The sequence below is a fragment of the Bradysia coprophila genome, chromosome IV (genome assembly GCF_014529535.1).
Source record: "Bradysia coprophila strain Holo2 chromosome IV, BU_Bcop_v1, whole genome shotgun sequence".
In the NCBI taxonomy this organism is placed as follows: Eukaryota; Metazoa; Arthropoda; class Insecta; order Diptera; family Sciaridae; genus Bradysia; species Bradysia coprophila.
The window spans coordinates 7,265,442-7,407,970 of record NC_050738.1 but is presented as its reverse complement, the minus strand read 5'-3'; the positions used below and the strand labels follow the sequence as shown (position 1 = coordinate 7,407,970).

The 142,529-nt window shown below is 35.3% G+C and overlaps 14 protein-coding genes and 1 long non-coding RNA gene across 20 annotated transcripts; 9 read left to right on the top strand and 6 right to left on the bottom strand.

The window, feature by feature from the left end:
* The first annotated feature begins 2,181 nt into the window (after positions 1-2,181).
* Positions 2,182-8,800, top strand: LOC119086041 (filamin-A-like). The gene is made up of 4 exons (XM_037196615.1): positions 2,182-2,439; positions 2,506-2,665; positions 8,169-8,374; positions 8,434-8,800. The coding sequence occupies exons 1-4, from the start codon at positions 2,331-2,333 to the stop codon at positions 8,613-8,615; spliced, it is 657 nt and encodes a 218-aa protein (XP_037052510.1). The 5' UTR covers positions 2,182-2,330; the 3' UTR covers positions 8,616-8,800.
* Positions 8,801-11,723: 2,923 nt separating this feature from the next.
* LOC119086038 lies at positions 11,724-14,077 on the top strand. Its single transcript, XM_037196612.1, has 2 exons — positions 11,724-11,941; positions 12,041-14,077. The coding sequence occupies exons 1-2, from the start codon at positions 11,855-11,857 to the stop codon at positions 13,463-13,465; spliced, it is 1,512 nt and encodes a 503-aa protein (XP_037052507.1). The 5' UTR covers positions 11,724-11,854; the 3' UTR covers positions 13,466-14,077.
* A 7,071-nt stretch (positions 14,078-21,148) lies between these two features.
* On the bottom strand, positions 21,149-26,148 carry LOC119086036 (transcription factor GAGA). Its single transcript, XM_037196610.1, has 7 exons — positions 25,601-26,148; positions 22,545-22,820; positions 22,303-22,477; positions 22,047-22,235; positions 21,842-21,979; positions 21,478-21,773; positions 21,149-21,415 (listed from the first exon to the last, which is right to left on the bottom strand). The coding sequence occupies exons 1-7, from the start codon at positions 25,790-25,792 to the stop codon at positions 21,266-21,268; spliced, it is 1,416 nt and encodes a 471-aa protein (XP_037052505.1). The 5' UTR covers positions 25,793-26,148; the 3' UTR covers positions 21,149-21,265.
* A 320-nt stretch (positions 26,149-26,468) lies between these two features.
* On the top strand, positions 26,469-28,241 carry LOC119086037 (uroporphyrinogen decarboxylase). Its single transcript, XM_037196611.1, has 7 exons — positions 26,469-26,628; positions 26,686-26,799; positions 26,864-27,034; positions 27,092-27,250; positions 27,315-27,458; positions 27,522-27,845; positions 27,913-28,241. Exons 1-7 carry the CDS (start codon positions 26,611-26,613, stop codon positions 28,057-28,059), a joined length of 1,077 nt encoding a protein of 358 aa, XP_037052506.1. The 5' UTR covers positions 26,469-26,610; the 3' UTR covers positions 28,060-28,241.
* Positions 28,242-30,312: 2,071 nt separating this feature from the next.
* LOC119086035 (multiple inositol polyphosphate phosphatase 1-like) lies at positions 30,313-32,345 on the bottom strand. The gene is made up of 2 exons (XM_037196609.1): positions 31,265-32,345; positions 30,313-31,045 (listed from the first exon to the last, which is right to left on the bottom strand). The coding sequence occupies exons 1-2, from the start codon at positions 32,338-32,340 to the stop codon at positions 30,871-30,873; spliced, it is 1,251 nt and encodes a 416-aa protein (XP_037052504.1). The 5' UTR covers positions 32,341-32,345; the 3' UTR covers positions 30,313-30,870.
* A 2,206-nt stretch (positions 32,346-34,551) lies between these two features.
* LOC119086031 (multiple inositol polyphosphate phosphatase 1-like) lies at positions 34,552-36,712 on the bottom strand. The gene is made up of 2 exons (XM_037196607.1): positions 35,504-36,712; positions 34,552-35,284 (listed from the first exon to the last, which is right to left on the bottom strand). Exons 1-2 carry the CDS (start codon positions 36,706-36,708, stop codon positions 35,110-35,112), a joined length of 1,380 nt encoding a protein of 459 aa, XP_037052502.1. The 5' UTR covers positions 36,709-36,712; the 3' UTR covers positions 34,552-35,109.
* A 7,274-nt stretch (positions 36,713-43,986) lies between these two features.
* Positions 43,987-60,543, bottom strand: LOC119086032 (F-box only protein 32). The gene is made up of 6 exons (XM_037196608.1): positions 60,074-60,543; positions 53,687-53,737; positions 46,551-46,813; positions 46,244-46,425; positions 44,439-44,701; positions 43,987-44,361 (listed from the first exon to the last, which is right to left on the bottom strand). Exons 1-6 carry the CDS (start codon positions 60,175-60,177, stop codon positions 44,154-44,156), a joined length of 1,071 nt encoding a protein of 356 aa, XP_037052503.1. The 5' UTR covers positions 60,178-60,543; the 3' UTR covers positions 43,987-44,153.
* Positions 44,951-46,211, top strand: LOC119086034. Of its 2 annotated transcripts, none has more exons than XR_005089385.1 (2): positions 44,951-45,621; positions 45,687-46,211. It is a non-coding gene; the product is annotated as an uncharacterized LOC119086034 (long non-coding RNA). The 2 variants fall into 2 exon arrangements; XR_005089386.1 differs by having other exon boundaries at positions 44,952-45,621; positions 45,693-46,211.
* Positions 60,544-62,035: 1,492 nt separating the features above from the next.
* Positions 62,036-63,645, top strand: LOC119086029 (dimethyladenosine transferase 1, mitochondrial). Its single transcript, XM_037196605.1, has one exon. It carries the CDS (start codon positions 62,472-62,474, stop codon positions 63,510-63,512), a length of 1,041 nt encoding a protein of 346 aa, XP_037052500.1. The 5' UTR covers positions 62,036-62,471; the 3' UTR covers positions 63,513-63,645.
* Positions 62,088-63,627, top strand: LOC119086030 (cytochrome c oxidase assembly factor 3, mitochondrial). Its single transcript, XM_037196606.1, has one exon. It carries the CDS (start codon positions 62,123-62,125, stop codon positions 62,387-62,389), a length of 267 nt encoding a protein of 88 aa, XP_037052501.1. The 5' UTR covers positions 62,088-62,122; the 3' UTR covers positions 62,390-63,627.
* Positions 63,646-64,259: 614 nt separating the features above from the next.
* LOC119086028 (zinc finger CCHC domain-containing protein 24-like) lies at positions 64,260-65,333 on the bottom strand. Its single transcript, XM_037196604.1, has 5 exons — positions 65,173-65,333; positions 64,914-65,048; positions 64,810-64,851; positions 64,567-64,728; positions 64,260-64,498 (listed from the first exon to the last, which is right to left on the bottom strand). The coding sequence occupies exons 1-5, from the start codon at positions 65,173-65,175 to the stop codon at positions 64,358-64,360; spliced, it is 483 nt and encodes a 160-aa protein (XP_037052499.1). The 5' UTR covers positions 65,176-65,333; the 3' UTR covers positions 64,260-64,357.
* Positions 65,334-72,157: 6,824 nt separating this feature from the next.
* LOC119086027 (allatotropins-like) lies at positions 72,158-112,449 on the top strand. Of its 3 annotated transcripts, XM_037196600.1 has the most exons (5): positions 72,158-72,543; positions 75,089-75,093; positions 107,645-107,864; positions 108,234-108,330; positions 111,719-112,449. In XM_037196600.1, exons 3-5 carry the CDS (start codon positions 107,654-107,656, stop codon positions 111,879-111,881), a joined length of 471 nt encoding a protein of 156 aa, XP_037052495.1. In that variant the 5' UTR covers positions 72,158-72,543; positions 75,089-75,093; positions 107,645-107,653; the 3' UTR covers positions 111,882-112,449. The 3 variants fall into 3 exon arrangements, with proteins under 3 accessions (XP_037052495.1, XP_037052497.1, XP_037052498.1); XM_037196602.1 differs by lacking the exon at positions 75,089-75,093 and having other exon boundaries at positions 72,158-72,539; XM_037196603.1 differs by lacking the exons at positions 72,158-72,543; positions 75,089-75,093 and adding an exon at positions 106,271-106,275.
* A 2,516-nt stretch (positions 112,450-114,965) lies between these two features.
* Positions 114,966-116,720, top strand: LOC119086026 (renalase-like). 3 transcript variants are annotated; one of them, XM_037196597.1, is made up of 5 exons: positions 114,966-115,079; positions 115,332-115,584; positions 115,652-115,966; positions 116,035-116,402; positions 116,462-116,720. In XM_037196597.1, the coding sequence occupies exons 2-5, from the start codon at positions 115,341-115,343 to the stop codon at positions 116,615-116,617; spliced, it is 1,083 nt and encodes a 360-aa protein (XP_037052492.1). In that variant the 5' UTR covers positions 114,966-115,079; positions 115,332-115,340; the 3' UTR covers positions 116,618-116,720. The 3 variants fall into 3 exon arrangements, with proteins under 3 accessions (XP_037052492.1, XP_037052493.1, XP_037052494.1); XM_037196598.1 differs by having other exon boundaries at positions 114,976-115,048; XM_037196599.1 differs by lacking the exon at positions 114,966-115,079 and adding an exon at positions 115,116-115,136.
* Positions 116,721-118,872: 2,152 nt separating this feature from the next.
* On the top strand, positions 118,873-121,602 carry LOC119086024 (ubiquitin carboxyl-terminal hydrolase nonstop). Its single transcript, XM_037196596.1, has 7 exons — positions 118,873-119,460; positions 119,564-119,799; positions 119,861-120,026; positions 120,083-120,193; positions 120,251-120,578; positions 120,755-121,232; positions 121,301-121,602. The coding sequence occupies exons 1-7, from the start codon at positions 119,341-119,343 to the stop codon at positions 121,341-121,343; spliced, it is 1,482 nt and encodes a 493-aa protein (XP_037052491.1). The 5' UTR covers positions 118,873-119,340; the 3' UTR covers positions 121,344-121,602.
* A 9,780-nt stretch (positions 121,603-131,382) lies between these two features.
* On the bottom strand, positions 131,383-135,083 carry LOC119086023 (carboxylesterase 5A). Its single transcript, XM_037196595.1, has 9 exons — positions 134,808-135,083; positions 134,458-134,730; positions 134,366-134,390; positions 134,113-134,305; positions 133,478-134,053; positions 133,350-133,420; positions 133,038-133,295; positions 132,076-132,254; positions 131,383-132,020 (listed from the first exon to the last, which is right to left on the bottom strand). The coding sequence occupies exons 1-9, from the start codon at positions 134,990-134,992 to the stop codon at positions 131,801-131,803; spliced, it is 1,980 nt and encodes a 659-aa protein (XP_037052490.1). The 5' UTR covers positions 134,993-135,083; the 3' UTR covers positions 131,383-131,800.
* Positions 135,084-142,529: the final 7,446 nt, after the last annotated feature.

The following is a 142,529-nucleotide window of genomic DNA, read 5'->3' as shown; positions in this document are numbered from 1 at the left end:
ATGGTTTCAAAAGTCAACTTGAAAACAATTTTTTTTTGTTAAGTTGAAATCGTCATATACAATTTTCCAAACCTCGTTGGCGCTACAGGAAAATTTTGATCACACCGCCTTCGTGATCAACTCGAAAGTGTCTTAACCTGTTCTTTCAGAACCTTGGAATTTTTCGGTACTAGTCGTAAGCTTGCAATGTAAACCACAATAACACAAGCAAAGAATCACTCTAGCCATTTCAACAACAAACCGTGCTCACTTAATCGTGGCCGGAAATAATTATTTGTTGATCTATTGTCGAAATACCGCAACTTTGTCGCTCATTTCCGTCTCAATATGAACAAAACGTTGTTCCTAACTTTTGCTAAGAGGCATTTTTAGCGACACCAGTCGGAGGCGAGCTCTGGAATCAAATTCGCTAAAAAAGCTTTTTAGCATAAGTTAGGAACAACGTTTTTCCTAAACGACGTGCGAAAATCTATTTTCGGCCGGAGAGAGCTACCTTGAAGGTACTTTCTTGGCCGTAAATACCTCTCTCTCTGAGAAGTACAGAAAAATCAAATTTTTCGATCTCAGTGTGCGTGTCGAAATCCGTCGAATTTCAGTCTTTCAGCTCAAAATAGTATGTTGTGTAACAAGTATTGTAATGTTGATTTTTTCAGCACTAGACCCAAGTTTTGGGTTTTGGGTCGTGTGCTGAAAAAATCTCATTACAATACGTGTAACACATCATGCTTTGTGCCAACCGAGAATTGAAATAGACAAGAGCACAAAAAATCATAATTTTAATGGTAAACAATCACTCTTCAAATTTGATCGATCACATTGCTTTGCATTTTCTCAAACGAATGCTGTAACAACTCATACAAATTCCATATCAACACTGCTTTGAGTGTTGTAATATCACATCAAACGGGTGCTGAAATAAGTCACTTCACAACACTAAAATGAGTGCTGAAAAGAGTCGTATTTCAATTCTCGGTGGCACAAATATTTTTGTGCATCGGGCAACTAAAATGCGACCTATTCTGCCATTATCTTTCCTCGGATTTTTCGTTGAGAAATGTCAGTTTTTCCCGAACGATAACTCGCTCGTAAGGAAAATTTAGGACTGATGCTGAAAAATCGTCATTTCATGGCTTTTGGTACGAAAAATACTATTTCATGTGTCGGGGCCGAAAATGAGGGAGTTTTGAAATTTTTCTCTGGTTTACATGAAATTTTTTTTGAGTATCTGTTTTGGATGATTGATTTCAAAACAGATACACAAATAACTATTTTTAAAGTTGTCGATACTTGTGTGGCTAGCGAGAGATGATCGAAAACCGAAAACATGTAATTTTCTTATAGAAATTATCCGGCTACATGAAAAGTACAAGATCGCGTGAAAAAGTTATTTCTTACATGTACTTTCGGGGCAAATAGTGTTATATAGAGGGAAATATACCCACCACGAGTTACGAGCAGTTGAAAGTATGGGTAAAAGTTTGATTATTTCGGCGAAACTCTGACGGTTCCTGTGCATCCGGAAAGCAACAAAACCAGCAAAACAAATGTTTCCCCTAATTTCTACTGGCTTTAGCTTTCTAATGACACCACACCACAATGGCATGGATAGCGTATCGATGAATGTGGCAGTAGTGCAAATTTGAGGTGTGGTTCCTTTACTCGAAAAATTCAGTGCACAGAAAAAATTCTTATGAAGCCCACTGTTGGTAGCCGAAAGCTTAGAAATAAAATCAATTTAATAGTTATTTGTTCAACGAGGGAAGATAAATTGGAAATTGCATTTCTATTGTGTTGTTTGTGGCCAGAATTCACCCGAGAAAATGTAATTTCGAACTTTTCTTTCCGAGTTTTTCACAACCAAGGCTTCATAAATATTAGCGGAGGGGAGAAAAAGACTATTTTCTCGTCTGCCTTTAAAAAAAATGCAACATCCCAATGAATTAAAAAATGAATATTATTATTTCAGAAAATATGCGCGCCCATATGTCGTGTGAGACATTTTAAGCATTTGACATGGAATCGTATGGGTCTGTGTACTCGAATTTTTCAATTTTCCATAAATTTGCAAAAACAAAATTATAAATAGATATCATAATTTCAGCAAAGTTACCACATTATTCGAATAGGTCTGGCGGCGCATATAGTCCTCGTTTCAAGTGATGATGCATATCAAGTTGGTGATGTGTTGAATTCTTGGAAAATCATCAGTTGCTAGTAAGTCGTTGTAGCGGTAAAATCGTTAGAAAACCTTTACGCTTAGTATAATTTGCGTAAGGCAAAAAGTTTCAGTGACAATTTCTTGCACCTTTTTGATCCACAAAAACCGTAAAATGTCTGAAGAAGAAAGTACTAAAGAAAATGTGGAAAATGATAATGGATTGACAGATGTCGATTCGATAATCACCACATCGGGGGACGGAGTTTCCACTGCCATAGCTGGTAATGACTCTATCTTGCGATCGACATGAAAATATTATGAGGGAAAAAATAATCAAATCGATTCAGGTCATCCTACTGACTTTGTGGTAAACGCTTCCGATTGCAAGGGAAATGTAAAATGTGGTCTGTATGTTGCATTCGATGGACCTGAGAAACCGCAGATTGAATTTGAGCATTTAAAAGATGGAAATATATGTGTCACATATCTGCCTAGCGTTGCTGGAGAGTGAGTATTTGCAGTTTTTTTTTTCAATGAAAATTAAAGGAGTTTTAATTGGCCTTAAATGCTAAAATAACTTTGTGTAAAGTGCATTGACAATGATTTAGTGAAATTAGCGAAATAAGTAGTGAGGTAAATCCCAAACTTCTGGTTACACACGCGGAGGGTCTAAACACTGCTAAAAAATTTGTACCAACAATACCAAATCCATCAAAATTTCCCATGAATGAAAAAATTCCATTCAATGCAATCCTTTCAATTAAATACCAAAAATTCCATAATTTCCAAAAATCATGGATTACAGTCCAAGAAAAATAAGATGTCACCTATTCAACGTCTCTAAGCCAACTTGTTCCACATTATCTATATTCACGTTACTATACAACTACATTATGTGGATAAAGAGGATTTCGTATGTGGAACAAGTTTGACTATAGGTTTGTCCCAAGTAACTGTAAACACGAACTTTGACAACCCGAACAACGACAATTTCATCCATAGCAACGTCGCTTACGTGATATTTCATACAAATCGACCAATGTCGCCTACGCGATTTACACAGAGGTATTATTGAGGTTATGGTTATATGGATGAAATTTGACAATTCATATGGCCTTGGAACAAACCTATTACAGTGAACGACATCTCAAATGTCTTACTGTCATTTTTTTCAGAGAATGTCATTGTGAATTTGCAATGACACAATAAAATTCTCAGAAAAATTTGAGAGTGAGACATTTGAGATGTCGTTCACTGTACTTCTTATTTTTCTCGGACTGAAATAATTATTTATGACATCGAGTGCAAAGTGTTATGTTAGGCACTAGATTTGTGCTTAATAAAACACTTTGCACCAAAATTCATACAACGTTTTATGCAACAGAGGGCATCTAAAGTTCTCCACTTTCGAACATTATCATGATGATTTGCATAACATATTTTTTCCAAACTATTGTTGAAATATTGCGACTTCGTCACTTATTTCCAACATGTTTAAGAGTGTCCATCACTCACCTCCGGCTCGAGCTAAAAACCTCTAATTCGCTAAAAAATCATTTTAGCATGCGTTAGGAAAATAACTATTGTGTCACTGAGAATTGAAATACAAGGGATTTCTGCATCGATCACTCGATTAAAATGTCCATATTTACAAAACTAAGTGTTGATATGGAATTTGTACGAGTTATTACCACATTCGTTTTAGAAAATGCAAAGCAATCTGTTCGATCAAATTCAAATTCAGAGTGAATGTTTACAATGAAAATTATGATTTTTTCATGTGTCGGGCCGAAAATGAGAGAGTTTCGAGATTTTTCTCGAGCTTTCGACCCCTTACATGAAATTTTTTTTGTGTATCTGGTTTGGACGATTGATTTTAGGCACTTTCGCATGAAGTGATAATTAACCAAATTCTTCCTTTCCGAAAATTCGGAGTTCCTTAGGAAACGAACAATAGCGACATCTATTGTTCGTTTTCCGAAGGAATTCCGAATTTTCGGAAAGGAAGAATTTGGTTAATTGGGACAACTCGCGAAATTGCCTAAAATCAAACGTCCAAAACAGATACACTAATAACTATTGTACACTTGTCTATTTCAATTCTCGATTGGCAGAAAGTTTGACGTGTTACACGTGTTGACAACACGGTGTTGTAACTAGATTTATTCAGCACACAAACCAAGTTTTCCATACGAGCGGAGAGAGAAAATCAACATTAGAACATTTGTAACACAACATACTACTTCTCAACTCGCTACCGAAAGGTAGAACTTTTGTTGTATGCAACTCTGTAATGAATAACTATTCAGTCAACCTGAGAACCAGCGAAAAATATTTAAAAAGAAATATACGGGTGAAATAGTAACACCCACGGACGTGATAGAGGCAAAATCGTATTTAAGCTAATTATCAAATTGTTGTTTCATTCCGGTCAATATGATATATCAGAAATCGTGGTTTTTATCTAACCATCTGCACAGTTTCGACATTAATTGTCGCAAGAAAGAATAGTAGATTTCAACACATACCAATAGAAAGCGACTCATTACCATCTCGCTCAAAACTTGGTTTCCGCATTTTCTTTAGCGGCCAAACAAAATACGGTACTGTCTTGCTGGGATTTTGTTTTTGTTTCGACATGTGGGACGAGGACAAAATACAACCTTCTCACAAGGCTGAACAGAAAAATTCCCAGCAAGACAGTAATGTACTATTATCGTTCTCCGAAAATGTCTTTCTACGCCACGTCAAGTATTTAAATACATTTTTTGTTTGGAAAATAATTATACAAAAACAACAAAATTGTTTGAAAGGTGTGATGGTCAGAATTTATTGATATGAATTTAAAATCCACATTTTAAAATGAATTTGATTAATGGTCTGTTCCTCTTTTACGACATTTTTATTATTGCTTTTTAATATTACGGCTGTTGCTGTCTTTCTCGAATGATGTTAGTGGCTTCTGAAAAAAGGATTGGTGACATTTTTGTCTGTGGTGTGTACCTCTTAGGTGCTTTACCTTAACTGTGTTAATGTGAAATGAAAATACTTAACACTATTAAAGTGTTTTTCGCATAAATCTTCCACTAAACGACAGTTTTGTTGTCTTCAATTTGTATACCAGTCTTACATGACAACTCTAACATCTATTTAATGCTGTCAAAAATTACTAATTTAGAGACACAATTTGTTAACTGGTACAATCATTGTTAAGAGGAACCAAGCGATGAGTTTCGAAGCAAACAACTGCACCGGATCAGAGAAATTAATTTTTTTTTTGTATATTTAGTTTATTCAATCAAATTAAGTACACAATTAGTTTTTACATAAATATTTGAGGTTAAAATAAATTTACAGTCATCCAGACTTTTTCAAATTTATGTTCGAGATTTCTACATTTTGATTCGTGTTTGGACTCGATAATTCAGAGAGTAAAATTTTTTCTGTAAAATGAAATTTCAGTAGGCATATCACCTTATAGATTGAAAAAAGTATATAAAAACAATCAATATTCTTATTTTTTTGAAGGGGGGGGTGGGATTACTTAACCTAGAGATACAACTAATCTGTTGTTAACAAATCAAAGTAGAAAGAAACCAATAAATTCTTAATTTTCAATAATTATTATTGTCAATGGGAAATAAAATTTCAAGATGCGCGTGTGTCTAAAGACAACAGCTTAGAGTCAAGGCCTCTTATCAGCGAGTGAGGGGGTTTGTAAATACAGTTAGCGATTCTTTCGTTTGAAAAATTACCAAATTTACTGATAACAGTGTTATCATGTAAATAGGTCTTGCTAAGCACATTTTTAGCCAATTTGTATAAGTACACGTTGAGTCTTGGTACTTTCGCAATTCTGTGCAGTTCCTCAGTAGATATAAATTTATAATTCGTTCTTGACCTTCTGAAGTTTATTGCCATACGAAGGCATTTATTCTCAAAAACCTTCAGCCTTTTAATTAAGTACTTTGGTAAGGTATGCCAAACCGCCACAGCATAGGTGAGAACCGGTCTAAGTATAGTCACATAGATTTTAACCTTCACATCTTGTGAAATGCCATTATTCGCTTTCATGATAGGATACAGTTTATGCAGCCCAGTGTTTACCTTGAGTAACATTCTGTTCACATGTTCGTTATGCTTGAGGTTCGATTGAACATAATAACCCAGAAAACGGACGCTGTTCTTGAATGGGATTTTTGTGCCATTCATTAAAATAGCACACGAGTTTTCACGGACAATACGCGAACGGTTTGATCTCTGAATGAAGAGTGCTTCCGATTTTTGCACATTCACTTTAATTTTCCAGGTTTGGTAATATCTATGCAACTTATCGAGGTGGCTTTGTACATTTGATCTTGCTCTACTATGCGACAATCGAGTTGAGAAAATGCTCGTATCGTCTGCAAAGACTGTTAGAGTTGTGTTCATATGCGTCGGGAGGTCTGTCATAAATATAATAAAGAGTAAAGGACCTAATATAGATCCTTGTGGAACCCCATCATTCACAGATACTGAGTCAGGCAGCTGGTCTCCCAACTTAACTCTAAAGCTCCGTTCTTTGAGATAGGAAAACACAATTCTGATGAGATAATTTGGGAAGTTCATCTTCATCAATTTATATATGAGTCCCTCAATCCACATCGTGTCGAAAGCCTTCTCTATGTCCAGGAATGCTGCTATTGTCACTTTGAGATCGTTAAAACCAATGGTTGCTTCTTCGAATAACCTTATGAGAGCATGTATGGTGGAGTGCTTGCTCCTAAAGCCGAATTGGCTGTTGGGTAATAGATCATTTTCATCACAGTATTCTAGCATTCTAACATAGAGACCTTTTTCTAGGATTTTACTCAGGCCATTTAAGAGACTGATGGGTCTAAAATTCTTTGCCTCATTTGCCGGTTTACCCGGCTTCGGAATCGGTACAACGTGGGCTGTCTTCCATGAACTGGGGTAGTATCCCAAACTCAGAATACAATTAAACAACTTAGCCAGAAGTACATGTGCTGAAACAGGAAGTTTCTTCAGGACAACGTTCGGAATAGCATCAGGTCCACTAGACTTTTTGTTTTTAATACCTTTAAGAATACGGCTGATTTCATCAGCGTCTGTCAATCGAGGTTCAAATAAATTTTGCGCGACCAACTGAGAGAACGAATTCACCTCAGACAACACGACTACATCAAAATCAGGATCACCCATTTCTCTATTCTGTCGGTGAACGTCGCCATATACTTTAGCAATGGCGTTAGCTTTATCGAATGGATTACTAATTAGAGAGCCATCACTTGCCTTCAGTTCGGGCACCGTCTTTCTATTATCACCCAAAAGTTAATTGATATTTTTGAACATTTTACTGTCTGGTCTGATTTGCTTCAGCTTATTCATAAGCATATGGGAGTCCCTCGCATCAATACTAGCCCTTATGTACTTGTTCAAACGATCAATTTCAAATTTCAACCCGGCATCATTAAGTTTTCGCCGAAAATATGCGCTCCTCAATCTTTTCTTCTCTGCAATGCAGTCCCTCAAATGTCGTGAGAAATGGTTCTTTCCAGTAAAACACTTCTTAGGCACAGACTCATCCATTGCAATTCCAATCACTTCAGTCAAATGCTCAACGCAACAATCAATGTCATTGGAATCAATCAATGTACCCAATTTTAGTCCATCGTCAACTACTTCCATGAATCTAGCCCAATCTGCTTTATTGTACATAAATTGTTTAACGGGGGCCTCGTATGATAAGTCATCATCAATGTTCAAAATGTATTGAACGGGGCAATGGTCAGGGTTGAGAGAAATTAATGGTGGCGTCTTTCGACTGGAATAGAATGAATTGGTTCCGCCGTCTATTATTTCTCTGCGCTAACTATTTGTCTTTTGCTTCTTCGATCCTAAATATATTTTTTTTGAAATTTTGGGTCATTTCTTCTTTGTTAATTTTGATATACACGAGTGGTAAATTGTAACAACAATTTTGGTATAAGAATAACAAAACTTGTTGCAGGTACACTCTGACGGTGAAATATAACGGCAGACATGTTCGCGGCAGTCCGTTCAATACAGTCGTTATTTGTCATGGCGTCCCATGCGTTAAGTCGGTAAGCCGGAAACGGAACATTGTAAGGAAGATCAAACTTACCGGACTGCAAGTAGTACCCGTTAATGAAAAAGCTGAACTCTATCTTGATATATCACATGCTGAAATGAATTGTAAGAATCTTTTCCATTTGAAAAATCATTTTTTTTATTGGTTGAATTGAATAATAAAGTTGACGGTGAGCTAATGGTTGACATTACCGGCCCGATGCTTCCACACTACACAACTGCGGAGAACAGTAAAGGAATCGTTACATTGGCGTATAAACCAACGAAAAAAGGCGAATATGAATTTACGCTCAGATTCCATGGTGAACACGTACCCAACTCTCCATACACTGTTATAGTCGAATAATAAACATTTTACGTCATTGTGATGTGTAAAATAAATAGTATTTTCTAGGTGGAGTGGGTAGAGTGTTTTACTTCGTTTTAACGGAATTGTCGAATGTATACGCAGCTGTCAAAACAAACTTAGTGTTCATCCAATAGTGCTACTTTTTAATTGATTTTTTTGGCTTTTAAATAAGATTTATGATTGCAATCCAGCTCGCTCAAACTTATTTCGAATCGAAAAATGTATTAAAAATCATCACGTTTAACTGTTCGAAAACTGTTCCAAATTTCTGAACTGAAACACCGTATGTGACAATTTCGATCTGAAAAAGTAAACGAAAAGTGACTAAGAACTCACAGCATCACTGGTAGAATAGTACATTACTATATCAGTGAAGTAATTTGATATCTCGTATTTAGATGAGTAAATGTATCCGAGGGCTTCAGCCCGAGGTACTTTTACTCATCGTGATACTAGATATCAAATTATTTCACGTGTAAAGTATGGCGTTTTACTTTACGAGGGAGGGAAAGGGTCTTCACTAGTGAGGGAATGGCCATATTACCTCACTAGTAAAGTAAAAGTTTTTATTGGGTGATCAAATAGTTTGGAGATTTTAGTCTTTTTCGGTTCAGCTAACAGTCCAAACGGACTGAATAGACCATTTTTGACATGGGTGACCAAATTTAGAAACAAATATCGTGCAATGCCGAGGTCCTCTGTCTATGAGGACCATAAACCAGGCAAAATTCATTTTCCCTTCGCTTCCATTGCATTTGATGTACGGTATCACTGTCTTCAAGATTCGCAGAATTCTGCAGAGTCTTCGAAACATGTTTCGGATCGGAGTGTTTCGATTTGTATGACTTGGTACAATTTTATTTGGTTATTTTTGGAACCTTCTACTGTATACTTTGTATTTGGTTGTTGTAGAACTCTGAGAGTATCTCACATTCACATTGTGATCAGCCACGAAACTGGAGACATAGAATTTTTACAGTTAAAAAAATCGATTCTTCATGTTTTAGCCAAAAATCCAAAGGTGTTTCTTCGTACGGTTAATAAGTTACTGTTACACAAAAAATTTAAGAGGATGCTGACCTATTTTTCTATGCAATAGTAAAGTTGTACGACTCAATTGTCTACACTAAAATCTTATCAAGCGATTTTAAATAGAATTTTTTTCTAAAAGATGTAAATAAAAAATGTAGTTTTGTTTCTGATTTCCCGCATCTCCTAGGTACGAACCCATTAAATCTCTGATCTTTGAAGGTTATGAAATGCAACGCTTTTTAGTCACTGTGGATATTCCAAAAGAGGGCAGGGTAATCTGGACATTGTTTGAGTGAGAAACACAAAAAATAACGAGGATCGCTACCTTGCCATTACCGGACCCTGTTGTGAAGAAGTACATTGTGTTGAAAGCACTGAATCTTCAATACTATTGAATCAATACTGACTGAGGAGTCAGATGCCACAACATTTGAAAAGCCTCCAAATCAACACCATCACCGTCAGAAACATATAGCATATAGAGCTTGCAAAAAATCGAGAATACATGAACTTCTATGTCCAATAATAGGCTCTGCCACAAATGATGCAGAGTTGATGTCGTTTGATATCATCGAAAAGTCCATAGACATGGAACAGATGTCAGATTGCTGTGTGTCCTCACAAGGCTACGTTAAGACCGCATATGATGACGACATAACGGATATAGAAGTGACTTTCGTCGCGGACGAACAATCATCCACCGATCCGTTTGTTAAACGGAGCAACAATCTGTAATGTTACAGTTTGTAAAGGGGATCAACAGTCTGTAATGATGTAGTTGGTAAAATCGATGAACAGTCTCTAATGTTACATTTTACACTAGGGTGGGTCGTATTTTCATTTTGTTTTTATTTTAAAAGGCCTGGCCCCAGGCTGTACTCAGAATTGACCAAGGAATGCGAAACAGCAAAAAAATTTTTTTTAAATTCATTTTTCCCTTGCCTAGGCTGATTTTTGATTTTTGGGGTAGTAGCATGAAATTGCACACAATGTTGACAGATATCTCGGGCAGTTGGGAACAGAAGAAATTGCTGCTAACTGTAGTGAATAGCTGAGGAGTCCAGCTATGAAATACCATAAGAACGTTGTTGTTCTTCGCCTTCACTCGGGCAGGGTAACTCTGTCAGTGTTCCCAACTAAGACTTTTCAACCAAAAATTTCAACTGTATTTGCAAACAAAATCGGCAAATGACGACATAATACATCGTGTGAGGTATGTCTGAACAGGTAATCTCATAGAGAATCCATTGCAGAGACGTTTTATGATTACAAGTTGAAAAAACTCATAGGAGCTCTGTTTTTGAAGCCAAAAGTTGGCAATTTTTTGTTAGAATGAAAAAGTTAAGTTGCATTTTTTAAATGAGATAAAGGGTTGCGTACTTTACAAATTGTCGAATAATTCTAATTTTTTCGTTGTCATTTTTTTGCCACTGTCGCCATGGTCTGATGAGATGTGGTATTTTTGAACAGCAATATTAGATGCGAAGCATCGAAAGGTGCTCATATCATCTCACAGATCGAAACAGTGATGCAAACGCTTCGCTTTTAATTTTTTGACTGAACGAATTTTCTTTGTTTTGATATAAGTAACAAACCAACAATCTTCCCAACAATAGACAAATGTATGGGTTCCGTGCGAAGAATTATAAAGAAAAAAGATGTCGTCGTCTACGTTAGTATGTAATGTAGGCAAATGCAACCTGTTCTACTTTTACTTTAGAAGATATTTTCAGTTATTTCGAATTTTTCAAATTAGTAAACGCGAATAGCAATAATATTGAATATTTGCAGATGACTGCGAATAGTCACTTTTCAAAAGAATGACAATTTGCGGCCTTTTAATAGCAGTTGATGAATCTGTACCTTCGTTTTTTTTATTATTGTTTTCTAAACAAAACGAATTGCCTGTAGCTGAAAATCTTTCCTCTATTTTTAATTTCATCCATTTAAACGTTTACTCTTGAATCTTGTACATTTTTCTCGTACTAATACAGCCCTGTCACAGATGTTTCTTTAGAATATTGTTAGTTCGGCTCTCTCTTCTGCTCTCCTAAAATTATCGATCAATACAGCGGTCCTGGTGTGCTCTTTTTCTTTAGAATCATGCTCATGCCATTCGATAACTTTCTACTGCAGAAGCTAAACGGACTTTGAACACCCAACGGATCGTCTTATTTTCATAGAATTCGAATTAACTTTTGAGAATGTCCACACTAAATGATCTGCCTGTCGAATTGCTGTCTCAAATTTTCAAGCATCTTCCGCTTACAGATCTTGATAACTGCAGATTGGTAAGTTGATAGAAAGAGAGATTCTTTTATCCGGCCACTGAAGCTAAAAAGTGTTTTGAATTGTCAAAACGTTAAAACCTTCACGATGTTTATTATCAGGTCTGTCGACAGTTCATGTTGATTTGTGATGCAATTCCAATCACGGACCTAATCTTTTGGAACATCTCATCGTCATATGGCAGCCGTAAAGACTATTGGCAATTTACCAACGAACAATTCAGTTACTCGAATTTAATCGATTTTCATTATGAAAAAAAGACTGGTCATCGGTGGACATTCAGATTGGCTAAGCTCAAACAACTTTATTATCACGGTGGAGTGGAGAATCCTTGTTTTTGGAATCGATTGAACGACCTACATCAACTTGTTCACTTACGATTGGAGATGAATGAATTTTACTTTAATGCGCTTAGAATCATTCAACTGAATCTACCGAATTTGGAGCGATTGGAGATTGGTGAAGGCTATTCAGAGCAGTGTGAACTTCACTTGAATACGCCCAAGCTTTCCATGCTCACGTGCAGCGAATTCGAGGCAATTCGTATCGCCGATCCAACCACCATTGAACATCTTGAACTGGTTCGATACACCGAAACTGCTGACCAACTGGTGAATCTTAAATATTTGAAGGTTAATTGGAAGACTATTCGACACCGTAAAATTTGGTCAATATTTGGCGAACTACAAACGCTGGTCTGCAATTCGTTTGATGATGATGGTCCGGATGATTTTGATGCATCCATGGAAGCCATACGGAATCTATTACTTATAAAGAAACCCCACCAGAAAATCTACTTTCAATCGGTCGAATTGGTCTATCGGAGCACGATCAACGAATACGAAGCGTCGAAAAACATTTTAGCTTTTCAGATCAGCAATTATGGCTCGTTGTGCGCCAACATATCGCATCACGGTCCACTCGATTACAATGAACTGATGCGATTGACGAATGGTAATCTACCGGTCGACTTTTTCCAGAAATACTTTAACGTTCGATCCGTCAAAGTTGTGGGTGAGGTAAACAAACCGGAACATCTGTTGTGGTTTCTCAAACGTTTCGAGTATTTGAATCGTCTCGAAATCGACTCATCTTCCGTAAGTCAAGAGGTCTACAATCAGCTACATTCAATTGGTCAACTAACGCGAATAATTGTAAAAAATAATGCGTCCATTACCAACCATGACGTCTTGTTAAAGCTTCGACTGTTAAAAGAGTTTTCAACCGACCAAAATGGTGCACATTTTTTGGATTTGGCTCTTGCACTATTCACAAGACACGACTTCTTTGCCAAAATTAGTTTCAATGTGCGAAGCGAACACATTTGGATGCAAAAAGTTTGGCATTGTAGAATGTATCAATTCACAAGACTATTGCCCGGACAGAAGGGAACGGAAAATGGCGGATTCGAACTGTTGAAATGTCCAAGAAGTCTAATGGGCTTGGATGATCTCGAACATGTATTGAAAAAGTACAAAGTCTACTTATCGACGGGTAATTTTACCTATCGTAAAGACCTTACGTAGATTGATCTTTTTTTTAAGTTTTCACATATTGCGTGAACTCAAATCGTAAATTTCATAAACTTAAAAGAAATCGTCAAAGCTTTACCCTTTTTATATTCGGATGGCAACATTTCATTTTTTTTTTAAATTCCAACATTAAATTACATGAAAAAATTGCACTGCGTAGCTTATGCAATATGCGTTACAATTCAAAGGAGCTACAACTGTTAAATGTAAACAGTTGAATAAAAAAACAGTACAGCGAACTAGATAATGAGGACACCCAGCCAAAGAAGAACTAATGCTGTAATCAGCATTTGATGTTCAATAGAAGATTGTTTTTTAATCTTTCAAATGGATGTCGAGTATACTGGGTCTTAAGGCAACTTTTGCTGAAAGGCAGTGTTAATAATAGCATTTGATCACAATGAATGTTCAAAAAATCCGAAATTTTGTTCTTCTAGTACTTCAAATGTTATTAGTAATCCATCGAATGGAATATGAAATCTATTTAGAGAGTAGATATTTAAGCTTTTGCTATTATTATTTTCTTCAAAATCGAAATTTTGAAATTGAATTTTTTGTAATATTTCTCATAGAAATGAAATTATAAACATCAAAGAATTGTTAACAATAAACATTTTTGAATAAAATGGCATTGGAAACCATGAATTGAAATTATAAAATTTTTATTAACGAAAAGTAATGGCTAATATGTCTGCGATTACAAGTTTATCCGAACATTCTACGGGGAAACTAAACACACCTAAAAGAAAATTCTGAAAATTTCACAGCAAAATAGGTAAGGTATGACTTATAACGTTATTCCTTGGCAGTAAATAATTTAGAGTGTTATGGATGCAGGAATTAGCTAATGAGTCCCATTTTGAGGTCTTAAATAGGAAATGCAAAATGGTTTGAAAGACCTCAAAACAGGCCGCAGATAGTCTCGAGCTACCCTTCGTTGCTGGTGGAAGATCTCCGAAGGTGGAAAAAGGGTGTTTTTTAGACTCACTTTATGGCCGCTAAATAGGAGCGAAGTAGGTGTGAGTGGGCTCGTTGGAAAGCTGAGGTCAAGTGCTTTCGGTCATGCCTAGTTTGAGAACATCCATTGATCTATGTTGTAAAAATGTACAAATTATAGACGGAAAATTCTTAGCAATAGTAACATCATTCACCGAAAGTCCTGTTCTGGATATACACAACGGTCATCAGACCAATCTTAGTGTATGCTTCATTTTTATGGAACATCAAATGTGAGCTTAAATATATACAAGAACAACTAACTAAAGGAAAGCTTGCTTAGCGATAACAAGCCAATGGAAATCAACTCCAACGGCTACAAGGCACTACTGAACCTCCCTCCATTGCATATTTATATTCAGACAGAATCATTAGCAGCTCTAGAAGCCTCCCAGTGCCACTAGACCTAAATTTGTTTACGGAAGGCTCGTTAATTAACGAATCAGCGGGTGCCGGCCTTTATTATGAGAGAAACTACTCTGTCACTTCTCTGTCGCTCGGTAAGTGCTTCTCTATTTACATGGCGGAGATGAGAGCTGTTATAGAAGCATACTACTTCTTTAAGACACATTGTACACACTATACACTATACACACTATACAGATAGCCAAGCAGCCTTAAAAGCATTACTTTCGCCTGTGATAAAACCTGCTATCACTCTCGAATTCTGGAACTTACTAAATAAGTTAGCTGAGAGAAACACAGTAAAACTAATATGGGTTACAGGACCCTCTGGAATTAAAGGAAATGAGGAAGCGGACATTCTAGCGAAAAATGGTGCACAAACAGATTTCATAGGTCCCGAACCTGTAATGTGGAGTAATGTCCATACAATTGTATTAGACAAAAAATTACATCACTCCGTAACATCAAATTCATTAAGTTCTGGGCAGATAAGCTGTAGACAAGCCAAAAATTGCATAAAAATCAGCAGAAACAACTCCAAGTTTTTATTAAACATCAGTAGGACGAGACTCAAAAACTATACAGCGGTAATGACAAGACACTTTGGCTTTAACAATCATCTAACCACTATCGGCAGACGCGCGGATGATCTCTGCGAACAATGCAGCGATCCTAAGGACACAGGCGAGCACTACTTGTGCTACTGTCCTGCTTTCATAACCGCAAGGAGAAAATATTTGGGCGGATTCACTGTTAGGTATCATCTAATTAAATCTTTACAACCAAACGACATCAGTAGTACAGGAAGATTCGTCGAAACAACATAGTGCTGCAAAAAACGCACAATGGGCCCGATGGTGGCCTCCGTGCATGTCCTACTAGGACAGCTATTTTAATAAAAATAATAATAAAAAAAAAATCATTCAACCCCCAATATTATTGTTTAGTCCTGTTTTTAATCCCTGAAGGAATTACATTTTTTTAATTTTTAGCGAAGATTAAAAATCTAATCCAGAAAGAATAACTTTTTGAAAGTAATCCACTCGGACCTAAAAATTGAAATTCCACATTTTTATCTGTATAGAAGACCTTACCAGAGTTTCTCTATTATTTTGTCATTATTGTCGATAACGACTTATCAATCGAATTCGAACCATATGACTGCAAGTTGCAAAAGATTACAGAAACCCATGATGAACGTGATGTAATAAAAACGCGACAACGTTACATTAAAATACGTTTAACTTTAATTTCTTGAATAAATTATCATTACTGTTCAAGATACAATGAATATGACAATTTCCTTAATATTACAAGATAATAATTTGGGTTAAAATTGTAATGATTTTTATGTTTCAAAGATTTTAAAAACTAACGAATGAATGAATGTGTTTCCTTCTTCATTTCTTTTTTTGTTGCTCTTTTTTTATAAGATTTCTTTTGTTGTTGGTTGGTATAGATAACACGAAAAATTCACAATTTTTTTTTTTTAAGATTTAGTTCTCAGGTTTAGTTTAAGTACTAAATCTATTGTCACAAAATTATTATCTATAATGCACACACACATAATTAACTATCGATTTTTTAAAATATTTTTTGTTGTTTTGTTTAATCCACAAATGTTCCTCTTAACACTATTTACTAATTCATTTTATGTTGGTACGTAATTCTCTTCTTTCTTTTAGATTCATTTGTTTAAAAAAAAAACAACAAAATGTTTTCCTTTTCTAATTTTTGTTATTATTTGCACCAAACGGAAAAGTTCCGGCCGTGGTTTCGTTTAAGTTTTTCCGATTTTTTGTTTTTTTTTTGTGAGATTTTCTCATTTGATTTTTTTGTTTAGTTTTAATATATTTAACTAAATTGTTGTATTTTGAATAGAAATAGACAGAGTGTTCGATAGATGAATGCACTAAGTAAGTACGTTGATGAATTCTCGACAATATTGAACTAACAATTAAAACAAGATCCGTTTTCCCAATGTTTTGTTCTTGGTTTCCCGCATCGAAGGAATTTAATTTTAGTCAAAAACGTCAAACAAGTAACCCTTCCAAATCGGACGAATGACGGAAGTAAAACGTGGAACTACTTTATAGTGAGTTCAACTTGACCCTTTTAAAAACGACATAAGTGTCGCAACAAATTCATCAAATTTGCTACTTCATTTGAGTAAAGTCTTAGTGCTGGGATACAAATCTATGAAGTCAATATTTGCATCATATGCTATTCAAGAGATCATCATCTCATCCATTTCTTTCAGGTTCGAAAGTCACAATTTGGAATGAAAGGTGGGCGAACACTTGGAAGCATAGAAAGTCATTAAGGAAAAAACACTTCCTGAGCTTTTTAAAATAATTAGGAAGTTGGTTTTCTTAGTAACCTGCACAAATCCAAGTGTCAACTCACTTTCTATTTTAACATTTATAACTTATTAAAAGGCTCCGAGCGTTCAGTTTAGACACACTACCAAAAATAGAAGAAAAATTGGCCGTATTTAGGTATGCCAGACCAAGGCATGAACACATGAACTCACGTCTCGAATACTTAATTTGGACCTTAATTATCATGAATTTGGTTTCACATTTAGTAAATTACTTGATTAAAACAATGACTTTTACTTCTGCAAGGCAAAACAAAAATTTCAAGATTTTCAACACTTTCTGTTAATTCAACAACCGTGACAGTGACACACAAGCAGCTATGTTTAAACGACTCATTACACTATTTACAATGAAAATTTGGTCGCACTTCTTCGAAATTAGGTTTTATTTTGATGAAATTAATTAAAAACACAATTTTTCTAACACGACGGCCATTTTGTTTTCACTATATTTGTATGGTGGTCGACTGCCACTTCTATTGTCATGAAGGATAACCACAATGATATTAAGACTAATCACAAGCGTTACATTCGAATGTAACGAGATGGCGACATAGTATATGGTTTGTACGAAAACTGAAGACTCGGAACCTCTTAACGAGCCACCAAGTACTAACACATCAAGACGAATTGCATCTATCTACCGCTCTGAAAATAGAAATATTTTATTTGCTACTTGAAGAACGTGAACCTTTGATTCGTAAAGATTTTCACAAAGGTAAATTCTGATGTAGTACGAAAGAATTGACTAATGATAAAAGATGCGACAGACATTGTTTATATGAGAAGAAGTTATCTGAAGTTATCTGAATAAAAATTCTATTTTTTTTTTCTTTAATTGTATTACATTCTACAAAAGACATTGTGTTATTTTCCTCTCGTTTTCTCGTTGAATTAATTTCCAATTATTCACAACTCAACGCACATTATCTATTAATGGTTTAGTGATTGAGTCCCATGTAGTATATATTATTAGTCTAAAATTAAACTCATTAATAATATTAGTTTACAGTGTTTTTTTTCGTTCTTTTGTACAGATGGAGAAAATATATTATTTCAATTAAACAAATAAAAAAAATCTGCATTTTGCATAATGTATAATTAACCACAGTCACTACATTTAAAAAAAACACACACTCTAAACCAAGAATTTTATAATTTTTATAATTTCTTTTTTTAATTCTATTTTAATTCAAATATGATCCGGAAATTATTTCACATTTCCGTTCCATTCCATTTCTACATAAATATAAATTTCCATTTGAATTTCATTTATGCCCCCGGACACAATTTTCTTTTTCCATTTTTTATTTACAAATTTCTTTGATTTTGATTCTTAATTGTTTATCGATATGACCGAATGTTGTTGGTCGATACTTCATGGGCAGAAAATAAATATTTAATGCCAACGGTATCCCTATACTGGTACGCACTTTTTGAAAGATATTGAAAATCTGCAGCGGACGAAGTGTTAGTTGATGTTAGCAAAGGTTCTATTCTCAAAGATAATATCAAATACAGTCAGAAGCAGTGACATTTCAGCATGAATTTGCTTCAGCGGTTTTTCAGCTGATCCACGCAAACAATCAAAACTGTTTTTCACGTCTTCATACGGTTTTACCACTATCACGCGCGTGAATTTAGTAGCTTCAATCATGTAAACAAGTATAAACAGTTTTGATTGTATGTGTGGATCAGTTGAAAAACACCTGAAGGGAATTCATTCTCAAATTTCACTTTCTGTGACTGTACAAACGAGATGATATTGTGATTAAAAAGTTGGGAACTAATCAGCTCATTTGAGAGCCCGTCCGACTTCAAATACTTCTTCTACACTTTCTTTGCGATCAACGCAATTTTGAAAACTATTTTAGTACGAAAGTCCCGAGGTTGTTTCTGAGCAGTCACCACATAGGTGGAAAAGATGAGACCAAGTCAGAAAAGTGAGAAAATCGGAGCTGTCTATCTGATACCTGAACCTAAAGATTTAATTCATTTGTTTAAATTGTTTAACACTATATTTGCCCTAAGTCTGTAATTGATTGTAACTGTTGCGTTACCTTACGAGTTTTCTCTCTGTCGGTTAATAAATTCAAAGGAATTGTAAGACGTGGCGACACATTTTTGGCAAAGACATTCTTAAAATCGACTCTTCACCGTGAAGCCATGATACGACATACGATCTACAATCTTTCGTCATTTGGCAAAAAAAGTGTCATCGTGGCCTCGGTCAAAAGTGGATTAAAAATTGTCTTAGCCAAAAGTAAGTCACTAAGTGCTACTATTATTTAAAAGCCCTGCCTGCAATTACTAGAAATTACTTGGAATCTAAGTTGATCTGAGCCTCATTTCTTTCAATTTTAAAACCTGACGGGCTAATGATTTCTAAGTCTTGGGTAATGTCAGGTTGACACTGAATTTTACCAAAATCGTTTCTGGTCAACAGTTATGGCTTCAGATTGGAGATCAAACATTTGATTTTAGGCCGTGAGACCGTCACCTGTTCCGTATTTTAAGTGAAGCTTTGGGTTTTCCACAGACTTTTATTTAACCTTTCAAAAAGACAGGCGGATTGTCGTTTAACAATTATATCTGTTACTTCTACGGTTAAGAGTATCGACTATTATTCGACACAAAAATTTTTACTTCATTAGTTAAGCCGTTTGCTTTGCTATATAATAGAACACTGGACTGATCTTATCGTTTATTTCAGTCGTCGCTGATAGACAGGATCATACACAGGGTCAGACTGTACTCCCACGGTCGTTCAAGTAATATTGTAAAACTGCTCGTAAAATCGATTTTTGAAATTTAAATTGCCAGCGGCCCAAATAAGCCCCGGGCTCTTAATCATATATAGCGCACACTTAAACAGTTCCGTACGAGTGGAAAGAGTGAACTCTTTCTTGAAGTTCGTGAGACGAAATCAGAGCTTGAGATCTTGATGGGCAACTTGAAGCCCCCAAAAAGTACGAACTTTGTTCGTTTTTCCTTCATTTTTTTCTTTAAAAAAAAAAATGTTCAATCAGACCTGCGTACCAGGTGGCCCCTTGAAACATTTATCATCCGAAACAATGATTTTCAAGCGTCCAGTATATTCAGTTTGAGTCGTATCGGTCATTTCAGTTAAGGTTTTTCTTTTCATTTTCTATGTACAATTATCAACAATTAAAGCAGCACAAAAATATGATTTTCTTTTTGTTTAAATTGTTTGTTTTTAATGAAATTCAGTGCGCTAAAACCGCTCCATCGAAAGTAAAATTTTGCAAATATTAAAAATTAAAAAAAAAAATGTTCAAAAACAAAAGCTTTTGACAAGCAGAACGAACGTTAAAGGTTGTCGTTCACTTAAATTCCTAGTAACAAAAATTACTCCGACAAAATTTTATTGCAAAATTATTCATTTGTTTTAAATCATTGATCCATCCATTATTCATGTATAATACGGCGATCTCTGAGGTGCCAACTAAATCTAAAAACTTTTTTTTATTATTTTTTTATTAACGTAACGTAAGACAACGCAACGAAATTAAACAGCAACTGACTTAATAATTACGTTTACTTCCTTCTTCTATGAAATAAATTAAAGAGAAACGCGGGCGGTTCATAATTGTTTCCCGGATTGATTTTCAATTTTTCAATTTTCAATTTTTCGATTTTCAATTTACAATCTGAATTTGTTCTTGTTGTAACTTTACCTGTTATTGTACAGACTCTGGATGGGTAAGGTGCAACTGAAATGTGAAAGTTTGTTTCGTTAGAGTTCAACATTTGAACTTGATTAATCCTTTCATCGATTCCAGATGGGTAAACATCTTTGTTGTTGCTTGTTGCTACTCTATTTTTACAAAAAGCACTAAATTCAGCCACCCAAAGTTAATTTAAATTTTGGATTCTTCTTTTCTGTTTGCTGGTCAAACCATCCGCCATCGTAGCATTTCTCCTCACGTTCAATTTTAAATGTCGCAACATTTCAATGCTACAATTGAAGACGGATGTCTTACTTGACGACTCTAAGTTAATTTACTATTGTCGATGCGACGTTCCTCCAGAGTGTAAACGGCACCGACTCGAAATAGTTCCGTATGCGGTCGTAGTGTTGGCTCGTGCGTGGTAATCAAATTCGATTCCAATGGATCATCGTTTCGAATTTGTATGGTAGCCTGAGACAAAAGAAAAAAAAAATTGAAAATCTAATCTTCCCTCGGGAAGCCGAAATTCTGACCTGATTCAAATTGCCGATGAGCTGATGGCCTTGCACCTGAGCTATAGAGAGCGAAGTTGTACCGTCGGTGTTTTCGTGCTGGGTCACTATGTGATGCTGAGCGTTGCCATTGTTCGAATCCATCGTGCTGGTCGGCGTCACCGTCAGTGCTATTGTTTGTTGCGTTGACGTTGACGGAGAATCTTCAGGTTCCTTTTTCACGGTAAGAGTTCGGATGGTTTGAACGTTGCCCTGTCCGGTAGTGTTTTGCGTTGTCGTTGCCGATGAGGATGATGTATTCGCCGAGTTGGTTGAACCTTGAAACGAAATTGAACCGGTTAGAGTTAGAAGTCACATTGCTCAGATAGTCCCAGCAAAAAATTACTTTTTCGGTTACTTTTCACGCCTGGCTTAGAGAAATGACGAAGTTCAAGATGACGCCGTAAGTTTCTGGACTGTCTGATAACCGCTCCGCAGATGGGACAAGATGCCGGCTGTTCGGATTGAGATCGTGATTTCGGCTCTGCAAAAGGAAGCAGAGAGTAAAGAGGGTGATGAGTCGGTCTATTTTAAGATTATGGTTTTCCTACTTGATGACAGGGGTTTCTCAGTTTTGACGACAACGATATTCGATTTATTATCTTCTCCGTTTTGTGCATTGGCATTGGACTTGGATTCATTTTGGACTTGCATTTGTTGTTGCTGGGGTTGTTGTTGCTGTTGTTGCTGCTGTGTCGGTGGCTGGATTTGAATGTTCTCGTCGATACGTAGTACTTTAGCTGTAGAAGAAGAAAAAACGGACAAATGATTACACAGTGTCCTCAGTCAACTGACAGAAATGTTTACCATTGGTCGGTTTTTTGGCGCGTGGTTTTCGTTTTCTGTTTGGCAAGAATTGATTTATTACATCCTTAACATCGCCTACAACTTCGGTAATGTCATGCGGCAATATTTCTTCGACAACGTGAGCTTGTACGGTTTGATGTTGATCGGCCTCATGAATCGTCATCAATTCTTCGTTCTAAATGGACACAGCAAAATTAAACAAATCGAAACCCAACGGTCTCACAAATCCATTAAACACTTACGCTGACCATTGTGCCGTTACCAACATCGATAACAGCCTTCAGGTGGTGTTGCGGTATCAGTCCCGGATGAATTTGAATTTGCGTTGTGTAATCGTCTTTGGATATCGTTTGCGGTGCCAGACCTTGTATGTTTAGACAATGTGCGGCTTGGAGTAGTGACGGCAGTTGAGAGTGGTCAACGCTTACTTCTCCACGATACACAAATTCGAGTAACGCTTCCAGGTCGCTTGCGTTTACACCGGCCAACATAACGACCGGATGTTTGCATGGAGTGTTCTGTAAGAGATTTTCAAATGTATCGGTCGTCCAATTTGAAAATTTTGTCATTATGGACAATTAGCGACGAACATTCCACGGTTTATAAAATAATGGATCAAGCCTTGTGTTCGGCAAGTTACTTAAAGTTACTAGACGGAGATGCGGGCGGACTAATTAAATCTTCACCAACCAAACGTAGCATTGAAGTGCAGCCTTGACATCTAACCAATCAGCACTAGGTCTATTTACTAGCTTAATATCAACAATTTGAAGGTAAAAGTCAGGCCAATGTCACAGTCTTTTTGAATTTTTAGATGAGATTTCTACTTCACGGTTCAACGTTTTCTCAAAAATGACCTAGAGAACTTATCAGGAACTCGTTTTGCCCGGCATATAATTTCGTTGGCTCTGTGGGATCATCAAGTCAGATGGGTCCGATGGAATTTCGTGTCGATGAACCTTTTGGAAACGGCAATTCTTAAATCTAGTCCTTCATTTGTGTAAAGTATATTGTTAGTGCTTGATTCAAAATCTACTACTTCAATATTTCATCTCTTATTCTTGTCATCGTTGTCGATAGCACATAACTAGCCCCCTTTTCTGAACACATCAAACCCTTCCTCCATCCACCATACAATAAAAAATCCAAAATATTTCGGGTTGCCCATTCTATGTTCCTCCTGCCTCTCAATCGATACATAATTTTGTCGAGGAAATATTTCGTTCATTTATTGACAGAGCTTCGATTTCTCTGCAACCATCAGCCAACAACATTGTTCACGTTTGAATATTACGATAACGCTTGTGCAGCTATAGTACTATATACAAACCGTATCGTTGGCATACTTCACGTAACAGTAAATATAGTAATGCATTAAACACTTTGTATATGAGTTTATATCGTTAAAACAGGCGCAATTTAATGCAAATTTGTGATGTGGTTCGATTAATTTTTTTTTTGTTAAATATTTTGAGATGCTTTTTCATGCGTTTTTTTTATAGCTTTAGTTGGTTTCGGGTTCAGAGATTCTTTTCTAATTCAAATTATTCTCTGTCAGAGCGAGAGGGAATTGACCATTTTCATCGTGTAAAATGTGTTGGACATAGAGGGAAGTATAGCATAAAGCAGGTGACTGTGACTATATTACTCTGGTAAATCGATTTACTAAATGTTTAAAAATTTACCGGTCGATAAATCGATTTATTTAATGATATGTCTTAGGTATAAAGGGTTTGGATGTTCTTTTTCTTTCAAGAAACTCAAATATTCATTAGAAATTTTTTAATGATAAGAAAGAAATGGTTGGAAGCAACGCAATTCAAGCAAAAGTGCTTCAAATGACAGCTGTCAAATAGAGTACTAATTTGTATGAAAAATTTTCACACATTTTTTACAGTGCCACAATTTGTTTGATACAATGTCTCCGTTTACGTTTTAACAATGAAAAGTGGGAGGAGCTTCAATTGTTCACTCGTAAACGGAGTGCTAATCGGCGTAAGACCGCTGACAGCTTTAGGCTGCGAGCGCACTTACACCGTTTAGCTCTCCGTTTACGTTTTAACAATGGAAAGTGGGAGGAGCTTCCATTGTTCACTCGTAAACGGAGTGCTAAACGGCGTAAGTGCGCTCGCAGCCTTAGGGTCTTCAGCAGTCAAAAAAAGCACTCTGTTTTGTTTCCGTTTACGTAAACCACGCCTCTTTCCTATTGTTAAAAACGATCTGTCAAGCGAAAACGGCGACAAAACGGCATGCTTTTTTTGACTGCAATTGCAACTTTAAGCTGTAATCACACTTACTGCGTTTATCTTTCTGTTTACTTTTTAACAATGAGAAGTGGGAGGAGCTTCCACTGTTCTTTCGTTAAGAGAGAGCTAAACGGCATACCTGTGTCGAAAGGTGTACAACTCATGCTTAAAATGCGTTGTTGGAAGTGAAACCATAGAAAACAATCGACTTAGCTTCTCACCTAAGACTTTCCTGCAAACGTCTTGGACTTAGACCCCCTTCATTAAGTACATTCTGCGACTTTATCAGTAAAAAAACTTAAATTTTAGCATTGAAAAGTACCCACAATCTTACCAAGGCCTAAAAACGATGTTATCTCTACACGAGATTTACTAATTGAAAATTCAAATAGCGGGAGTCCAATATCGCATACACATCGCATAAAAGTGTATGACAAGCATCGATTGACATCGATTAAAAATGTTCGACTCTATCAACGAAAATGCATTCAGAAAAACTTGTTCTCCAAAATATTTTCAATATTTCAAATGTTACAATGTTCGTCGATCACGTTGTTTGTGAATTGATACAATCATCCAAATATTTAAATAAAGTCAAACGTAACATGGTCGCTATAAACTACTAATATGAAGAAGAAAAAAAACCTACGAACGCCAACGAAACCATAGTGTCGACACCAAGCAACTTTTCGCGATTTTGTTATACTACAAGATTGTGGACACCATGCGAAAAAAAAATTGTTTCAATTTACAAATTTCGATTGTTGAGATGGTGCTTGGCGATATTTAAAAACATAAAAATTGCAACCTGTGAGTCGAACCCCTGTCATAAAGAGAAAATTAATACCAACCTATATAGAACTTGTAGATAACGAAAAGAAAACAGAGATGAGATGAGAAGAGAAATGAAAAATGTGCTCAAAATATTTACGAAAAGAAATACAACTTTTAGTAAAAGAGAAGCGACTTATCGGTCAATATCGCGGGTAAAAATGGTGTTGGTTTAAACAAACAATTAAAATGAAAATTTAGCAATTTTTTATCGAACATACCTTCAATAACTCCAATAAAAATGGACTAGCTGCACACAAAACAATTTTATGAGCTGGAAAACTGCGTCCACCTGCAGCTAAGGTGCAATCAACTAAGTCCCCGTGACATCGTAATAATTGCACGGCAGAGACCAACGAGGTCCCGTAATCACCCCACGTCAAACTATATAATGAGTTTATAGGCAGCGACATATTTCAAATATCTTTATTGTTTCGATAAACTATGCGTTTTTGTTTTAAACCGTGTGACAAAAAACATTTACAACAAACATTCGATGATGACTGCAGTCAACTCCGCGTTCCACTCTTTTCGATTTTTATGCTTACGTCTTACACAATTATTTACAGCCCGAGCAAAATATCGGATAATCGAAACATTTTCACTGATATTTCTAGTTTGTTTTGCTGCCGACGAAGAATGTTGAAGTCACAAATGATTTGATTTAAATTGAGAAAATTCAGAGAAACTACACCATGAATTTCTGTCAAATTGAACAAAAAAAATATGTCCCAAAGAGTGTCCCAAGAAAAGAGAAAAGAGTTTTTTTTCTGTGCTGTCCCAAAATGCAGACGCAACAACATGAAAATGTTAAAGTACGGCTTGAGCAATGTGTCGTCATCTTGTGAGAATTGAGAGAATCTGTCATCGTCGAACGCTTTGAGAGGATCAGAAAATGACGATTTTCTCTTTGATTTCAGAGTTTTTACACGAGAAACCGATTAATAATCGAAACTTTACCTGGAAAATAGTCTCCGCCCATCTAAATGAAAATTCTATGCGACTCATCGAACAAATTTACTCATTTTCAAACATGTCTCAATTCAATACACTGTCTATTGTGACAACAGATACGAAAACAGTGTAGAACAATGAAATTTCAGCTGGGAATCGGAGAAAAGTTAGTTGTCATCATTTTGAATGTTTGTCGTAGATTTTTATCATTCGTGCCAGTGTTCTTGCCGTTTGATGTTCTCTCTTGCATAAAAGACAAATTTGCATAACTACGATAATGTCATCAGAAGCGAAGGTACGTCAATTCAAATTAAAATTGCAAATCGTTTCCGACGATGCAATGTGTCCGTAGAATTTTCCGGTGCTGAAAAATGATAGACTATTGAGAGCAGCTCGCGGGGAGCCCGTTGATAAAGTGCCGGTATGGGTCATGAGACAAGCTGGCCGATATTTGCCGGAATTTCAGGTGAAATAAACGTCAATCATCATTACCAGTCATTGTTTTCAACAGCACCGGCTGTTCGTTTCAGGAAGTGCGTGCGAAACACGATTTCTTTGAAGTTTGCCGGACTCCCGAACTTGCTTGTGAAGTGACGATGCAGCCGCTGCTACGATTCGATCTGGATGCCTCGATAATTTTTTCGGACATTTTAGTGATTCCTCAAGCTCTCGGGATGACCGTGGAAATGCGACCGGGAGAGGTAATGTTAAGTTAGTGTCAAAACTAATGAACCGTTTGCTAATATTACGTTCAAAAGGGTCCCAAGTTTCCGGAACCATTGGTTGACCCGAAAGATCTGTCCAAATTACAAGTGGAAAATGCAGTGTCACGATTAACATATGTCGGTGATGCCATTTCAATGATGCGACGAAATTTGGATGGAAAAGTGCCTTTGATTGGATTTACAGGAGCGCCGGTTGGTTATAGTGTTGTAGTTCGATTTAATCAGTTAACGTCAAAGTCACTTCGACAAATTACAGTGGACATTAATGGGCTACATGATCGAAGGTGGTGGTAGCAAGACGATGTCAAAGGCGATTTATTGGTTGGAGAATTATGCAGATGACAGCAAAAAACTTCTGGAAACATTGACCTCTGTGATTGTGGACTACTTCGAGATGCAGGTAATTGATTTCGGTGTTTTACTTTCTTTATCTCGACACCACAACCTCAATGAAATTTTACAGGTGAAAGCCGGAGCACAAATGCTGCAGGTGTTTGAATCCAGTGCTGATTTCATCACCAAAGAGCAATTCGCGCTAGTGTCGTTACCATACTGTAAACAGATTCGCGATAAACTGCACGACAGACTATCGAGCCAAGGAATAGACCCGGTGCCAATGGTGATGTATGCCAAAGGAGGTGGACATTCGCTGAAAGAACAATCACAGCTGGGCTATGAAGTTATCGGATTGGATTGGACTGTTGATCCGACTGAGGCGAGAAGCATCGTGGGACCAAACATTACGTTACAGGGAAACTTAGATCCACAGGACTTGTACAAGACACAGGTACATTGAAAACTGAATTTTTTTTGTTGATTTGTGGCATTTTGTAAAAATGACCTATGCATCACAGGATGAACTGAAAGAACTGACTCTGGCTATGGTGAGGAAATTCGGTAAAGATCGTTATATTGCTAACTTAGGTCATGGCATCACACCGTTGACACCCATTGAGAGTATGACTACATTCGTCAATACAGTGCACAGTGCGTTCGAATAATTTTGTTTGCGAGGCGCACTAACTCCTAATAATTTTTTAGTTTGTTGGTGGGGGTGACGGTCAGACGATGGCTATGCTACTTTTTTTTGTTAAATCGTATTTAAATAATTTTAGAATTTTTCTAAGAAAAAATTAGAGTTTTAAATCACGTTGAGCAATAAATTTAGAATTTTAAATTGAAACATTGATTTTTCAGTGTACCTAGTCAACTAATTCAACTTTCCCGTGAAGAAGAAATTAAGCTCGGTGACTATGGTCGTCTCATGCAGCGGAGAAATGACCTTTATTTCTGAAGAAACGACATGAACTGACCTTTTCTTTGAGGGCGATTTTATGAGTTAAAAATGGGTTATATTAGGCTCAGGTCGAGTCTGTTCATCTAGGCAGATCAAGGTAGTTAAGGTGAATCCTGACCTGTTCCGAGCTTTGACAGAAAAGCAAAATAGTGAGCCGCGTATGAGAATGGAATCTAATTAATCTTCGGTCAACCAGAGAACCTTAGATTGTTCGAGCAATTGATGACAGCGATTTTATGTTGAGTCGAAACTAATCTGTAAAATTATGAGAATGAAAATGTCGGCATACTGTACCAGATCCATCTAGTAGTATTACGTGAAACCGCAAACAATTTTATCAAATGCAAACGTGCTCAGGTACACCAAACATACCGATTAAAGCCGTCTGCTGATTAATTAACAGAAGATAAACGTTTGTTGTGGCGAATACCAATTAAAACCGTCTGCTGATTAATTAACCGAAACGTTTGTTGTGGCGAGAAGATTATCAAAATGAATTTGAAATATTATACTGGGAAAACGATCATTATTCGGTGAAAGTGATTCAATTTGTGCGTGATGATGACGTAAACTGGTCTCATTTTCGCTTACTTTATTGTATTACTAACTCAATAATCACATCTTTTCATAAATGTAACATAATGGGGCAACCTTTCAGCACATTTCCTTGAATTTTAAAAGCCCCTCCTCCAGTAAAACAAACCAAAATTCATCTTTTTTACAGGAGGGTCCAAACCCTCTTCCTTCTTTAAGTCCTAACGTTATTTACGGATGTGGGATGTCCACTAAAATTGACTAAATGGATCGCCTATAATTTCTACTCAAAGCAAATTGTGCATTCTAACTTCCTCCAAAATTACTAACATCAAAATAGGAATGATACCAGTCTATCGTCTCTGGTCGGGACTTTGATGAACATTTCCACTGTTTTTTTTTTTTTGAAAATGACAATCCTATATGAGTATTATGTGGCGATCAAAGCTCGTATGGAGATTCTCGAGCTACGGAAATTTCATTTTTAGTCGATTCGTTCGATTAAGTGAGAAAAGCGCCGATTTTTTTCTGGAAATATAAATTTCCAATTGAAATACAACCGATTTCAGCCCTAGCGCAAAACTTATCGAGTTCTTCGCCACTTGGGGTCAACACAATAGATTGTTCTGCAGCAAATGTCGAAAAATTATTTGGGACAAAGTTAGCATGTCGGTCGTTAGCTCGGTTGTTAAACATCAATTTATCACGAATTATGCTAACAGACAAATTGTCTCCTGTGTGTTTTTGTACAGAGAATGTATCTCAAGAAATTTTTTACAATGATGGCATACTAGAAACGTAAACGTTAATGTACACATTTGCACTCAGTGTTCTGAATAGAACAAGAACATTACGAACATTAATAACTGGCAGTGTTATAACAACAAACCTTCCTTAAAATATCGGTCAAAATTTAAGTCAAAAAAATAGTATTGGATGTGTGAACCATCGATGTACCATAGGGTAGATTGGTACACACGAAGAACGTTTTTTGCGGAAAAGAATGTAAGAACCATACAAATATTTCAAAATCTTAATGTCCCTTGCCTTTTCGAATGTCCCTTCGCTTTGTGTTGTGATTACATATTGTTGTCGTTGTGTGTGTGATATATTTCCGAATTTTCGTTCTTCGTGTATACCAATCTACCCTATATTACATCGATGGTACTAACGTTAGATGATGTTTCAACTGCTATAACTGACCACAGAGGAAAAGAATGAAGCAGATAGTTGATTGAAATTTGTTTATTTTAAATTAAAATGAATAAAAAAGAGAACGAAATACATAAGAGAAGAACAAATAGTTATTTGTTTACCGATAGGAGAAAATGGGAAATTCTAACAAGAGAGATGTTTGCTCGAGTTGGAAATTTCCTATTTCTCCCAAAACGTTTTTCATGCATGCAAGTTTTGCCGTTTTTCCACGAAACGAACACATCGATTCGCCATACCATTTTCGGAAACATAAACAAAATGACAATTCGAATGAGAAAAGTTCTATTTTTCTCCCCACGGGAGAGAAAGTACTGCACATTTCTCTAGAAATTTCATTCGACTAGTCGTCAAGACAACATAATTTTCTCTTGGTCTATTAAGGTGAGAAAATAAGGCAAAACACAATGCGTGTATACGACACAGTAGGTATATCCAAAGCACTGTGACAGTGCGTTGGTATATCATAATATGTGCAAAATCCGCACACTTTAGATTCATCTGTTGCATAAAACGTTGTATATGAATCTGGATGCAAAGTGTTTCATGAGGCACACGACGTGTATTGGGCATCTCGACCTGCGGTTTCGTATCAGAATTACACATCTAGTGCCAAATAAAACACTTTGCACTCGTTGTCATAAATAGCTATTTTCATATGTGACGGATTTTTTTAAATTATGGTTCTCTTTGATCGTCTTTAAAAGTATACCCAAAACAACTGAAGACGCTAAAAATTCAAATTCAAATCTAGGCCCTTCTGTCAGCATCAGCTATCATTAAATGAATTAGTGCAGAACGTTTCCATACAGTTTGCAGTCAGGAATCGGCCAAATCTTTCCAAAAGTAGTGACTGCTTGCACAATCCATTAGCTTCGCATCCAGGAATGTGTAATGGATTTTCATTCAGTAAGAAAAGTATGTCGTTGTCTTCATTGGCGCAGCTAAGACAAATCGAAGAAAAATTTATTATCCTGTCTCAGTTCCAAGCTCGGTTCATACGGTAGTGAACATATAAATAGATCGTCGTATTCATTACGGAGGAACGACAAAAGTGGGAGAAACAAGACATTTATAATACGACGGTCTTTTCAGATGTTCACGATCGTTGCAAATCCTGTAAATTCTGCAAATCGTTGCTGTTTTTATAGAATTATACTTACTCATATTTCACAATGGCTAAGTTAGCCGCCATCGGAATGATAAAACTTGACTTCCACAATCGGTTCGTTTGTTGAGCAAAATTATGTCTCGTCAACGGAGTGTCATCTTCGTAAACACCAAAGTGAAGCAGAAACAATATCAAAGTTATATTGTTTGTGTTAAATATTCTGGCTTTGTGGTCGCCGTCGTTGTTTGATTGAATAGCGGTCAGCAGATCCTGCATTAAAAAGCAATTCATGTTTTCGAGGAGTCTACGATAATTTGGGTGTCCATAGCCGAATCTGTAGTAAAGGTCCAGATCCCAATAGTATTCATAAACTTGATGGTTAGCAATGGAGAAACCAGCGCAATATGGGGACGTTCCGTTCAAATACCAAATTTGCTCGTATTTACAAAAACTAGCTAAAATGTCAATTTCGTTGATCCGTAACACCTGAGATGCATGAAAACCCAATTTCGCACTAACTTGTATCGCCATCTGTTGGTACTCAGGTCCCTGTCTAAATGCTTCCGGTTCCCGTCTATCGGAAAAAATCACATCTTGATACAGAGGACACTGGATGTGAGGAAGCAATAAGTAGTCCACCTCAGGAACATCTGCGAATTCAACCGATTCATGTCCACCTGTTCCAAATAAGCCATCGGCAAATGCATAAAGACTTCTAGCGGCATTATTTAAGCCACTGGAGCGAAAAAAATAGTCGCTCGGCGAATATGTTGATGGCAAAAGTGTTGGAAATGCAGCCTGATAACGTTGTGCCAACCATTCATATTCATCCCATCCAACTGATGTCAAATGTGCCGCCCTTTCCAGTGCAATATCCGGATTCAATTCCCAATTTTCAAGCAACTCAAAATCAGCTGCGCACAGAGACGTTTTGCCTTGTTTGTAGTTTTCTAGTATTTCTGTATGAAGACGCTCGTAGTTTCCAAGCATGTTAGCCGTTTCGGTGCTACTAGGTAGTCTAGTTCCATACCTACCAAGCATCCAGAACTTGGAAGGTGTACAAGTTGACACATTCGCGTTAATCCTTTGCCCTCGTATAGGCTCATATGGACCGTGAATTGTGAACATTCTGATCTGTGGCCTGTGTGGGTCGATGGCTATGCTACTTTTTTTTGTTAAATCGTATTTAAATAATTTTAGAATTTTTCTAAGAAAAAATTAGAGTTTTAAATCACGTTGAGCAATAAATTTAGAATTTTAAATTGAAACATTGATTTTTCAGTGTACCTAGTCAACTAATTCAACTTTCCCGTGAAGAAGAAATTAAGCTCGGTGACTATGGTCGTCTCATGCAGCGGAGAAATGACCTTTATTTCTGAAGAAACGACATGAACTGACCTTTTCTTTGAGGGCGATTTTATGAGTTAAAAATGGGTTATATTAGGCTCAGGTCGAGTCTGTTCATCTAGGCAGATCAAGGTAGTTAAGGTGAATCCTGACCTGTTCCGAGCTTTGACAGAAAAGCAAAATAGTGAGCCGCGTATGAGAATGGAATCTAATTAATCTTCGGTCAACCAGAGAACCTTAGATTGTTCGAGCAATTGATGACAGCGATTTTATGTTGAGTCGAAACTAATCTGTAAAATTATGAGAATGAAAATGTCGGCATACTGTACCAGATCCATCTAGTAGTATTACGTGAAACCGCAAACAATTTTATCAAATGCAAACGTGCTCAGGTACACCAAACATACCGATTAAAGCCGTCTGCTGATTAATTAACAGAAGATAAACGTTTGTTGTGGCGAATACCAATTAAAACCGTCTGCTGATTAATTAACCGAAACGTTTGTTGTGGCGAGAAGATTATCAAAATGAATTTGAAATATTATACTGGGAAAACGATCATTATTCGGTGAAAGTGATTCAATTTGTGCGTGATGATGACGTAAACTGGTCTCATTTTCGCTTACTTTATTGTATTACTAACTCAATAATCACATCTTTTCATAAATGTAACATAATGGGGCAACCTTTCAGCACATTTCCTTGAATTTTAAAAGCCCCTCCTCCAGTAAAACAAACCAAAATTCATCTTTTTTACAGGAGGGTCCAAACCCTCTTCCTTCTTTAAGTCCTAACGTTATTTACGGATGTGGGATGTCCACTAAAATTGACTAAATGGATCGCCTATAATTTCTACTCAAAGCAAATTGTGCATTCTAACTTCCTCCAAAATTACTAACATCAAAATAGGAATGATACCAGTCTATCGTCTCTGGTCGGGACTTTGATGAACATTTCCACTGTTTTTTTTTTTTTGAAAATGACAATCCTATATGAGTATTATGTGGCGATCAAAGCTCGTATGGAGATTCTCGAGCTACGGAAATTTCATTTTTAGTCGATTCGTTCGATTAAGTGAGAAAAGCGCCGATTTTTTTCTGGAAATATAAATTTCCAATTGAAATACAACCGATTTCAGCCCTAGCGCAAAACTTATCGAGTTCTTCGCCACTTGGGGTCAACACAATAGATTGTTCTGCAGCAAATGTCGAAAAATTATTTGGGACAAAGTTAGCATGTCGGTCGTTAGCTCGGTTGTTAAACATCAATTTATCACGAATTATGCTAACAGACAAATTGTCTCCTGTGTGTTTTTGTACAGAGAATGTATCTCAAGAAATTTTTTACAATGATGGCATACTAGAAACGTAAACGTTAATGTACACATTTGCACTCAGTGTTCTGAATAGAACAAGAACATTACGAACATTAATAACTGGCAGTGTTATAACAACAAACCTTCCTTAAAATATCGGTCAAAATTTAAGTCAAAAAAATAGTATTGGATGTGTGAACCATCGATGTACCATAGGGTAGATTGGTACACACGAAGAACGTTTTTTGCGGAAAAGAATGTAAGAACCATACAAATATTTCAAAATCTTAATGTCCCTTGCCTTTTCGAATGTCCCTTCGCTTTGTGTTGTGATTACATATTGTTGTCGTTGTGTGTGTGATATATTTCCGAATTTTCGTTCTTCGTGTATACCAATCTACCCTATATTACATCGATGGTACTAACGTTAGATGATGTTTCAACTGCTATAACTGACCACAGAGGAAAAGAATGAAGCAGATAGTTGATTGAAATTTGTTTATTTTAAATTAAAATGAATAAAAAAGAGAACGAAATACATAAGAGAAGAACAAATAGTTATTTGTTTACCGATAGGAGAAAATGGGAAATTCTAACAAGAGAGATGTTTGCTCGAGTTGGAAATTTCCTATTTCTCCCAAAACGTTTTTCATGCATGCAAGTTTTGCCGTTTTTCCACGAAACGAACACATCGATTCGCCATACCATTTTCGGAAACATAAACAAAATGACAATTCGAATGAGAAAAGTTCTATTTTTCTCCCCACGGGAGAGAAAGTACTGCACATTTCTCTAGAAATTTCATTCGACTAGTCGTCAAGACAACATAATTTTCTCTTGGTCTATTAAGGTGAGAAAATAAGGCAAAACACAATGCGTGTATACGACACAGTAGGTATATCCAAAGCACTGTGACAGTGCGTTGGTATATCATAATATGTGCAAAATCCGCACACTTTAGATTCATCTGTTGCATAAAACGTTGTATATGAATCTGGATGCAAAGTGTTTCATGAGGCACACGACGTGTATTGGGCATCTCGACCTGCGGTTTCGTATCAGAATTACACATCTAGTGCCAAATAAAACACTTTGCACTCGTTGTCATAAATAGCTATTTTCATATGTGACGGATTTTTTTAAATTATGGTTCTCTTTGATCGTCTTTAAAAGTATACCCAAAACAACTGAAGACGCTAAAAATTCAAATTCAAATCTAGGCCCTTCTGTCAGCATCAGCTATCATTAAATGAATTAGTGCAGAACGTTTCCATACAGTTTGCAGTCAGGAATCGGCCAAATCTTTCCAAAAGTAGTGACTGCTTGCACAATCCATTAGCTTCGCATCCAGGAATGTGTAATGGATTTTCATTCAGTAAGAAAAGTATGTCGTTGTCTTCATTGGCGCAGCTAAGACAAATCGAAGAAAAATTTATTATCCTGTCTCAGTTCCAAGCTCGGTTCATACGGTAGTGAACATATAAATAGATCGTCGTATTCATTACGGAGGAACGACAAAAGTGGGAGAAACAAGACATTTATAATACGACGGTCTTTTCAGATGTTCACGATCGTTGCAAATCCTGTAAATTCTGCAAATCGTTGCTGTTTTTATAGAATTATACTTACTCATATTTCACAATGGCTAAGTTAGCCGCCATCGGAATGATAAAACTTGACTTCCACAATCGGTTCGTTTGTTGAGCAAAATTATGTCTCGTCAACGGAGTGTCATCTTCGTAAACACCAAAGTGAAGCAGAAACAATATCAAAGTTATATTGTTTGTGTTAAATATTCTGGCTTTGTGGTCGCCGTCGTTGTTTGATTGAATAGCGGTCAGCAGATCCTGCATTAAAAAGCAATTCATGTTTTCGAGGAGTCTACGATAATTTGGGTGTCCATAGCCGAATCTGTAGTAAAGGTCCAGATCCCAATAGTATTCATAAACTTGATGGTTAGCAATGGAGAAACCAGCGCAATATGGGGACGTTCCGTTCAAATACCAAATTTGCTCGTATTTACAAAAACTAGCTAAAATGTCAATTTCGTTGATCCGTAACACCTGAGATGCATGAAAACCCAATTTCGCACTAACTTGTATCGCCATCTGTTGGTACTCAGGTCCCTGTCTAAATGCTTCCGGTTCCCGTCTATCGGAAAAAATCACATCTTGATACAGAGGACACTGGATGTGAGGAAGCAATAAGTAGTCCACCTCAGGAACATCTGCGAATTCAACCGATTCATGTCCACCTGTTCCAAATAAGCCATCGGCAAATGCATAAAGACTTCTAGCGGCATTATTTAAGCCACTGGAGCGAAAAAAATAGTCGCTCGGCGAATATGTTGATGGCAAAAGTGTTGGAAATGCAGCCTGATAACGTTGTGCCAACCATTCATATTCATCCCATCCAACTGATGTCAAATGTGCCGCCCTTTCCAGTGCAATATCCGGATTCAATTCCCAATTTTCAAGCAACTCAAAATCAGCTGCGCACAGAGACGTTTTGCCTTGTTTGTAGTTTTCTAGTATTTCTGTATGAAGACGCTCGTAGTTTCCAAGCATGTTAGCCGTTTCGGTGCTACTAGGTAGTCTAGTTCCATACCTACCAAGCATCCAGAACTTGGAAGGTGTACAAGTTGACACATTCGCGTTAATCCTTTGCCCTCGTATAGGCTCATATGGACCGTGAATTGTGAACATTCTGATCTGTGGCCTGTGTGGGTCGGTTGCATAGCAATAAAATGGATCGTTCACTGATACAGTAGCATCTGACAAAATAACAAATAGCGAAAGCACAAGCAAGTACGGTATAGAGAACATCTTGATCATGCAACGAAACACTAAGGACTGTAGAAATATGTGCAACTCAACAACCACTTAAATCAAACTGTTGCCGTCTTTCTTGGAGCAGGTCAATGAACATCCACTTATACCACTGAATTTTCATTTTTTATATCTAGACCTAGAGACACTATCGTCAATCAAACGGCGACAGTAATATAGATTAATGGGCTAATCAATTGAAATTTCGAGACGACCTTGTAGAGTGATACAGAAATGGTTGATATCGTGGCATGTGGCACATGTGGGGTTATGGACATTTATTCGCATTTTGCACACTGTAGGCAACACATTAAGAATTTGACTCCTTTCCCTTTACTAACTTCCTTATATTTCTGATCTAATCAATCTAATTACGGCCTATGTGAAGATGCATTTTGCTCTTCGGTGCGGCAAAAAACATTGGAAGACATTTTTCCAAGCCCACTGTAAGCCTCAAGTTTACACCAGCCAATATTGACGTTTGTCTCATATATTTTCTGTCAAATTTTGCAAGTGTTTGACATGGTACACATTGTGCATGCTCTTTGCACGATGTGTGCACGAAAAAAAAGATTTTTTAATAGCCACGGTTCACTTGTCCTCAACCAGTTGTGGTTGGCATTCATCCTCCCCTAGTAGGACTTGCGTCACGGCACCTAACTACATTGGTGTCATGATTCGGTATGAATTCGGTTGATTTCTCGAGATCAACTGGTAGCAAACCTTTTTGACTTGTTTGAAACGTTAATGACGAAATAAAGGACCTAACGTGATCTCATTTGACAAAATCTATGCACGAACCTCGGTATGAACCGAAGTAAAAGATTCGAATTCATTCGATTGAAAATACTTTGATCGAAAGAAGTACGCACAAAACAAAGTCAATTAGTTAGTAAAACAACAGAATTTCTGTAGTAAAAGCAACAGATGTTTGTTCATTTTCCAGTGACCGATGATAAGCCTTAGCTCTTCTCTTGATTTATTTAGCAAGAAATTAGTGTTGTTGAGCTTTGGGCCGTGGCTCTGATATGAATGCAGTTAGTGAGATTTTTTCCATTGTTCTTTATGTTTTTCTTTATAAAATTTTCTGAAAGCCCCTCTCTGCGACATGTACTTACTTAATTACTTAGGTGGGCACTACAACCTACTATTGGTTTTGGCCTCTTCCAGCAATCTTCTCCAATCGGACCTATCTCGCTCTTGGTCTTCCTGGTCTGCGTCTTCCATCGGGATTTTTATTTAGTTTCAGTGGTACACGTTCCTCGTTCATTCTTTGTACATGACCGAACCATCTTAATCGATTGATTTTGATGAATTTGACTATATCAGGCTCCTTGTAAAGCTGATACAGCTCATGGTTGTATCTTCTTCTCCAGTTGCCGTTCACATTGACACATCCAAAAATTGATCGAAGAATACTCCTTTCAAAAACCAAAACCTCTGCGACATGTAGGTGAGTCCCAGGACTGGTGATGGGCCACAAAAGGTGGCTTCGCTGCCTAGACGTGCTAAATTGTCGGTTAAATATCCGAGACAACTTTCAATTCAAAACTTAGCTACTAAATGAGATGTCTCTAATTTAAAGGAAACTTGGGAAAAACTTTTTTGGTTACTGGAAAAACACATGTGTGGAAGATGAGGTGAAAGGGATAAGCGCGAAAAATTTAAGTTCTTCATATCGAAAGATGGGGTGCGACGCGCATAAAATTAATTAAACTTTTTCGTCATAATGCAATCTAAATGGAATAACGAATATTTTAATGTTCATAGCGAAGCTACTACGAATTAAAATTTTGTCTTTGCAGAATTTTAATTTAATTTTTATAAAGTGCCGATGGAAACAGCAAGTCTGTACATACTTTGAAATTGCATAAAGTGTAAAACTGTTTGCTCTCTGGCTCAAGAAGAATTTTCGCTAATTGTGCCGAACTTTAGGCAGGGGCAGACACATACATTAAAAAAAACTTTTGTCAGTTGGTAAAAGGCAATCTCCGACAAAAGCATCTACAAATTGCTTTCACCGAGATGGTTTTTTGTCGGTTCAAAATTCCAATTTTTTTTTTTATTTGAATTATTAGTGTGGTATACAAATTTTATACATTTTTTCAAAATGGTAAGTACAAAGATCTACGAATTGAAAAGTCTGAAAACGTCGTTCTTTCGACATTCAGTGATTAGTGTGAAGGTCAAGATCGAATGATGTCAGGTGATTTATGTGTTCTAATGCCGTAATTAATGAATTGAATAAGTTCCTTGCAACAATTAAGTTTTTTCGGTTCTACAAATCTGCAAAGTAAATTCATCTTTCAACGATAAAATCACCAACATCAATCGGGTGAAGTTTCCCTATTTCTTTGTTCAACAACTGAACTAAAGCAGTTAGGTCCGATGAAGAATTGTTCGATTGATTATTTATTTTCTTTCTTAAAAAAATCTTGTCCTTACATTTATTATGTGTTGTTGTAGGCCTGCCTTCAGATCGGGATACAATTTTCACTCGAACTGCTAATTGCAACACTTTCGCACCAGTTGCGCAAATATAGTTTGTGCAACTAGTGGAAAATTTTAAAAAAACTGCATTTCAACTGTGAATTGAAGTACGAGCCTTAGTATTTACGGTTGTGATTCACATTCCAACTTGAATTAAGTAAAGGACCGAAAAGTGTCTTTGGTCATAAACTTCTCTATTTCTATTTGTACACTTCTAAATGGTTTCTTAAAATAAGACTGCGAGTACGGTCCAACCGAAGACAGCTCAATTCAAAAAGTTTTACCTTCTGCAGTCCAGCTAGACAGCCTCAACTCAATGAACAGTCCTAAAGCTTTAAAATGCAATAACTCGTTAAAATCTTGAACATTTTTCAATTCGATTTTGTAAAAAAAAAATGTTTGCAGGAGTTCGGGCAGAAATTGTCATTTAACTTATCTAGAAGTTTAATGTCATCCTCTACCTCTTCTAGTCGTTGGTTGGTTGAACACATTTCTTTATCAGCTGAGAGCTCTGAGCGAAAGGTAAACAAATTTTTTATTATTAATTATGGTTCAAAACGATTTGTGTTTTTCAGCGCAAATTATTCAAAAACAATTTATGTTTTATTATTTCGAAAACAAATATTAACGAGCCGGCGGGATTAGATTTTGATGATCTGAAAGAAAATTAAAATGTTAGCGACATGAACTGTAAAAATGACAACCAATTTTGGTCGCTATTTCTCCATGAAATAGTCATTTCATAGCGTGACTACATATTATCCATTCTTTGAGGTAAAAATAAGTTATAATTATGCTCAGTTCGAATCTGTTCATCTAGGCAAATGAAGATAGTTAAGGTAAATCCTGACCTGTTTCTTGCTTTGGAAGAAAAGCAAAATAGTGAGGCCCGGGTGAGAATGGAATTGTATTAACCTTGAATCAACCAGAGGACCTTATTTTGTTTGAACAATTGATGACAACGTTTTTATGTTGAGTTGAAGGAAGTGATCTCCCTTACAAACTGACCAATTTTGTATTGCCTTAAAATGTAGGACCGAAAGACATAAAGTTTTCTTCCAATATTACAAACTCCTGGACAAACTTACTATCTCGACTCGAAATTCTCGAGCTACGGAAGTTTAATTTTTTTTTCTGGTAAGATTACAGTCGAAGAAAGTGAATACCAACATGTATTCGGATTCGGGAGTTATTGTGATGTGATAGGTATTTTTCATCCACATTTTTGTGTATGACCACCTCGATGACAACCAGATTTTTGATTTGAGATTTTTTTTTGTTAGATACATCCTCACGTCTCATATAACAAATCAGAGAGAGTGCCTAGAATTTTTAAAGAGAAAAGATAATGTTACGTGAAACCACGTTGGAAAAGAGATGTAACCAATGCACTTCAAGCAAAAGTGCTATTAATGACAGCTGCCAAATAGAGTACTACTTTGTATGAAATTTTATCCCCACTCTTTTTACAGTGTCAAGTTTCAGTACCCTATTTAGAGTACCACTTTCGCTTGAAGTGCGTTGATGTAACTAAAATTGAAAGGCGAGTTAGGTTACTGTTTCTCTGCACATGCAGTGTTTTATTCAGCATATGACGTAATTTTCTTATTTTTGTTTTAAATACACATAAAGTCTAATAGCTTTTTTTTGTTTTGTTAACACCACACTTTTTTGATAATAAATTGTAATTACTCTGGATAAGTTTTGAAACAGTTCTGTGTTCTGTATAAATTTTGGTAAAAAAAATTAAACAAAAAATATTTTAAATTAAAAAAAAACGTAAACAAAGACTTGCACATAGCAGCTTCTTCTTCAACTACACAGACGCTTAAAAAATACGAAGATTATTTTTATAGTAAAGTTCATTTATAATAAATTAAATTTTTAATTTAAGTTTAAAAAATAAACGACTCGTTGAATCGTCGAGTTAGGATTAACAGTAAATTCTATTCGTGGGCGACTCCACCTGGGAATACCATGCTAACACAAGCAAACAAGGCTTTTTGCTGTTACATAATTGTTATCAAATTGTCGATAAAATCCTTGTTTGAACATTTTTAATTAGTCAAATGGGAAGGTTGCAGTTCGCACCAAGGGAAAGATATATAATCTCACTAGACATAGACAAGGAAACAATGTTCAAACAATTACGTATATATATTTCACTCACGAATGCCTGTAGGAAATGCTTAACCGCATTAGATAATCATTTCCAGGTACTTCGCATGACAGAAAAATTAGAGTGGAAAAACTTGACGGACAAAACTGCGTTTCCATTGTTTAGTCTGTGGTGAATACATGATTACAATGGCAAACGCAACATAATTGTCGATCTCGTCAACGCAAAATTGCTCGTGTGTTTTCGGCCTAGGCATTGCGATGGGAACCTTGTTTGTCGCTTTGACCCCGATGAGTTGTATTTTGCTGTAGCGATGCTATTCTCAGGTGCCTGCATTTATTCATTTCGTTAATAAAATATTTTTTTTTCTTTTTATTGTTTGACGATTAGATAATTTTATTTCAGTAACTTAAATAGTAATCTCTTTCTATCTCCTTCATCATCACCATCTTTGTTAATATATTAGTATTTTCTTGTAATTTTATAATTTTTATTTTTACTCTGAAGGACGACTTAACGCTATCACAAATGAAGTTCCATTATTTCGTTTTCTAAATTCTGTTTTATTCAATTTTTGTTCCGTTTTCTTTCGGAAACGTCGTCAGTGCTGTTGCCATTTAAATTAATTTAGCACTCAATCGTACGACAATAAAATTTGATTAATCGTAGAAAGTTAAGAAGTTAATCACCTTGGAGACGAGGTGTCAGGTGTGGACTATTTTTTGGATTTGAATGTGAGTACTTCGGAAATTGTGTCGATTAGTTCGATTAAGTGAGAAAAGCAGCGATTTTATTCTGGAAATCTCAATTAATTTTCCGATTGAAAAAGATCAATTTCAGTTTCAGTCCAAGCTCAAAACTCGATACTTCTTCGCCACTTGGTTAACACAAAAGATTGTTCGGCAGCAAACATAGAAAAATTATTTGGAACAAAAGTCGTTTGTTAGACATCAAGTTTTCACGAATTTTGCTTGAGTTTCCAGAAAATTATCGGAAAGAAGTTTTTTTTACGTAGATCTTGAAGTTCAAAGCTTTTTTACGTTGAAAACAAAATCAATTTTTCCTTAAACTTAAAGCTTTCGCTAAATTATTACTCATAAGATTTCAATTTTATCACAAAATTTAGATCGTAGCTTCAAATTTCAGGTTATAATCTGAACGGATATTCTAACAATAGAATTCAATTTATTTTTAACCTTAAGTAAATACTTAGACATAGAGTGTAGGTATAATAAAGTGTTAATTAAGAAGTGCAAATTCATAGTTAGACCGAGATCCTGTGGGATGTGGCATATCAGCCCGTCACGGTTTGAAATCTTCGTCATATTATCCGATACGAGAAACATTATCAGTTGATCTAGGATTATCATTTTTAAAGTCAGACTTGTTAATGTTAATGTTAGAGGGGAAAAATTCTTCGAAAAATGCTGACAGTTACTTTGTGACTTTGTATTAAGCTGAGAGTCAATGACTCTACGTTACTTTTCTGGGCCCTGTACCATGATTTTCCGGAGCAGTTTTCCCCTCAATTATGTCAATGAAATTTTAAAATAATTTTTTATTGAAAGACAGGTCTTGCCACACATACCAGACAAGTTATATTTCATTCTTAACCTGTCACAGACGGCAAGCATACTAACAGTTTCACTATCTGATCTATTACTTCATTTGATCGAAGATTTTCATAAATTGATTTCAGAAATCTTTTACTTCATTTGTTTTGAACTTGCTTTTTGCTATATAAGAACTATTTAGTCAGAGCTTGTCGTTTATTATTACTGTCGTTGTCGATAACAGATGACAGCCGTCTGTAACAGGTTAATTTTGACACCAATTTGAATTATTCGTTATGTGTGACGTGATTGTATACACTAGATTAGGATATTGGTGAAAAGTCTTCGAACGAATGATTCTTGTATCGTCTGATTCGGCATGGGTTCCAAACGTAAGACAGACTGATTTGTGCTTTCGGTGTATAGTTCGTCGAAACCGAAACCTCGTGGTTTTTGCATATTTCATTACAAACAGATGAATTAAACGTGACCCAGCGCATAGAGTAGAAAGAAAGTTTGCGAGTCAAAAGCGGCGAATATCAACTTCCAAATTCTTCGAAAAGTATTCCATTTCCCAGTCTCATTGATTGAACTCTACTCTAAAAGCATATCAATAGAGTGCAACACGGTCCTAAATCGTAAATAACTATAACGCTGTTCGAATATCGTCGACGAGCAACTTTGATTTTTTTTTTGCAACATTACACAAGTTTGGCTTCCTACTTTTGGAAGTTTTCTTTGGTTAAATGATAATTTTCCTTGTTGTTTTAATGGAAGAATCTAAGCTAGGCGAATGGACGAAATGAAATCAAAGATTTCCGATCTGATGATTAGAGTTAAGTTAATGGAAGTTAATGTTGAGGTAAAAGATGGCAAGGGATGATTTGTTCAGCTGGAATTCAGTATTGATTAACAAGTACAGGTTAAAATTGAGTGAGTGCTTAAATATCTAACACATAACACGAATAGAGTACATTTTTGATTCATTCAATCGACGTTTGGTTTTTCCCGTATAACACAGCTAGACTTTCTTCGCATATTTCGAAAATTCGACTCTGATTTTGGTTTTTTATTTTTGTTTCAACTATTTTTATAGAAATATATTTTTCAAATGATCCAACAAAATTATCTTCCTTTGTCATCTAATTAGAATTCTTGGTTAAAATGTTCCATTTTCTGCGCTTAAAATACTCTTCATCTTGCATAGAACAATTTCATTTTACGTTTTTCTTTTTCTAAATTTATGGATAATTTATCTCACCGTCAAATCACACCGGACATTCGTTCGCTTATAACGAAAAATACTTTAAAAATTGGGCAGGTGGAACTGGCTGTGCGTCTTCGATTTCCGTGCCAGCATCTTTGAGTCGTGCTCGAAAATCGGGCGATTGATCTGCGATACACGGATGGCCAGCTGATGGCCAAAATAAGCAACAACAGAAACGGCAAAGTACTAACACCTCCGAGTACTGGTGATCGTCACGAATTCCGTACTTCCTATAAACATTTCCATCGAAATCACATCAGTCTCAATTCGATTGATTTTCATTTTCTATGCAATTTTCATTACTCACCGTCTCAATTCGTGGAATATTTTTTGCCAATCTTTTCGTTCATCGGTACTAAATTTCGTGACTATGATTAGATTAATTTGTTCCTGAGTAAAATGGAATTGAGTTAATTCGCGCCAGACTCTTTGTTCCGATACTATAGCTGCCATCAATGACCAGGCCGCCGACGATGATTCTAAATCATGATAATCAGATATGCGAAGAATTATTTCACGAATACACTCCTCGGGTAGTTCGTGCAGCTTCGGACGCACTTCTGGATCGGGCTGAAAAAAGGAAAAAAAAAGAAAATTTCGAGTTGAGAAACCAGGTCATTCATCATCAGTCTTTGTTATATTTTTCCTATAATAGCAACTCGTTTGATAAACCCCTTCCCATGCAAAAAGGTCACGGAATACGAAACTGTTGGATACCTGTTTGCACATGGCAGAGAAAGCAGAGAAAATGGGAAAATAAACTGAATACAACCAACCCGCATTATTAAACAGAACGGCTTACCATCTGAGCGAAAAGCATTTCTCTAGTTGTGTACACAATATAATCTCACAATTTAACAAGTGACACGATAACGGCCACTATGAGATAGCAATCAAACCGAAAACAATTGAACGCAATAATGAAATGTTTATTTGTCGAATCTCCACTGTGAATGGCTGTGAGTCATTTTAATTTAATAATTACTGCGTAAGAAACAATCGTTTCCCATTGCTGCTTGAGGTGAGCGATAAAGAAAGTGTATCAGGAAAATGGACTGTACGTAAGCGAAATTGCGTATCAAAATACCGACAGTGTAAGGTTGATTATGAAAGTTATAAAATTTATGTTCAGCATGGTTGAGCTTTCCTTGCTCGTCACTTCCTACCACTAAAATATTCAAATTTGAAGAGAAAACTGTCCATCATTCCTGCACATTCTGGTGCAATAAAATCGGTATATAGAACCTGCACCGTGAAAATCTTTCACGTTTAGCGTTAAAAGCGTTTACTTCGTCACACAAAATTTATTTCGATGTACGACACCACGATTATAATTATGAAATTGATAATCGTGTGGTGAATAATTGCTTTTCATTAGTCCATTAAAACGGTATACGGTTTCTTTGTTATAAATATGATTATGCAGTCGTTCTGCGTCGTAAAACAATGGAACTTGTTGCTGGTAGACGGTAATTATTCACACATGCGAGGTAATAAAAATGAAATGGCAGCTCGAACTCTTCAACCAATATTTTCAAAAAAGAGGTTCTTTGAGGTGTAGATGATTGGAATATCCAGACAAAGGGAACAATCCAAATGATTTTATTGAAAGCAATTACTGTCACTCTTATAGGTTTAATTCACTTACGTATTGATTAACACTGAAAACGCCGACGTATTACATACCTACACACATTCTATCATTTATTCTGGGTACTTCAAAGGAAATTGGAAGATATTGAAAGCTAAAACACATTTGGAAAATTCAAACCGAACAATAACGTCGTCATTACATGAAAATTTATTCATAATTGTGAACATCACGCAAATACACTTACACATCCTCATTGAGAATGTAAGTGAAAATAATTACAGCGAAAATGAAAATTAATAATTGGAAGTAACTCAATTACAAAGTTATCATGATCGTCTGCAGAATTTTTTTGTTTGTTTAATTATCCGTTCAATTCGCTGATTCCTTTCTCATCAGCATAATCAATCAAAATTTGCAGATTTAATTGAACGTGGGAGTGTTTGTATGTTCTAATACAATAAAGGTGTTATGATAACCGCCCTCCGAGCCGAAATTTATTTAATCTTTTTTTGATTTACCTCATTTATCGTAACATGACTAGCCATATCCTGAATTCGTTTTATAGTTTGCACGTGACCATTCCATAAGCTCTGGCTGCCCAACGGTTTACCCCAACACTTTTGATTTTCTTGTCTAACAATTTTCTGTAGCTGCATAGCAAGGCCTCGTAAGATATTTATGTTTTGTTGTTGTTCGCACACTGTAATGACAAACAATTTTTTCGAATCAAAATTTGACGAAAAAAATAATAATTTGAATTTAAAGCAATCACAAAGTGGAACACTGACTAGATAATACAATGGAACACGAATTCTGCAAACTCACCGTGAGAAGCAACTTCTTCCAACATCTGAAGCAATAAACGTTGAGCACTACCGGGAAGACTTGCAATTCCTTTTCCAGCGACTAATAGTCGAAGAAGTGCACAAATATATTGGAAACGGCGTCTATCTCGTACTGAGCTACGAAAATCCAATCGTTTAACAGCTTCACCCAAACCATTAAAACCAGCTATTTCACGCGTACAACGGATGGTTATATGACAATGAGGTGGTACTTCCGTTTCGGCTAGATCCGTTGATGATGTCCTAGAAAAGTTAGTTAATTTTCACGGTTAATAAAACGATGGAAAAGATGATCCAATAATTATGGAGACTTTGTTTTTGTTAGGTTAATTTTCTATTCCCCTTTGTTATCTGTTATCGATAACGATGACAAAAATAATGACAAGCTCTCTGTAATATGGTCCTTTATACATGTTAAAAAAATTGAAGTACAAGATTTGAAAAAAATTTCTAAATGCTAGAAGCAGAGCTACTGTGGCATCGATTCAACCATCTTGAACCATCTCAACCATCTCAGAAGAAGCCTTTTCTACTCTTTGTTAACACGATTTAATCTGTTACAGACGGCAAGCATATGGCCATATTATTATCGGGTCTATTACTTCCATCGATCAAAGTATTTTAGTCAGTTGATTTCAAATCTTGTACTTCAATTTTCTTTAACATGTACAAGCAATGCCACTTCGTGGCATATCAGTCACTCTATTTTGGCAATAACAAGGATTCCACGCAAAATTTAAAGTCAAAAAGTGGATGAGTAAAAAAATAGTTGATTTTCTGGTGAAAAAGTTGGTAAAAAAGTGAGTTTTTAGGAAATTTTGAACGCTATTTTACGCCAAGTCAAAGGTTATTCGAGTAAGTTTCTCCGGGATGAAACGCTGATTAGAATTGCAGATACTTAGCAAAATATTTTCCAATAAAGGAAAGTGTGCATCCAATGAATTCCATAGACTATTATCAAGCGTGGGAGAGGAGGCAGGAGGATACGTCCAACTCCTACGCTGACAAATCAGCATTTTCAAAAATGTGAAGCAGAAAAATTCGTTACTCAAAGACTAAAAATTCGGTTGCGGAACGTTGAACACAAATCGGTAGATAGAATTGACTGATTCTTCCTGCATTTTTGTTACTGTCTTGAATACGTAGGATCGTTATCAACCGACTGAAAATACTTTGATCGATGGAAGTAATAGACCCGATAATAATATGGCCATATGCTTGCCGTCTGTAACAGTTTAAATGTTTGAGATGGATGATCGAAATTTGTTCTTTTAAAGAACATAACAGTGCAAATATGATAAGCATTGATGTACGCATGTGTGATGCACAATCGTATACAACGGAAAATGAGAGCAAACAAATCGGAGATTTTTTTTTCGCTTTTAAATATAAATTTTCCTTTTCGTTTTGTCTTCTTTCAAAGTCACAGCTCTATGAACAAGAAATTATATTTTTCTTACGTAAAAAACGTATTCCGCTTCCATAATAAATGGTCAAGCGACCAGTCAGTTAATTTAGTTAAGGTAATGACTGCAATCTCTTAACCGATAATTAGAAACGGAAATATTTGTAATGATTTGAATAAAAATTGCGCAAAAGAAGAAAGAAATAAAATATTTAATAAAAACGCCTGCCAACATTTATACCACGACAACTGGGTCATGAACTTGACCTATTTTCCGTTTATCCATGATAGCAACATAATGAAAGTTGTACGCGCACATTAGACGCTATTTCGTCTTATAGGCTGATACACCGAGAAAATGTTCAATTGAAGATGTTTTCGAAAAATCGAAACATTACATCGAACAGCAGTACATCGTGTAGTATATTTATAGGGACTGAGATGTCGTTTTGTCGTTTTGTGTACACCAAACATACACCTAATTTGTATTCCGGAAGAAATTATTCTGCTATCGATCGATATGTTATGTTTCAGACAAAATGTCTCAATCATCTTCTGTAGCGTAAAGTTTTAAAGGTTATTCGTTCACACGATATTTTTTTCTGGCTTCTCGTAATGATCGTTACGGTAGTGAATTGCTTATTTTTAAACTCGTCGAAATGGAAAGTTTAAGGAGATCTTATTCGATGTAGAAATACTAACTGTGCAATGGCCTGAGTCTTACCAATGTTCTTGCGAGTTAGTTGTGTTGTTCGATGAGATAGAGTCTAATCTACACGACAAAACAAACTATAAACAGGTTTCCTTCAATTTTGAGCTTGAAGAGACTGTTTAATCAAACATGAAAAGGCACGAAATCGTATTTTATAACTAAACTATTTATGGTCACCTATTTATAAGCAGACAAAAAAATGAATTAAATTTTTATTTCATAATCCAACTAACAAAAATAAATATTTTTTTTTGTTGCAATTCATTACGTTGTGTAAGCGAACGAAGGGAACTACAATACGTTTCTGATTTAATGTATAGCTACAATGCTGTTGATTAATTAATGAACTTGCTGTTGCTATATTCATATTATTATGAGCCAACAACAGCTTTTTGATTTTAATTGTGCAAATTGTGTACAATTAAATTTCTCACAATCACAAACTATATTTTGGCTCATCATTGGATGTGTCAAATAATTTATTTTTGAATTGAAAGCTTTGAGAGCTTTGAAGTGTTAGTGTTGTAATGGATTTTGCACAATGGAGCAACGAATCGATTGTAATTAATGTAATATGTCTGGAGAAAAGAAACACGGTAACAAGAACTCTCTGTACCACCAGAAATCTGTTCAACTCACTCGAAAATGACTCATAAACAGAATTTCATTTTACGAAAATTTTATGTGCAACTTTCATGCCGTAAACTCCCAAAATAGCATCCAATTTTAAATGTAATTTCTACCATTTTGATGTGTATTTGATGCGTGTGCATAGTCTGGCCATGTTTATTAATAAAAGCAGTAAATGGCGTAGCACAGAAAATTATAGTTGCGAGTTGAAATAGGAATACTAACACGTAAATCTACTCGTCTTTATGATTGATAGAAATGAATAAATCCAAAAGAAATATGATATTTTACCGGCTGTTTAACCATGTAACACAACGAATTGAATTGGATGAAAATTAGTATTTTTCTTGTAAAATTCCAGACGCTTTAGGATTTTTGACATTAAGAGGCAAATCGTTGACTCAACACATTATACAGTGTATAATATACACAGCCGAATATTGAGAACGCTTTCTTTATATTACTCAAAAATTCACTTAAATATTCACCAACTTTAGTAACTTTAATCGAATTTGGTGAAATTTAGTTAAATAATTTTCGAAATTATGCCTTCGATATCACAAAGTATGCTTCGCAAACGAAGTTCCCAGGTGCTATTAAATTTGTAACATCATTTCTAAATTACCTGAAGAAATTTCTGAAGAAGTCTTATTCTCATTTCTCACAACTACGTGTTCCCTAGAAACGCTTCCTTTTCAAACTTACAGCTATTTGAGCTCGAAAATTCATATTATATAACAGTACATTTAATCCGAGAATGTCCTATAAGCGTCAGTAAATCCTAAGTCGAAGGGAAACATACGCAAGCAAATACTGGGACCAATAGAAGGAATCGTGTAGTTTTCCCCTCGTCATAAGTTGGACAAATTAGGAAATATTTGGCAAAATATTCGAATTTTGAAAATTTCACAAGCACTTTAATGACTTTTAAAAATAGAAATAAAAAGGCAAGGGTGAGTGATCAAATAGTTGTTTACATGTTTTTCCATAGGTTCGAAAGTGGCTTATTACACACCTAGGAAAAACAAGCAAATTGGTTTAGATTTCCAAAGCATGTAAAATCCATTACATAATTTGGGATAAAAGTGAAAAGTCAGGTTTTTATGTGTTTATTGACCTTGGCTTTGCCTCGGATCAACAAAATTTACACGAAAACTCTACTTTTGAACTCTTAATCCCTTTTTATGTAAATAACTACTACAAAGCAAGGAATAAAAGTTGACAAGTCCAGTTTTCGTGCGAGTTTTGTTGACCCGAGCCGAGGCTGAGGCCAATAACCACATGAAAGCATGACATTTAACTTTTATCACGAGATTTGTAATGAATTTTACGCCATCGAAAATTTATGAAATTCAACAAAAAGAACGATTTTAGACCAGCAACAATGTAAAACCTAGTTGAATCTTCATGTTTCATCTGTTTAAACGAACAAAAAACCAATGTTCATTTCCGAAATCGTTAAAATGAATGTTTTATCATTAGTTTCAACATTTAAAGCGAACTAAATAAATCCCAAGTCTCTAACGAAGAAAATGGAGAATACTGATCCACTTTAATTTATTATCCGTTAAAATAGGCTCGACCTTTTACATTTTTTTTAACGGAATTAAGAAAGACATTATTTTAAAGACAGAATTTCCGTAGAAAAATGTGCATTCTAAACTCGAAAAATGTTGATAAACGTGACACATAAAGAAAACTGAAACAATCTGAGTGGACAAAAATAGAATAAAATGGAATTTTTTTTAAGTCATTAGAACCACCAAAACCATTAATCTGAAAAGCTAAACAACTTTAACAAACAAATAAATAAATAAAAACCGAAAATATCCTAAAAATAAGAGAGATACAATTCTTCCATTTTCACTGTATAATCATTAAAGAAAATACAAAGACTATTAGGGCCATGAGCTATCCAGTATTTTAATATTATAAATACATTAATAGCGTCAATGGCAATGGAGGGCACAGTGAAAGAGAAGCGATTTATATAAACCATTTAATAATACACATATAAGAAATGAACGTGTAAATTTAAGTTGAACGAGACGTAGTATAAACGGAATTAACATTTTGCTCTGTAGCATTGGGAATATGCAGCGTAAAAACCATCAATTTGAAAGTGAAATTATTATAAAATTACACCAAACTGACGACTGAAAACCATTTTTTTTCTATTTTTTTTGTAATTTAAAAATAAATTGATGCCTGGCTGCTTCTCATTGCAATTATTCAGACTAAAGCAATTTATTCATCCATCTACGAATATGGACTTTCTATTAAATTGTAATAAAAAATCCATTGATCGCTTTGGTTTTGTCTATATTTTTAGTTATTTTAGCGTTGTGTGTACAAACAGAAACCAGAAACTATTGTAACAACATGCAATACGTCATAATTGATTCGAACCGAAGCAAAACCGATTTTGTATTGGAGTAACAGTGAAAGAATTTTCAGACACTTGAATTGTTATGCATTATGCAATAAATAAATATAGGGTGTAGCGGTTTTACAAAATGTGTTAGTTCTTTTGAGGCTCAGCCGGAAATCCACTCAGCTGGTCCATCTGATCATTTTATGGAAGAAATTTTTTTTTCAAACTTTGATTTTGTGCTGCCGCCAGATCGATTTTTGAAAATTTCGTCGTTTTCGGTCCACGTCACATATATAGATTTGTTACGGTGGGCTCAGTGTACATAAAAAGTTGAGTCAACATGGTAATCTAATCTCCAGGCTTCACAGATTATCTTATAAAAAAGATCAAGTCTAAAAAATATTTTTTGAGTTCATGACTGATTGTCAAAGTTCCCCGATGGTGATTTTGAGACTTTAATCTCGCCACACAATTTGATGAAAATGTGCAAAAATGTAAATTAAACTTTAAATATGCTAAATGGACCCCGGTGAGTCAAACACAACATCTGATTTGAATTGGGACACCTAAATTTGATATTTATCTGACAAAAAGTTGTGTTTTTGGTACATGGAATATTGGTGGCGAAAGTCGAATTACCTCAAATCAATAATTTTTTAGCTTAAAATGTATTCCCAGGTTCTGACAATGCAAAACCTTCAATTTTAAGCGTTTTCTAAGCTAATTTACAACATTAAATACATTAAAATTTGAAAATGTAAAGAGACGTAGCCACTGGCTCTAGAACTTGTCAACAGTACGTAAATTAGCTTAGAAAACTCTTAAAATTGAAGGTTTCGCATTGTCAGAACCTGGGAATACATTATAAGCTAAAAAATTATTGATTTGAGGTAATTCGACTTTCGCCACCAATATTTCAAGTACCAAAAACACAACTTTTTGTCAGATAAATATCAAATTTAGGTGTCCCAATTCAAATCAGATGTTGTATTTGACTCACCGCGGTCCATTTAGCATATTTAAAGTTTAATTTACATTTTTGCACATTTTCATCAAATTTTGTGGCGAGATTAAAGTCTCAAAATCACCATCGGGGAACTTTGACAATCATTCATGAACTCAAAAAATATTTTTTAGACTTGATCTTTTTTGTAAAATAATCTGTGAAGCCTGGAGATTAGATTACCATGTTGACTCAACTTTTTGTGTACACTGAACCCACCGTAAAAAATCGATATATGTGACGTGGACCGAAAACGACGAAATTTTCAAAAATCGATCTGGCGGCAGCACAAAATCAAAGTTTGAATTTTTTTTTCTTCCATAAAATGATCAGATGGACCAGCTGAGTGGATTTCCGGCTGAGCCTTAAAAGAACTAACACATTTTGTAAAACCGCTACACCCTAAAATAAGATTTTCATTCTGATATGGAAGAATCGCCAAAGAATGCGATTAATAGCTCAATTAAGTGCAATTAAATGCCATGTTGTAGAAACGATTTTGTCGTGATAATTGCACAAAGACGACATGATTCGTTATATAATGTTATATGGACGACAAATTAACATCAATAAAACTTAAAAAAGTTTTAACTGTAATGATAAAATCAATGAAACATAAAATCGGTTAATTAGAAGTCGAGCATATCGAAATTGATTGTCTTCTGAGTATAATGACGACGAAATCTCACATAAATCTTTTTTCTTATATGCCTACACGGTTGCCCTTTTCCAAATGAATGGATGGAATACGAAGAAATTTCTAATGTTTGAAATCGAACATTTTCAACTTCACACCGTTGTATATGTGTACAAATGCCAACGACAAGGAGAACCGATATTTATGAAACGAACACACAATTTCCAATTGAAAATTGAAATTGAAAAAAAGAAAGTTTACTGAACAAATGGGATTCTTGATTGCTGATCTAATGGGAGCAATGGCACTGGCACACAGTTCTAATACGGAAAATGTAATCAAAATTATGGCTTACCAATTTTCGCTATCACAAATTTCTGATGAATTACTGCATTCACTGCTGCATCTGTAACGGAAATAAAGATTGAATTCCGGCGAACTGTAATAAGCTAAATGAAAAAATTAAAAGGTTTCGGAAGATGAATGAGAATGTTTAAGTGACAATAGTGTACTGTTCGAACGCCACATCAATAGTCTTTTAAATGTTACAGGCGTCGAAAACCATACTTTTCATGATTCAAACACTACTTTCGACGCCCTCAGCATGTAAAGTCTATTAGATAACTCGGGATAGAAATGAAACATCTCGTTTTCGTGTGTTTATAGACCTCAGCTACGCCTCGGATCAACAAAATTCACACGAAACCTATACTTTTTATACCTAGTTATGTAAATGACAATTACATAACAAGTCTGTTGTTCATCCGAGGCGAAGCCTAGATTAATTAACACACGAAAACGAGACGTTTCGTTTTTATCCCGGGTTTTGTAATTGAGAAAAGTACTGTTTTCGACGCATGCAGCATGTAAAGTAATATGATTTTAATGTGAAAAGCTCAAACTAGGCTCTACTTTGGTCTAGTGCTGGAAAAATCAACATTACAACACTTGTAACATAGCATCCTTTCACAAGCTTTTGAGTTTAAAGTCAATATACTTTTCATCCCTAGGGTTTTAACCCTAGGGAACACAAAATTATGTGATAGTGTTTTATTGACTCAGATTAGATTAATAAAAAAGAAATGCGGAAGGAATAAAGGGATTTCCTTTAACGTAACCTTTCAGTCGAAGATGGTTTTGTAAAATCAGACTCTGTAAGAATGATTTTGTTATCATTTGATTCTTTCCATGCTCACAGCTAGACAAAAAAAATCGTTTCTTTTTGTTGCCATCTATTCCTTCAAACTTCAAACAACAAATTTTCCAGTTTCAACCGCACAAGCATCATTTTGCTCTTAGTCAAAATTCGTTCAAAATTATTTAGACAATAATAATAAGACAATAAAAATCTCTATTGAAAGGTGAAAATGTAGCAAATTCAATAAAATTACTAAACACGCGCTTGTGGCCAATCAGGGTTTGGTATGATTAAAGGCTTTGTTTGCGGTTCTGGCTGTATACATCCCACACATCCCACATATCAAAACTAATTATAATTAGTCTTTTCATCAAAACAATAAATTTTCTAATTTGACGGGTACTGCACTCGTGCTGTTGATGTCAGATCGTTCGAATAATGGCACTTGAATGTCGAGTAAATTTTAGATTGAAATAGTAACGCTGTGAAAATTGTATATTGAATGTCAATTTCCGAGGAAAAACGACGAGGAATCGTGTAAATGTGCATGCATATGCGGTACCTATCAGCCCATTTCTTCGGCTTTGACTATAAGCTTTCCACATAATAAATTTTAACATAAGACATGGACGTCCACGTTTTAGGGAATCATGTGGAAGTATATCAGTGTCGAACACGTATGTCGAGAAAAGCACATTATCAAATAACGAGAATAGCAATGCCAAAATTGATATAAAATGTAATGTAGATGATGGACACGATAAACTTTCTGTATGAATAAATAATCCGTTTTATAATTTCTTGTCACACGTTTGCCGGCCAGCAAAGCAGTATAATTAAGTGTGGGCGTAAATAGAATACACACAGCTTCTGCTCTTGGAAGTTAGGCATAAACAAAGACGTATAATAACGATTTAAATTTGTGTTTTTGAAGACAAAAACTAATTACTATTTGACCAAAACACGTTAAGACAAGTCATTACGTGATTGCAAGAGCTGTGGAAAATATTGAAACAGAAGTTGATTTCCATTTCTACCTTGCACAAACTTCATTTGAATTTCTATTTCTATGTTGATTTGTTGTATTGACTGTTTGTAATGGTATTATTGATGCAAATTTTTAGATTTATTTTGCTGCAAATATGAAAACAACATTTGCAGATCAACCACAGCTTAACCAATCGTATTTCAATGCACCTTGAACTTTTGACCCAATTTTAATTTTAGGCTTTAATGTGGGATACCGATGTGCTTTTACTATCAACCATAAGCAACGTGTATACGTTCTATATTATATGAAAAAAGTATACATCAAACGATCGTCGGGGATTCGTTTTGAACCAGTTTATCTGATTACAAATTGTTTTACATTGAATATAACGTTCAACGTACTTATATCTGATGTTTATTTTTGGTCTCATTTAAATGGTGACGATTTGAGGAAAGGTGGCTATATATAAAGACAGTCGTATTTGCATGGAAATGGAAAATGGCAGTCGATAATCTCATTAAATAATTAGATCGACGATGTTAGTTTTTTGTGTTGTCGTTGTGGTGCATCATTTTAATTTAAATCGATTTAAAGAGCAAACGTTAAGTGTTATACTCGAATTGGAGCGTATGTTTGTCGTGTATCAATTCATCAGAATTTTCACAAAAATTTACAAAACTAGGCCCCACCACTTGGGTGGGTCATTTCCCTTGACTGACTATCAATACTTTCAATAATTCCAGTCCCAGTTGTCTTACTATTTTTAAAAAAGCTGTTGTTTTGAAAAACACAAAATTATAGTCAGATGAAAAAGCCTCTTAGTCTCTTTGCTACATCATCACAACGCTTTTAAAATGGCATATTTCTTGCCTACCTCTTGAATAAATTAAACTCGTGTGAATTACGGCCCTCGCTTCGCTCTGGCCGCAAAGTTCACACTCGTTCAAATATTCATAAGCCTAAGCATGGAAAATAGGAAATTATAACACGATGTGATGAGGAGAGGCATTTTTGAGTATGTTATACATATACTGAGAAGAATACAAACAAACAATACTTACAACGATTGAGTATTGTCTCCTAAAAAGCGCAATGAGTGGAAGGTCTAGCGAAGTACGTTTAACTCCTGATATGAGTCTCCTATATAGTCTACTAAAGGCGCTGAAAAGGTGGCGTATTTCTTGCCTACCTCTAAAAAAATCTTTTTAAGAATACGGATTTCACGCAAAAATTGTCGTATATCCCAGATTACTAGTCCAATTAAATTCCAATGTTCGAGTTTAACCACATGAATTACGCTACTGGTCGAAATTGATTTTTGAAGCCTCTGAGAATTACTCGAGCTATCGGTTTCTCAAGCAAGCAAGCAAAAACTCTTTTGGGAAGTACTTCTTAATTGTTAGACCAGAAATCCAGAATTTCACAACTCGTCAAAACAGAAATTTTTCTGGAAATCCGTTGCAAAAATGTCGTGCAATTACTCCAAACTCACTACTCCAATATCATTCTCTGTCAATTAAAACAGAAAAATTGAAAATCGGGTAAAAATTACTCAAGTAATCGCGCGGTAACAAGAGAAAGCGTCTGTGTAGAATTTCTCCCATCTCTTTGTTCGAACATTATCCATCTGCAAACTCAGCCTCAAGATTTTCAATCTTCGTCGATTAAGACAAAATCTTTGAAAATCGGATAAGAATTATGGAAGTTATCGCGGTAACAAGTAAAAAATTCTCTTGAGAATTACTCCCATCTCATTACTTCAATATTTCCCATCTACGAACTTAACCTCATGATTTTCATTCTCCGTCGATTAAAACCAAAATTTTGAAAATCGGTAAAGAATTACTCGAGCTATCGAGTCCACAAGAAAAAGCGTCTGTGTAGAATTCCTCCCATCTCGTTGTTCTAACATTATCCATCTGCAAACTCAACCTCAAGAATTTCAATCTTCGTCGAATAACACAAACAATTTGAAAATCTGATAAGAATTAGTGAAGTTATCGCGGTAACAAGGAATAAAATTCTCTTGAGAATTACTCCCATCTCATTACCCCAATATTGTCCATCTACGAACTTAACCTCATGATTTTCATTCTCCGTCGATTAAAACCAAAATTTTGCAAATCGGTAAAGAATTACTCGAGTTATCGAGTCCACAAGTGTACGGACGTTTTCTGTATTTAACGTTTTTTGCCAATGTAGAACATTTTCAAAATATCAAAGTGAACTTAGCGTTACGGACATTTAAGGGTATTTTCTTTCATAAGACCCTGACTTTCAGTCAAGGGAATAAGAGTGACAGACAGTTGAAATTCGAAATGTTTTCTGTTTGGGAGTTGTTTTGGTTTGTAAATGATTTCACACAAAATTGGTTTAACAAATGAAATAGTTATTTATGCAATCGAGGTGCAAAATATTCTATTAAGCTCTAGATGTGTAATAATGACCAGAGGCCGTAGGCCGCAGTCGAAAAAAACGGTTATTTTAGCTCGTTTCTATAAAGAGTCGGAAAAAACGGTTATTTTAGCTCGTTTCTATAAAGAGTCGAAAAAACGGTTATTTTAGCTCGTTTCTATAAAGAGTCGAAAGAAACGGTTATTTTAGCTCGTTTCTATAAAGAGTCGGAAAAAACGGTTATTTTAGTTCGTTTATATAAAGAGTCGAAAAAAACGGTTATTTTAGCTCGTTTCTATAAAGAGTCGAAAAAAACGGTTATTTTAGCTCGTTTCTATAAAGAGTCGAAAAAAACGCTTATTTTAGCTCGTTTCTATAAAGAGTCGAAAAAAAACGGTTATTTTAGCTCGTTTCTATAAAGAGTCGAAAAAAACGGTTATTTTAGCTTGTTTCTATAAAGAGTCGAAAAAAACGCTTATTTTAGCTCGTTTCTATAAAGAGTCGAGAAAAACGGTTATTTTAGCTCGTTTCTATAAAGAGTCGAAAAAACGGTTATTTTAGCTCGTTTCTATAAAGAGTCGGAAAAAACGGTTATTTTAGCTCGTTTCTATAAAGAGTCGGAAAAAACGGTTATTTTAGCTCGTTTCTATAAAGAGTCGAAAAAAAACGGTTATTTAAGCTCGTTTCTATAAAGAGTCGAAAAAAACGGTTATTTTAGCTTGTTTCTATAAAGAGTCGAAAAAAACGGTTATTTTATCTCGTTTTTAATATAGTTTCTTTGCTTTTTTGTTGTGATAGGGTTTTTGCTGCTAGGAGAGAAAACGTAGTAAAACGTTAAACACATTTGTTGAACAAAATTCTTTTAGAGACGACTAGGCATTAGGGTCGGTCGATTTTTGAATATTTTCCATCCGAGCTTCTGGACCTGGCTGATCCGACTCAGTGAAGTCTAAAGAAAATTTTAATACCAAAAAAAATATTTTCGAAAATGTTCTATGCTTTGCCCAAGACGATTTTTTGAAAATCTTCTAGTTTTTAGAGGTATCGACACTGTAAAGGCTTTCTTGTCTATGCCAAAAAGTGAATTGTTTGTAAAACGGTCTTAGTATAAAATACAGGGTCTACTCTAAAAAACAAACCCAAAAGACACATCCTTTTTGTGATGCCCCACTAGGCATGTTCGAGAGTTCATTCGTTATTTTCGAAAAGTCAATATCAATCAAATGTTTTATCGATAAGAGATAAATATCGACTGATAATTTGATATTGTCTCGATTATTTGGAAATTTTGTCATCGTTTGATGATATTTTTCAGTGAACTGAACATCCCTAGAGACGAAAACAACTACCTAATTGGAGAACATGTCGAATCTCACTTTTCACTCCATGCATTCAAAATTTGCTGTCGAAATGGGAATTTCAGTAAATTCAACCCAACTCATAAAATCGATCCGCAGAAAATATAGGTAGCCGTCTGTGATAGTCCACTTTCCCAACTACTTATTTTTTCTAAGACAAATTCAGTATTTTAAACTGTAACTGTAGCAACAATTCAAAATTATTGATCGAGCATGTCGAATAGTTCTCTCTAAACGTAAAAAGGTGAATGTTCGCATATTATTTGATTGAGAGCCTCATCTTCAAGGTTGAACAAGGTTTTTTGTTCGCTGCGAACACATTAACTGTGTTTCTATTCCTTAAGTCCACACTCAAAAAAAGGTTGAATATATGCAAACAAGTAAAGTCAACTGCCATTACTTCTAGCACACAACAAACGTTTTGAGATTATTTTTTTTCTGTACACATAAAATTGACCTTTTTCATCAAAGCGTGAATACGGAAATTAATGTAACAAGCTGATATGTTATAAACAACTTTGAACAGCTGATTAACTATAGACCCTGTATACGCAAGTCTTAATAATAATCCAAACTATGTACGATTTCAAAATGAACCATCAAAATGATGGTAAAGTAAACATAATCGTTGGTTGTAAACATGTAATACGGAGAACAAAGAAAACACAGAGTCTCATTAGCTAGGTATATTGTATCGTTCGCTCGTTGGATTCTATTTGAAATGTTATATGTGCACACACAACAACGACAATGTATACGATATACTGATGGTATAATATACAGCAAAATATTGCAAATGAAAATCAATGTATCCATTTGAACAAAGTGACTTTTTCGTATTAAAAGCTTAATGAAAATTACCTTTTACGTTTTCCACATTCAAGAACTTTAAGCTTTTCCCAACCATCTTCTGTTTTCACCCAGGCTTCTCCTGGACTCCTCCAATCTTTCGAAATGAAAGGCATTGCACAACTCTTCTTCTTTTTTTTCGCACAGTGAAAATGGTGTTTTCAAAACAGAAATGTTTTTCTTTCTCTTTAACTTTTTAATAACTACGCGTCACGAATATGGTAGAAAATTCTTTGGCAAATAATGTGACTGTCGATCGAAATGCAATCTAACGAACGATTTACTATTTTCCACTAAAATAAAAAAAAACCAATTGATGATGAAGATGGTTAGCTAAAATTTCTGTAGCTCGAATTTTATTTTCACACAACCTACAACGCAGTTAAACGATGACTGAAGAATTGAATAAAAAACAGAAAAGCGAACAATCTGAACAGGAAAAAATAAAGCAACAGTGAATTGTATTTCAGAGCGCAGTTCCAAACATGAAAATAAATAGAAGGAGGTAAATAAACAATGAAAAACAGCTGTGTTTAGGTGATGCCCGATGTAAAAACATTACTTGTTTGACAGTTAGTTACAATACATCGTTTCACTGAGACAGATTTAGTAAATATTGAACAGATGGCGTCGATATTTATCTAATAGTTTAGAACTTTTTATTTTGCCTAGTGTGAGAGCCATATAGTTATACTCGAGAGGTGTCAAGATGGCGATGCCATTATTTCAACTTGTCTGGTTTTCCCAAGGTTCTGAAAGAACAGGTAAAGACAACCTTCAGTTGATCACGAAGGCGCGGTGACACACGTCAACGGCTGCGAAGTTTATATGTCAAATGGAACTTAACAAAAACAAAATTCTGAATTTTCGAAAAAAATATTTTCTTCAAGTTGATTTCTCCCACTATCTGTTTATAAAATTTGGTGTCAACCGCCTTCGTGGTTGTCTTAACCTGTTCTTTCAGAACTTTGGGTTTCCCACCATATTTTTTTGTGGTTTCCTTTGATCGACGGCACTACCATGAGAGCTGACAGCTCGAACCAAGGGTAATAAGTAAAATCACACAATGCAATCTAATTTTCCAGGCGTTCGGTGCGTAAAGTTTCTTTTTGACACAATGTTAGATGACGGATAACGATTTTCCAAATCTCCTTGTACAGGATTTTTTTGAAAGTGGACTAGGCTCTATCGGATCTGTTTTTTAGCGACGCTTTGGTGACATGCCCACATAGCCCTTGGTCCCAACAGTCGAAAAGCGCAGTCGTTTAATTTTAATATTCTTTTATTGGCTGGTGAACTTTCACCAAAATCGAAAATGGGAGTTTTTTGTCCATGATTTACGGCCGCTACAGGCTATGAACATACATATGTGGGGGTTCATTGGATAGGTATTTTCCAGTAGAAAAATGTCTAAAAATGCTAGAAAAAGATAAATGGACCCATGCAAAATGATTGAAAAATGTTGTCATCTGACAAATTCTTTGAATGCATGATGGTAAACCTGATGTAACGCTCAATATTCTGGCATTCTTCATACATTTTCAGCAGGGCCTACTTTTTAGAAACTTTTAGAGAAAATCGAGAAAATCAAGAAACTTTGAGAAATTCAAGAAACTTCGAGAAATATTTCTTGATTTTCTCGAATTAGAGACATTTCAAGAAATTCCAGAAAATTCAAGAAATTCGAGAAACTTCGAGAAATTCAAGAAATTTCAAGAAACTAATTTCTCGAGTTTCTTGAAGTTTCTCGAATTTCTCGAATTCGAGAAATTTTAAGAAATTCGAGAAAATTCGAGAAATTTCGAGAAATTCAAGAAATTAGTTTCCAAAAAGTAGGCCCTGATTTTCAGTATTCAGAGTGGAATCATAATCAAAACAAAATTTGAAAATCGTCTGCAAAACCTTGTTTGTAAACCCTTCATCATTTGATTAAAATCTTTAAAACGCCATCTGTGACCATTGGCTATCACTACGACATTTCGCAATCGATATGTCATAAACGACATGCAATCTAACCTCTGTTGAAAAAGAAAAAATCTAAAAATATTCTCGTCCGGCACGATGTCTTCAAGTGGAAAGGAGTCAAGCTTCAAGATACAGGAGCCAGGACGCAAATTGAAACCATCAGAAGTGGATTTTATGAAATTGATCGAAAAGGAGAACCTACAGCGAGTGCAAAAGTTGCAGAATCTTCGACGTCGCAATAATTTGACGGGTCTGATTCTCGGAGGCAGTGTTTTGAGCATTTATTTGTATTCAATGCTATCAATCAAACAGGAAAAGTTCCTGGATGATTTCAACGAACCATTGAAAGTGTCAAACGAATAAAGTTCTCATTATATCCACACACAAACACAAAACATTACATAATAATTTGAACAATTGAGTGATTATAAGTTTTTAAATAATAATGGCAAGTTCTAGTGCAGCTCCGGTTGTTCGCAAAGCAGTTAGACTTCCTCCTTTACCAACCATCAGAGACTTGATTAAATTGTATCAATTGCGCGCCATCAAACAGTTGTCGCAGAACTTTCTAATGGACGCACGTTTGACTGACAAAATTGTTAAAGCTGCCGGGAACATTACAGACCATCATGTGCTTGAAGTAGGACCAGGACCAGGAGGCATCACACGGTCGATTATTAAACAAATGCCAAAGCACGTGGTTGTCATTGAGAAGGACCATCGATTTATGCCGTCACTCGAACTTCTATCAAAAGCTACAGTTGGCTTCACCAAAATGGACATTTACCAAGGCGATATACTAAAGTATCCGATTCAATCAGCTTTTCCTGACTTGCCAGTCTACGAGTGGGAAGGAAAACCTGCCCCGGTTCATCTGATTGGAAATTTGCCTTTCGCAATTTCCACCAAATTGCTGATCGATTGGCTTCGGGATATCAGTCTTCGGCAAGGTGCTTGGTCCTTTGGACGTGCTTCAATGACATTAACATTTCAAAAGGAGGTAGCAGAGCGGATTGTAGCTCCAATATCATCCCCGCAGCGATGTCGTCTCTCAATTATGTCACAGATATGGACAAAACCCAGCTTCAAATTCACAATACCCGGTACAGCTTTCGTTCCCAAGCCGAATGTTGATGTTAGCATCGTCACATTGGTTCCATACAAAGAACCGCGTACCCAGCTACCATTTGATTTGGTGGAGAAAATCTGCCGCTACATCTTCAACATGAGACAAAAGTTCTGTCGCCGTGGCGTGAGCAATCTGTATCCGGAAAATTTACGGGACGAACTCACTGAAAGAACATTCAAAATGGCCGAAGTGGATCCAGAGGCAAGAAGTTTCCAGCTATCAGTCGATGAATGTCTACGCATTGCAGCAGCATACCATGAATTGCTGCAAATTTATCCACACATTGAATCGTATAACTATCGGGCGTGCAAGAAGACTTGTGCAGCAGATGACGATGAAACCGACGAGTCCATTTGATAAGGGGGGAAATTATAAAATTTTAGTGCATTCAAATTTGAAGAGAAAAAACTCTTAAGGCCGATGTGAAGGTGTTGAAGGTAGAAGTCTAAATCCTAGTTTTCAATGTAGAAAAGTAAAATGATTTAAAATTCGATTTTTCATGTTTTTATTCAATTTTTAAGGCAGACATCGATTCAGAACCCCATTCGTGAATCACGTGAACGTTAAAAATACTCTAGGGACAGCAGTTCACTTAAAGGTACGCTTCACTTACTTCTGTTGGTACTTTAAGTTCAGACTTTAAAGTTTGGTGAAACTTCCAATAATTTGAAAAGAAGACACCATTCACTTTCAAGACGTAGGGCAGGTGCACAGGTAGTAGTTGCAGTAATCGATTCACTTGACAAGCTAAGACATCAAGGACATTGCCTTATCTTCTTCCCTATGAGAAAATTATGTTTTCTTGACGACTGGTCAAATGACATTTCTAGTAAGAAAAGTTCAGCACGTTCTCTTCCTCCCGTGAGAAAAAAATAGGATTTTTTTCATTCGAATTGTCACTTTATGTTTTCGAAAATGGCATGGCGAATCGGTGTTTCCGTTTCGTGGAGAAAAACGACAGAACACAACATACCCGCATGAAAAACGTTGTTAGCACTCGAGCGAAATTGCGTCCCTCTCTTCGCTCTGGACGTAAATATCGTTCTTGTGGCAAATTTCCTATTTTCTTCCCTCGGTAAGCAAATAACTATTTCTTCTTTCCACTCTTCTTTAACACCTTTATTTGCAAGTCGAAATTAAATAAAACAGAAAAAAGAAGAAGAAAAGGAAAGTTCGTGGTACAACAACATCCTTTAGGGATACTAAATTTTCCAACTAGCAAAACGATCTGCCATACGATGTAGCTTCAATGTCTCACAGCTGTATCCAAGCTGTTTACATTTGCCACACAGTCCAACTTGATGTGGCTGCGTCTGCAACGATTTGGATTTTTGCAGGGGTCTCTGGAAAAGTTATGCAACAATATGTAATGGCAGTCAAATTTGACTTTGTTTGGGTGTGTTAGGCATACCATTTTGATTGCGAATGCATTCACGTTACAGGTTTTGCATTTCTGTGGTATTTTCGTCATTTCGTCAACCTCGAACCAGCACCATGCTGATAACCAATGTTTGTCGCATTTCTTGCAGTTGAACTCACCAAAAAACGGTCCAATTCCTTTCAGATCCAACTCCTAAATTAAAAAAGAAAGAAAAGAGAACTTGAGACCACAATCAATGAAAAAATGCTTTGTCTCTCGGTATACAGTACTTACGTCTTCCGCCTTGTACACTTTCTTGGCGTTTTTCAATGACCGCTACATAATGGAGAAGAAATTATTTCGCTGAGAATTTACTGAATGAATAACATTTATTTTACTTGTTTCGTGGCGATGACCACACTTTTGCACTTTCTACATGTCTGTCCGACATTTTCGTAAGATTTTGTGGATTTCCATTTACTTTTACATTTAGAGCAACTGAATTCTCCAAAAAAGGCGACCCCTTGCGATGGCTGCAAAATTATCGTGTGAGTAAAATAGGTAAAATACGAGACATTTCAGAGCTAAACAAAATTTCGTGCAAATTCAGATGAATATTACTTTAGTTGTTGCAAAATTTAAAAATAAAAAACTCACCATTTTGTGCTCGATATCCTCTTTTATTTTTATGATGGTTCTATAGACCTCCTATAGGTTCGCAAAACTGATGGAAGCACATCACAGTGCAGTGGATTACTTTGACGATTTTGTGTGCAAACTAATCATAGCCAACCTAGCAAAAGCGGAATATTATTTAAATTCCTATATTCCTAAATCGATAAACACGAAAATCATAAAAATAAACTTTTTTGACTGTCCTTGGCTGTATGTTAAAAAAATTGAACTACAAGGTTTGAAGTCAACAGATTAAAATTGATGGAAGTAGTAGATCCGATAGCAATACTGGTCATATGCTTGCCGACTGTAACAGGTTAAAAATAGAAAAAAATTTAACTAGAAATTGAAGTGATGATTCGGACTAATCAAAAACGAAATAGCTCAATGTCTACCAGACTCCTCGTGGAGCATCTTGCATAGATCTAAAGTTAATCAAAGCAAAATTCTACAGAATTCGGCTTCCTTTTTCAAAACGACATTGTGTCCATCACGAGACGGGTAATGGAATTCGCCAAATGTAACTGATTTTTCTCTCAGTTGCTTTGCAGTTTAATGGCAATATTGATTATGACCTATATTAATTTCTATGAACGATTGTTTTCCAAGCCATAGTCTAGACAGATATCCTTACCGTCTATGGAAGAGTGGTATTTGAAATTTGAAAAGCAAGATTGGAAAAATGAATTCGATTGAATGAATGCAGCGTTCCGCACGAGTAGTGGTAATATACCCACGCAATATGTAATTTTGTTAATTCAAAGCTGGACGTAGGTTTTTGGTGAAATTACCAACGGTTTTACAGTGCATAATGAGTTGAACTGTTTTACCACATATTTCCATCGACACTGAATCAATGAAATTAATTACTGTTGTAGTTATTACCGAATTTTCCAGATTAAATAAACTAACAAACAATAACAAAATGTGTTGTTATTAATTTTATAAACCCCATTTAGAAGCTTATGCAAACAGATTTAATTCTCAAATGTGCGTTTATATTGCAGACAAGCCGCAAAACTTTGCCTTCTTCATCACAGTATAATTTTAGCTTAGGTGAATTTATTACTGTTAGTTAATGTTGAACAGCTTTTATTGTTTCGGATAATGTTACTACAACTAATCTGCTAACAGATAAAATAAACAATTTTCTGGTTTCTGTTGTTCAAACTATTTTGTTCAATTTGCGCGAATTTGATTTTAGATTCAAGGGAGTGGCGGGAAAGACATAATTTTATACTTCATTCGCACAGGGCAAGCAGGGCGAACGAATCGTTTTTGGAATTAAAATTAAATTTCCTCTGGAATTACTTTCATTAAACCTTAAATCATTACATTTTACTTACAATGTCTTAGTTCACAATCAAAAAAAAAATTAGATGTGGTGAAACTGCGAGAACATTTGTTATAATTAGTGGGGAAAGTGTTTTTTCCCAACTAGTATTAAAATATCGCGACTTCGTCGCGTAATTTTAACGTTGTTGCTAACTTATTACAAAAAGGCTTTTTTAGTTAATTTAGTCCGGCTCGTGCAGGAAACCTCTCACTCGCCAAAAAAAACCTTTTAGGAAAATAATTATTCTTTTAATCAGAAAAAAGAAATATTCCAGTCGTCGATCTTGTCACTGCTTCCATTCGTTCTGAATGTCAGCTTTATCCTATTCTGAGTCATTGTTACGACGCGAAAGGATTAAAATACATTTATGTAGAAATGCAAACTGCGAGATGGCAAGATCGTCAGTTCGAACCTCACTATCTTTTCCGTAGTTCTTTTCATACTTACTAGACATAAAGCTTACATAACAAGGTACACAGCCTTGGATAACTAACGTTCAGGCATGATAAAGAGTGTATCCCGCAACTCTTCCATTACAATGTTGTGTCATCAACATTATCCCGAAAATCACTTAACTGTTTATCTTAAAACAAAATGTTCATGGTTGAACATTTAGAACGAATACAGTTAGCATTTCTTTGCAGTAAGTTGGAACGACAAGTATATTTTTCCGAAGGGGAGGCAAACTTTTAAAACAAACCAAACACACCACACACCTACGATAATTAGGTGCTAATATCCGGTTTCCATACTATATGGTGTATATGGTGGTGGTGGGAAAATGTTCATTTATTTCCAAGAAATAGCATTACTACTTTCGTCATGGCAGCGTAATATTCGACAGGTATATCCGAAAATATTAACAGATAAATAGCGTTCAAGCGAAATTAATTTCAAAAATGTATTTCATGATTTCGATCGATGAGGAGGTGAGGTTTATGTAAAAATATTCAATTCTATCAATAAAACATTGTTGTCGAGTCGATTTTGTGTGGGCTTACGCTGAACGAACAATTCGGTGGTAAGGGTGAAAAGAAACGTATGTTTGGTATGTAAATACACAAATTTTCATAATTTAATTACATTAATCCACACACAACATATCTAGAGAGAAACAGCTGTTTGTTCCTTTATTGGTTAACTTAATTATATTTAAAACAGAAATAGAATTTTCCAATTTATTTTTGGGACTCGAAGCCTGAAGCATTATTTTTTGGTTTTTTGTCTTCTGATTTCAAAGCTGGCGAATTGTACTGCGCATAGACTTCATTACCAGTAAAATTGTCTTGTTAACAACGTTGTTACTTCCTTTGATCCTTATTCAAGTTTGTTAGTACAACTCGCCGAATCACACAAAACTTGTCTTTCTATTTTTATGACGATCACACTCGAACTACAAAACAATAAAAATTACGTTACAACTCTACGCCACGGCCATATTTTTGAAGGATTACTTTCGATTAGTTTGGAAAGGTTAGGATTAGAGTTAGAATCTTAAAAGGATTTTTTCTCTGCAGCAACGGCTCAAAACGAATTCAGTCCAGATTAAGAACGCAATGGCTCAGTTTGAAGATCAGTGCGTGGTGTGAACAGCTGTTTTTATTCACGAAACAAAGCATCATTTTGTTTCGCAATTTTTAAAAATTAAAACAAAGTGACAGTTGCAAAAAGCTCTTGTTAGCCACATGGGCGGGCAATACAAGTGTTGAGAAAATAACAAAAGAGATATAGAGAGAGAGAGAGAAAGAGAAAGAGAGCGCCAACAAAACGCCATTTTCTCACCGCATTTGAGTGGAGAAAATAAGGTTATTCAGGCTGCAAGGTTGAAAAATTTAAAAATGCCCTGATTTCAATCCAGTCACTCGAGTCACATGTAAGATCTATATATAGTATATAGCCCCGCAAATCGTCGGACAAATGACTATCATGGTAAATGTTGTCACAGGATACAGTAAATGCAGACAAATTGATGTAAATCTAGCTACACAATGATTAAATAGAAAAGTGCCAGCACCAGTGAAATATGGTTGAGTGACTGTAAATGTTGTCTCGTGATTTTCCTGACTCCTTGTCGACATCAGCCAGACAAAAACATCTTTAAGAGGTTTATAACATTTCGATCATATTTTTGTAAGAGTCTAAGAGTAGAGTCTAACACTCGTTCACCTTGAAAGAAATCAATGGAAGTTTTCCAAATAAACGTAGGTGAGATGTCGTGAACATCAAAAATCTATAATAAAACCTATTTTGTGCACACATACCCCCAGCATCTGAACGTATACAAAATACAGTGTACCAGAGGTAATGAAAATCAAATCGCCTTAAGGATGCACACAGCAAATACAAACAGACAATATACCATTCTGAAAACTTTTCTTATTTTTCTACGGTTTCCAGTTGCTATCAACTTTTCAGTTAAAATTATTGTTATTTTGATCTATGACTATGAAGTTCTGGGAAGTTCTGGGATATTGTTTTTTTGTTTAAATCGAAAATAAACAAACTAAAAATATACTAAACTATGACTTGTGGAACTGAAATGCACACAGCCACCCGCACATTTTGCTAACTGAAAACTTTTATTTTACCAGATGAAATTGTTTGGATAATTTTACATGTTCCCGGAACAATTTGTTTATTCGTTGGCTTTATTGTTTCAGGAAGTTTAATTTTCAAATAGGAAGACCATCTAATTTGCTTTTATTATTAAGGATGCACTTAATTAACAACAACTTTCATCATGAACTATCTATCCACTACAATTTCTATTTATAATTTTCAATTTTAGATTAAATTTCATTATTTTTATGGTTTACATAGCTGAACATTGAAAATATGTAATAATGGACATGTTACAGTCAATTATGCTAGTATGAAATAGTTACACGTGTTGTTGATTGTCAATATCATAAGTTAATTTTCATGAAAAGTTAAATAAAACCATTTTGTCGTTCGAAAAATAGGGGAGATGGTGAGTTCACTCAAAATTATAAGTTGATGCAAAGCTTGAAAAAAATTCTACAAAGTTAATTAAATGAAGAGACAACTTATAATTTTTACCACAGACACAATGGAAAACACAGCATAATTGTCGATCCCATCAACGCAAAATTGCTCGTGTGTCTTCCGCCTAATATGTTGATTCTGGGCTCAATGTAACTAAAATTTCAACGTGTGACTCAAACAAAAATTTTATCTGCTTTGTTAGCCAAATTACCCGATACCTATTCTCGTAACGATATCACTTCCCTTTCTGTCAGCATATTTTCGATTTAGCTTCCCGTCAAACTTTATCCTTTTCCACATTTTCCAACAACATCTTTCTCACGAGTCTTTCTCACACACAAGAATCTGAACACTTTTAGGAAATTTTACCACCTTATGCAGCGCAATTTAAATGGTGAAATTTCATCATATTTCCTAGAATATATCTCCGGTCTTTCATACAAATAAAATACAAAAAATATAAATTGAAGCAGATTTTTCATATTCATATTCATGTGTTAATAGCAACGACGACATAGGTAAGCAATGAACTATGGCTACTGTCACCAATTATATAACAAATTGTTAGGCTTAAACTTCCAACAAATCCAACGTTCAACGCTCAAAGACATCTTCAACTTTATGAAGGAAGCAACTGCACGACCAATCGCTTAGCCTGTTACAGACGGCTGTCATCTGTTATCGAACACAACAGCAATAATAAGCGACAAGCTCTGACTAATGAGGTTTTTTTAGGAAGAAACATGTTTAAAACAAACGAAGTAAAAGATTTCTGAAATCAATCTCTGAAAATCTTCGATCAAATGAAGTAATAGTTTCAATAGTAAAACTGTTAATATGCTTGTCGTCTGTGACAGGTTAAGACATAAATACCACATGTTACACAAAGGAGAACCAACCGAGGGTTCTAATTGTATTCATCAATTTGTTAACTGTTAAGTTCATTGTAATTTTACATGTCTTTTCAAATGATGAGCCAATAAACGTAACTAACTAACTAGGCTAAAACTTATGAAGTAAAAGATTTTACGTGTTACGGCATGTTTCATTTTCATTTACATTGCCTAATCACGTAAAGCATTGTACTTACGAGGTTCCAAGTTGTTATTTGACAAGTAGGGAATACACAACTTGGAATTGGAACCTCGGAAGTAATATACTATTAAATTTACTTGCTGAAAATGTTCAAAACAAAAGAAGTAGGAGATTTAGAGTTTCGATAAATATAAGTCCAAATAATTTAAGAAATGTCATGGACCGTTTCGTTTTAACCTCTCGTTTTAACCTCTTACATTACAAAACTTTGAAATTTTATATGTTTACTCTAAAGGGGCGCACGAAATAGTGAGGGCAATACATTTTTTAGTTAACTAAAAAAGACCTTGATTCTCGTTAGAGTTTATCGACGCTGATCGGTTTAACTAGTCCCATTTAAGCTTTGGCTTCGATTTTTCTAGAAATTTTTTCGTTGCTGCTAAGCTCATGAGAATTCTCTTATCGTTTGTCGACTGTCTTAAATATCATTTTTCAACGGTTGTGACGCCATTTTAGGTCTGTGAATAGTGAACAAAATGAGCATCTACTTAAAGTTCGACTAACCCTTTTATGAAACTTCTAGACTTTTATACAGCAAATAGACCTGACTCCAGCAACGAGTTTCTCTTCCTGTTTTTTCTTCTTGATATATTTCAGAAATTTGTTGTTTATACTTCTCTAATAGATTGATTTGCCTGAGGATTTGATTCTCCATCGTTATCCTAATCTACTGACAAATTTAGCAATCATTTTGTATGAAAAATGAACTAATCAATGATGAAGTGAATGTGTGGGAAGAAAGCTTTTTAAGCATTCGTATTACCACTGAAGTGTTACCACCATTGAGACATAAATTTAATGAATTTTAAAATTATCTCATTTTCATTAGAAAATTTAATTGAAATTTAAAGTGATGAGTTCTATCAATAATTGCTATCACAAATAGAAGCAAACGCATTAAGAAAATGTGCTTTTTAAATTTGCATGAATGGATGCGAAATCGAGTGTTGGCGCCGAGACGAAATAATAATAAGATGTCCAACATATATAAATAAGAATGGATACAATTTTCAAGCTTGAAAACTATGAATAAAAAATTGTCTTGCGTGTGAATCGAACTAAATAAAAAATTGGAAATTCTATGTTAGCATAATATGGTTGGCGTTTGCATAATAAGAAAAGGAAAATGTTTTCAATTCAATTTTGGGCACTGAATACATTAAAATCTTTGCTGCCCTCATAGTGGTCCATTTTTAATTAAATGTCGTTTAGCCGTAATCATTATAATTTGTTGTTAAATTTAATGTTTAAAGGTGTAAACGACTGTAACAAACGTAATATGCCTCCAATCGTACGGTGAATTTTGGTTGGTAGCAATATTGTTTCTCCTTCATCATTTATATTAATAAATTTTGAAAATGTGCGCAGCAACAATCTGAACAATATTCAACGCACCACTTCCCCAGCAAACTCACCTTCACACATAGTCATACATACATATACGTGAAATCGTTGCTACCCCTATTTGCTTTCTTTTACAATGATATTATTTGATACATTCATGTTGTGAATAAAAGGAACTGTTGAGCCATCAGAAGTAACACTTTTGTTTCGAAACGCTTGGCTGATACACTTAGCTGGAAACTGCAATAAAAAAGTATTAACCGTACTTTGGAGTTAATTATTTTTGTCAAAAGCTGAAAAGTGGTATAAAGAACATATAATTTTGTGAGATTGTTTAATAGAAGTTCGTATTTAAATTGCTGTTTTTCACACAAAAGTTGATGTGGTGGAGAGCTTAATTTGTGCTTATTAAATATTAAACATAACTGTTGGTTCTTTGTAGAAAGTTTTTGTCAAAGAACAAAGGTTTTTTTTGTAAGTGGAAACGGAAGTTACACAAATTTACTTTCAAATAACGTACCGGTGCTCCTCGCTTTTACATTTACCGAAAGAAAAGAAGTTTAAAAAGGTGAGTGGTTAATTAACAAATTGATACAAAATTGTAGCAAATGTAGTTTCTCGAAATGCGTATTCTGTTGTTTTGTATACTCGAAACCTCGAAGGTTTTTTTCCAAGCCTTTATTCTCGATTTTATTTTCATTTTAAATCAAATCATTGGATTGAATTTCAAGACAACAATCCACTCTAAAAAGCAATATAAATTGGATCTCTTCGATGTTCCAAAAAACGTAAAGGATTAATTTGTATAAGACTTGGTACAAGTTATTGGTACCTTACACAGAACAGTATGAAGCATAGAAATCATAGACATTTGGTGAATGTTTCTCAATTTTCTTAATATCACTGTACTTCAATCCATATTGGATATTAACTAATGAAAATGTGACTAAAGAACTCTAAACGTCTTTCTGGAACATAGATGCTGGTCATGCCGATCTCATTAAATTTCTTAATCTATCAAAATTCCGCCAAAATTAGTTGGTATAATCGGATTAGATGTTATATCACTTCCTAATAAATATTGAACGGACAGTAAATGTCATTAACTATCTATTTGATATATACTTCGTAATCCTTGGATTTACTGTTCATCGGAGTTCGTCAGAATCAAAATCTGTTAATTTAATATATTGAGCAAAATCAAAGTTACATTAAAGTATGGTTGGGTGGATTATGTATGGGTACACAGTTAACGTCTATATATTTGCGAAGTTTCAAAACAATTCTTTTCAAATTTAGAAAATTAATTTCCTAACTTTATGAGTGAAACCATAAAAAAGCCTCTGACAGCTTCTGTATTTGAAATTTAAAAAAAATTGTTGAGTAATTGGACCGTAGTTATCTTCTCACCTGAGCTGAAACTTCGGAGCATTTTTTTGTGAAAAACGATGTGTAGACCTCAGGAAAAAAGTAAGAAATTTCTTTTTCTCGGGTGACTTGTTACCTTCACACACTAAAAACACTCTCGAAATGAAATTTCCCTTAGTGGACGAAATACTATTGAAAGTTTAGTTGACTGGTTGTTTGGATTGTAAGTCCTAAGTCTGACTTACTAACCGAAGGAAATCAGGGACTAAAATAAGGATTTCTGTGCAGGTGGGAAACTTTTCGAAGGGGCGTCTAAACACAAAATCTTGGGCGCCAAAGTAACAATTTTTTATCCAAAAATAATATCATGCGTTCAGGACGTTGACGTAAATATATTTTACGATTTAAAGGGAATTATTCTCCTGACCGTAAGTCTAGGGTTTTTCATCCAAAAAATCATTCAAAATGTCAAAATGTAATGTCTAGTCAAGTTGCCGATCATATTTGATAATAATCTGCAATTTTCTGGAATTTAATTTTTCGGTCATGTTAGGGGTGTATTTTTACCTGTGGAAAATGCGTCCACAATATGACCTAAAAATCAAATTCCAGAAAATTGCAGATAATTATCGGTTTACTGGACTAAAAGGTGTTTTTGGTAGAATATCAGCCCTGAAAATCACAATAGTGGTGCGTTTTTGGGTATATATCTCAATGAATGTAACTGAAAAAATTCTTAAGTAACGTCTGTAACATCTGTGATTTTTGCAGAATTTTTGGACCCCTACTTAGAGGTAAAAGTATTTATTCAAATATTCTTCGTTAAATTAGGGTGTGTTCCGCCATTTTAAAAAATCTGAGTAAATTACATAATGTAGGCACATTCAATGAAGGCAAATCAAGTGACCAAAAACGGTAGTAGCACTTTTTGTCTAGCATATGGAAACATTTGCATACGTTAACACACCAGAGAGAAATAAATGAGAAACAAAATTCACATTTTTGTTAATAGCTCCATTTTGGAGTTTCATACGCCACTCCACTGAAAGTAGTTCTAGGCCAAGTTCTTTCGAATGATTTAGTTCCTTTAGTGTCACTTTTTACATGCCAACCCTATGTTCTTTCCATTTTTTTTAGTTTTTGGGAAAGTGAAAGCTACAAATGTGAAATACTTTGATTCTGTAACTGTATCTCCATCTAAATGATATCGACAATACCATTATCATTTTCCAACTAGGTTCAATGCGCCGCAATCAAAATTTGTATTAAAGTTACATTCATTTGACTATTTCAAGTCAGATAATTGTAACTTTTCTTGTGGGCAGATCTGGATTCGCAGGTGGGAATTAGAGGGGCGCAGGTGGGAAAGTTCCCACCTGCGATGTTCCTTAGTTTAGTCCCTGAAGGAAATCGAGAATTTGAATTAATTTCTCAGACAAACTATAGATCAACATTATGTTTGCTTCATATTACCCTTGCTTGGAAAACAGTCACTAGCATACTGCCTCACTATTCAACCATCTACACTGATAAAAAAGATTTTGGCGGTGTACTTCGGATATGTATGATATACTTCTGTTATGCATAGTATGCGTCGGGTATGTATGGCAAACCTGTCGTATGTATGTTTACGTACGATATGTGTGCCATACATCTCACGCGTGTAGTCGACGTAGGACATGTGTAAAATTTTGGTATGTGTAACTTCATCGCAAAATTACCTCATACGCCCAACACGTTTGAGAAAAGCACACGTTTAGGATGTTTGTATACGCATGGTAAGTATGATGTCAAAAGATCGTACTTGTTGTGCGTTAACATTCGTACACTGTGCATTTTATATTAATAGCAACTATGTCAAGTCCTTTACGTACATGAGATAAATGTATCTGTATCAGGATTTTAGGATTCACTTAAAAACAGAAATATTAAATTCAGTCATTTAAATTTCAAAACGTTTTATTCCCTGAGTTCCAATCTCATACTGTTGAAATATCGAAATATTACGCAAAAAGAAGAAGAAGGAATTACGATTACGATTCTCAATATTAGGTCATTGTCATATACCATAGTTCTAATTAGAATAAAAAAAAATATTTTCAAAGTTTCATATGTGTGTCATGTAAGTAAACGTATAGCATGTATAAGTACTTTGTGTGCAAACGTGCTCCACGTTTACCTACTTCTACAAACGCTTCACAATACAACTATCAATGTAGTATGTCTTAATTGCAACATTGGTTGAAGCGCCGTTTTGAGATCAAGAGGTCCCCAGTTCAAACCCAGCACCAAACATGAGAAAATTTTTATCTAAGAAAAAATTACGATATAAATGAATAAAAACACGAAAAATAAAAAAAATTAAGATTAAAAAGAACGAAATTTGACGAAATAATGTACATCAAAATTTCATTTTATTTCGGATACCAGAGCAAACGTACTGGACGTTTACTGACGCAGTGCACGTGTACTAAACGTTCCCGAAGTTCGATCCAAAAATAGCTGTCTGCCAGCCAATTTACACGTCCACTACGTACAGTACACGTCCAGCGCGTTAACTTTTCTATCAGTGTACCATTTCTCGAACATAAAATGCCATTTACAGTTCTTGTCGCATAATGGTTATATATGACATCGAGTGCAAAGTACTTTATGGGGCTCTAAATATGTGCCACAATCCGGGTGTCATAATACACATCGTGAGCCTAATATAGTACTTTGCACCGAGATTCGTACAACGATTTATGTAACAGAAGCATCTAACGTTTGCAAATTATCCGAACGAGAAACAAGATTTAAGTACAACTGGCTAAAACGTAGAAAACTGATTCAGAAAATTCGCCTAAACTTTTACGAACTCTACGTTTTCTGTGTTACCAGGCGGAGCACATTTCTTATTTTTGTCGTCATTGTTGATAACAGATGTCAAATACGTGTTGAAGATCAATTATTCAAATTAAATATTAACCTGTTACAGACGGCAAGCATATGACCAGGTCTATTACTTCCATCGATCAAAGTATTTTTGATCAGTTGATTTCAAATCTTGTACTTCAATTTTTCTATTACCCAGAACATGCCATTATTTTTGTCGTCGTTATCGATAACAGATGAATAGACGTATGTGACAGGTTAAACTCGAAGACTCCATTTCGGAACGATGTAGGTTTTGGTGGTTTTTCGGGTTTTTCAGAAAGAGAAAAGTAGCGAAATTTTTTTTAGTGAAAGTGATAATGATGTGATGCACAGCAGGCCCAGTGGCGGCCAAGCCCATGACTCCCCGCGGATTCAACCTGCTAAGTAGCTTACTGGTTAGTAATTAAATTTTTTCTGACGAGTCTTTTTGTCAAAGATTTAATTGAACCGAAGGTTGGTGGACTAAAGCTATTCGAAACAATAACTTACAGGCCTTAAAAAATAATTTATTTATAAAATACGAAAATGCAAAATGTAATTTTAAAAAGATCAAAAGCTAAAAGAAAACTCTCAAAGCTTTATTAATAACCCGCCAACATAGTTTGTAAAGTTGATCAACCGAATAATATTTTATTAACGGAATGTGAGTTAATGAAATAATTTAAAAGCTGCACCACAATTACACAAGCGAATAAACAAATCCATTTACCATAAATATTGAAAAATAAAACAAGATTATATGAAATTGTAAATTCCTCGTGCAAAGTCAGTAACAGACCGAGCTCGGTTACCGATTGCCTGCACTAATGATTACTAATGTTATCTGATGGGTACACCATCGCGATAATGCGAAAACATTACCTAATTCTCTAGAAAGAATCGTATATGCGGAACAAGTTAGTTCATTAAAATTTATTTCATTGTGCCATAGTTTGTGTAGGCAATATCTAACCACCTATACCTGCAATTATTACGAAAAGGTTCATAAGACTGGGTTATTCAAACTTTACGTTATATTTGTATAACATGTGGATACAGTAGTATCAAGGGAATTATGGAGTCCCGAGGATAATATTGAAATTTGAACCTATCCGGTCTACAAACATTTTTATGATTTGGACTGTAATTATTGATCTGTTGTTTGCTACACTTTGTATGGACGTTCAAGTCAAAACTGTAATTGGAAACTTTAAGTATAATATTGGATATGGCTTTGTTTGAAAGCTGTGGGCAAGGGGATTACCTTGCCAGTTTTCACTGGTACTTTTCCTACTTATTCGCGTCAACAGACATGTATTTCTCATATTTACTTGACACTGACCACGGCATAGTAAAATAAACCAGGCAGGAGCGGTTCATTTTCGAAACGTCAAATAATTGACTGTATGAAAATGAACTCAAATGAACACAGACATAAAATGAAAAATTTTATTCGCAAAAACTATAGGGCTACTAGATTATTCAGGTCCATAGTCAAATCAGCACTCCTGCCTGGCTAACTTTACTCTGTCGTGCACTGACTCATTAGGCAGAGTGCAATTTCCACTTAGAATTATAAGTTGATGTAAACGAATACCCTCTCTAGCAAACAAACTTCGTTTTGACGTGGTCAAAATACTGTTGGATGTTATGGACTGGCTGCAGGATATTTCGGATAAGATTCCGCTAAATTTTTCGACGCTGGTATCGTCCATAAAATTGCAACGACATTACCCTTCTGGATCGCTACACTTATTCGTTGTATTTGATACGATGTTGACCGCTTTTCATTGGTACATTCAGCAATTTTACTACCAACATATTTAATAAAATCCAAACCAATTTTTCCTATAACTCCCGATGTTTCTGTGGCAACAGGAATGAAAATAAATTGTTTGGACAAGTCGCTGTAATGGTTGATTTTTCTACGCTCGCCTTATTTATTTGTTTGAAGAAATCATGTTGACTAATTTCTAATTTTACACGTAGAATGCAAACATTTAAAAATTATAAGTACTTAACTATCTTCCTTATTCACAGTATATGGAGTGGAGTAGAGAGTCAATATATAATTATAAGTGAAAATCGCAGTCTCCCTGCTAACTCGGTATTTACACAAATTTACGCGGAATTTACAAAGGCTTACACGAATTGATCCATTGATATTCACCCGTAATAAACCTTGGTATTACACTCTGGCATTTACTTTTTGCGGATCAGAGGAAAACATTTTCCAACACAGTCATGTTGCCACGTTTAACTTGTTGAATTTCATGGTAGCATAGCAAAGTAGGATTTGGCGGTATTTGCGTACAATAAGGTCTAACGGTAACAGTCCCCTATTACCTACTACTTTTGCCCTTTGCAAAGGTTAATATTGGAAACAAATTAATTAATTAACAAATAAATAAATTTAATAGATCAATTTCAATAACATCACACCTTCAACCCCTGTGAAAACGTACATAATATTGTCACCTAGAAAAAAAACGAGCCAAACAGAAATAAAACATCTGATAGAAAGAAATGACAAATTATCATACAAAAAGCCAATAAACTTCACCCACCCATAAATGTGTGTATATATGGGCCTAAGGTTATACATCAAACTTTTTTTTTTGTTTCGTTGTTGTATCGATGAACGATGAAAAATCGTGAAAAACAAAAACAAATAAATTTCCGTTTTATCCACACCAGCGAAACGAGAATCTCAAATGCTATTCGATGGATGTATGTATTACAAATTGCGATCATGTTCGATGTTTTCATACTTTTAAATTTATGTCTTTTTTAAGGAGTTCCTCATAATAATAACGACACACATCAAGCCGTTTGCGTTGGCTTGAAAGTATTTTGTATTTCTTCTTCATGTCCCGTTCACTGTTTATATTACAATGGAACGATGTAATGAGATTTGTAAATTTATTACAGAAAAGTTCTAGAAGAAGAAAACTCATGCGTTATTCGTCCTTTTATTTTTGTAGACGTAATGGCGTGAAGATTAAGTTATATTAGAAAGCCATATTTTCGATAAGCGATAGAAACGGTAGAACATTTCACATGTTGAGTGGCTTTAGCCCTGAATGTTCGTGTTCTTATATACAGAGAAAAATTTCGGGAATTGATTGATTTCTCTTATGTTGATTTCACAATGGAATCTCAGTTTTCACCAAAATAATTATAGATCATGTGACTGTATGGTTATACATCTTCCCTCACTGTCTGGACTTCGCACCTATTTCTGTGAAAATAAATATTGCTTTACTAGTGATGTAAAGTGACCTTTCCATCCCTAGGGAAATGTCCATACATTGCTCGTAAAGTAAAACATTATACTACGCTCGGCAGAGAGATGCTAATACGACAACTGGTTCGTTACGACGGATGGAGGGAATATTGTCGAACGATTTTGAAATCCAACTGTCATTCGACACATTCCCTCTATCCGATGAAACGACCCAGTCGTCATAATAGCATCTTTCTGACACTCGAGAAATAATTTGATATTTCGTATCACGATGAGTTAACGGACATTGGGCCTTTGGACACTTTTACTCATCTGGGTACTAATGTCTCGTGTACAACGTACTGGGTAGACAAAAAAGTAAATCAACCCTCAACAGACCATGACAAAATTTTGTTTTGTTCACGATTGTTCGAATGACGTTTCTATTAGGAAAAGTGCCGCACTTTCTCTCCCGTGTGAACCAAATAGAACTTTTCTCACTTGAACTGTCACTTTGTTTATGTTTATGTCAAAAACTATATGGTGATTTGATGTTTTGTGGATAAAACGGTAAATCACTCCTCGCACATGCGAAAAACGCTGTGTTCATCTCTGGGAGAAATAAGAAATTCTACCTCGAGCAAAAATGTGTCCCTCACATCGCTCTTATTGAAATTTCCTATTTTATCGCCTTGGTAAAAAGTAACTATTACAATTCATTTGCCGAGGGATCTGAAAAATTTGATGACTGCTACAAGGAGCATTTTACAGACGGCGTACTTTCAATGGCAAACAACTAACCATTAATTTTTATCTCAGAATTTTCTCGGAGTACGGTTGAAGAAATTAGCAGTGTTATTGATGAAGCAAAAAATAAATATCTCAAAAGAAAACACATTATCTAGAAAATCGGAAATTTTATGGTGAGAAAAAGGGTATTTCATCCTAAAGCTTTGCGCCGTGTTCACATCAATATCAGAACAAAGTTGTTAACCTATGGGACTGGTTTCTTTTTTATTATTGTGTAATGAAGCCCCTGTATTTTACTTTTACTTTTACTGAGGGAGTGATTGGTGGCATATAAACGTTGAATTATTAAAGGTGTGTGGGCGTCAGAAAACATTACTGTGTTGTGTTGTTGAGTTGTGATTCCTTTTTTTTTACTTCAGAAACATGTGTGAACATCAAAAGCTAATCTATCATAATGAAAAGTTACATAAAACATTTGTGATATTTAGAGTAAAGAATTGATCATTCCGTTCAACACAAGGTTTATACAGTGAACAAAACTATGTTGGAAACGGTTTTCTTTTCATAAAAAAGCCGAACATATGTTTCTTAGCAGACAAAAAAGAGAAAATTAAAAAGAAAAAAATTGGTCGCTGAATTGGTGTCTAACTGAATTTTCTAATCAATACATTTGAAAAGGGCTACTAGAGTCATCTGTTATATACAACGACACAACAAAAGTAAATAAACAACCTTGGCTATGGACCGTGCTTTCTTAAATAGCAAAAATAATAGTTAATCAAATGAAGTAGAAGATTTGATATCAAACTGTAAGTGATACTTGAAACAAAAGAAGTAAAAGATTTAATAGTTATATGACGATTCGCTCGCCATTTATTAAAGGGTTAAATCTTCGAGTAACAACAATGCCTTCGCATCTTCATCATCTTTTTCTATGCTTCTAAAGTATTTCACCAAAACGAGAAAACTGCCATAATAAGCGGAAGAAATTAAATTTAAATGTGAAAATTCAGTTAATGAAAACTTGCTAACTACATCGTTACGAAACAAATGTAATGATTTAATTACATTTTATTCAACGACGACGGGGGTCCATTTAACTGAAACTAACGGAATACCGTAAAACAGACAGCGTAGAATGCACCTACCTTTGCACCTACACAAATTTCACAACGGATAACACTGATAAATTTCCGCAGAATAACAACACAACCAATTTATCCAAATTATAAATATCATCATGTCCTAAATTGTAAATAGGAATACAACGTGCAGTAGAAAGCCATTACATCTAATTGTTTTCATCATGCTTTGTAAAGTTTTATTAATTACAATTATGTGACCGCATAAAAGATGTTAATAAAACACGACAAAAAAGTCGGTAGTCACTGAAGTCATTTGGAATGGGTCGCTTATTCATAACATAACTTTTACCACCACCGCCACTTCATTTCAATTAAATTCAGTTCAGGTGGAATTCAACATGTGAGTCATCAGTTTATATTGATATTCTCGTTGATATTTCAATACGAAAATATGAAACTAAACGGGTCGTTCCAATGTGTATATTATGTGCCTACGGTGAAAAGTTTGCAATAGAACTCTGGATCGTCCATAAACTTTCTTCAAACAAATGAGAGATAAGCGTGTGTGAATGTAGACTCAAAAGTTGTTATCAAAAATCTCCGCAACACAATTTAACTTTACCTAGATATTACACAAAATACCACCACGCGAAGAAGATAAATAATGTCAATAAATTTCATACACATTTTGCATCATAAATCATACAATGAAATGTGTACAGGAATTTCGTGTGTTAAAGGAGCTTCCCGATAGGATACGTTTTTATTCTTCTTATTTTCATCACAAAAGTAAGAAATGATATTATCATATTGATAGTTACACAATGCAATCGTATGCATGGTGTGTATCTATGAAAGGTACAAATTCAATAACAAATAAATTGCTCGCTACATGCATCACAAAATAAGTTTTCGAAGTGAACAGATTTAAAAATTGTATTATGGGTCGATTGATACGAAATAAAAATAATTTCTGAAAAGGATATTTTCGAAAATTCAACAACTAACTTCGAGAAGAAAATGTACATCTTAAATCGTAATAAGATTTCCGTTTGAAAATATTGAGCATTTTTCTTTCAATTTTAATTCTTTTTCGAAAAAGAAATCGAAACGAATTCTACATCAAGAATGTCAATAATGAGAATTTGAATAGAACGATATCTGGTTCCCGTCTATATGTGAAATTATTCGTTTCGATAGATGTGCTAGGCACACTGTATATGAAATAATGGTAATAGCATCAGATATGTATCACACATGCCACACACTAAAAATGAAAACCTTGAAGCCATTTGGGTAAAATTATCCGAGTCCAAGTGACATAACAGATTTATATACTTTTTGTTACGAGGGTTTCGCACTTCGACAGGTGGGACGAGTCAAGGTTCTTTCAGAACCGAAAATCATTCTTTTTCTGACACACTTGCTGTCTGTAACATCAAGCAATAATTTGATCGAAAGTTTCATTTAAAAAAAGACAAAAAAAATTTCGGCCAATATAATTAGCGAGTCACTTTCTGCTTGTAATATTAGTATTTTGAAGGCACTAAAATGGGACAATAATGACATATTACATATTTACGTCACAACGACTGATAAATTGAAAAGGAAAATTTACCAGTGAAGTTTGTCGATCCGAGGCGAAGCCGAGGTCAATAACCACGCGAAAACTTAACTTTTCATTTTTAGTAGCATGCAAAAGCCATTTCTCACATTTACTGAAAAACGTTTAATGCACCTGGTTCGTTAGTGGTGAAAACACTGAAAATGCCTACGAAAAAGCCCATCAAATCCCTACAAACAAAACATCTGTAAAAATTCCAAAAATTAAAAATTTTCATACGAAAATTCAAAAAGCTACCCGAGAATCGCCTGAATTAACAATATGGCCAGTACAAGCCTGTAACATACGATGTGTTATTAAACTCAGTCTCGTTGACAATTTTAATATATTTTATCACATACGCGCGGTGTTCGGATGTCAAAATTACTCAACTAGAAGTTTAATTCAAAAATTACACTTCAGGTCTATGTTGTTGTCTCGTTTTCGCTTATGTGATAAAATAGAGTACACACTTGTCACTATCAGTCTCGGCAAGCCTCGACTTCTTCGTGACAAGTGTGTAATATATATTGTCCGATTATATCCTGCTTTTCTTTTGCCTCCTTAAAAATTTAAGATCAGCCCTTTATCGGATCGGTAAACTTCACGCAAGAAGAACCATTTCCAGCAATTAGTCGGGAAACAGCAACATCTTTTTAATTTATTTTGATTCGTTGACTTATTTTAAGATACAATTTGTTCGACGACATTTGAAAAAAACTATTTTGTTTTTTTTTTTTTTAATTGAAATCAAGACTCACAACATTATCTTCTTTAAAAAAAAAACGCAAAAAACAATGTCGACTTTTTCTTCGTACGGCTTTGGTTTCTCTCTATAATTATGACATTTCCCTTTGTATTTGCTTAAATGTATTTGTGTTAGCAGCTCACTGCCTTCTGACTGCCTCTTTGACAGCATTTACAAAAATGTCGTTTCGCATAGCCCGATCATTAAAAATTAATTTATAAAAAAATCTGCTCAATTAAATTGTTTCTGACAACGCAAATATTTCTAATTTTGGTTATAGAATCAAAATAAATTATAAAAAAAATTATCTGTTTCCTGACTAATTGTCGCAGTAACGCACAGCATTCAGTGCCGGACTGGCCCTATGGGCGTTCGGGCGATTCCCGAAGGGCCTTTTGATTTTTGTATGGATAAATGACAACGAAGGGCTTTTTGAAAAATTTCTCCATACAACGCCCGAAGGGCTTTTTTGAGCCAGTCCGGTACTGATCAGCATTTGACCGGTGAATATTTACATTTACATGGCAAGTGTTAAAAACTGAAACGAAGGATTTTCATGTGAATTTTGTTGATCTGAGGCGAAGGCGGGGTCAATAATCACACGAAAACGAAACTTTTCAACTTTTATCCTGAGTTTTGTAATGAACGATTTTCGACCCGCAAGCTTGTAAAATATTTTATGTGTCAATGCGAAGATAAACCCGAATTCACTCTCCAATCTAAAGGCGGATACACATTACCATCTAGCGTCAGTTTAGAATACAATATTTCGCAATATTTAACGAAAGAGAGAAGATCGTATTCTCATTTCATGCGAAATATGCAGAATCACAGAATTCTGAATATTCAGTATTTTGTCGATTCTTATGTCAATTTTTTCCATGTATTCGGGTTCGGTATCTTGTGCGTCATGTGTTATACACATCTAACTATCATATCGTTCAATATCGTCGTATTTTTTGGTGCAAAATTGTTGGGAATATGACAAAAGTAAAGCCTTATGTGTATCCGCCTTAATGCACATTTCACCAAACAGAGGACATATAGTGCATCACGTACCGTTCAAGTATTTACACGCTTAGCTTCAACTTGTTTGAGACTGAATATTAATAGTCGATACTAACGAACACACAAGATGCAACTTTCCAAAAAAGCGAGGCAAAAGTTTTAGGACATCATATAGAGTAGCTTATATGGGCGAAGTATGTATTCAGAATTTTATTTCACGTCTTGTTGAATAATTAATTGTTTCCAAAATTTTAGCTTAACTTTACTCGCTACATTAATTGAAATATCAAAGAGAAAAGCCAGATAACTTTTTTTCACAACCTACACCACTTATGAGAAATAATTGTTTGTCACCGAGTTATTGTGTCATCTCCAAGCCCACGGATACCGTGTATTGATTTCACTGAGTAGGACGGCATTTAAAGTAAAATTTTACAAATTATTGGCTGAGTGAAATAAATTGACTCATCGAATGAACGACCGGTAAAATAAAAAGTTGATTCTCAATTATGGCTTCAGCAGATTTTAGTTTTGCGGAGCCAATTAATAATAACAGAAAATTCAATAAACTCAATTCCATCGTAAAATGAATGGTAAAAATCCTTGACGTTTTGGCGCGGTCGTTCGTGTAACTTTTTTCTGGTTGATTTCCAAAAAAAAACTTTTAATTCAATTTCGGTAATGAGTTTCAAATCTTATTATGTAACAATGCATTATAACACGAACAATTATTTCTTATAGCAATTTGTCTTACCCTTCTTTCAAAATTAGTTATGTCTTTTTTAATAGACTTAAATCCCATTAAAAAAGCTCCTTCTTTTTGATAACTCAAATAAATAGAAAGAAAAACTCTCTCATGTTGTAGTCTTCTATACGAATTTAAAAAAAAAAGAAAACAGTAGATAAGCAAGAAAATGTAACACCCCACAAGTTAACAGCATTGTTAGCACAAAATCGTTTGTGGGAAAAAGGTTAATTAAATCATTGCAGACACAGAGGATACTAGCCTCACATTCCCAAGTCATCATCTCGTTCTCTGTATAAATACGTAGCTCATAATAGACTGATTATGTTTTATTGTATGGTTAGGTGTGGATTTTGTATATAATGCGATGGTTATCTGGCGTTGTATGATATGTTGAAATTCTATCTTAACGTACGAAGTAACAACGCATGTTATAATCCATGGGGTGAGCGTAGGAATGGTTTAAATTTGTGGTTATCGTTTCTAATTATATTGGTTTCAATTAGTATATTGCTACACGGTTAAGCCACACAGGAATCTTGTTTAAATCTTCCATCAATGATTGGCAGACGTTCGTTAAGTTAGTTGAGTTTATTAATAAACCAGCTCAACATCGTCGTTTCACTATCTAGATTTCGTCAGTTTTCGTCGTTTCACTATCACACTTTACCATGTAATTTTGTGTAAAATTCGGTCTTTTGAAACTACATTGTCTGTTTGTGTACCAGTTAACATTCATTCTTTATTCATTAACTTTAATTTCGAAAAATATTCGCTTTTTGCCGTTGTTTTGTGTAGGCGATGCAAAATCAAATGATTGCATTTTACTTCAATTAAATCTGACTTTTGTTCTATTATTGTTAGTAGTCTGTTAGTAGATTATTAACTCTAACAAGCTATTAATTGTTACATTTGTTGGTAAATGGTGAAACATTTTCATTTAGATCTTTGTTTGAAGAAAAGTGTGTTATGACATCAAATGCACGCAATGTAAAAGAGTCGAAATTACAAATTGTGGTGAAGCGCAAAAAAATACGAAAAGAAAATAACGAAGTAGAGGCTCGAGAGGTAGTAGAGTCTACTAAACGTTTAATAAACGGAAAATGGATTTACTGCGATACATTCATTAGATGTGCTACTACTACGAATGAATATTATGCGAGTGGTAGATTTCGAATGTTGATGCGTCAATTAGACGAAAATGTAAATTAATTTTGTTGGATTCGTGTCTTACGTGTCGAACGCTTTAGCTTTAGTGTACGACAAGAAAATTATTTATTAATTTATTTTAAAGTTTAAATCTGGAGAAGTACAACGCGAGGCACACACATATCAGAAACCTGGAGTGAAGACTGTGGATGGATTAGTTTTCGTGTCTGGGCTCTAAGCTTTCCAAAAGCAACAAATAAATCAAAGACGAAGACTCATTGATTGTTTTTGAGTGATATTAAAATGAATAATTGAAAAAAATTCTTCGAAAAAGTCGAATTCGGTCTTTTCCCGCAGTTTCCTGAGAACATTATAACAATTTGCTCACGAACAAGTCCAGCGAATCATAGTTGAAATGAAATGTCAACTCATCACTAAACTTTCTAACTTTTGGCCAGTCTGCAGTAAAAGCACCATCAAACTGAAATTCAGCAAATTAAGCCACATACCCATTCGACCTTCTGGTTCTTCTATGGATATGAAGTGGAATGGATCTAACTTTGTTCAATTGTCATCCACAGATGACTAAGTCATCATTATACGTGGGTTTGGGTTACTCGAATGCTAATCATTCGTCTATAGAAGAATCAAGAAGTCGTATGAATGTGTGGACTAAGAAGGTTTGAAAAAACTTTCATAGGATCGTATATCTCTGTGCTAATATCAGTGTAATATCACACACATAAACGAGATGAAAGTTGATAGTTTCTAAAACTTTGCAAACTTTTTCTCAAAAATGTATTTATTTATTGTTTAAAGCATTCGTTTCCGCTTCACTAAAGAGATGTGGGTGCGACGACATTCTCTACAAAAAGCTTAACTCTTCCAATGTAATGTGGCTAAAATACAAGCACCACAAAGAGTGACTTAAAAAGAATCACTCGAATGAATTTGGATGTATGCATGCCACACCAACATCCATATATCTAAGTAAAAGTCTGAAAGGTATGTGTCATTATCAATTTTCACAAAAGAATACAAAAAAAAAAGTTCAAAGATACTCGATATACTCCCATGTGGTGGCGGTGGTGGTAACCTACACAAAATGTGCTTAATACAGACAGAGAACGAAATGAAAAATTGATTCTCTTTTATTTTTCTTAAGAATACACATTTCCATTAAGATGAACATTAATCGGTTTCCGTTGACGCGATTTTCGTTGTTTGTAATTTTTTATCGAATTGTAGGAGAGCGGTAAACATTGTAATGTTCAATGGCTTTTGTCAATGAAATTTTTCTTTTTCCATATTCAAATTGATGATGTATGGTAACACTAAACACGAATTTGCTTTTCCATATTATAATTTATAATCAGATTTTATTAACATCATCAATTCGTGTTGGTATTCATTTGTGTGGAAGTGTTCTCAATTTACTCATTAATCTGTTCTATTCGATAAAGTGGCTTTACGTACCACTAAATGTACAGTGTAAAAGCTCTAAACTATATTCCAACTAAAGTGGAAACAGCGACTGCTACTGTAAAATTTAATATCTCGTGCCGCTAACATCATAACTTAATGCAAGCATGGTGTATGATAAATGTTGTCACTTTGTTGATTGATTAATTTACGGTTGAAATTTTCATTTTCATGTGCATTTAACATGCAATTGAAAATATTGAAGGGGATTAACTTTGAGACAGAACGAAATATTCTATGCAATTTCAACGCCTGAGCTAATCGGATTCTCCAAATCTCGAAAGTCTTTCACGAAAATCATGCAAATGCATTGGCAAAGGTGATTGGAATCAAATTTGAATAACTGTCTCCTAACCAGATTCCCAACATTTTTCAAATGACAGAGCAGCTTAAAACATATGTATGACTGCCACCACTGCCACATGAACATCGAGCAAAAGATAAAATGTGTAGAATGTAACCGAAGATAATTCCTACGGATTATTTACTTATTTCTTATTTCACACGAAACACCCAACTTTTATTACCTTGCCTGTTTAACGTTTACCTTTCGTAATCGTACCCCAATTTTCCAATCCACCAAGAAATTTATACGTGGGGCATTCAGTTTCGACATTTGATGTTTAGATGTTTTGTATGTGGCGGGTATGGTAGAACCAGACGACACGTTATTCGTGCGTATTGTCTTATTCATTTTGGTGTAAACGGAAAAAGATCAAAGAGCTATAAATTATATTCGCATTCAAGTGAATTAATCCGAATTCTATCAATGGAAACTGGCGGTGAAAGGCGACACGTTTTTGGGGGGTTTTTTGAGTAATTTAACGGGCATCACTTTAGTCAATCATATCAAGTGCTCAACTATTATAACGTCAATTTCTTATGTAACTCAATACCTTTTGGTAATAAATTTGGTGTGGTGAATGCTTTTTCAATTACACAACATGTTGAATTATTCTTTGAAAGAAATTGGAATAATTTGCAGGAATAATTTTCATGAGTAGCATTGATTAGATTTGTTTATAAGCAGTCATTGCAAGCAGGCGGTAATTCCATCTGGAAAACAATTGAAAAATGATTAGCAAAAAAATATTGCACTCGGAAGATACATCTACCGACCATGAGTCTAGCGCTTTATCACTGAACCACTCAGTTTACGTATTCAATAGCCTTATAGTGAATGTAAGCTTAATTTTACCCGTCACAACCAATAATGTACATTACCTGTGATATTCGCCCGGCATGTTATCTGCCGCAGGTAATTTTTGACAGATTGCCTACTTACAGGAAGCTTTGGGGCAGGCTACTGCTCACAGATTATTTATTTCCGGCAAATTAACTAACTTTTCTTAACATTTTAGCAAGGCTTGATTTCCACTTATCAGTGTAAGAGACAAAATTGATTTTTCTCAATTTTTGCTTTGTTTACTTGACAGCTTGCTCTGTTACGGCTCTCACACGGAGTACTTTTGTTGAGTGGAAACTATACTTAAGTCTGAATTCACAGTCTCCTCCATTTTGTAGTAGTTTCAAGTTTGTTGGTAGGTGAACAATATCGGCCTAATGATATGGGAGTTATTCTCAAAAGAATTGTTGTCTGATATTTTGATGGTTCTAAGCCGATTTTTGACTTTTTTCCATTTTCGAGGAACAAAATTCTTGAGTTATTTCCAAAAGATTTTCGGTCTCGTTTTTTATATGATAACTTGGGTGGGGTCTGAATCGATTTTTGAAGTTATTGTTTTCTTCTGTGGATGTTGATTGATTGGTTTAAAGTTCATAAGCCCCAACGTGCTGGAATGTGTTAGAAAAGACTTTGAAAAGAAACAGTGCAATTGACGGTATAGATTAGGAGATAATGACGCAGGAAGTTAGAAAACATCCAAAGAAAAATCGGTACTTTTAGCCGCTCTGTGAGACGAAAACTTTCTTCATTGCGTCTAGTCAAGTGGCGGCGCCTGGTTAAATACGACATATTTAATCTTATCTGTATCTAGAGCAAGCGATTGGACCGAAACTTCCCATTCACTTACAATATCATGATGGCTTGAACTACTTTCTATTTTCATTTAATTCCATTCTATAGTCACGATGGTTAATTTTCTACATTTAACATAAGGATCAGTTATTTATCAATCCAATAATAAAAATCAAATATCTTTTCATCAACATTTCATGTATTACCCTTTACAAATCAAAGTCAATCCATTCGAACATGATGTATGCTGCTGTCTCACCGACGTGCTCACTCACAAAAACGGTTGAGAAAATAGAACTTGTTAAACTTTTTTTTCCCCTTTTTTGTGGCAAAGAAAGGAACTGGTGAATAGTAACACAATAATGACAAAAAGGATTTATTTTTGAATCATTTATCTAGAGATTTATAAAGTTAATTCGGGTAAAAGGGACGACCGACTTTCTAACATGTATTTGACGATACTTATTTGCCGAATGTGCTGTTTGGAAACATTAACGTACACCTGAGAGCAACCCGTGCCCACGCACTATGATCCGAATGAATGACCAACAAAATGAAAATTGAGTGGATACTTGCACTTTAATCTATTTAAATGTGCTTTTATCATTCGGATAATAATTGGATAAGTGTGAAAGGAAGTTTGAGATGAAAATTATTTTGGCAGAAAAATTTTATTGAATAAAATTTTTGTGGAAGATTCTTTTTCTTTCCACAATACTGTAACGTTTACACTTTTGACCTTTGACAAAGACACCATGCAATACAAATGATTATGCCAATGAAACATTGTATGGTAACATGCTAAATTCATACAAAAATTGTCAAATTTCATGTTACTTTTTCCGATTTGTTATGCCCCAACAAGGTGTTATTTATCGTGTGGATTATAATAATGCACGATAATACTATTACCAACATAAAATGCTACAGGTAACGACAGAAAAAAATATAAATTGAAAATTTTGACAAAGTTAATCCAATCCGAACAATAACAGGATTTTATGAATAATGCTGTCAAAGGAGTCTTCAGTAAATCCAATATTATTTGCTAATACCAAATAGCGAGGCACATATAGCCGATCTGAACAAATAACAGATAGTAATTTCTTTACCAAGGGGAGAAAATAGGAAATTATAACAAGAGCGATATTTTCCAGAGCGAAGCGATGGCTGTAATTTACGCCGTAAGTGCGTTCGAAATTCAACCGCAAGTGCGGTAGCGTCATTTTCATACAAGGAAACGTTGAAATGTATTTTTCGGTTCACTTTTTCATCGAATCGTTCACTTAAAACTAAAATTTTAGGCACACTTACGGCGTGAATTAGGTCGAGTTTTAATTTATTATTTCTCCTCGAGGTCAACACATGGTTTTTCATGTGTGCGGTGTGATTTATCTTATTTTCTACACTCAAAAGGCTATGAGAAAATGACCTTTTGCCGACATTTCAACTGCACATATTTCAGTGTGGATTAATTTTAAAACCAATGAGTCTCTATTCGGCTCAATAGTACATGTGATTACCTTTCTAATGACACCCCACATGACCATGTACGGCTCGTTTACCCGGAGAAATTTTGGTAAGAAAAGTGCAAGTTTTCGGTTTTTGATCACCTTTCACCAGTCACAAAAGTTTCGAAGAATTTTTAGACCCGTACGAAGTACTGGGGTCTTATAGGTTTACGCATACGTTTGTAACACGTCGAATTGGACTCCCTGAGTAAGGGGAAACCTATTGTGGTTGTCCAGAGATGCCAAATCAGCAAGAAAAAAAATGTCCGTCTGTCCGTCCGTCCGTCCGTCTGTCTGTCTGCACGATAACTTGAGTAAAACGCATCCGATTTTGAAAATTCTTTTTTTTCCCGTTTGGTAATGTCAAAAGACAGGCTAAGTTCGAAGATGAGTGATTTTGGATCGACCCCTCCTGAGCTGGGGCCCAATAAGTGCTTTACGGTTTTTCGAAGATATCTCCGGACATTTATACTCGTAAATGATACATCGAATGAAAGATATTTACAATACCGATCGACAAAAAACAAGTTTATGGAAATCGGATGACCGACTTGTGAGTTAGACCCCTTGGTGTGAAACAGGCACAGGGCGGCAAGCAGTTTTTGCTTGTAGGTCGGCCAAATTTGAACATATTTCGTTCGTTTTAGCTTTATTAGATATTGACCGTACCAATCAGGGAAAAAAAAGTTTATGAAATTATGTTCTCCGGAGCGTGAGCTAGGTCTCTTGGAGTGAGCTCTTATCTGGCTACTCGGCCGTACAGTGAACGTGGAGTATTTTGTCAATATCTCGAGTAAATTTTGACCGAATTTCATGATTTTTTTTTGTTTGAAAGGTATTAACGAATGTAAAGCGTCGGTACTATTTTCGGTTTCCTAACAAAATGGCTGCCGGCGGCCATATTGGATTTTATTAAAAGTGATATAAAGTGGGAAAAATGATGCTTAGAGAGTTTCTGTTAACATGGAAATAATGTGTTAAGTGTGAGGGTTTTCAGGGATTCCATGTATGGACATCTATATATACCTATATACAGCTATATTGAGCTATATACAGGCATATTCCTCTGTGAAATGTTTATTTACAGTGAAATATAGCGGTATATAGCTGTTTAAATAGGAATTTATGAAATTTGACTTCGTACGGGGCTGTCTATATTGCCTCCGGCAATTTAATTGTATATGATAACAAGGCAAAGAGTGGATAATGTAAGTGATTTTAAAGGGAGAATAGTTTTTCAGCAGAGAAGAAAATGAAGTAAGAGAAATGAAGAGTTTCACATTAAAGGCTGTTGATACGAATAGGTGTTTCGTACGGGTCGGCGTTAGCTATGTTTTTGAAAGTGGTTTTGGGTTCTAGGGTCGAAGTCCTTTCTAGGCACATAGAAAAAAGTCCACTGGAAAATGCGTCCGATTTCGGTAGGCTGTTTTTCAAAATAATCCCTCTGAGAATAGTTCAGCTCTTTCTCTTCCGTGGGGATAAAGTATAACTTTCCTCACTCGAACTGCCACTTTGTTAATGGTTTCAAAAATGGTAAATCGCATCCTGCACGTATGACAAATGTTGTGATCACTTCTGGGAGAAATAGGAAATTCCAACTGGAAGCATTTACAGCCAGAGCGAAACGATTGTTGGAATTTTCTATTCTCTCTCCTCGATAAACAAATAACTATTTTATCCGTCCGTGATGTGAATCAATTTGTTACACTATTTTCCAAAGTTATATCTGTTCCTTCGCCTGTTCTTCGAATGTGTTGGTTCAGCCCTATGAGCTAAACAAGAGATGAAAAAAGAAAAAATTCCTCACCTGAACTGTCATCAGAGAGAGAGTGTCAACAAAACACCATCTTCTCATCGCATTTGAGTGGAGAAAATGAGGTTTTTTCACGCGGCACGGATGAAAAACACTTTGTAGTGAAATGTATACTGTTTCTGCTCTTATTTTCATATGGGTTGTAATGTGTTGGTCGTCGTCGTAGAGTGTTATTTCTAGTTGGGAAACTTTTCACTTTAAAATAAATTTGTGTTATCAATCAGTTCCGTATAATATGTGTACCAAGCCATGCTCAATGGTATATTTAATACAATTCGAATTAATATTCGTTAAAACAAACAACAACAAAAATAATAAGGACAAATACCCTACAAATGTCAGGGTACAAGCGATAGTCTCCAAATTAAATTTTGCTTTTGGGAATTTTGATCAAACTTTTCATATACCATGCATACCATAACGAACTTTTTTTTTGGAAACTTTAAAGTATATTTCCCGTCATCAGTCACCCCACACTTTACAAGGAAAAAAACCAAACAAACGAAAGAAATAAAAAGACAAAGAACAAAACCTGAATGCTATATCCAGAATGGTGATTGTGTAAATTTGAGATGATTTCCTCTCATTTAACAATACCACTTCAACATCCGTATCTATGGAAAAAAGTATATGAATCGGTTGGAATCCCATGTCAAAAGTATTATTGCCCATCGGTTCAGAATATTAGTCAAAGATTTCAATGACAGTGGATTGAAGGAAGAGTTTCTTAGCTTTTTTTTTCAAGTATTTTTGCATGATGATGGACATGGACATTGATGGTCGGCTTGAATAAATTATATATTTTTCTTCTACTCGTGGATCTAATTAATTTTCGTGTTTTAGTCTGAGAAGCGCTCGACTAGAGGTCTTATTGTATAGAACTTAACCTGCTTGTAAGGCTAGACATTGTGGATATACGGACGAAATGCTCAAGAGAAACTAAATAACTGACTAACAGATAGAACCGATACTGACCCATTTTATGTTCGAACTTGTAATTTCTACAACACTTGATTTCTCTCAGAAAACCGGTAATTTTTAATCATGAGAGTACTAAGTACTAAGTCACTGTTTGATTGATTAGGTTTCTGAAAGCTTGAGTCATAACAGTACAATACAAACTCATTTTCTTAACTAAACAACCACAATTATTAATTAATTCATTCAAGCTAACCATACTTACCGCAAAGTTGTTATACTCATCCCTAAACACTTTCAGAAACACGAAAAAGTTTTCTAAAATATCTATAAATGTCTGTATAATAATGCACAAAATTGTGTCTGTGACGATTATAACCGTGTTAATAATATATGCGTTAGAAAACAAAACTTTTCGGTTAACACAAACCCCATTTTTCGGTATAATTTTTCTGTTTGTTAAAATTCTCATATTTGCGTCGGTATCGTTCCAATTTTGAATGTATAAAGTGGCACTAAATTAATTAGTTTCTCAATTAAATTTTGAAAGTTTTCGCATGCAAGCTGTACGAAATTAGTGAGCATGAAGCTAAAACTGAATATTGTGGCTATCGTATAATTTGCTCAGTTATTCACATAACAAGGTTACCGTTTACTAAGTATGATTTGCTAAGTAACCTCTCAATGTTCAGTGGCTCAGTGGTTACGTACTAGCCTTCCACCAAAATGATCCGGGTTCGATTCCCGTGACAGACAAATTCCGCATGGAATTTTTCTAGCGATTATATCGCATTGGTAACGTCCTTAGTTCACTCAAGCTTCATAATTTGGGTAGTTGCGGTGTGTTTGGTGGCTGCAACGATGTACACACAGAATGAATCGTATGACGTAACCCAAATACGATGAATTTGTGTACATATGTCTAGCCTACATTAAGGCGAGATATCAATTTCGCACCTAACTTTCCTCAGAGAGTAATTACATACTTCGAGGCGTGGTTCGGAAGTCACGTAAAGCCGGTGGTCCAGACTGAACTTGTAATTGGCTGTAAAAGGCTGTTAGAACGGTCTCAAAACCAACAAATAAATAAATAAAATGTTAAATAAAATTTGCGATATGCATTTTGCTATGGTATTGTGGTACTTACCCCTTTGTGAGGTATTGCCAGAGAAGTGAACGTTTAGCATGGATGGAAAAGCGTTAAAACGAATTTTCAGTTTATATTTGATATCTTCGTTTGTTTGCAGTGCACTGTAGTGGTTCTCAAAATGCTTTTCTTTTGACCCTCATGCATGGTTTATGATTCGTCTCACTGTCTCTTTATTTAGGATTAGGTTTGCATCGTACCGAAATCTTCAATCTTTAAGAGCCAGTTAGTCATCTTCATCTGTTATCTACCAGTGAATCTTCTGTTAAATAGCCAAATGGTTTGTTTGTAAAGCGAGTAGTGAACGGAACTTACTGATGCTTCACACAACGACGTACGCGAAAACATACGTTACTACAACAGCAAATGCCAAATTTTTAAGATTTATGAATAAAAAAATCCCCCATCGTTGTATAGCTGTGCCTAATTGGTGTTGCGGCGAATAGTTTCGCGTACATCATTGTGTAAAGGTGGGGTAGTAAGAACAAATATGCGAGCTGCATCCCATCGAATCAAATGAAAGTCAACTGAAATAGAATTTTATTAGTTTACACACTTCGGCTTGTCCATTCACATTGGACTCAAAAATTCTTTTTCTTAATTGGATGGAGTTCAAGAGCAAATTAATGTGCTTGATCGTCCAAAATGGTTCATTTGAAATAAACGGTAAATGGCAATAATACGGGTGGAAAATTGCTTTAATCAGTAGAAATAAGATCATCTTTCAAATTGCACTTTATTGCTGAAAAGTACTTAACAGTTAGAGCATCCCCTTTCGAAAAGTCCATTAGTTTAATTTTCCCCATTTTCTAAAATGGCTGTAAAATTGCCCATTGCAATGGTAAACGTAATTCAACAAGTATGCTCGCATGCCAACAGTGGCTGCAGGGGATATAATAGCACTTCCGAGAGTAATACTGTCTAATGAACAGAAATGTGTAATTTAAGTTTAAAACTTTCAAACTTTATTACATATTGTTTCCAATCTGGATAGCAATTTTATTTATCTACTCTCAAGATCAACAGAGTTTCCATTTTAATTTCTACAACGACTACACACATCATTCAAAAATAAATGAATTATTTTCACGTTAAGGAAAGTTCTCACATGTGATGGGAAAAAGTTTGTAAAATTCATATTCATCCCAAAATACTGAGAACTAACATGCGAGAGCCAACTTCAGATATGCAATAAAATTACTCAGATTTGATGGAATTCAACTGTTTCTCATGGATGGGTGTACATAATTGGAGAGCCATATAGTTCGCCTACTAACATTACAAGGAGTTAATGAAAAATGTAATAAACTCTAGTTATCCAAATATTTATCAAAATTGTATAAAGTGATTCACTACATTGGAAAATTGCACTTAAGTAAAGGTGCGATACATGAACGATTCACCTGGGTGAATGTTATCAAAATTTCGTAAAATGAGAAATTACATTTTAAAAGCGTCTGTTACGCTTAGACACGCTATTAGCATAAAGCAAACTTATTGTCAGTTGCTTAAAAAAAGTTATCCAACTCCAACGGAAAGTATTTTCATTTTTTTTGTCTTTGTTTTATTTACATTCTCTCGTACCTGAACTATGCTAAAAGCTTTAAATTGGCTTTATCTGGTAAAAAGAAAATTTCAGTTGGTCCAGCGAATGTAAAGGGGTAATGTGTCATGGCGTTAACATGTAGAGAGTGTAGGGATAATAAAAGCTTTTTTTTGTAATGCAAATTGGGATCAAAAATTGTTTGATATCTTTTGTACGTGTTTCAGACACTTTTCGTTTCATTTGGAAGTTACTTTCACTTAAAATTTGCATTATTTTCTACACGAAAGTGAGCAATTAACAAATTTAAAAATGGAAACGTGACATAAACGTGAACTTTAAACTTCTGACATTACTTGACATCGTGTCAAATGTTTCTAGAAAAACGATTCCAGTGTTTTCAAATCCCTTTTTTTTGAACTACGCGTCAACAGTTCTGGAGAGGGATAACGGTATCCATTCTCTTTTCTTTCTATTCTATGTCAACTATACCGGCAGATTACGATTCACTATTTCACTGAAAGATGTCGCTGCAATGTCAACAGAAAAAGAATTCATTTTTTACTCGACAGATGTTAGTCAAATAAAATGCCATCATGGCAATGCTCTGTCTCAGGACTCGGGAACAGTAATCATTTTTTCAATCGGCCTTACATCGGCTTGGCGATAAGACAAAGGACAAAGGATATGATGAAACGATAGCAAACGTTTTTTCAAACCCTCATTTCCAAGAAAATATGGGGCTGATTGAAAAACTGATAACCGTTCCGGAGTCCTGAGGTCATGTGCTATACGATGACATTTTATTTGACTAAAATCTGTCGAGTAAAAAATGAATTATTTTTCTGTTGACATTGGCTTTGTTGCAGCGACATCTTTCAGTTAAATAGTGAATTGTACTCTATCGGTAGAGTAGAATAGAGTAAAGAGAATTAATGCCGTAATACCTCTCCTGGATCATGAATAACAAAGATCGTTGTGCCTCACAAAACCCACAGTACACAACAAAACAACACTTTTCTTTGTTCCCTCGTTGAGTCCATTAGTATTCATTTGCTAATTCAATTATTTATTTATGACGATGTCTATAAATTTCCCTTACTCTCGGATGTAATGAAGCATAAACATTTTACACTACTACCAAAATACACCGTCAAACGGAATACACAATGCGAAGTGAAATTTCTTGTGCGAACTAATCAAAATGTTGTGAAAACGGTAAGATGAATGGGAATCTATTACTCGCATCACACCTGATTTCGTTGAATGTTAGCCCACATAAATACATCAGGTTATATATGGGTTATGGTTGTCAAGGTGAAGGTTACATTTCCATGATGAACTCAAAAAAGAAACATATATTATCGGTATGCTCAAGGATATATTCAACACACATATGGATGATGGATATATATGGAGTACGCGGTAGGACCGATTTGTTCCGTTGGTTTTTTTTTTGGTACGAATATTTTCCGTTTTGTCGGTTTATTTTTAGCACAGACAATTGGATGTTAAAATAGGAATATAAAGTTGATGTGACGACTGAATTAATATGATGGTTGAGTGTTCGCAGAAGAAATGCTTAGCGCGCTTTAATGTTTTCTTCGGGTTAGTAAAAAGAAGATTTTGTTATTTTCCATGGATTTTAAAGGTAAGAGGTTTCACATTACCAGAATAAAAATTAGGGATGCCATCCCTATCTTACATTCAGTATGAATAGACTTGTACGCTACTGAGTCATTGTAAAGCTGTAATCGCAGTCACTCCGTTCTTTTAATTTACAATAATAGAAAGTATTCAATGTTTGATCATAAACGCGAGAGATAGACGGCGTGGAAGCTCTAAAAATCATCAGGTTTATGAGCCATAATGTATTAAACCATTGTAATTGTACAAGAAAGTAACGTAAATTTCTTTACGAGTACAAAATTCCATATTGATGTGAGCTTTGACGAATTAGTTACTTTTGAGGGCACCGACACATAGCTCTCCAGACGTTATTTTTATTTATTTAATCCAATTCAACGGGTTACAATTTCCCAACGAACTTAATTAATTACCAAAAAATCTAAAATAAAATCACAGCAACATACTGGAAAGTCAAACTAAAGATCACCAGCAATCCTTCAAGCTCATTTTAAACTTTTCTCCAGAAATACCCGCCTTATACAGGCTTCGAACTGAATTAAATTGCATATTATTAACTGGGTTCGTAATTCCCATACTTCGTCCTGCGTATTGCTGAACGAATAATTCTATTGTTTCGCAGAGTCATCCTTTGTTCATTGATTTTCAGTAGGGAACGCAATTGTGGAGACTCTATCTTTTTTGTTGGTGAATCGAAGGCGAAAACTGCGTACGATTTTAGCCGTCGGATTCAGAGCGATTGTAGATCAATCAGAATACATCTTGAGCTGTGCGATGGTCGGTTCGAACTTCTCATCCAACCAAATTTTCTCAGGACAAACAGCAGACACTGTTTTTCAACCGATTCAATCCAATTATTATGGACTGAACATCCGTAGTCAGCGGGTTCCGAATAACACTTGCTTACTCTAATACTGCCGTTTTAAGTCAAACCACCGTGTAGAATTGTTTGTGTAGTTTGGAGAACTTTCGAAAGATCTGAGATTTCAAAAGCTTTGATATTTCGAAAGCTCTGATATTTCGAAAGCTCTGATATTTCGAAAGCTCTGATATTTCGAAAGCTCTGATATTTCAAAAGCTCTGAGATTTCAAAAGCTCTGAGATTTCCAAAGCTCTGAGATTTCCAAAGCTCTGAGATTTCAAAAGCTCTGAGATTTCAAAAGCTCTGAGCTTCTCTTGAATTCCAATTGAAAATATTTCAGTGGAATACAAAAGAAGCTTACGGCTATCGAAAGCCCTTTCAAAGCGAAGACACGAATACGGTACGGTGGTTTGGCTTAACATGGCAGAATATAGACCGAACATAGCAACAGTACCCACTTTTCCCACATGAATCTCAAGATTAAATAGGCTCTCGACGACATGTTTTGATGAATCATAAGTTTCGGTCTCGGGCAGCGATAACATTCAACTCAACGGGACAAAAATCTTCATTTTATTCTTTTGACTTGGACGAGAAGTTCACTATTCTGTTTCTTCTAAATGTATTTTTAAAGATAATCCGTTTCAATCGCTAACTTAGGTCTTCATTTTATTTTAATACATGAACCAGACAAATCCACAGAATATTCTGTCTCATCTCATGTGAACAGTTGAAAAATTATATTTTAAGTTCATATCAATTCAATTAGCAGTAAATTGGTGGTTATTCTATCCCGTTCAGCCAGCGATGAAAGCAATTTAATAAATTAACACTCTGGATTAAACCAACTAAAAACCAATTTGTAACGTAAGTTTGTTTCACAGAAGTAGGATGATCAATTTACGAACATGAGTTTAAATTAAATTAGAAAGCATGTGGGGAGGGGGTCTAGGGAGCAAATATCATCGTCCCCGACTCATAAATAAATGTAATCCGATTAACGCTTATTGCACCTGCTTTCATAAAGTGAATTACTTTGGCTTTCTTTAAATTCACATTGCACATCTAAAATATTCAGTCGAAAAATGGTCTTGATAGATGATGTATACATTTGCTCGGTGTTACATTACATATCGACACCGTTGTCGTTACGTTGTTGAATGTATTCTCTTCGTATTATTGTCACCGAAATAGATTTCCAGCAACAGAGAAACATTCGTGAAACATTATTGGTATGAGCAATAAAGTTGGGAAATGTTCGACAAGAGAAATCTTGCAAGTGTAAACTTGCCGAATAGAATGTGCATGGCTCAGAAATCTTACAAAGCAGCCAAGCAATGCTTGGAGAACACGAAAATTTCGGAGAACAGCTTCGACGAAGAGAAAAATTTTGTCACACATATTTCGAGAGCAAGTAGTAATTTCAGACCTTGAAAGAACATTATAGATTAGAATATAGCTGATGGACAAATTTTGTCAACACAAATGAGAGCACTTAGTAATTTTCAGATCTCGGATAACACTTATATAGATTAGATGTAGTTGACTTCAGTCTCGGTTCTTTCCCGATTCGACACTTCATTTTTTTATGTTTCAATGGGAACAGTAGTAAGCCAAAAGAAATAAATGACACGATGACAATGGAAAAATACAAAGTTTAATAAGCGTTTTGGACATGGACTCGCAAACTTTTAGTAAATTTTTAATCATAATCGTTGTCGTAATCATAATCATAATTAATTCTGGATGTAAAATGATTGTGTCGGTATACGACTTTTGATGTTTCAAATATTTTTAGCAAATCGTGTCTTCTAGTCTTTCTCAAAAAGTGCCACTTTTCAGGCCCTCCACCGAACCGCAAATAAAGAGCATCTCGTATAAGCGTACTCGATTTGCTAAATGGTGGAGGCCCATTCCATGCGATGAAGACCTCCTTGCTAACTTTATCAACATGCAACGAACCACGGTGCTCGTAGTGGCGTCCAACTACAGAACCAATTGCTTCACGCTGACTTTCGTTCGCCAATCTGACTATTGCACTTGCAAGAAGATGATTTACCTCTGGGAACGTTGACTGATTTTGCAACAATTTGTTATACAATTTCCTTTCAAATTCTCGTTTCTTCGAGAACCTGTAGTTCTCATAAAACTCGTCCTTCTCTTTTCTTACAAATGTTTCGAATTCAGAATACTGAACCCTTAGCTCGCTTTCGGTGAATGTTTCTAAAAAATCCACCTTCATGGCTGCCTCAGCATACTCGATAAAAGCGTCAACACCTTCTTCATTCGTTTCCGGTCTGGTATAAATTGCATGCAAGTCAAAGGCCTTACAGGCTGAGAGAAGAATTTTAGAGTTGTTTGCATCCATACGACATTTAAGAGCTTCAATAAGATCTACTATAAACTTAACAGCTGCTTGTCTACAACTGAGTATCGTTTCGTTCTGAGTTCGCTCTTGATGTTTCGGTTCAAGCGCTCTACGACGGGTCATTGTAGGTACATGTTGTTTGTTGAGTACGGGTCTCGATTTGTAGGTGAAGATGTTAAGGTGCATGAATCAATTGGCAGGAATTGTGAGAGATGGCAAGATGCATGTAACGCATAAATAATTATTTTTTTCTGCTAGTGCAAAAAACAGATAGATAATGTTCACATTGATTTATGTGTCTGTTTTTAGGGAGATAAAGTGATTTTTCGCACACGCAGATAAAATATTGTGTTAACTGCTTCCAAATTGTTATTTTGGCAAGTGGGATTATAGCCCTTGCCTTCGGCAATAAACTTCCCACTGGCCAAAATAAAAATTTGGAAACAGGTAGGTAGGTTAGGGAGGCAGTTCACTGAGGAATGTATGCGATTTGAGTTATATGAAAAAATTGGACGTAAAACATCTTTAAATTTTTATTATCCATATTTATATGGGAGAACACTGATCGGCTTGCTTGGAGAACAATTGTAAGATTTCTGAGCCATGAGAATGTGAAGATAAAATTTTTGCCTTCCGTTCCGCAAACATACATATCGTCTTAAATATCCAAACCGTTTTATTTGCACACATGAAAAACATAAAACAAAATTTCTTCTTCTACTTTTTCAAAATATTTGCTCTGCGTGGAAAAAGCAATATGATCCACCAGGTGAAACATTTTTCCCTAATCTTATTCGTAATTCGTAACACTTTTTTTTCTTCTCGGTTTAACACTTTTTTTTCTTTGGTAATAATCGCTTTTATGATGGCTACATTTATTATATCTCGCCGGTTATGTTTCCATCTTCTATACCGTACGTTTGAAGATGAATTTTTCTCACAACTGGTGCAGGTAATATGTTATTGCGTACACACAGATTTCCCACACACCCACCTTAGTCGTATCTATCAAAGGTTTAGTCCTTCGTGTGGATACTTTGTTTATATCATGCAAACTATATTCATTCCATATAATCAGTGCCATATATATTACACACTCATGTTCGTCGATTATTGTGTGTTGTGCATTGTGGAACACGAATGTGTATTGTTTGGTGTAACTGAAAGCTAAAATATGTTGAGTCCTCAATACCATTAAACTCTCATGATATGTTGACACAATGTGTGTAATGGACTTGCAGTCTTTATGAAATACTTCGATCTACAGATTGTTGCTATTTTCCAATCTTATATACCGACGGTATTAATTTCGAGAGAAAATTTCTTATTATCTGTATCGTCTCAATTACCAGCATAGTCTCTATTAACGGATTGATTGTATGGAGTACACATCCATCAAACATTTATTTATTACCAAACATGAAAATAATAATTTTCAATTAGTCAATGGGGCTTCCATGTATATGTGTAATATCTCACGTTATATTTCGGCGAAATAATAAATTGTTTTGATCAAACCAGATATAGCTGTTATATCTTTTGAGTATATTTCGTGTCATTAAATTTTCATGTTACGCTGGTTGTTGTAAATTCAACCCCTTTATGTGTGTGTATCCTGTAATTCACACTTCAGTTTTCCGTTTGACACACCTCATTAATAAATAATAAAATTGTCACCCGAAAAAAAAGTAAATAATAAAAACACCGTCATGCATGGAGGTGTTGTTTTCTCGGTATGCATACACGAACCGAAAAGTTTAGATATATTTTGTAGCATCACTTTTATGGTAAGATACATTTTTATCGTATTATCAAAATGAAACTCATCTCTTGAGATTTCATTTTATTTGACGACAATTTTGACGTGATAATCTACTGTTGACAACTTTTCTTTTTTAGTAGATTCGTGCTAGGAAAGAAAATAAATTGGTAATAAAATTAAGCTGAAGCGCTCGATTTACTTGTAGATTTAATAATTCATACTTTGAGAACTTGTTCACATACATTTCGATTAAGATTATAACGCGGGGAAACATCTAACACATTTCAGCATAATATTGTACTGATATGTGGTTGTGGTTGGTATGTGTGGTTTGGTGTTACTGATTAGATTTTCTCCGAATAAATTTGTCATTCACTCACGCCCAATGTACCACTGAGGCCGCACAGTGTTCACACAGATGGAAATGTGGACCTAGATTTATACATCTTTTAGAGACTAACAGTACGCGATCGAATCTTTTTTGGAATTAAAATTTAATCCCTCAGGTATTACTTTCATCACATTTCGAATACGGACCTGTTATTGGTAATTTCTTTACATAATTTTCTGAAATTTACCAAAAATTTACCAGACGTAACCGACTATATGAAATTATCGAAACATAAATTCGGTAAATTTTTGGTAAATTTAGGTAAATTGCAGGAAATTCGGTGAATAAATTTACTAATAACCTGCCCTGTTTAAAACTAATATTATTTTTTTTTTACTACATTCATCTACTACGTGTGGGAAGGCATTTCACGCTGAGCATCCAGTTTAATCCTGTCATCTCGTAATTCCGTAATTTCGAACCGTTATTCTTAAGAAAAAGTCACAGTGGGAAAATGGACTTTCCGTCCCTAGGAAAAAGTCTTTCCTTACTTCGTAAAGGAAAACGTGACACTACACTCGGAAAATATTTTGATATTTCGTATCACGATGAGTAAAAGTACCTCGGGCTAAACCCCTCAGACACCTTTACTCATCTGGATACGAAATATCAAATTCCTTCCCTTGTATAGTAATATACTAATTCTTTAATCCCTAACAAATCGAAAGTAATCCCACACGGACTTAAAATTTTAATCCCATATTTTTATCTGTGTACACTTGCCACTAAAATCGTGAATGAGTTCCCGTGTACCACTTGTGTTAACTTACGAACCAACAAGATTATTTATGCATAAATTCGTTAAATTTAGTCCTCATTTGAAAATCAACTTTTGTCTTTTTATTTCGAGATTTTCATCTGCAACCACCACCGCGGCAAAAGTGACAAATTTCAAACGACAAAATAAAATAAAAAGTCTTCCCATTACGGAAAGTTGAAGAATTAAAAAAGTTTCGCTTCTATTGGAGTTTGATTCCTTCATCATTTACATTTTTTTTGTGTTTATTTCTCTGCAGAAAAAGTCAACGTTTCTCCATTAAGTAGATATGAGAGAGAAATATATATGAACAACGAGAACAATGCGAGTCACAATGCAACATACACGAAACTGAATGGATAGAAAAAGAAACAAAACAGAGAAATTCTCATATCCGGTAGCGAAAGTCTTTTAAATGTAAATATCCTGCGAGCGTATAAAATATAAAATAAAAAAATGGAAAAAACATGGAATATTGTTAGAGTGTAGCCTAACATACAAGCGATAATAGTCCCATGAGAATGTTGAGCACAATTCTTTTTTCTTCCTCTATTTGCTAGGTTGTTTTATTGTTTTTATATTTTGTAAACACTTGTTAAGTTATCACTTTATTTAACTTTCGGTCCCTGAATGGGGTGGCGTAGAACTGTAACATTTCGAAAGTGTCTCGTTGGATGAATAGAAACATATATATCACTTTCGCTTTGTTACATATTTAGCTCCTTTCGGTTGAAAAGAATGATACATTCCGCAGTGTACATCAGTTTTTATTTTTAACAAAAAAACGTTTTTTATGGAGAAAAAAAGTATCTTTAAAACACATTCCGTAATGTTGTAGCGAAAATGAAGCAAAATTTGAAATTTCCTCTTTAAAAAGTGGTCATTTTTCGTTCAAAATAAATGTTTAGGGTAAATTATAAACCTCTGAGTATCCCACTCACATGCCACAACATTCTAATAATACAAAAATGCATTTGTTTCACTTTGAAGTCTGATGTCCTCCATAAATTTTACCTTTTATTTTATATAACAAAAAAAAATGAAAAATAAAAAAAATTCTCGGAGGTAATTGAAAGTAATGGCAGAAGCATATAATTTGCCAAAATAATTTTCCATCATCTACGAGGTATTTTCTGTTGTAATATGTGTAACAAAGTCAAAACAATCTCTTCATTAAATGAAGCATTCCTATTTCACATAATAAATATTGATATTATTGGTAAATATTAATAGCTATTTTGAAATGAGATATCTCTCTGTTCAATTCGTCACGAATGTTACTTTGCTATCCGTATCATATACTCAAACAATTTTCCATTAAGTTCAAAATTACAGTGGGCTGACAAATATTTGAATATATTCGCCATTACATATCGTAATCAACACGTTATGAACTCCTACTCAACACATATACTCAGAACTTGATGAAAACCCCGCACTCGGCACTTAATTGTCAATCGAATTGCTGAAGTTCATACTCGCCACGTTCGAATGCATTTTAACAACAAATATGTCTCGTCGGTGCAGGGCCCACGCCGAGACCCACACGTTTTCTAATTAAACCTAAATTCTTTGGATCTATCAGTTTTCAGCAGATTCATACGGGCCACATACAGATTCATACATACCAATTTACTAAAGAGTCTTTGAAATGGATCAAGACTGAAACATTAAGACATCAATCTTAAAATTTTGCAGTACACGTAGAGAAAATAAAGTCGACTTTAGTTCCCGAGCGTAGGTCATAGCATACATTTTCTGACTGATTCAATCAAAAATATATCCAAATAGCATCATCCATTGAAATGATAAAGAGTCTCCCTGAACGTAGTAGAGATGCGGACACATCTAAAAAACATAATTTTAGCAGTTCGAAATGTAATGAACGTAATCCCTGAGGGATTAAATTTTAATTACAAAAAAGACTCGGTCGCGTACTTTTAGTTTCAAAAAGATTTAAATCTAGGTCCATATTTCTATCTGTGTTGAAAGATTGGACAACCGAATATTTGCTACCTCGGAAATACCCAGAATGTTTTCCTTTTCCTACAATTCTTAAATCACTTATCCCGTCCTCAATTGATCCCTTTCTTGGTTCCGTTATAACTTTCTTAGCGACAAAGAAAGGAACATTAACTCTCAACTCAACAGAATTGTAATTAAATTTCTTCGAAGCGCACAATCACAGCGAACAATGACCCTTTGATGTAACCATCAATTCGTACATTTAACTCCTTTAGTTTTTATTTACAAAATCTCATTACATCCGTATGAAATGGCACACAATTAATTTAAAGTACTTTAATATCCGCTTTGTGAGCAAACAATTGATCAAATTTGCTTTCTGAAAAAAAAGGAAAAAAATTGGAAAAGAAAGAAAATTGGTGAAAGTTTTAAATTTACAACAATATCAATATAAAGATTTCAGGTTCTTATGTACAGCAACAGCCTTAAAGGTTTTTCTGCACACAAAGTAGCAATAAACCTTTTTATGTGTTTATTTATCTAGTCTTGTCAATCTTTAATAATATCACTTTGATATGTATGTACAACAAACATGTAAACGACAGAGTTGGGGAGCCCAAGTCTACATAATACTGACACTTCGATGTAACGAAGATGGATGATATGCATGTCTATGGATATCTAAAGACAGGTAGATTATCTGAACACTTTGTAGAACCAAAAATGACTTGTTATTGTAAGTCCCATATTTATCTTTAATGTAACCATGACAAGTTTCTGATCTGTTGAATGTTTTGTTACCCTCCAAACTTTTCGCGAGAAGCAAATTTTCTTTTTGTCTTAATCATTACATGGAAGTTTTTAAATTAGAGTAATTATCAAGTTTCTCGGCTCCATTAACCGCTTTTTAATTCGTTAAATTTAATTTCCAATATTTATTGCTCCGTTACAGATACACATAATGTCAGGCTACCGGCTATTCTTCCTTCTTGCTGTATCAACAACAATTTTGTGTCAGTGTACATACGCTGGTCCAGTGCGGTCATTGGCCTTAGCAGCAGCTAGAGCGGCAAAAATTCCACGATCAATTAGAACACCATTTAGAAATACGGAAATGATGACGGCACGAGGCTTCGGAAAACGAAGTCAAACATCAAAGTTCAAAGATGGTGGTAAGTTGAATGTTAAATGTTAAACGCTTCGTTAAGCCATACATTATTGAGGTTGTTCATAAAAAACGTTTGGTCTTTTGAAAAAAAAACTGGACGTCTTTAGTGAACAAGCCCGGTGATTGATTGCTTCGAGGCTATTAAAAGTTATCCTATGAACTATTGGCGTGACTCTACATTAAGTACTCTGTTACACAATTGATGGGAAACATTTCATTCCAATTGAAAGTCTGCTGAAGTTCTAAGATCTGTTGTACTTAATTTCTCAAATAAATAAAATCAATCAACTTCATCGGCTTCATACACATATACAACAACCGGTCCGATGTTACATTTTTAAGTTAAAACATGAAAACTTTTTAAAATTTGCAGACTGGAACTATGGAAAGAGGGAAACAAAATTTATGGACGAATTTGGTGTTGACGGCGACGCTTTAGACCAGATATTTAACGAACAGTCAGCTGAAAGGTGAGCTTTAACGTAAAGAAAAATACGAAGAAAAATAATGTAAAACAAGGCATCAGAACAGTCGGAGCGTTTGCTGCGACTTAGCCCCGTACGACCCATAATCCCATTTCGTCCGTAACCATAATACGTCCGTAGCCGTAATACGCCCGGAACCCTAATACGTCTACAACCCTCTAATGCGTCTGTTACCAAAATGCAAGTCAAGTTGGGCATGGTCAAATTTACTGAAAGTGTTCATTTTTAAAATTGCGCAGAGCGCAATTACGAAAGCCCGTACGAAGTAGGGGTAGGGTAATCTCGCACACCACACAAATTCATGGTGTGCGAGATTCACCTCTAAGGGGTGAATCTCGCACAGTCATGACTTTTCGTTACATGTCGTAAAAGGACGCATACTATGATCGCGTGTGCGAGATTCCCCGACACCACGAAGTACCTCTCAAATAAAACCAACAATTTACGACATTATTTTAGAAACCCTCAATTTTTTGCCAACTTTCCATTGGGTATTCAATTGGTGTTAGGGAATCTCGCGCCGCGTCATTCACAATAACTCACAAAGTGACATCTTCCTTATACAAAATGTGTCAAAATGTGAATTATTGTGAATGACGCGGCGCGAGATTCCTAGCAACCATTCAATTACCTCTCAAATGAAACAAAAACTAGCAAAATCGGTCGAGATTTATTCGATTTATGTGCAAAGAGCACTTAGGGCCGAGTAGCGGCCTTAGTGCAAGGGCCCAAATTTGAAACTTTTTTTGCCATCATTCTATTCGGCATTCAATTACCTTCCATAAAAAACTAAATCTATCAAAATCGGATGAGATTTACTCGATTTATGTACAAAAAAACACTTAGGGCCGAGTAGCGGCCTTAGTCCAAGGGCCCAAATTTAAAACTTTTTTTGCCATCATTCTATTCGGCATTCAATTATCTCTCAAATGAAACAAAAACTAGCAAAATCGGATGAGATTTACTCGATTTATGAGCAAAAAACACTTAGGGCCGCGTAGCGGCCTTAGTCCAAGGGCCCAAATTTGAAACTTTTTTCGCCACGTTCTTTTCGGTATTCAATTACCTTCCATAAAAAACTAAATCTAGCAATATCTGATGAGATTTACTCGATTTATGTGCAAAAAACACTTAGGGCCGAGTAGTGGCCTTAGTCCAAGGGCCCAAATTTGAGACTTTTTTTGCCATAATTCTATTCGGCATTCAATTATCTATCAAATGAAACAAAAACTAGCAAAATCGGATGAGATTTATTCGATTTATGTGCAAAAAATACTTAGGGCCGAGTACCGGCCTTAGTCCAAGGGCTCAAATTTGAAACTTTTTTCGACACGTTCTTTTCGGTATTCAATTACCTTCCATAAAAAACTAAATCTAGCAAAATCGAATGAGATTTACTCGATTTATGTGCAAAAAACACTTAGGGCCGAGTACCGACCTTTGAGCCCTCCCAACAAGCCCACGTTGTATCTTACCCAAAAACAATGTTCAGCAACTTTGTTCTACTCGTCAATACCTTTCATTTGATATATCACAAGCAGCCATTGCGTGCGTATTTCGGTAGATATCGTCGAAAGACTGAAAAACACCTATAGGGCCCTAGCTCTGGAAGGACCGACCCTACCATGCCCATTTTCGAACTTGACCTTACTTTTGTCGATACCAATCGGGGAAAAAAGAATTTTGAAAAAAGGTTGTGATTTAGTCAAGCTAGAGGGGTCAGAGACGGACGGACGGATAGACGGACGGACGGACATTTTTTTTATTGCGGATTCGTAGTCTATGAACATAACCAAATGCTTTGCCCTCACTGTCTGCTTCCAATTCGACGTGTTACAAACGGCATATTAATCTTATAAGCCCCCAGTACTTCGTACGGGGCTAAAAATGGTTAAGAGGAGATTATTGAACGGCATCAAACGAATCGCTTTAACTCAATTTGAAATGGCAACATAATTTTTTGTTGTTTGCTCTCGATATCAATAACATCTCAAACTCGAGGTTCCACCTTACATTGTCGTTATGATTAATATGATTAATATAGCTGCCAAGTCGATACAAACATTAAAGATTTCCTTTTGATAATAACGTTAATGAAAATCGAAGTGGATTTTATTGTAGTAAACAAAGGCAGTTATCTTCATATAAACTCGGTTACATTCAAAACTGGAAATTAGTCGTTTTACTCAGAGTGTTCAATTTTTCCATATTTCTTTATCAAGTAGTTTGGTATATAACTACTGACATCGGTAGAATTGGCCTTCTCCTTAACTTAATATGTCATGTGTGTTATTCAATTTGGAACGATTCATCAAAGGGATTTTTTTTGTGAAAAATGTAACAAAAAGAATCTTAATGTAAATATCTGGAAATAGAAATAGAAATTGATAATCCACATAAATGTCTACTAAAATTGGCAGACAAAAGAATATGGGTCGAAACAGGCAGATGTTTAGTTCTAGGAAAATAAGTTAAATCTTATTTTATGTATTCAGTCTCCTGTAGGGATGAATCTTTTCAACCCAATATTTAGAGAGACTACTCTTTAACAACTTCAGACAATGTTACGCCATTTTAAAAGACGATTGAATTTGTGTTACTGGAAGTTGAGCCGTTCCGAGCGAAACAAGGGAATAATTGTAGAATCATTTATGGGCAAAAGCAACGCACTTCAAGCAAAAGTGCTATTAATGACAGCTGTCAAATAGAGTATTTTGTATGAAATTTTATCACCACTCTTTTTACAGTGTAAAATTTTGTATTGTTGAAACACTGTCTACATTTTTGTGATTTTTACTTTCACCATTCATTCTTCGTTTCGCAACACAATTCAAGGTTTTCTTTCCAAAACCTCTAAAAAACGAACAAGATGCCATTCTGGCGCGACTATGATCGTTCAACTTAAAATCAGATAATTAGTCAGAAATTGTCCCAAGCATTTTGCATTGAAATATTTGGTGAATCAATGAATTTTGCGATCAATTTTCTTTTCAAAAGTTCAGTTTTCGCCGCTTGTATGCAACACGTTGCGAAACGATGTTTTTTTTGTCGATTCGATCGTTTCATAACATTTCATCTGATGACAAAAATAAGCGTTTTTGCAACTTGTTGCATAAATAACTATTTCAGTAAGGCTTCGGTGATATGAACTCGAAAATTGTTTTCTAAACAAATCGAAGCTAAAAATTGTTCATACAGTCAAATTTTCCAATTGAGAGGATTTGTGAGCAAACATTCGAACATAACTTTCCGGATTTGCTCTTTTATTGTTTTCCACTGAATCCGAACACACATTTTTTAAAAAATTTATTATTACAGTTTGTCATTTATTAATAAATAATTGATTTTTTCTCTACCTCTGTTCACAATACAGTTTCCCAATAGAATGGATTGCAAATGAAATGGCATCAAATCCAATGCTGGCACATACAATATTGCATCGTTTTGTGGACTCAAACAGAGATGGTTTATTATCCTCACATGAGTTATTAGGTGGAATCGGACAATCATCGTCCGACAGCAATGATGTATATTAAAAAAAAAAGTTTATTTTGTTTCTTTTATGTCTGTTTTTTAATTGTTTTGTTCTTTGCGTTATGGTGAAAGCGTTTTTTTATTTTGATTAATCAGAACTCAATAATTGTATAAAAAAAGAAAATAAAAGAAAACCTATAAGTATACCAGACTAATATAACAAAAATATAAAAAAAAAAGAAAAATAGAATTTCCCATGTGTATCAATTCTCAAATCTCATGTGTATACTATAACTGATAATGTCTCTGTATCGTTGAATTCAATAAATAGTTAAATTAATATATGAAAATTGTATAAAAACAAAAGATATAAATAATGTTCTTGATAAACAATGACTTCTTCTTAACCGTTTAAAAAAAAGTCTTTTTGAGGAATTTGTTTTTTCTTCCATTTATCCATTGGACGAATATTCAAGGCTGGAGAATATTTGTTTGAATGAAATTTACCAAAATAAAAGAAAGAAAGAAATAAAACAAATTACTTTGGGGTATTTAAATATTGTATTGTGTAAATTAAAAAAAAAAGAAATATTTTTTGTTTTTAGTTAATAAAATATAAGCAAATTTAAACCGTATATTGTTTTCAATACCTCAAGGACGTTCGAAGTAGCGGCACGAGTAAATTTATACTCGTTCAACTGGAAGCTGAAATCTACGTATGGTTCAAAAAATAGGAGACGTCTTTTATTAAGCATTTCATGTGAAAATTACATATGTAAAATTTCATGACAGCATGACAATGTGTTTGAACTTCTTAGAACCGGGTGTCACCAGTGAATAAAACGTGTGTTGGATCATTGTATCGTTCTTTCCACTTTTAAGCAACCCAGAAAAATCACCGTCCATCGAATAAAAAATTTGTCTTGTCATCGTACAAACAATCAATGATTTGCTGGACCCAGATGTACTTTTATATCATTTTCCCTCAGCTCACGATAATAAATACAAGAAATTACTCATGAGTTGTTCCTCCGCACCAATGATCTATACTCAAAATATTTTCTTCTAAGCATAATATATCCCTTAGCAGCAGGGCTAATCAAATTTTGAGTATCTAAGAACTGTGTGCAAAAAATTCAGACAATTGAAAACTGTATCCATCATCCTCGTTGCTGGACTTACCCATCGATCTGCTAAGAAGTACCACTTTTGTTACCGGAAAACTCAGAAAACTGAGAAAATTTTATCTTGTTTAGTATCAACCGAAAGCAATGTCTAACTGGCTAAAAAAGCCCTTCGGGGGTTGTATTAAGAAATTTTTCGAAAGGCCCTTCGTTGCCCTTTATCAATACAAAATTTTTAAGGCCCATAGGGCAAGTTCGACACTGAAAAATAATTTAGAATGGCTTGTTTGAAGGTATATAACAGTTTTCAAATGCCATCAAATTTGACAATATTCGTCACTCATCTGGTCTTAAAACATGATTTTCAGATAGCAAACCATTGATAAAGCATTCATAAAAGTCCACAGGGAAGTCGAAGGAAAGCAAGATGGGGCTCGTTTGAAAGCCACTTTCGATTGATAAAATTAATTTAACACATGGGGATGGTTCGATTGTATTTTCGATTTTTTTTTTATTTTGGGACAGTGTCGTGTCGTAAGGGTATCGGACTTCCAGCTTCCTTGTACTCTACCTTTTACTCCCCTCGATTCTTAACACAACAAAAAAACAATCACGAAAATCTTTTGGATGGTCAAGGATTAGAACTTGACGATATAGGCTAATAGTGAAAATTTGACCATTGTGTATTTTGAAAATACCTGACGCAGAATAAACTATGATTGGCCTGTTTAAGAGGCACCGGTACTTAGCTAAAATTGTAGCCTACATTTGTGTTCCTCGTATTTCATTTTTGATGACATCTTTTCATCAGAATCAGTTTCTATTTTTGTAAATTTTTTTGGACTTTTTTTTCCAAAAACTACGAACGTCCAAAAACAGAATTTTTCCATAATTTCGAACTGTTTTGGCAACTCCGGAGCTCAGTCTAATGTTTCAGCCGGCTCTCAATGATTAATGTTCGATTATTGACGCTCTCATCTTTCAAATTAATCATGCTCGTCTTCATTTGAAACCTCATAGTGTCAAGAAATAATCGAGAGTCAGTTAAAATGCAAGGCTGATTCAGCAGTTGCCAAAACCGTTCGAAATGGTGGAAAAATTTGGTTTTTGGTCGTTCGCATTTTATGGAAATTTTTGTCGAAAAATTTCCAAAAAAAAATCCAAAAATAGGCCCTGATCAGAATCCTTTTTGAAAAATGTACGACCGCAATTCCAACCACGAATGTGTAGCTTTAAATCAAAATTAAAATTGAAATTTTCATAAACTGCTTATTGTTCTCAGATCTGGTCAAACTGCTACAACCAAATCTATTTTCTGTTGAAAGCTACCAGATTCGAGGTCGGAATTGCGGTCGGAGTTGCGGTCGTACATTTTTGAAAAAGGATTCTGGTGGAAAGATTTCATCAAAAGTAAACTAAAATCCAGTATTTAAAAATCGCCCTAATGTAGGCTTTTCAGCAAAGTGCCGGTGCCTCTTAATGAAACAGTAGCAGAAGTGAAGACCCAATGTAAATATCAAGGTAAATATATTAATTAATTATTATTATTATTATATTAATTAAAGAACAACATCTTATCTTATAGAGCATACATCATATTGTCAAAAACCAATGCTCCATCTGAGTATTGTAAAACCAAATAAAGATGCGAAATTCGCACACATAAGCTATTAACGCTCGGTTTAAACATAAACCTGTCGCATATTCATCTGTTATTGATAACGACAACAAAAATAATGGTTAATATGGTTATTTATACAGTAAAATGAATGTTAAAAAAGTGAAGTACAAGATTTGAATCAACCGATCGACGGAAGTAATAAACACGGTAATAATACTGGTCATTAGTTTGCCGTCTAGGCTAAACATTTTGAAAAGCTACTAACTACGGCGGTATTCTTATTGAAATTTGCGGTTCATGCTTAGTTTGGTCTTTTAAATAAATCGCGAATAAATTTTATACGCGACATATAATCCATTTCAAGTTGGCAAACATGACATGTCATCGAGTACGGGTGTACCTGCACACATCCCATATGATTTTATTTTGTTTATCGCGATAATATTGACATTCACGATAAAAGTGCAATGTGCATCAATCTGCTGTTACTATAAACATTTTTTGATACAAGGAAGGTGAGCAGATGATACACTTATAATATAATCGATAAGCATGAGAGTGAAGTGATACAATTTTACTGTGTCTACAAAACTTTGGAAAATCCCTCTGTTTTGAAAATTTGATGTGAAATGCAAACAGAATTGCTAAGTCAGACACTGTTCTATATATTCAAAGTTGTGATTCTCTCACAAACAACACCCCCTTGAAATGAAATTTCCAACCTTTTCCCCTTGGTGAACAAATAAATAATTTTGTCACTTAAATAGCACCAACAAATGGCAAAAAGAATATTACTAATCGGTGCCGGTCTAACATCTGCTGTTATTGCAAATGTTTTGAAACGGTCACACATCTACAATTCATCAACAATCGAGCTCCACATTTGGGAGAAAGCTCGTGGAGCCGGAGGTAGATTCTCAACATCAAGGAGTCCCTGTAATTCAGATTGTATTGCCGATCTGGGGGCACAGTATTTAACTCGTACGCCTTCAAATGTGTTGTCTCAACCGTATTTTGAAGGTACGAAGAACAAGAATTTTTTTTAAAAACAATTTTTATGAAACCAGGGCCTTGCTTTGCTTTACAGACTTGATAGGAAACGGACTGATTAGCAAGTTTTCTACTGAAAATATTCCCGGATTCCTACAGAATTCTGTAGTCGACAAAGAAAGTTATGTGTGTACAAATGGAACCGCGTCCGTGGTCAAATATCTTCTCCGTGATATCCCAAATATTACTTTCAACAAACGGGTAGCATCTATCAGCGTAATAGACGATGGGCGAATAAAAGTCGTTTCCGAAGGTCAAAAGGAATTCGATATTTTCGATGTAATTGTCTCTACAATGCCAGTACCTCAACTACTTCAACTCGGTAACATCGATACCATTCTTCAGTCATTAGGTAATGACCCATCTATATAAATTTACAATTGTGTAATCGTCCGTTGACATATGCTTGTTTTGCGATAGGGAATCCAGATATCAAGGAAAAATTGGCCCAAGTGTCGTACACATCGAGATATGCATTGGGTCTATTTTATAATGAAAAATTGACCATCGCTCCATCCGAGTCATGTATGAATTTTGTGGATGGTGATGCGATGGTACGCTACTGGACATTAGAAGATGAAAAGAGGCAGTTAGGCCGAGTGAACAAGTCATTCGATAACGCTTCTTCTGCCGTAGTTCATACGTCCGTAACATTTGGAGCTGAGAATATTGATCGTGACGCGAAAGACGTCCAACAAATACTATTGGAGCGTGTCGAAAAAACTTGTAAATCCTTGCATGGAGCCGTGCCTGCATTTGTAAAGTGTCATAAATGGAGGTATTCTCAGGTAGGCTTTCAGAAATCGGTTTAAATTGAAAATATTTTTGAAGTAAATCGATTCAATAGGTGAGCAGAGGATACGAAGGAGCGCCTGGATTTGTGGTTCTGTCCAAGACACCTTTAATTTTAGCAGCCGGTGATGGATTTATTCAATCTGGTTTCGAGAATTGTGTCTTCTCGGGAGAAGAAACTGCAAAATACGTAGTGGAGGCGCTAAAATGAAATGTTAGATTTGTGCTTTTTGTTACATAGATTGTATGAGTAAGCACGAGCTACATAGGTATAGGAAATAGAGAATATCGTTGGTTTTTGTTGAAAATGACTTTTGTGTTGTTATTCGATAAGAGGCTATTTATCAAAGAATTCCCTATCAGTCAGACTTTTCTTGATGATCAGTTTTTGCATGTCTCTACATAGTTCTTGATTTCCAAACATCACAACCACTTCCGGATCCTTTCCTGTACCTGAATTTACAACGTTCAAAAAAGACTGTTGATTAGGGTTCCCAGATCGCAAATTTCAAATAGAGTACATTTCCTAATTGAAAAAGAGTACAAAAGAGTACGATAGTCGGAACAAGAAAAGAGTCCATTATGCGGAAGTGGAAAAGATTAGGTAAAATTAATTTTGCAGAAAGAAAGGCTTCCCTCATAAAATTAAAAAATTAATTATGATTATTGAGCAGTGAAACTCCGATTTGAGTTTTTCGCTTGAGACGCTTCCATTACACCATATTAAGCTTCAATCGTCACTATTGTTTCAAGGCTTCAGGCACCCCATTTGACCACCATGAGTCAGAATTTCTGACTCAGAAGCCTTTCTTTAAGCAAATTTAGTGCTCCGCCACACAAATTAGTAATTTGTGCCCTAAGCTCAGTTTCGAAAAATGAAAGGTCTTCTTCAATTTAGTATGGAAGATTTCTGTATAATTAATGTTGTATCTACACTGTAGTACATACAGAATGATTAGAGTAGAAGACGGTTGCATTCTCTGCCGCGCAGCGAAATTTTTTACTAATTTTTTTTATTATAAATTAGCAAAAATTATATGTTCTCATTCGAAAAATAGTACAAAGTGTACATAAACGATGAAACAGTAGCGGGCTAGCTACAGCCAGTCAAAAGTAGTAGCCCTACTGTTGATCTTCCCGGAAATTTTACAATAGATTTATTAGGCACGACCACAGTATGTGACTTCGAGTCGAGGGCGGTACTCACTTCTGAGTTAGGAAATTCAGATTTTGCTACAGAACTTACACTAACGGAAAAGTGAAATCCACATGCTTTTTGAGTTGCAGTATTTTGAAATGGAAATTTTGCAAATTTGTAGCCTACATTTAGGCGGAAAAATATTCGTTTTCTTGATAATTTCTCTAAACCAAAATCTTTTTGTTTTGAAAAAGTAAAACCATTAAAGCAGAAATGTGTTGTTTGTAAAGGAAAAATTGGTTTGTTGGTGATAACTTATCCCACTTGGAGAAACTTTCTCAGAATGTGTAAATTTATGAAATCTGCACGGTTTTCTCCAAGTGGATTAAGTTGTGACTCACAAACCATCAAAATCATCAAAAAGCGAATAATTTTCCGCCAAAATGTAGGCTACAAAGCAAAGAGTCCATTGCTCTTAACAAATGGAATGAAAGCGGAAATCCCTAGCAGTGATAAGATTTTATTGACCGGTATCTCATTTCAATAAATAAATAAAAATAAAAAATAGGATAGAATCATATCACTTCGTTTAAGCTACAATACGGTGAACAAGCAAAAAAAAAATACCTCACCAGACGGACATGCACTGAAACTCCGGAAGACTTTGTTGTAAAAAGTGTAGCCCTCTGGCTCTGGCCACAAACAACAGCATATACATACAATTTCAAATTTTTAATCTCTCGGTGAACAAATAACTATTGTGTGAATTTGTTAAAAATACTCAGACCAAAAGAAGTACTAGACTTTATAGGTATATATTTGGTATTATATGCTAATCTGGGAAAGGTTAGCCAAATTTTATGAATTAAGAATAAAAGTACTACGGCCTTAAGCCGGATGATAAAATGTTAACCTTTTACAAATGGCAAACATTCACCTATACAATTCTTCAATCTTTTAACTATTATCTATTGACGATTAAAATGAAATCTTATGTTTCAATAACGTAAAATGAATTGGCCATTATAACTTGTACCTACGACTTTGTCCATATTTTTGAAATTGTTTCGAATTCCAGCATTTTTGAAATTTTGCGCCTTTCCACACAACAACAAAAAAATATTGCCAACCTAAAATTTTGTCATTGATGTCAATAAGGTTCTCACTGTTTATTGTAGATGGCAGTAATCAAGCGGTTCTAGGTATTTTGAAAATATCCTTTGAATAATATACCATTCCCTAATCCAGGGCAGCAATGTACGTACAGATATAAATAAAATGTGCATTTCAATGAAAAACTGGCGTCCAGAGAAAATTAGGTAAACGATTAATAACTCAATCAACAATTATAAACTAAACTCAACTCATTCGTGTTTGAATCCTTGCTATCCTTTGTCCTATTCGATCAGAATGAAACGCATTCGTTTCACAAGTTACAAAAACATCTGTTAGATTCATTGGTGCCATTGGTGCTCATTCAGTTTTGATGAGAATAACTAAATTTCGCAGATTATACAAGTTTCACTGAATAGTAGTAGTTTGCGATTCGCTAGGAGAAGTGAAAGCGAACACTAGAAAGTATACCCGCACCATTGTTAATCGTGAATTACTGTTGCACCTGTAACAATTATAACTGTTTGTGGATGAGATTTGTTTACAATCGAAGAAAGACTACATCAGCTGACGTTTTTCAATGACAGACGCTTATTGTGTGTGTCATTCACTTCTTCATTCATTATCCGGCAAAATCGAATTCAAAAAGTTCCGTACAAATTTCGTGGATTTTATAGACTAAGATGAGTGAAAATGTTTGCCAACACTTTCGGGATTACTACAAAGAATTCGGTCTGAAAACATTTGAGCTGGTCCACGCCTTTTTCTCCGTCTCTACAACAACAGATGCTCGCAGACGAAAGGTAAAAAAAAATCGTAGACAAAACACCGACCATTCGGTTTCCATTTTAAGTCGACTCCACCACATTTTCGACGGAAATGTAACAGAATAAATGTGAACCGTAGGCTCTATCATGTTTGTGTTACACGTGTGGAGGAAGTGGACCGCAACTGTTCTCATGCCTTCATTGCATTTTCTTCGGCTGCAAGGGTTCGCATATGTTTGACCATCAGAAAATCAACAAGCATCACATTGCATTGGAACTGTCGTACGGAATGATTTATTGCAATTCGTGCAAGGACTATATGTACCATCCAGAATGTCAAACTATAGCAGAAGTGCACTTAAAGAATGAGGCAATGTTCGTTTATCTGAATGATGTTCTTAGAACGATGGTTGAATTAACCGATACAATCTTGCAGAAGTCTGAACAAAAGTTTGTCGTGGCGGCCGTGGGCACCAAACGATGTCGATATCAATTTATTGCTGGCTAACCCGAAACGTAGACACACTAGTGGTAAATCCACAATCGGTCTCAGAGGTCTCATGAACTTAGGCTCAACCTGTTTTATGAATTGCATCGTCCAAGTAAGTTGGTCCCATCGGTTACGCCTTACGTGTTGTTACCAGTTTTCGAATTTCAGGCGTTGATACACACACCGTTGTTACGTGACTACTTTTTCGCTGAGAGACACGAGTGCACCGTGAAAATGTCTACCAAATGTCTCGTCTGCGAAATGTCTCGTGTGTTTCAAGTAAATCGGATTTACTCGTTGGTCAGTGCCGTCGGTGCTAACGATTATTGTTTTTAGGAATTCTATTCGGGAACGCGTGCACCATTGTCACTGCATCGTCTGCTGCATTTAATCTGGACACATGCTCGTCATCTAGCCGGATACGAACAACAAGACGCACACGAATTTTTCATAGCCACACTGGACGTATTGCATCGACACTGTAAAAATGCCAAATCAGAAGTTGAGAAAGCCGAACGCAACAAAGACAAAAAGGACATATCAAAGGACAAGGAGGGTGTTACGAATCCAGCACACTGCACATGCATTATTGACCAAATATTCACCGGTCGATTGCAGAGCGACGTAGTTTGTCAGTCATGTAAGGGCGTGTCTACAACAATTGGTAAGTTTTGATTCGTTGTCATTGGTGGGTTGGTTCCGACGAAGGTTGAAAGTTGAACTGGCTCAAGATTAGTCCGATTTAGTAAAAAGACTCATCTGGCGCTTGTTCAACGTTTTGAATTTGCCATACGAACAATCACTACCGCTAGATCACTGAACATTCCCTTCGTTTCGCAGATCCATTCTGGGACATATCGTTAGACTTAGGTGAGGTGCCACACGGTAGTGGCGTACCAAAATCGCTGATAGATTGCCTAGAACGATTTACCAGAGCAGAACACCTTGGCTCATCCTCCAAAATAAAATGTGGATCGTGCAAAGTGTACCAAGAGTCCACCAAGCAACTGTCGATGCACACGCTTCCAATTGTCGCGAGCTTTCATCTGAAGCGATTCGAACATTCCAGCCAAATCGATAAGAAAATCTCGACATTCATTTCGTTTCCATTCGAACTGGACATGAAACCGTTTATGTCGAAAGTAAATGACTCCCTCGGCGATTACATGTACAGTTTGTACGCGGTGATCAATCATGTCGGGTCAATTGACAAAGGTCATTTCACTGCATTCGTTCGCCATCACAAAGATGTCTGGGTGAAGTGTGACGATCACATGATATCGACCGCAACGCTAAAGGACGTTTTGAACAGTGAAGGGTGAGTGTGTGTGTTACATTCATTTAAATTATTCCTTTCTTATTCAACCCGTGTGTTTTTGCGCGCAGGTACATGCTGTTTTATCACAAGAAAGTGTTGGAATACGAGTGAATCGTGTAGAACGAAGGAGTGTCCTCAGTGATGCGTATTGATGGCCTAGTCGCATTTCTTGATTGCTGTGGCTTCATTCATTCTTACCCGGACTCATTAACGTAATTTGTTAATCTACTACTTTCTATCTGCAGTCATTTGTTATTTACCAGCCTGCGTTCTTCGACAATGTTTTTCCGAATACTGGAATGACATGCAACATTCTACGTACAAGATGTATGTTCTTTAATAACTAAATAAACAAGTTACGTGTACTTAAGCAACGTTTTATGAACAATTCTTGAGTTGATGCCATACGGAATTCCAAAGCTCCCTAACCTGAATCGCTTCTGAATGAAGCTGATGTCTCGGAGAACATTTATTGCTCACGTTGAAGTTCAATGGTTGAAGATAGATGGAAAAACAGCGGACTAAATGGATATTATTATCGGTGAGAAAAGGATTTAAGGGGTTCCAGAGGGTTCCAGAATTGAAGGAATTTTGCATTTAATAAGTGCTCGTTTGATTAAATCGTTGACCATTGCGTGTCTTGCATAGCGACCGGCGCTCTTTTTGCAACGTAAACCATGATGACCGAACTCGTCGACTTCAATTCCGCAAGCACAATTGTGAGAATAGCACACTGGAATTCCCAGTCGAAGTGATATTGCGATACGGAATGATTGATTGTCTAACAGGGTGCCCAGTGATGCAAATGGGAAGGTGTTCCCATGTGAAAAAAAAATAGTGCAAAAGAGAGGCACGATTTCGTGAGGGATTGTCATACCCTTAACTCTATCAAAATCTTGCTTCTCCTTTCTAATACGTTTTTTATGCGATGTAGGGCGATGGCTTCATGGTTAAAATAGATTTGAGGAGTGGGTCGGTCGGAAACGATATTATCGTTTTATAGATGATATTATCGCACATAAAACGATACTATCGTTTTTTTAACGATAATCTAAAAAACGATAATATCGTCTAAAATGTAATTTCTTAAAATATTGTTTGGACGATATTATCGTTTTCTGTACGATAATATCGTCCTAAATGATAATATCGTCCTGGTAATAATCCGAGTTTTTTTCCTTTTAAGAATTCTTTGGAAAATTGAACTTTTTATCCGATTCGGAGTAATTTTCCTTTGAAAATTAAACTTTTCATTCAAAATGACGATGATATCGTCCATGGGTTATTTTTATCCAGGGCGAGATTATCGTCTTAAAAAACGATGATATTGACCGTTTAGAAATGTCGCTACCTCCGAATGAATTGTGAAAATTGCCAATTATCTCACCTCTATCTGAAGACTAAGGTTGCGTTTTACGCTTAGTTTCGTTTTAGCTCAAAATCTCTTGGACTTCTTAGCCAACGTTTGTTCTTGGGCCTCTACGTCATCGATTGGTAGAACGAATTCAAGGTGTTGTCAACAAATTCTTTCAAAGAAATAGTTGTTGTCTCTAGTACACGAAAGGAATAACAAAGTCGAATCTAGACGTGGAAATAGCGAAGTGTTGAGTTAATTTAGAATTGGGATAGTTAACTAACCAAAGCTGAGGCCTCTAGTCTATTCAACCAGCATTGGATTTGTAATTTGTGTGTTATCAATATTTACTTGAACTCTGCTTATTGAAATCACTCACACAAGGCGATATTGTTGAAACGAACTTTCTTTATCAATTTTCAACATTTGGTGACTTTCATTTTTATTTTTAAAAGTTCAAAAATGTATTTCAATTTTCTCTAAGATGTCCATCTGAACGATTGTGAGTACCTTTTCCCGTTCCACTCGGTACACAATCCCAACTGCTTACACACTGATACGTGGGTCGACTTTCTATCATTTCACAATTTTGTCCTTGTGGAATCCAAAACGTTGAACGAGTTTCCCGTAAGCTATTCACAACATAAATGGTTTGAGATGAAATTGGTGTATATTGCTTCCGTTGTCGCTTCTTCTCGTCGTATATGTCCTTTTCTAATTTAAGCGCATAACGATCCACTGCCTGAAGTTGCCTCCTTTGATCCGCATTTTGACAATTCGTACACAGCCTGACTGCTTGCGGATCAGGACATTGACTCGATTTGCGATGACTTGCTTTGGTGTCTGCACCTTGACGACACTGCCATAGCTTCGTACACTTGTATTTGGCTACTAAACTTTTCAATTCGCATATTGAATTTCCGATTTCGTTCCAGTCTCTTGAATTTGTTGCGCCAGTTATGTAAATGGTTTGCCTTGTTACCAAACTATTTCGCATGACATTCGACTCAATGTTTCCAGCAAATTGCCTAGCCCTAACAGCCGTATTACAGTCTCCACACATGTGTTTGTGTATAAAATCCGGATGTGGACAATTTGAATAGATTTGAACGACAAAATGTCCAATAAATATGATCAAAAGAGCTTTTAATGCCATCACTGATGTTTCTAGAACTGCTACCACTAGAATTCGAGAACAAACTAAACTTATCGTTTCACCAGTAGAGTATTTATTGAGTGATTTTCATGTGCAGAATTGTAGATTGGACTTTTTCTGAGTTTGAATTTTTGAAATATTATTTTGTTATTATATATTATTGCTATGTCTTACTGATATCAATGTACATTAAGAAATTATCAGGAAAATCCCACTTTTGCACAAATGACGATGGATCTAATATTATTTTTTAAAAAAAGGAGAAGTTAAATGTGCGAACGAACACATAAATTTTGTTTTGATGAAGAACATTATTATGAGCGAAAGGTTATTCTTGGACCTTACAGTGGCCGACTTTCAATTTTGTGCACTATTTTGATTCAGCTGTTTGACCAGCTTGTACATGTAAACAAACAAACTCAGTTTATTTTATAATCAGGAGTTAGATAAAAATGTCAACAGTGGTTTGTTTATTATTGCGAACAATAAAACTAAAGATAGTGTATTCGTTGTTTTTTAATGCAAATGTGTGCGTCGGTTGACATTTCATACCATGTATATGAAAGAGTAGAAAGTAACGTCGATGCGGCGCAAAATTTGAAAATTTAAATACAAAAAAATAACAATTTTCTATGAAAAGATATTGTTTTGCATTGAAAGCATATTTTGAATGAAAAACATGTTTCGAATGGAAAACATGTTTCGAATGGAAAACATGTTTCGAATGGAAAACACGTTTCGAATGGAAAACACGTTTCGCATGGAAAAACGTTTCGTATGGAAAACATACTTTGAATGGAAAGTATGTTTCGTATGGAAAGAATATTTCACATGGAAAACATGCTTCGTATGGAAAGTATGTTTCGCATGGAAAACATGTTTCGCATGGATAACATATTTCGCACTGAAAACATATTTTGAGTGGACAACCCATTCTAATTTATTGAACTTCATAAAGTGTTATATGAATAACATTAAATTCTTTTATTTGAATCTACCTTCTAGTCTCGTTATGTCCATGGCATTCATGTCATCGAACTTCTCATTGGTTCTTACTTTTACTTTTAATTCCGATGATTAAACAACTCGTGGTGGTCAAAAGTTTTGGAGAGCATTTGTTTCATCTGTGATCTAGGCATTGAAACAGAAAGTTTTTGAGTTTTGGAATTCACCTACTCGTAGATTTTTCTATGCAACAGTCTCAGCATCTAAATTATTTTAATAATACTATATATTCTACGTCTTAAATGATTTTAGTTTCTAAATAATCTAAAGATTTGCATTATATAATTAATGTACCAAATTCGGATTGAAACAAATGTTCACATGATGTTAGTGATACTTTCGACTCATATGAGACTCTCTTTAGTTGTATTGTTGACGATAATAAACAAACCACTGTTGCCATTTTTATCTACTCCTGATAGTAAAATTACCTTATTTTGTTTACATGGACCAGCTGGTCGAACAGTTGAATCAAAATAGTGCATAAAATTGAAAGTCAGCCACTGTATTCAGTTCGTGAAATGTGTTAATCTCTTAACCTGTGATATACGGCTATTCATCTGTTATCGATAACGACAACAAAAATAATGACAATCTCTGAGTAATACGGTCTTGTATAGTAAAATCATAGCATTTGCAACCAAGCAGTAGATCAGATGTTTTTAAGAGGGGTCTGCGTGCGTATACAACACTACTATGTTGTCATTATAAAAGATGAGAGTTGCTCTAGTTGTTGATAGTATTTTGGTTTCAATAATTTAATGTTTTGTCTAATTGTTTATTGACAAATTTTCATTAAAGAATAATATTTGACAATTATTTGTGCGAATTTCTATAAATCTGTTTGAAATGACCTACTAGGCGCCTAGGCTCTCATTAAATTTATATTTGTGGCAGATCATATTAGAGAGGCTAAATATCAGTTAAAAAATCTGTTCTAGTGTTTGGTTCATTTATATGGTAAAATGGGTAAAATGTATGTTAAATAAATTGAAGTACAAGATTTGAAGTCAACAGATTAAAAATAGTGTGATCGATGGAAGTAATAGACACGATAATATTACTAGTCATGTGTTTCCGCCTGTAACATGTTCATTTTTCATTTCGATTAACAATAAATTAAGGGACGTGCAGCGATGCTCAGCTAAAATTGTAGCCTACATTTGTGTGTTTCGTATTTTATTTGCGAAATCTTTTCACCAGAATCCTTTTTGAAAAATGTACGATCGCGATAGCGATTATGTTAACGTTCAATAAAAAAATAGATTGAGATGTAGCAGTTTGATTAGCTCTGAGAAAGATCAACTTTTTATAACTTTTTACTACCTTTCACGAAAAAAAAAACGTTTTTCAAAATCATTTCAATAGTTCCTGAGATATCGGAGATATGCCCTTTAGTGATGTTGCCCTCGATATGATTGGTCGATATGATAGGAAATGATATTGTTGCTCATTTTACGCACCGTCATATGTTATCGACAACAACGACAAAAATAAACGGTAGGCAATGGTTTCTTCGGTCTTCTTAAGAAGATTTACGTTCAGTAAACGGTTTTCCAAAATTTACCGCTGATATGCTTACCGTAAGTGAATGGTTAAAGATAAACAAAAATGCTTCGATTCATTTTATATGCATAGGTAGTCCACAATGTCTACGCTAATATTGTTGTTTTAGTTGGAATGGTTTTTATTTACCATTGTTAAATGATCCTTAAACCCTGCGGCGTTTACCAGTCAAATGTCCTTTTCATACATTTAATTGAACCTTCTTTTATTTCTCCAATTCTTTTCTTCCTTCTATCTCTTTTCCTGACAATTTACATGATATATACATGATAACAAATCCCAAAAAGCATCCCAAAATATCAACCCCATGGGATTTCCAACAACAACAACCATACGCACGAAGGCCAACATCATTCCATAAGATAAACTTTAAAAGAGAAAAATAAATATTTGGTTCAGCAGTAAACCACCGGTTCACACGTGAATATTATATATACCTACCTCTACCATATACGTACAAACACGACGTACTATTATTTTGAATAAAGATGGCTTACCTTACACAATTTACATTTCTCTTCGGTGCTCGTCCATGCATTGACCATACCTTTGTATACGGTTGTTAATCTTTATGAAATTACATCAAGGTTCTAGCAGTTGAAATGGCCTTAATAAATTTAGTTGGGTTCGCTGGTGGTAGTTTAATTGTACGAACATTTTTCGCATTTATGAAACAAAACTCGTTGAAAACTAGACGAATTTTGGTTGTGGCTCTTTATTGTTGTGGCATTAAAAAAAATCGAAATCTGAATGGATGCACACTGCATTTTTCTGTGCGGTGAGTGACTAAAGTAGGAAAAAACCAGCATAATACGAAAATTTGTTTGTTTGAAAAGCTTAAGCTCAAAGGTGAAAGCATTTGTATATCTATTCTTGTCGTTTACTATTTAAGAGGATCTTGCAGCTTAAAATTCCTGAATTCCCGAAAAGCTTTTCAAGGCTGTCGGAATCTGCGGATTGCTCCTTCATGTTGAGACGGGTTGAAAAGAACCAAAACTAAAAAAAGAGCAATTCCAACATCTCACCTTCAAGAATAATGCAGAATATCACCCAACTATCAGGTAGACCTTCGAGTGTGTGCAGATATTTCATGTGGCAATATAGAGTCCATTTGGTCATGAGAGTATAGAGTGAATGATTCCACATATTAATTTGAAAGAGTTTTTCCGGTGGGCGGTGAAAGACTGTAACGCAGAACGGTGCTTGGACGTAAATGAACAAGGGTCTTGTGTGTGTGTTGATTTGATGCTTTTATTTTATCCCTTGCTTTCATTAAGTACTTAATCTAAATGAGCCTTTTAAACGAAATGGATTCAATTTAGTTATTCAGGCCCATGAATGATAAGTGATATTCAATGAAATGGAAGAACGGGATATAGTGTTTTTAGTGGTATCCACACACACACCATATTGTAATGTGCGTACGTTTACAAACTCTGTTGTCACTCTTCGCATGGTAAATAAATGCTTAGAGGTTTTGCATAATTTATAACCGTAAGGTTTCGGGTGTGTGTTAAATTCATTATGTAAATATCAACAACATATTTTTGAAACTAGTGCGGTAAATTTACTTAGGCTCTGGAAAGAATTTTTAATTAAAATGGAAAAATTGAAGGATATTTTCACTGAATAATCTGCGTCATAAGGGCTGTGCACAAATGATGTCACGTTATTTTGTTGCATATTACAGCATCTCCACTACCATGTTTAAATTTCATAATATCATCTGTGTACAAAGGACTTGGTTGCAAAGTCATTGGAATAATTTGCATATTGATATATCGAGAGGGATTGTTTTGAAAACATACCTACAGAAAACGGACGCATTTTCCAGGGGACCTTTTTATATGTACCCTGAAAGGTATTATCCCCAAAAGACAGAACCACCGTCAAAATGGGTTCCTCGATGCTGGTGTGGCGAATGGGATTAGAATTCATCCCCACTGAGATAGGAGCAGTTAAGAATTGAGGAAGTAATCGCAATTACCTTTCCATAAGAAAAGTGCATGTTTTCGGTTTTTGATCATCTCCTACACTCCTACTAGCCACACAAGCATCGAGAAATTTGTTTCACAGTAGTTTTGGCTTCTAGAGACCAATACATTTCAGGGCGCTTATAAAAAAGTCTGCTGCAGAATGCGTCCAATTTCGGTAGGAACGTTTTCCAAAAAATCCCTCCGACCGAAACGAATAAGTTACACATCCACATACGAAAGGCGTTGGCTTGTCGTTAAAATTTTTAAATATAATATGCACAAGTAGTTCAATTATTCAAACCACATTGTGCGTCATTGGAGCAACTGCTAGCCATTAAATATTTGGTTTCCATTTCAAATTCTAACATAAAATTCTTGGGACTGTGTGTACAAACACGTAAAATTTACTAATTTATTGAATACATTCGATGAACTATAGTAGTTGGTGTACCATCTAGACTGTCACACATCATTATCTCAGCTGTAATTCAAACCGAACTTGAATAGATGGATATCCGATGTTTATCGGTTGGATGTGAAAAATGTTTTTCAATGACCGGAGAAAATTGGTTCAATTTGTTTTATTGTGGTTTTTTTGCCAGAGTCAGCAATTTATGTTTAACAAATCAATACGTGCAAACTGAGCGATGAGAATTATTTACTGTTTATTTTATCCTTGATCCATGTTATAACGACAGCGTCTGTGTATGAGTACGATACAGAAGTTTGTCGTGAAAGAAATATAACATTTAAAGGTTTAAAGGTTTTTCTTCTCATTTTCTTTCTATTTTTTTTTCTATTTAAATAACGTCTGCATAAAGGCTGTGCTAACACGTTTGAGAAAAAAAAAGTTTGAAATTATTCTTGTTCTTGTGTAGTACTGGAAAAGTAAAGACTTTTTTTAACTTGACGGAACATTGAATCTTGTGTTGTAGAGAAAATGCACCATATAAATTCAAATGAGATTCAGCTTTTGGTTGGTCGAATGGCGGTTCGTGTGAAATAAGCGCAGTTTTGTAAGAAAATAAAATGTAAATATCAATCTTCCGAGAGGAAGCAAGAAATTCTGATACTATGTAATACATCGATCGGTGTGTCAAATTTCCATTTACCCAACTACAATTGTCGCGATTTGGTATTAGAAGGAACGAAGAAATGACTCGAAATCCTCGAAATCGAAAACTTATCAGCAATCTTTACCCAAGTGGTGTCAAATGTATCATATTTTTCAGACTCTAACCTTTTAGCGTAGCAGTGAAAGTAGTGAATCAACAGATTTTTCTCTACGGGAAAATCGGCTCCTCTTCTCATTAAATAATACTGTGACGAAATAGCATTATACCAACCTTTCAAACTTAATTTGTAAGAAAAATTTTCACTACTGCGTCGAGGATGCCCCTTCTTGAAAATTCTTTTTTCGTGCTTGGTTCAGTGCTGTGCCTTCAGGAACCATATACATATCGCTGAAGTATATTCGTCAAATCGGTTATTGTAGTTATTGTTAGTATTGAGATGCAAAATCGTAAAATCTGTTACTTCGTTTTTGTAAAGTGTCTTCTAGTGGTTGACACAAAATCTATTACTTCAATATTTGTAAAATACATTTTGATATATAACAGAACAGTAGCCAGACCTCATCGCTTATGTTTCTAGTCGTTGCCGATAACATATTTGTGTTATCCTCTAATAGAGTTCTAATGGTGCCTACTGTGGTTTTATGGCCTTTTTAGTTATTTTGTTAGTTTTTGAGCCAAAATCTATTATGTTCGGATAGTATTTCAGAGAAACCAAAAATCAGGAATTTTAGAGAATTTTGAGGAATCTTAGGAGGAATTTCTTAAAATAGGCCCTGTTTGGCATTAATATCTCATTAAAGGTTCAGGCAAACTTACATTCAATTCTCGATAGATTTCAAAGTTATAATGAAAATTGCAAGTTCAAATTGATTGAAGTTTGTTTTCGAGCGATACAGTTCATATATATACAATAAACTTTTATGTGTCTAAGCTTTTATATTGAATGGGAAAAGTAGGTTGAATCACAAAACTGATTTCACGTTTTCAAATATGCAAAGTTTCGATCCCCTAAATAAAATCAAGACTTTTGAAGATTCTACGCACGTTACAAAAGTTTTCTTTATTGAAAAGCGTCTATCTATATCTACTCTATGTCGAGCATCACTTCACATGTGAACAAATAAACGTGAAACCAAAAGACATTTTCAAACTCCTCTTTTTTTCAGAAGAAATTGGAAAAGTGATTTTTTTCTGCAAAATAAATCATTGGCCGTTTGAGTTCTTGTCAAATAAGATAAAAGTATCGAGTTAAGATAAACAGACATCTACGCTAAGTTAAAGCTATTGCATAAATCATAGAAAACGTTCGTCTGTTTGAGGCATTATTTTACGCTTCGATACAAAAAACCACAAATTTGTTTATTATATTTGCGGAACATGCATTGAATGGCGAAATAAACACGTTCGGTATTAAAGTACTTTCACAGGTTTGTCATGATGTTGCTGTAGGGTCATCTGACACGTGACTGAATTGATCGAATAACCTGAAGCGCCTCTAAAACACAACATGACCTATACGATACGTGACTGCTGTTACAGTTTTGATATACAATCCAGCCATTGATTATCTTCGTTTCGAAGGACACAGCACGAAAGGCTTCAGTTAAAGTTTTACATTGCACTTTAGAAATGAATGCTTTGTCGATTCGTAAAGTGGATGCTACGAAAGTAGTTCGTTCGTGTGTTTTGAAGCAACAATTTTCGGTAACTGTCTTTTTGACAAGTGTAGAGCTTGGAAGTCCGAGCCGAAGGCGATGTTAACAACTACACTTGTAAAAAAAAAGTTGACGAAGCAAGTTGCTTAAAAATACACGAGTGAGTTTGTGAGTATCACTGAACGATTTCTTAAGTAATGAAGTACGTAGCAGCCGAGGTAGCAACATCCAATGTACTATCGCTTACTACTTACCCCATGCGAAAGTTGACACATAGGAAAACGAAAATAGTCCACATGAAATGGATCATTTTCGCAGGGGGCATAATGCTACGTAATAGTCAACTTTCGCATAGGGCCGGCAGTAAAGGTACTTAAATGATAATCTACGCAAATATTCCGTACTGATCCACTTACCCACTAGCAAATATAGAGTTTTGTGCTTTCGTCATTTCATTTATAAACCGACTCACCTTCGTTGTCATCATAAAAACCGTGCACGAGTTTTATTCCATGGTACAAACTGACGCGAAAGACTGGTACAATCTTTTCAGCATAAAATTAAACATTTTGCGTGTGTAATTTTCATTAAAGCACTTAAAATAATTGAAATTTTATATATCCCAAAACAACCACCCCGCAATGTGTCGTTTGTTACGGATGAAGTGGATGTACTATTATTGTTGTTGATAAATACTGTCGCTTTGCGGTGGTGTGGGATTTTTGTGTGTTGATTTAGGCTCATTTTTACATGCAATAAAAGTAATTCATCATCACGATACTAAAATTTAAGAAGTGAATTAGGTCGCGTTCCCTGTGATTTAGGTGGAGCCAGTAAATTCAAAACTGATGACTTCCCATCCAGTCCTAAAGTTTTGGTAAGTTCTTTCGTTACATTCGTCGTTGCTTGGTTCAGAGCAGATAATTCATCCACTAACAAAGTGCACGCTGCAGCTCCAATTGATTTTGTTGTAGCACCGAATAGAGACAACTGGCATATTCTATCAACAACGCAGGTTAGTTTGACGAGCGCAATTTATTTCATCAGGTCTTTACCTGAAATCTTTTTCCAGTGTCACCTCTTTCCCAATTTTGATAAACGAGTCTCCGCCGCTCTGAAACAATGAAAATAATCCACTGTTCTCGTTCTTATCTTTATTCGCACCAGATCGTACGAAATTCGAAAGAAGGTCAGTGAATGAGTTTCTGACTTCCTTATCAGCTGCATGTAATGGCTAAAAATAAAAAGAGTTTTCGCATTAAATTGTTTAACGTTTTGAAACGGAGAATGTTGTGTTCCACCACCCACCAAAAATGTAAAGCCAGAGGGGCAAATAGCAATGGAAAGTGAGCTCCACGTACTAATATACTATTTTGATGTTTTGAATGTAACACGAAGAACCTATTTTAGGGAAATTGGTGGTCAATAATTTGATAAGATTTACCAAAATCTACCAAGCTTTGGCAAGATTTGCCCGAGGATCTGCCAAATTTCCTGATGACAAACATTGTAAAATTTCACCAAATTTTGGAAAATTTAGAAAATCAATTTGCCAAAAATACAGTTAGAGGCAGTGAAATATCAGCATGAATTTGCTTCAGCTGTTTCACAGCTGAACCGCTCAAATAATCGAAGCTGTTTATACCGCTTTATACGGTCTTCACTACCATGCGAGTGCGTGTATCTGCTTCAATCCTATAAACAAGTAGTTGTGGATCAGCTGAAAAATAGCTGAAGCAAATTTATGCTGAAATTTCACTGCCTGTGACTGTAAGCGCTCTCTCATATTTTTGCATGTCCCACCATTATCTTTTGCTATTTACCCCTCTGTAAAATCTTGTGCTACTTTTTCTTAAAAAGCAATAAATCTAAAAGCTTATACGGAGTCGCTTTGCATGGAAATATTTTTAAAAGTTTGTTCGTTAATTATTTAAGGAATTTATGTAAAGCTCTCTGAATGTTGGAAGCATAGTGTTCATTCTTCAACAAAATCAAGTTAGCGAATTTGTTTTTTCACCTCCTCATTAATTGGATTCCCATCTAAATCTCGTACATCAAACAAATACGCTAGATCATCACCATGACTGACTGCAGGCTCATCTCCAATAGAATTGTTCCCGGCTACTACAGGTAGTCCGTTCAAGAAAGCTGATCCCTTGGCATTACGCCCTGAATATTCGAAACTATAGAGAAATGACGGTGCAAATTTACTCCATTCTTGAACGGTTAAAAATGCAGGAAGATTGAACAGCATGTCTGTCGTAGCCTCGGTAAGCTATTGAAATTGAAATTAATTTATGTTGAAAGTTCATATCCTTTGATACCGTACCTTTGCCACAATTTTGACTGGGTCTAGTGTCTCCGGAATTTTTAAATAGTCGGCAAGTTGCAATACGTTTCCTAAATTAAATTGGCTTTCAATTATACTTTCAAGATAACAGCAAAACAATTTTTTACCTGAGCCAGGTAAATTAATTTTCGGTAAATTTGCCGGAAGGATTTTGTCCAGATTGAGACCTCCACTTATCACTTTCAAAAATTCAGTGGCAGATAAAAAATTGTCACGGACTTGGTTCAGTAAGAATCCATTCGCCGTTTCATGTTTCGTGACACCAGTTAGCAATGGAATTTGCTTTATTAAACCTGACTTCAATTTCATTTCGGGTAAACCATCCAAGATTGACGGTAAACCACGATTGTCGTATGGCTTTTCAACCACAAGTCCAAAACCTGCGGCTCCAGTCATAGCTTTCAGTAAAGCTTGTCCATGTAAACGTTCCGTTTGAACTTTGGAATCTTGATTCACAATGTCTATCACGTCGCGTTCCCTTAAACATTTCAGTATTTCCGTTTCATTTCTAGCTGAACCACATTGGTTGAATTCAGCAATTTGCCGGACAGATTGTACAGGACTATCATCTATCATGTTCTTAGTAAATGCCGAGCCGGACATTGCTACCACACCACTAACAAGTTCCCTTGAAATTGGTGACATAGATAAATGTGTTGCACTAACCGCACCAGATCCATGACCTATTAAGTATTTTATTGAGACAATAGCCTGATCCTAAAGCGTTCTGTTTTGGCATTACCAATTATAGTGATTTGCTTCGGATCACCACCAAAGAACGAGATGTACTCCTTAACCCATCGTATTGCTGCATTCATATCAAACAGGGCTACATTGCCAGAAAATTCAGTGGTACCATCGCCGATAATTCCTAGTGTTCCGAGTCTGTATTGGATGGGTACGAATATCATTTTCTTACTTGTGAGTGGATCTGGCTTTTTCACAAATGAGACATTAATGGAACGTGTCACGAGGCAAAATTTAAATGTTCAAACCCCGTATTGATTAGCTGATCCGAATCTAAAATGAAGGAACGACGACGTCATCTTTTGTTCTCACATAGAATTAGATTGTTTATTCGAAATACCTAAAGCCCCCTCCGTGTATAAACACCAACACGGGCAGTCCTGTAGTCTCATCGGGCATTTGTGGAGTAAAAACATTCAACAGTAAACAGTCTTCGTTTCCAATAATGTAGCCACGTCGACGTGGATCCGGCTGTGGACATGGTGGACCATACATTGTGGCATTGATGTCACCCTCCAAACGCTGATATTTCGGTCTCAAAAATCGATTTTCACCCACCGGTGGCTCGGCATATCTTAATGCCAAAAACGAGTATAATCCAGTCACTGGATTCCTTCATGTTTTTGATTGCAAATGAAAATTGAAAAGTGATGTACCATTTACCATTTTCTTTGAATAAAAAATACAAACCTAAAACCCTCAACCCTGGCACTGCGACTGTAGAGTTTTGTGAACACCACCGGATCATCGGGCAAAGGTGGTGAGGATGTCACTCCACCGACTATTCGTTTGACACGTTTCGTGGAAACATTTGAAATAATTATCAAAAGCACACAAATGAATTGAAGCAGATTGTGCATAATTCCGCGTTGCATTTACGTGCCACTATGGATAAATTGTTAAGGAATTCCAAGTTCTGAACAATGTTTCTCCGCTAAAATTGCTTTTGAAACTGAAATAACGTTTTATCAGCAACAGTGGCCTTTGGATGTAAGATTATGATTTTATTTGGGACATAAGAATTATATTCGTACATTCACACAACTTTATCTTACAACGGAAATGAAATTCTGCACGTTTTCTGTGTACGAATATTATATAGAAATTATTCGAATACACAGACAGAGAAAATAATTTACGCGATGTGTTATACTTCCCCACCAATGTCTAACAAAATTTTACTCGACACCCTTAAACTTGGAATGCAACAAAATAATACTCAGAACAGGTGCAATATGAGCCTGTATTGGTTCAGGTTTCTTCTTCTTCTTCTTCTTTTTCAGCCTGTTTCTATCCACTGCTGGATGTAGGCCTCTCCAACTTCTTTCCATTTCGTACGATCCATTGCCATTTGCTGCCAGTTTGTACCTGCAATATTCTTAATTCCGTTTGTCCATCTCTCTGGTGGTCTACCTATAGCTCGTCTTTTATATGGTCGCCAGTTCATGATCTTTTTGGTCCAACGTTCGTCTGTCCTTCTTGCAATATGTCCCGCCCAGCTCCATTTCAGAGATGCTATTCTTTCCATGACATCAACGACCCTGGTTTGTTGTCGAATCCATTGATTCGTCATTCTGTCTCTGAGTGTTATTCCAAGCATACTCCGTTCCATGGCTGTTTGTGTCACTTTCAATTTATCTTCGGATGCTTTCGTTAAAGTTAACGTTTCCGCTCCATAAGTGAGCACTGGAAGGACACAAGTGTCGAAAACTTTGCGTTTCAGACTATTATTCATTTTGCTTTTGAAAATTAGTCTGAGTTTTCCGAACGCTGCCCATGCAAGACCAATCCTACGTCTTATTTCTGCAGCCTGGTTGTCGAGACCTAACTTCAGTTTATGTCCTAGATATACATAGCTGTCGACTCGTTCAATGACAGTGTCACCAATTTTGATTTCTCTATCGTCCCTGATGTTGGTCATGACTTTTGTTTTCGATAAGTTCATCTTGAGGCCAACTTTGATTGCCTCTTCACTTAACTGTTGTAGCATAAGCTGAGCCTGACCTATATTCGCTGCTATCGGTACAATGTCATCAGCGAAGCGGAGATTGCCCAGGTACTCTCCATTTATCTTTATTCCCATTTTACTCCAGTTTAACTTCCTAAAAACACTCTGCAGAATCGCCGTGAATAATTTCGGTGAAATAGTGTCACCCTGCCTTACACCTCGGCCGATTCTGAATTTCTCCGTGCTCTTATGAAGTTTTATACATGAAGTAGCATTTTTGTACACATATCGAATTGTGTTGGAGTACCTTGAGTCTACTCTACATTCGTCTAATGCGTCCAATATCGACCATGTTTCCACTGAATCGAAAGCTTTTTCGAAGTCTATGAATAGCAAGACTATGTCGATGTTGTATTCACGACACTTCTCAATAAGCGTTCTCATCACCTGCAAATGGTCGTTTGTGCTGAAACCAGATCTGAAAGCAGCTTGTTCAACAGGTTGGTAGAAGTTCAGGTTTACTTGAACTGAATTTGGAGCCTAAATTATTGATAGTGTCCACATAGTTCGTGTTCTGCATCTCATGCATCTCATCACCTTCTCTGAATGTAGGCGATAGTATGTAGCTCTACAGTCGTACCCCATCATTTCGTCCCCGAGCCTCGCCATGTCATGTGTATAATAGAAGTATTAATGTCCGTCGTCAATAATCTACTATTAAATTAGTCTAATTTAAGTTTAATTCCTGTCAGCACTGTCAGATGGACCAGCTGAGTGGATTTCCGGCTGAGCCTCAAACGAACTAAGAAATTTTGTAAAAACCGCTACACCCTAGTCAGCACCCCTTCGTCGAGGCTTCCGTGAGTGCTTTCGCACATTTTTTACCTGTCGTTACAAGAACGCACTGGGGTTGAATGGACACATCAAAGTCATAACCGTGCATAACAGAGCTTAACAGTGCTCTTCCCTTTCCCTCGATAGAGCATCAACGCTCTTCATTTCACGTAAAGTGATTTAGCATACAGAAGCAGAGAAGCTGTTTCGGCCTCAGGAAAACTGCGGAGGCCCAAGGACAGTATAGAACTATCCATCATCAGTTGTTACCGTAGTTCCCGTCACAAGACAGCAATGAAAACTCTTACTTGAACTTCGTTTCAGAGTTTCACGTAGGGGTAACAGAAATAAGCTTTGAAGCTCTGAAAGGCCTAACTCAGAGGTACATACACAGAAGCTTATTGTTCAAGTAATCGAAGAAAAAGCACAAAAAGAAAAAGCACAAATAATCGACGAATTTCCGAATCAAAAACAATAATAATCTAAACAAACCAACCAACCTGTGCGTTTTCCATTTCCGGGTCAAGTACAGGTAAACGGTCAGCAGCAGCAGAAAAATGAAAAAATGAAAAACTTCTGACAAACAGAACGTCACATGCACATCCGCCTCCTTTAACAAACCGAACGAAACACGTATGCTCGCCTCCTCTAACGTTCTTCATTTAATCACACCCAACGTGCGACCAACAGTTCATAAGTAAGTGAGCAAAAACTAACGAAAACGCAGGCGAAATCCGATCAGAAAAGTAGTGCCATTGCTACATACAGCCTCAATCAGTGGAATGTATGACATACATTTTATGTGTAATGTCACTAATTTAAAATTCTCGTTAGTGGCTGGGTCTTAGATGTTAACCTTTGAACCGAATTTTACAATAGAGTAAAATTTATCCGCTCCGTTAAGTGCTGACGGGAATTGAGCTAAAATGAAATGCAACATTCCTAATGGAATTTCCAAGGTTTCTTAACATTATAACATTCATTTTCGGCTGTTATACGTACACTCTAAGTTGTCGCATAACATTATAATTGTACGAAGAAAAAGCGTCGTTTTTTACTTATTTCTTTTAATTAATTTAATCACCAGATCGTAACGCAGGTTCTTGGAACATTCCAAGCATTTTTCGAGGTATAAAAATGTGTTGAAAAATGCTTTGAAAGGTTTAAGCTCTTTAATAAAATTTGACTTGCTCTGTACAAAGCCCAGGCCCCCATCAATTGTGTAAAGTATTTAAAATTTCGTTCAAAATGTTCCCTTTATACTTAACTGAAATTCTCATCTTGCATAATAATGACTCGGGAATAGAAATTCGCATTCCACTTACTTGAGGTGCAGCATTTTCCCTATAAACAATCAATGGCAATTTGCATATATTTCGATATCGATGTCGACATACTAAACTCCCCCACAAAGCTAGCTGCAAACAACAACAAATTTAGTCGGTTCTTGCTACAGAGAGCAAGGTAATATACCACAATGAAAAACCTTTTACCTTAATTGACACCTTGTTTCGAATAAATTAAATGGTTTTATGCTCGTGGTTTCATAAATATTTTTCACTTTCCACCGTTTTGTGCCATACATTACAATATCAAGACTGAGAGATTCACGGAGTGAAGATATACCCATTGTATAGACGAGAATTTGTTCAGATACACAGCAGATATATCACTTGTTTATTGTGTTCTTTATTGCTTCAACTAGATTTATTCGCGAATTTATTGTGTTTATGTTGGGAGTACAACACTCCTACCTGAGTAAGGAAATTAATTTTCTCCTCTCATTGCAAGAATTTATGTTTCTTAATCTCTTCGTATGTCTTAATTTGAATCACTTTATACCGGAAGACCATTCGGATGCTACACTACTGTCAGAGGTTCACAATGTCTAATCATGAGTTGTTGTTTCAAATTCAGTCGATTTAATTGAGATTATGTTGTTTACATTGTGCCTTTAGTTCGTAAATTGTTGGCAATCTACAGACGATTTGCAAATTTCAAACGTATTTTCCAAGTTTCAACTCATTGGAATAGTTTTAAAAGTTAGAGTGTTTAGTGGAAGCAAATTAGAAAGCTACAACCAAACTATTTCAGTTTTCGTTAGTGCAAAAAATATTAACAAACTTTTGAACAACACAATTAGTTGAGAATAACCAGAGCTGTAGGCATCATCACACCCCAAATTTTTTTTTTATTTTATTTTAAATTAGAGATCGTAAAAGTTACAACAGCAGAACAGTGTAACAATAAACCTTCATTGCCGAAACTTTGATCTTTTTCCCACATTTTACCATTCTTTGTCGAAATCGGATATTCGTATTTAAAGGGTATAGATAGATAGATAGAATAAGTGGGTGGCTTTTACGCCTGCACCTAAGCCTCAGATGGGCCTGTTGTGCGTACCCACGGTCGTTTATATTCTTTTAGTCTTGTTTAGAAATTTGAGGATGTTTGATGGAGCGATACTCCATATCGAGGTGTACTTGGTTACGTATGAACCTAGATACTGTGATCGAGCCATAATGTATGCTGGGCATTCGCAAAGAAAGTGTTCTGTGCTTTCGATTTCACCACACTTTTCGCAGTGTGGATCGTCTGCCACCCCAATTGTGTGGAGATGTTTCTTTAGAGAATTGTGACCTGTAAGTATGCCGGCAAGTCTTCTGAGGTTATTCCGATCGAGTGACAGGCAGTATTTCGAATTTTTGTTGTTTATTCTGATCGATATTTTTGCCTGTCTGGCAAAGTCTAGGGTATTCCAATAATTATTGAATTCTTTGGTTTTACTGTTCAGAATGAGCCGATTAAGTGTTGAGAATGATAAGGCCATTGCTGGCTCAGGTCCTATGAAAGGTGTACTAGAAGCTAATCTTGCTAGTTCATCTGCTTTTTCGTTACCAGCGACATTCGTGTGCCCTGGAACCCAAATAAGTGACACTTGGTGTTTTCCAGATAGTTCTTCTAGAGTATCGCGACATTCAAGGACTATTGAAGATGAAAATTTAAAGCCGCTAATCGCTTTAATTGCACCTTGACTGTCTGAGCAAATATTTATGGGTGAGACATTAGCTTCGTGGTTATTAATTATTTCTCTGCAGCATTCCATGATTCCAGTAATTTCTGTAGTGAATACTGTTAAAAAATTTCCTAGTGACACGGATATTTCTTTAGCTATGCTAGGGCAAAATATTCCCGACCCGGTTAGATCGTCCTTTTTTGATCCATCAGTGAACCACGAGAAGTGATTGTGTGCAATTGCATTCGGGGTATCCCAGAAACTACGATCCGGTATATTTACTTTAAAGGGTATACTCACAACCATCAGAAATACACAACTACGTCCACCCGTTTGGAATATAATTAGAAGGTACACACGACTGATACAATTCGGTATAACATCAACTGCTCTCCATTCAAAAACTCAAATTACATCGCTGGGTAGATGTAATGCATTGTAATACGTGCAGCAATCAAAAAGATCCAATTTAATTTCTCAAAGAATGTTGAACTGTTCAAAATGAAAATTTATGTTCGGGGTAAATTAAATGGACCACCTGAGGTTAAGGAATTTTCATTTTGCATATTTTATTGATATTGGTTACGTTATACATGCAATATATATGCGGTCTCGGTATGGGATATCATATCACATAGTTGTACATAATGTTCGGTATATAATATGGGAAACATGGGATGGATGTTACCCACAGTCAAATGTATACGAAATGCTATTGGTACTTTACGGCAGAGATATTGAGGTGTAACTTTATACACTGCACAGAGATGAGGTGATGCTTTTAAACGGCTTTTTACCGTAAATTTTACCAGAAACAGTATTTATATACCAAATTGATATGAATTGAGTTACACTTTTCATGTTTCGGGAGTTTCTTTTTTTTTCCCGTCCGAATAAAATATTACTTCCGATAAATTTTGTTGGATTTTTGTTTTTCGAATGGCAAACGGAAAGTTGTTTGAATTATAGTCGCTGTTTTATGGAAAATTGATCGAAAAGGTTTATAAAAAGGTAATTTGAAAATGTTAAAAGTTTTATTTAACATATCGATTCGATGGAATCGGATTTGTCAGTTTAAAAAGAATGGAAAATAAAATCTGAAATTCCGTTTTTAATTACGTTGATTCAGGGCTTATTATTTGAAAATTGTTTTCTTGGAAATTTTTTTGTGAATTTCGTTTGTGACTGTTAACAGATAACTATAATGTTAAAATTAAAGTTTTAAAAGTCATCGATGTTCCAGGAATTGTGAATGAAGGCGTTCGTTTTTATGATGAATTGTTTCCAGGTTATTTTTGGACAAAATTTGAAAATCCTTTAGCGAATTCAAATTTTGCGCCAAATATCATATACTGGGAATCACTTAATTTGGGAACATCGAAGACTTTTAAAATTCTGCTAAATCTGTGTGTTTCATAAAGGTGAACATTGTTCACTGAACAAACTGTATGAACAGATAACCAAAGTTGTTTGCAAAACCTACTCATTTTGCCAACATTTATCTGTATACATTTTGTTAAGAGGCATCGGTGCTTAGGTGAAATTGTAGCCTACATTTACGTGTCTCGTATAATACGAGTCGTATTTCATTTTTGATGATATCTTTTCATCAGAATGTTTTTCGAAAAATGTACGTCTGCAATACCGGCCACGAATGTGATAGCTTTAAATAAAAATTAGTTTTGGTCGTAATCGTGTGACCGTCTGAGAAACGTGAGCAGTTTAGAAATTTCTATAAACTGCTCAGTTTTCTCCGAGCTGGTCAAACCAATGAAAGTCTAGAACAGGTATGGTCGATCATTCGTCTTAAACGCACTCACATTTTATGTCAAAATAATATGAAAATGAGTGCGTTTTAGTACGAAAATCAAATTTTTATGTCCTCCGGGCGGACAATAGACCATACCTGTTTTACACTTTCATTGGGTCACACATTGGGAACACATTCGTGGTCGTTTTTGCGTTCGTACATTTTTGAAAATGAATTCTGGTGGTAAGATATCATCAAAAGTAAACTAAACTCCAGTATTTAAAAAACGCCCAAACGTATGTCTTTCAGCAAAGCATCAATGCCTCTTACAGGTTTCAATTCAAATTAGTTAATTTTTTGAAGCTGGGTAAATCCATTCAAATTTTTCATGTCCGAAAAACAAATCTTGAAGTCAAGTATGATCCTGTCCATACAGATGCTTTTAAAAGCGAAAAATAAGAGAAAGAGAAAAAAGTAATTTCATAATAAAAATAAAATGGATTACGTTCCAGGACCCGTACGAAACGTACGGCTTAGCAATGATTGCACAAAGAAATACAATTTGAAACGAAAATTTAAATAAATTTTCTTTGATGTATTTCACCAGATGATAGAAAGCTCGCCCGAATCACTGATTGAATCTCTTTCGTCGAAATGACCTATTCTCTAAGCTCTCTTAACGCACCTTAGCTAAAAAGTTTAAATTAAGGCAATTTTTTAAATTCTGACATTATCTTTTCATGAACATTCTTTCCTAAAAAGACGACAATAACCAGCATCAATGTGTTAGCTTTGAATAAAAAATAGATTTGTTTCTGCTAACTTTTCTCAGAGCTGGTCAAACTCTTGCAACCAAATCTATTT

Bases quoted from the DNA above. Each gene is read 5' to 3' on its own strand.
- LOC119086027 (XM_037196602.1), top strand. From the start codon at position 107,654: ATGTCAGGCTACCGGCTATTCTTCCTTCTTGCTGTATCAACAACAATT. The intron at 107,865-108,233 runs GTAAGTTGAATG...TAAAATTTGCAG, and splicing joins ATCAAAGTTCAAAGATGGTG to ACTGGAACTATGGAAAGAGG. The intron at 108,331-111,718 runs GTGAGCTTTAAC...TTCACAATACAG, and splicing joins AACGAACAGTCAGCTGAAAG to TTTCCCAATAGAATGGATTG.
- LOC119086030 (XM_037196606.1), top strand. From the start codon at position 62,123: ATGTCTTCAAGTGGAAAGGAGTCAAGCTTCAAGATACAGGAGCCAGGA.
- LOC119086023 (XM_037196595.1), bottom strand. From the start codon at position 134,992: ATGCAACGCGGAATTATGCACAATCTGCTTCAATTCATTTGTGTGCTT. The intron at 134,391-134,457 runs GTATTTCGAATA...CCTTCATTTTAG, and splicing joins ATACACGGAGGGGGCTTTAG to ATTCGGATCAGCTAATCAAT. The intron at 134,306-134,365 runs GTTTGAACATTT...TTTGTGAAAAAG, and splicing joins GATCAGCTAATCAATACGGG to CCAGATCCACTCACAAGTAA.
- LOC119086036 (XM_037196610.1), bottom strand. From the start codon at position 25,792: ATGTCGCTGCCTATAAACTCATTATATAGTTTGACGTGGGGTGATTAC. The intron at 22,478-22,544 runs GTAAGTGTTTAA...GTGTCCATTTAG, and splicing joins GTAACGGCACAATGGTCAGC to AACGAAGAATTGATGACGAT. The intron at 21,774-21,841 runs GTAATTTTTTGC...TTTCGTTTCAAG, and splicing joins CGTGAAAAGTAACCGAAAAA to GTTCAACCAACTCGGCGAAT.
- LOC119086028 (XM_037196604.1), bottom strand. The intron at 64,852-64,913 runs GTAAAATAAATG...TCCATTATGTAG, and splicing joins TGGTCATCGCCACGAAACAA to CGGTCATTGAAAAACGCCAA. The intron at 64,499-64,566 runs GTATGCCTAACA...TAACTTTTCCAG, and splicing joins ATGCATTCGCAATCAAAATG to AGACCCCTGCAAAAATCCAA.
- LOC119086041 (XM_037196615.1), top strand. From the start codon at position 2,331: ATGTCTGAAGAAGAAAGTACTAAAGAAAATGTGGAAAATGATAATGGA. The intron at 2,440-2,505 runs GTAATGACTCTA...AAATCGATTCAG, and splicing joins AGTTTCCACTGCCATAGCTG to GTCATCCTACTGACTTTGTG. The intron at 2,666-8,168 runs GTGAGTATTTGC...AACTTGTTGCAG, and splicing joins CTGCCTAGCGTTGCTGGAGA to GTACACTCTGACGGTGAAAT.
- LOC119086024 (XM_037196596.1), top strand. From the start codon at position 119,341: ATGAGTGAAAATGTTTGCCAACACTTTCGGGATTACTACAAAGAATTC. The intron at 119,800-119,860 runs GTTCGTTTATCT...ACAATCTTGCAG, and splicing joins CACTTAAAGAATGAGGCAAT to AAGTCTGAACAAAAGTTTGT. The intron at 120,579-120,754 runs GTAAGTTTTGAT...TTCGTTTCGCAG, and splicing joins GGGCGTGTCTACAACAATTG to ATCCATTCTGGGACATATCG.
- LOC119086029 (XM_037196605.1), top strand. From the start codon at position 62,472: ATGGCAAGTTCTAGTGCAGCTCCGGTTGTTCGCAAAGCAGTTAGACTT.
- LOC119086035 (XM_037196609.1), bottom strand. From the start codon at position 32,340: ATGTTCACAATTCACGGTCCATATGAGCCTATACGAGGGCAAAGGATT. The intron at 31,046-31,264 runs GTAAGTATAATT...GATTTGTCTTAG, and splicing joins TTAGCCATTGTGAAATATGA to CTGCGCCAATGAAGACAACG.
- LOC119086026 (XM_037196597.1), top strand. From the start codon at position 115,341: ATGGCAAAAAGAATATTACTAATCGGTGCCGGTCTAACATCTGCTGTT. The intron at 115,967-116,034 runs GTAATGACCCAT...GTTTTGCGATAG, and splicing joins TACCATTCTTCAGTCATTAG to GGAATCCAGATATCAAGGAA. The intron at 116,403-116,461 runs GTAGGCTTTCAG...TCGATTCAATAG, and splicing joins ATAAATGGAGGTATTCTCAG to GTGAGCAGAGGATACGAAGG.
- LOC119086038 (XM_037196612.1), top strand. From the start codon at position 11,855: ATGTCCACACTAAATGATCTGCCTGTCGAATTGCTGTCTCAAATTTTC. The intron at 11,942-12,040 runs GTAAGTTGATAG...GTTTATTATCAG, and splicing joins ATCTTGATAACTGCAGATTG to GTCTGTCGACAGTTCATGTT.
- LOC119086037 (XM_037196611.1), top strand. The intron at 27,251-27,314 runs GTTGGTTATAGT...GACAAATTACAG, and splicing joins TTGGATTTACAGGAGCGCCG to TGGACATTAATGGGCTACAT. The intron at 27,459-27,521 runs GTAATTGATTTC...GAAATTTTACAG, and splicing joins TGGACTACTTCGAGATGCAG to GTGAAAGCCGGAGCACAAAT.
- LOC119086031 (XM_037196607.1), bottom strand. From the start codon at position 36,708: ATGATCAAGATGTTCTCTATACCGTACTTGCTTGTGCTTTCGCTATTT. The intron at 35,285-35,503 runs GTAAGTATAATT...GATTTGTCTTAG, and splicing joins TTAGCCATTGTGAAATATGA to CTGCGCCAATGAAGACAACG.
- LOC119086032 (XM_037196608.1), bottom strand. From the start codon at position 60,177: ATGCCTTTCATTTCGAAAGATTGGAGGAGTCCAGGAGAAGCCTGGGTG. The intron at 53,738-60,073 runs GTAATTTTCATT...TTTCCGTTACAG, and splicing joins GAATGTGGAAAACGTAAAAG to ATGCAGCAGTGAATGCAGTA. The intron at 44,702-46,243 runs GTAAATCAAAAA...TCCTTTTTTCAG, and splicing joins GTCATGTTACGATAAATGAG to CCCGATCCAGAAGTGCGTCC.